This window comes from Ambystoma mexicanum, chromosome 10 (genome assembly GCF_040938575.1).
Source record: "Ambystoma mexicanum isolate Mex_15411 chromosome 10, UKY_AmexF1_1, whole genome shotgun sequence".
NCBI classification, from domain to species: domain Eukaryota; kingdom Metazoa; phylum Chordata; class Amphibia; order Caudata; family Ambystomatidae; genus Ambystoma; species Ambystoma mexicanum.
In genome coordinates this window covers 261,385,986-261,530,164 of record NC_090932.1, presented here as the reverse complement: position 1 = coordinate 261,530,164, position 144,179 = coordinate 261,385,986, and positions in this window count along the sequence as shown.

Sequence of the window (144,179 nt, the reverse complement as noted above, 5' to 3'; positions counted from 1 at the left end):
CACCAACCCTTAAATCAGATGTGTTTTCGCTCTGAACTGAGCTGACTCCTTATCACTCATGTGAAATTTGAAGGGATTGGACTATGTGGTGAGATCCATGTGTAAAATGTGTGAGGAGGAGGAGGAAAATCTTTAACATTTTCTCAGTCTGTCCAGCATATGTTCAATTAAGCTCAATATGCATCGTTCACTGCTACCAAACGAAGGCCTCTTAGATCATTTGAATGCCGCAATTTCCTTCCTTTTGAAGGACTTCGATATGAACATCACCAAATCACCTGGACATTTAATTTTTGGGAGCTGGAGACAAAGCACCAGCAAGATTGATGGTCGTTGATCTCTGGGCTTTCAGGTTTTTTATCTTCCAGGGGCTGCATGTGATCAAGTTTAATGCTCCATGATCTTCCTCTACCAGGGAGTATCATTCCGTTAGTCATTTGTCAGTGGCTTTGAAAACTGATATTGGACATCTTTGAGTATGTTTTTTAATTTGTTATTGTTGATTGTATTGTTTCCTATGGATATATTCTGAACCATAGATCATTGTACTTTTCTCCAATTTGCGTGTATTTTGTATGTGAGGTGCTATGTTATCTTTCTGTTATGAAAGGCTTAATCAGCCAAAAGTGTAATAATAAAATTAAAAAATCCAGCCACTGGGGCTTGTTTTGTTCTTGGTGCACAAGAAGGATTTAATCTCTTTCTCTTGGGAATGTATCCGAATGCTAAACTTTACTCATTATAGATTCACCATTGGTCTTTGTGTCTCAAAACTTTGGAGCATTGTTAGGAAAGATTTTCTGTTTGCAAATGTCCCTCTATAATTTTCTATGGAACCTCATTCTTTTTGCTTTGTTGTCAAACTGACCTGAGCCTTCAGCTTCAATTCCCTTGCCTTTTGCTCATTTGTTATGGGGAAACTGACTAGTCCTTCAGACTGTCAGTAATAGCCTTGTTCCCTTTTGAATTCTTGTATTTTTACATTGCACACAGCACATTACAGTGCGATTTTTTACATCTGGGTACTTTTATATGTGCCTGAAGACAAACTGGTAGCAGAAGTAACATTTGTACTTATGTCCTTTATTGCTTTATGTGCACATTTGTGTTTATCACCTATCGCTACGAAACATGGCTAGTACCTTAAAATGGCTGTGCCACAAGATTGTCACTTGTTCTTTGGCCATATTGTAGTTTGGCGTTCTTATTGGCTTCCTAGGTCAGGAAATCCCATATAGGTTCATGCACTTACCTGTGAAAGATGCTTCTTTTGTGGTCTCTGAGCCTTTGTGTGTGTGTGCCACAGGAAGGGGTCTGAGACTGTCTAGACTCGGTCTACATCCCTGGTACCAGAAAACATCCACTGGCATGGATGTGAAACCAGTAGTTTTCCCTGATTGGATGACTACTGGCCATTTAATGGCACAGATCCTCTACATTGGTGGGCTTGGATGTGCTTTCAGGTCGATTTTTGGGTAAGAGGATGACTCCTGTAACCATTCTTCAGATCTATGTTGGATTCAAGAATCCTTTGAAGAAGAGCAACCCATTGAGGATTTGAGGACGACTTCTGCAGTGGCCAACATCCCCTGCAGTGATTGGCCCGGTGAAGGACTGCTCTCCGAAGACCCTTGTCAATGGTTCAGCCCTTGGACTAGTGGGACCAGCTAGTCTCAATATTCTCTGGAGGTAGCATGCCCAGAAAACCTTCAGAAGTGTTGCTGGCCAGCCCTTTGGACGTACCAGCTCCTTCATGGGCTATCCTGCCACAATCGTCACCATTCTGAGTTCAAGCTCAGAACATGAGTGGTCATCAGCGTGTGCCATAAGTCACCATAAGCATTTTCAGCTTCCTATCAGCAAGGGAACCTTTCCTGTGGCTGCTTCCTTGGCCACAACTGGTACAACGCCTGTCGTAGCCTGCAAATGTTGACTGGGCTTGCATCTTGCAGTTGCATCCGACTGGAAGAGCACTCGAACCTGCCATCCCTGGACAGCTCTCACCCCAAAAAAGGATGGAAGACCATGCTCCCAGTGAACTCCAGATGATACGTTTTTACTCCTGGGAAAACATAGTCAGGCGAGTAAGTAAGCATACCTGTGCCTGTCCCCCTGTCCTCCGTAGGAAAACAATGGGTGCAAAGCCCATTGTCTCCTATTTCCCTCTTACTTACCTTTGGTCATCGAACCTGGTTCAAGTATTCTGGCCCTGGGTTAGCATTGTGTCTAGAAGAGAGAGTAGAACTTACCTATCTTCTGACAAATTGTTGCTGAACTTTGAAATAGTATGGAACTCTTTTGAATTACCATCACAAGCCCATTGAATCCCTGTACAGAATACCTTCTTTAGAGAAACCATGTTTTGGAAACTGTGCGTATTGGGCACCAGGACCCATAAATTGTATGGACTGAACTGGACTTGTACTTGCGACTGGCTCTCATAATTTTATGATGATTGACTAAGGAACTCCTCACCCTAACACACCTTTTGCAAAGCTCCACAAAGGTAAGCTTCGGCAGAGACTCCCATAATATATTAATGATCAAGTAGGGGCACTAAATGGCTACGCTCCAACGACCAGAACGACTAACAAATATGCATCTATGTACCTAACTTCTGAAGCTCTCCTGCACTTGCCTGTCCCTTTGTACCTGTCCTCCTACTGTATTGTTTCCTACGTCATGTATTCACCTCACCAGGTCTATTGAATGTGTAATATATGCTTGTACCTTACTGTATCTTCTCTCTATGTAACTAAGCTTTTAAATATTCCTTTATACTTTGTTGTGCCCAATTAACTTAGGGCTTGGTGTGCCCTACAAATTAATAAACAAACTAACAAACTAACAAACTAACTAACCTAACATATGTCCCATATTCTTGTCCATGTGGGACCGGGTCGACATCAGCGGCCACTACTTCTTGACCTGAACTCAGAGGAGGGCACCCTCTTTGCATTATTATGACATTGCTGGGAATTTAGGTATGGTCCTGTAATACTATTATGTTGCACTTTGGAGAGATTAGATGTATATCTATAGATCTTCCATTTTCTGACTATTATTGTTCATAGGCAGCAAAACAAATCAGACCACGTAGAGTGTCATCCCATACACCTGTAGCAAGCTAAGAGGATCGACTAATCCCATTCTTGGAGACACCGAATGTTCAAAATGTTTAGATATATGACAGACTCCAATTCAGATCTTGTCCATAGTATAGGTTTAATTGCCGATCTCCCAAGCAACTAAGAATGGAGGAGCGTCATCCACGAATATCTTCTCATTATCTCTACCAATTGAATGTAATGACTAGGGATGGGACATGATAGATACAGTGTATAGTTTACGGTATATATTATCAACTAGTACTTAAGAGCTAATGAACTCTATTCTCCACACTCTATGTGAAATGTAGATCATGGGTAAGGTTAATGAAAGACGTACAGTGGGAACTTATGCCCCTGAGTAGAAACAATTCTATGTAAAATACATGTATCAGAAAAATCTTGATGAATTGATTTGAATGTGATTTGAACATACATGTATATTTGATGCTATTTTTATTTTCTATTTTTTCCATTAACATTCTTTTGTATAAAACTGCATGACTGGCATTATTTCTTAATTTAAACAAACACATTAGGTGTGCAGGGGATGCGAGTGTTCCACGACCAGTGGACATCGGTTTCTTTATCATTGTAACTCTACATCCCAGTGACATGGCTGCTACCTTCGCCCCCGCATCCTCTTACATCCATAAGATCATATTGAATTGATTTCCCAAAAACACTGGACTGCACCTATATACTGATTCTGTCTCATAATTTTACCTACAGCTATGTACTTACCTGTTTCAACTGGTTTGTTACTTAGTTATGTACTGTGCATTAACCTACTGGTGAATGTATATATATGTGGGCTTAGAGGCAACGAGTTTGTCTTGAAAGCAAGACAGCGCATAGCAACACAGGTTCAAATCCCAATCTTGCGCTTAGAAACCGGTGTCCAGTATTAAGCGCGTTATAAAAGAACAATTATAATTATAGTAATTATATGGTTTTGTGTGATATTACTACCTGATAGTTTCATTTCTTAGGGTGTTCTAAAAGCCTAAATAAATAACTGTATTTTTATAACAGAGTGTCTGAGCTTAATTGTTGTGTGTTATTCTGTGAGAACTCATTAGGGTCCCTGACCACGCTTATACTCTCATGAGACTCAGCCTTGACTGCTCTCCACCCTACCTTGAATGGGTTTTGGCTACACTCTCAGAGTCACCTTGTTCATCATAACTACGGGGACCTCCTGCCCAGTAGGGTTGATTTTAGAAAGCCATGTTAGCAGTAATCTATGGGCAGTCTGGTCTTTAGGGAAGACTGTGTGGGCGTTGAGTGTACCGAAGTGCATTCACACTGGATTTTGAGATATATTTGATTGGCTATGTATGGGGGGACAGGTCTTTAGGACCCCGTCCCCCACATTGCCCACCCAAGTGAGGCTCATGAATCGTCGGCAGCCCCCCATGCATCTGGGCCCGGGAGGCAGGGTGGCTGCGGATCGACACGTGAGGTTGCACGGCCCGTAGTATAGCATAACATAGACACCATTTTGTAACACGCAAAGACTCCATTTTAAGTGTACAGAAACCAGGCATCAGCAGAAGAGCCTGCGTACAAAGGTTGCAGCTCAGCCCCCACTCGACCATGCACACAGAGTCCTGAACTCCCCCCCCCAGCCTCCACCCATTGGCAGATCCGCTGAAAGCCTGTTCTCATGAGCAACTAGACACGAACAAGTAAAAGAACAAACACTGTATCATTTACCTTCCGCAGTACATCATTCCCCTAGAAGTGACGGAATTGTAGTTGGGGTCTGAGAAAGAACAAAAGCATACCCCGACCCTGCGCCTAACCCCCGCACTGGTGATACATGGTGTTCATAACCCCCAGCCCAGTTACCCCAGATACAATACTAAACCATGGGTGTAAAACTCTCGAGTTTCGCAGTCTTATCCATGCTGCTAAAATGTGTGTTAAAAAGTGGTAAAACGTATAATGCCAGTTACTCGTATTGAAGCAAGATGACCCCCGCCTGCCCCAAGACTCCCTGTGCTCTAATGTTTAATGTATGATCACTTGAAAATCCACTTTGTGCCAACTAGTGTTTGCTGCTATTGTAAAAAGGGTCATTGAAAAAGCAATATATAAAATGCTTGTGTATGATGTGATAAAACATGATTGCATTGCATGTAGGCCATCTAGGGCATTGAGCCAGATTTTCTATAATCAAAATGTTAGATTAACACATTGCTTTCTTATTCCCAAGTACATAACCCAACCTGACACTACCTCACGTTTGTTATATGTTATCTCTCTCATCAATTGCAAGTATAAAACCGACTAATGATATGTATTGTATGTGCCAACGGAAAACCTCCATTGTTGTGAACCTAGCAATGTAAGCATATGTAAACGGCAGAAAAGGTGTAATTTTCCTAATGCTCCCAGCTTTAGCATCTGTCCCCTCTCACAGTATTTGTGCAGCCCTGTGAATAGAGAATCGCACAAAGTTACAAGGCCATCTCCCCCCTCCTCCCGCCAAGGCCCGCTGGGTCTCGCTGGTGTTCAAGCAGCACAGCCTCACCTCCCCACATTCCTGCTGGACCCGCTTCAAGTATTTACCTCCCCCATGTCAGAGACCGCCATACAACCACTGTGTTCTGCCATGGCCATGCCAAATGAATTACAAGCTACCTGGCCCTAAATCCCACCACCTTTGAGGTGCCAGCTAGGTGCCGCCTCTGACCTAATAGTATTCCAGTTCACCTCAAATCCAACAGACCACAAAGACAGTTATCCGTCCTTGTGCAAACATCCCCCAGAACCATCATTTACTGATGAAGGCGGCTTGACCCGTGCCCCCTGTTAAGACACCTGGACCCATGAGACTGGACCCGTTTGTAAATGACACCTTTACGATGATGTATGAAGGAGGCCTCTATTGCATACTGTTCTCCTGTGTCCCGACCCAGGTATCAGATCGATATGTTAGAAGTTTTACATAACAACCTGGCATAAAGGAGTGTGATGAATGTGCATGAATGGCCAGAAGGGCACGTTTCTAGAACCAAAGTGGTGAATCTCTGTTGACAGCCAGTGCCCTAGAGCTCCACCACGACAAGCCCAGCTTACCCAAGCTCTTCGTGATGCCATCACCTGGATCTCCGCCAATCATGGAGCACCGAGCACATATACTACATAGTAGCTAGACATCGGCATCCAATCCCCAAGACTATGTGGCCCTTATAGCTTAGCTCATGCATGACGTGTTTTTGTAATATAACCGACTGTCTTTGCTATTGTCAGACAGAGCACTCTCGGAGTTTGCAGAGTCCTTTGCATGCCCTATATTGATTTAGATAAAAACCTTTTAACTTCACCCGCACTTGGTCGTGGTCTCATTCCCTCCTGGGGTGTGTCCATTATTGCCTCTCATAAAGGGGGGTTACTGCCCTATTGGGGGACGCTTACTTTCAGTGGTGACCCCGGCATGATTCGTCTTTATTGTCCCCTTTTGGCACGAGACGTCCCCGGCCGCAGTGGAGACACACGGTGCGTCCGCTCAAGAGAGCTGCCAGCCTGCGGCAACTGGTACGCTTAGACGTGCGCACGCAGTAGGGCGAAAGGGTACTGGTCCCACTCCAAAAAACCCTTAGTACCGCTCGCCAGAGCCGGGGACAGCCATTGAGTGTGAGGCAGCGCCGCCTGGACGGACCAAGTCCAGAGAGTCTCGGATCAAGATGGGCACACGAGTATTAAGTGCGAGTGACAATAAAAGGAGAGGGATAGAGACCTGAGTGTACGAGGTCAAGTGAGACGAGGAGGGGATTTTCCTTAGGCGTAAATTGACTGGTACTTCAATACATTAATACTATTCTCTTTCTCTGCATATGGCCATTAGGACAATAAGGTGAAAAAAGGAAGATGGGAACCTAGCTCTGCAAGGGGGTAGAAGGCGGCGCCGCATAGTGCTAACTTGACTAATACTGGGACTAATTGAAACAGTAGAAAATAGAAATAAAGGTGTCTGAGAAGTTAGAGACACAGTGTATAGGTTAGAAAACGCTTTTCTCTTTCTTGTTATTCTGGGTGAATTAATAGCAGGGAATATCCTATTAAAATTGAAGGTCGAAGTGAAGAATGGGGTGGAGGACCGAGGGTCTTTTCTTTTAAAGAACAGTTACAGGGCAAGGAAAAGGAGGGTCTTTGTTCTGTGTTGTACGTTAAATGTTTGTTGCATGTCTATTATGTGTTGAATATGCTATGTTTTTTCCATTTAAAAAAATGTCACTGCAAAGTAATAATGTCGAAATAATGGTAACAGGGATTTCTGTGAAATGGTCATTGTAAGTGTGATCCGGTAAGGTGCAAGACAGAGGTATTGTGTTGAAGTATTTTAGTATTTAAGAATTGGTAGTGCTAACACACATACACGTGCGCACGTGAACCACAGTGATAGTCACAAGTAACACAGGAGGGTGAACGACTAGAGAACAGCATGGGGGCTGAAACACACCTGGCCCATATTTGTAAAAACCTACCTGGCTATGCAGAACACATAACCAAGTACCATGACCAGTGGGTCATGGAATTAAAGGGAGAAGGGCTACCCCAGGTATGGCCTCAAGGAGGGTTGTTTGATAAAAGTGGCCTGGACATGGTAGCCACATGTATATTCATGAAGTACAGGGGAAAACAATTCCATAAAAGAAGAGAAATACTCGATCTTTGGAGGCTATTTGAAGAGGTGCCCCCACTCAAAAAGAAAGACATGACACCAGAGCAGCCCATCATTACCACCACTCCCCTGGCAAGAAACGAGAGTGAAGGTGAGAGTAGGGTGAAAGAAGGGTCAATAGAGGTAACGCGGTTGTAGCCCCTCCTAAATAAGCCAGTGCCCGCCGAAGGGTATAGTGATCCTGTGTATGTGCCAAAACCTACCCCCGCAGTCGCACCACATCCCACAGTACCGCCACCATACGAGTGCCCACGAATGAGCGGGCAGGTAAGTACTCCCACAGTGGACATCGAAAAATTCAGAAGATTTAGACTCCCGACTCTCAATGGCCCAGAGCGAGCTATCTAGAATGCGAAACATATGTGAACAAGGTTGGAGAAGCATGTCAAGAGCAGAGCAAACAACACAGACACAAGCACATGACAGGTCCTCCGAGGAGAAGTGGAAAAGGGGGGAAATACTATTCTGAATACAGGAAGAACCAACTAGAATAATTGAATTGGAACCACATGAACTTGGAGAAAACACAGGGGAGGAAGGAATGGCCACTGGGGGAATGGAAGAGCTATGGTGTGATATAGAGGATGTTGAGCTGGAATCTGGAAGACTGGGAGTAACAGCAGGAGGAAGGTCGGGAAGGTTGGATGAGACACCCCTGGGGAGAGCCTTGGAAGAAGAGTGGACAGGGAGGCTAAGAAACAGGATGGGAAGAATCGCCACGTTAGGGAGAAAAGGATTGAAGGTGAGTACTGGAAAAGGAATCAAAAGTAAACTACAGCTTCCATTGATACACAGAGGAGGTGGGAGGACAAATTACATACCCTGGGCTCAGATGGATAAGGCAAACTTGTTAAAATTATTGCCCCCGCTGTTGGGAGGAGCAAGTAAGTGGATATACGCATTTGAGAAGCATACAGCAGGGGTGCCGTTAGCAGTAGGTGATGTCAAAAGTTTGTTGGTATCAGCAGTGGGTGACCAGGCAGACAGGGTCTGGGCAAAGGCTGGTTTTCCGGGAATAACATTAGATTGTGACCGTCATGATGGAGCCTCCTTCAATACAGTACGCGCAAGAGTATGGGATGCGTTGAGAGAGACATTTCCAGACATCCCTGATTTACAGTCAGTGATGCAGTGTACCATGAATGATGGGGAAGATGCTATGGATTTCATTCTACGGGTGCAAGAGATGTGGAGAGCGGAAACGAGTACTGGCCTGGGATCAATCAACATCCCTATTTTACTTTATAATAAAGAGAGGGCTCCCAAAAGAAGTTCAGAAAGCACTCGATAAAATAGCAGGGATTGAAGTGAAGGGCTGACCTGAAATTCAAAGTATAATAGTTCACCACTGCAAAAGAATCAAAGAAAGGGAGAAGGAGATTGCACAGAGAAGGTTGGCAGACGAAGCAAAGTTAATACAGACGAAACTGGTGAAGGTCGCCGCAGCTGTAGCAGCACTCCCCACAGATAGGGACGCAGAGGAGGAGGAGGGATCAGTAGTGATACAAGGAATGATGGCAGAAAATAGGGCTGGCAATGGGCAGTCACAGTGGAATGGACAGGAGCAGTACGGAGGACCGCAGTGGCAAGTGCGGAGCCCCCGAGGAGGAAGAGGTGGGTACAGAGGGCGAAGAGGGGGTGGTCCAGGACATGGAGGAAATGGTGGGTATGGGGGACAAGGGCCTAGAGCAGGACAAGGGAATTGTTGGAACTGTGGGAGGTGGGGACACTTCTCACGAGAATGCAGAAGCAGGCCAAACAATAATTACCAAGACGACCAGCCCTATGGTCACCCGCATCCTGGAAGCCCATACAGGTTACCAATGGGAGGGGGGCAGGGACAGCAAGAAAAAAGGTGCCCAGAACAACATAGGGAAAACCCACATAATGTCCAACAGCACCCACAATGCCGCAAACACATACCATACACACAGGGAAACCCCTTTGTCACAACAGCAAATGGTGCACCTGCACCATATGGGGGAGTGGCGGTGGTATCAGGAAATGTTTTCAGCCAAGGGGGGGACTGTTAGGGAGAATTCTCTGTTTAGGCTGAATTTCCTAACCTAGTGAATCCCCCAGCAGCTTTGCTGGATTTCTGGAGTTTGTTTTTTTTCCATCCTGCCAAGAGTGAGACTCTTTTTCTCCCACTCTTGGACATGAATGTGTGTAATTCCTTTAAATGTCAATGTGTTCTATGGGCTATGGGGTCTTTTACTCCATAGGGTCTCATATGTTTTTCTATGTGTGTTACACCGCACCCTACGTGCCGTAACACTGGGGCGTCCTAGCGGACCTCCGTCATAGACTCCATACCTGGGGACTGACTACTGTCTCCCCGGGCATGTAAAATCACCATTGGCTTTACTAGACCTAAATTTACTAACAGAACTAGTACAAACCATCCTATTGTGGACGTACTGGTAGGGGTAATTCGATTACTCCTGGGTCTGTTATTCGAGGGGGCACTGTCCCGTCCCCCCTCGTCGAGTTTTGGCTGGTGGCAGTGGAAACTACTTGTTATGTTCGACCCCGAATATAACCCTATGGGATTCTTCCCATTGTTGGAGATTGATACTGTTTCTCGTTAATCTCTAACATACCTCCGGTCTACTTATCTTAAATAAGTCTATTGGATGGTATTTTCTGCCAGAACTCGGCTTTTTAAAATGGCGTTTGTGTTCGTCTCTGTGACTCCTAAACCAAAGGTTGAGCCCTTTGTTCCACTTTTGGCGGGCCTCTGTGCAGAGACCCTCCAAAGTGGTGCCATTCTGTCTGGGTTACCACAGGGGTGTGGGAGGGGGTTTAGGCACCCATGACCGAGTTGCCTTGCCAACTCCGGTCGCACTCTGGTGTGATTGGCCCAAGTGGTGAGCCACCCCGCTCACCACTTAGCGTGTTTTGATTGACAGCTAGGCTGAATGAATGGGGGTTTTCTGCATAAAAGCAGGGCTTTTGGGACTGGATCTTCAGAAGTCGCCACAAGACCTAAGAATCCGACGAGGGTAAAGCTGAGCCGACCTGCAACGACGACACCTCCGGTGGAGCCCTGCTGAACCGACTCACCACTTCCCGACGACAGAGGAGATCTCCCTGCCGGAGAGTCTCTTCCCATGACTGGTGGGAACAACCAGTCCCCTTTTGCTTTTTCTTCGCCTCAGGACGGAGTGGTCGAATTGCCCGTGCAGAGCACCTCGGCAACCGGATAGCCACTACCCCTGTACTGTGACCAAAAGGTGGTACCTTGTGACAGAGCACTCCGCGGCTGGTCTCTTCCCTGGTGGTACACCCGACTTCACTTTTCCTTCGACGACGAGATCATCTCTACTCTTGGCAAAGACCCGACATGCATCCACCACCAGGAACAACTGCCCCCGCCGGAGTTGTCTCTCCACAATCAAGGTACTGTGTCCGCCTGGCTTCCCTTGTTGCCAGATAGAGTGAGGTGTCTTAATCCTCGCCTCTCCATTGGGTCGCCTCTAAGCTTTATCTAGCGCATTGTTCTGAACTGGTCCAATCTTCCAATAACAATTTGCTACACAGACTTGAACGCATTTCCACAAAAGAGACTTTTTGGGACATATCGCCTTGCCTCTCTCCGAGTGGGCCTGGCCTCTGAACTTTATGATCTATTGTGGTTCTTGTCTTCTTGCCTTGCATTTTTCCGTGAAGTATTGAACTGTGTTGATTTCGTAACCTACTTATTTTTCTCTCCCATCCTAACGAATACTAGAGTGCCATTTAGGTTGAAGCATACACCTCTGTCTGCAAATAAGTGATGCTGGTAGAACCTAGACTTGTCGAACTATTGTTAGGGGGATTGAATTGTTTTCTTCGTAGAGTAATTGTAATTGAATTGTTTGCCGTGATAGTGTCAGAGTGTTTTCTATAGATGTTCCGTTATAAATAAATACCTTTATATCTTTACACTGAAGCCTTGGCGCGTGTTTGCTTGTCTTACTGTGAAGAATTGCCCTATATTGTATACTCCACATACTGCTTAACTCTTCTTGAGATAAGTCTGACTGCTCAGCCACAGCTACCAAGTGAATCTGTGTGGTACAGACTACTACCAAGTGGGTTTACTGCCAAACACCTGTAGTCCTAAATCTTTTGCAGTGGTCCCAGAGGGAACTGCACAGGTTTCCGCCTAACAGGGACCACGAGGCATCCAGCATAGGACAGCCCACAGAGAGCACTTGCGTGTCCAGTACTATCGACGACCATCGATGCGGTAGAGGAACCATTGATAGGGGCGGAGGTAGGGAACAAACAATTCATTTTTATGGTGGATTCGGGAGCCGAAAAATCATGCCTATGTGATGGCAGGTTTCCGTATCTAATCGACAATTGGAGACGCAGGGGTTCTCTGGGGCGGTGGTCGAAGTTCCTTACACAGAAGAATTGGATGTAACAGTAGGGGGTAAAACAGTGAGAGCACCCCTATTGTACTATGAACAATCCCAGATTAACTTATTGGGAAGGGATCTCCTCAGTAAGCTCAACATGACCATATCCTTTACAGAGAGAGGAATAGTTTGCTCAACACCAGGTATTTGCCCTATGCAAGTCATGCTGGTAGTGCACGTGCGAGCAACAGCACCAGAAGTGTGCGGCATACCAGTAGACCCAGATATGTTCATCCAGTGGTTAAAAACATTGGCAAGGGTGGTCCCAGAATTGAAGCGCCTAGAATGGAGGGTGCCTGCAGAATTTGTTTTCCGCCCAATAGCACGCCCGGAGATAGTGCCTGGAACAGTGATGTCATTAGACTTACATGCGGTTCAAGTCTCAGCCCAAAGAATAGCAGTCATTGCAATGGACATACACGGATGTGAATGGCGCACAGTGTTGTGCATCAATGCCAACATTGCACTGCAAGATTTATCAGATGAAGACCTCTTCACCGATTCAGATAGTGATGGTAAAATAATAATGGAAATACCAATCCCCTGTGATATCATGATACAGACAAGACAAGTGCCAGTGCAACTAATGGCGGTGGTGGGAGCACCACCGTCATTCTTTGATGATGACATGCAATCAGTGCCGGGTGACCTGTGGACCACAGGCCCCCATGATGTGGGACTATTGCATGGGGTGACACCAGTTAAGATAAAACTCAAACCAGGAGCTATACTGCAAAGAGTAAAAGATTACCACCTGTCCCGGGAAGCTGATGAAGGGATAAAAGAAACAATTAGTGCATTATTAGCACAGGGAATAGTAGTGCCCTCCAACTCACCATGTAATACCTGTATCTACCCCATTAAAAAAGCAAAGAGAGGGGCGTGGAGGATGATCCAAGATCTACGCCCACTCAATGACGTCATCCTAAAAGAATTCCCATTGGTCCCCAATCGTGCATCCATCCCATGCAGCATCCCAAAAGATGTGTCTCACTTCACAGTGGTAGATTTGAAAAACGCAGTCTTCTCAGTACAACTTGCAGAAGAGTGCAGATATCTAACAGCATTCACATTGGGAGGAAAAAGGAATGAACATTGAAGACTACCCCAGGGGTACTGCGAAAGCCAAAGTATGTTCAACAGAATTCTACATGAAGATTTAAGGAATGTGACAACAGACAGCACAATTATTCAGTATGTAGATGATTTGCTGATCTGCGGAAGAAATGAGGAGGAGTGTAGGAAAGATTCTATCACTCTCTTGACATTGTTGGCCCATAAAGGTTACAAGGTGGATAAAGGAAAATTGCAATATTGCCAGCGAGAAGTGTTGTACCTGGGACAGCTAATTTCAAAAGAGGGTAAAAGAATCATACCAGACAGGGTGGCTGCCATCGCAGCAGTAGAGAGACCAAAAACAGTGAAGGAAATGCAACATTTTCTCGGGATGTGTAACTACTGTTGAGCATGGATATTAGATTATGCAGCATATACAAGACCATTACTGCAGGGACTTAAGGAAGCTCAAAAAGAAAACACAGAAATACAGTGGTCAGCAGAACTAGATGATGCTTTCACATCACTCAAAGAACTAATTTCAAGCGCCCCAGTACTCGCGAACCCAGATTATGAACGTGAGTTCTATCTGTTTTCACACTGCAAGGGGTCCCTCATGACAGCATTACTGACACAAAAGACATCATTGGGACACAAGCCCTTAGCCTACTACAGTGGCACACTGGATGCAGTAATGCAAGGACACTTCAAGTGCAAGCAATCTCTCGCAGCCGCAGCAATCGCCATCGAGAAAAGTGCAACAATAGTGATGGGATTTTCCGTGACATTGTGGAACACTCCTTATTCGCAATCCTGGAAAGATCAAAAAGCACACTCACAACACAAAGAGCCACAGCATATGAGATAAACCTGTCCAGCGCAAACATACACATAGTGAGATGCAAGACAGTGAACCCTGCCAGATTCATTACAGAACCGTGCTCAGTGGAGGACAAGCAAGCACACGAGTGTGCAACATACAGGGGTGAGGAGGGAGAAACCACCATGGTGAGCGAAAACGCACTGAATGAGGGAGAGGTATTCTTCATAGATGGGTCAGCATCAATAAATTCTGAGACAGGAGAAAAACACGTGGAAATAGCTGTTGTGAGGTTAGAAGAAGGTGAGTACAAAGTGTTAATACAACAGCGCCTACCCGCCCATTACTCAGCACAAGCTGCAAATTCATAGCACTCATTGAAGCATTGCATGCAGCTAGGAGGTGTGCGGTTACAATATACACAGATTCAGCTTACATGACTACTACAGTGCACGGGGGCTTGGCAAGATGGGGATGGAGAGGGTTCCACATGGCAGATGGGTCACCTGTACAGCACGCAGAACTTCTAAAAGAACTGAAAGAGGCATTAAAAGACCTCACCATGGTAGCTATAGTGAAGTGCCAGGCCCATACAAGCAATACAGATGTCATCTCTTTGGGAAACGCGGCAGCGGATGCTGCTGCCAAGGAAGCTTCTTACTTAATGAAAGAAAGTACAGGTGAGTACCTGATACAGAAACATGTAGAAGAGGACTTCCCACATGGCTATAATGCCATGCCCGTGTCACAAATCTTAGAGCTACAAGACGGGGCATCGAAAGAGGAAAAGGAACTCTGGGAAAAAAGCACAGGTAAGTTAGTGATGCCAATCAAATTATTAGAAATAGCATTTCAACAACTGCACTTTCCAGCACACAATGCAAAACAACATATTGCTGCAGAGATTCAGGAGAATTGGTTTGTCCCAGGTTTGCAGGAGCAACTTTCAAAAATGGCAATGGAATGTACAACGTGCCAAATATACAATTCAGGAACGACACTAAGGACATTATGAGGAACAATACCAAAACCAACAGGCCCCTTCAGAGAGCTGCATATTGATTATGCAGACATGGGAGAGAGGTGCAATGGGTCCCGTTACATGATAGTAGTGCTTTGTCCATTTTCACGATGGCTTGAGGCAGGACCTTGTGCACATCCGGATGCCAAATGTGCTGCAAAGATATTCCCGTGCTGAGGAATTTGTGACATAATTCGCTCAGATAATGGCACTCATTTTGTCAATGATCTCTTCAAAGAAGTAACAGCCTTGTTAGGTATTAAACACAAACTATGCTCGATTTATCACCCACAAAGTAATGGCGTAGTTGAGAAAATCAACGGCCTCCTTAAAGGGAGATTGTCGAAATTATGTTTCTCACTCAAGAAAAATTGGGTGCACTGTCTGCCTTTGGCCTTGTTCGAGCTGAGAAACCAGCCCAGCAAGGACCACCATCTGTCACCACACAAAATTGTAACAGGAAGGCGCATGCACACGGCACACTCCCCACTCCGCAGACATTCAGACGCCCATAGAAGCACCACAGTACTGGGTGAAGAGTTCAATGAGTACTTAACAAAACTCACAAAAGCAGCCCGTATGATAGCAAAACAGCTTGCACAACTGTTCATAAATGAGGAAGGAAGCTAGGGAATAATGCTCCCAGAAGAAAACCCACAGGGTCAGTTGATGCCAGGGGAGATGGTGTATGTAAGGAGTTTTGTGCGTAGGTGGAATGCCCCAAGATTTCATGGCCCATACGAAGTAGTATATTGCACACCAACGGCAGTGAAGGTAAAGGGCCTGAGATATTGGATACATTTAACAGACATGCGAAAGTCCTACGATAGTGTCAGACAAGTACAGAATGAAGTGCAAGACACAGAGGCAGTGTCACAATAAATACAGAACACATATGTATCTGCATTCTATCGTTAGATAGAGGTATACGTTAAAAAGAAAGAACTGAAGTAAAATGACTGTATAACATGTAAAATGTATATAATTTTCAAAATATGACATGAAGATCTCTCTCTTTCTCTCTCTCTCTCTCTCTCTCTCTCTCTCTCTCTCTCTCTCTCTCTTTCTCTCTCTCTCTCTCCCTAATGAAAATAACATACAAACATTTTGAGGATGCTTAATGCACTTTTATGTTTTAATGTATAGGAGAAACCATGGCAATGAACGGGCAGCCCGCACCGATTAATGTTAGGGCAGATAGAAATGGCAACGAAAATTTTGACTTGCGTAGATATTTGTATGAATGTGGTCTGTTTGTGTGCGCAATCATATTCTTTACAATGATGTTTGGTCTCGTTTTTTATTGGGCTATTACATTCATATCTATTGAGATGAATGGGGGGGACCGAACCAACATGGGGAAAAGAACAATGATGGTTAAAGAAGGGGCCTATTTAATCTGGGATGGCTTCCAACTCAGATGGGGTTATGACACTCACCCTGATCATGCACACCACCCAAATGACACCACCAATAGGCTGACCCCACGCCCAACTTCCCAGTACAATGCCTCTGAATATAATGTGTATAGGTTAAATGATCATAATCCTTCTGTTTTATCATGGTTCTATGACACCACCGCCACCTTGCCCATGCCAACAGTCAATCCAGCCACAAAACATGAATCCTCCACCAGTAGAAAGGAAGAAAATGAAGAGATGACTGAAAGATTTCTGGCCCTATATGATGAGTGGGAAAAGGGAGGGGGGCACAATATTGCAAGCATCAAGGAATTTGAAAGGCTACATCAAAAGCAGCAGAAGGAGGAGGGCGGTTGGAAGGAAACAAATATGACGAGTTTTCTGGCCTTGGGCTAGACACAATAGAAGACCCTAGACACCCACACTAATCAAATAAATGGTATGGAGATATCAGCTCCACCGCAAAGCAAAAAAAAAAATTACAGCTGTTATGTATGCTCCTTGATCACCCATGCCTCAGGCACACCTAAGGTACTACTGCCTCAAGAATTGCCTCTTGCAGACGCCCAGTGTCTCCTTCATCTCACCCTATGTAGAATTAAGAAAACCTTCCAGGCACACACAGGTTCTTTTGAAATGCTGCAAAATGAGAAAAATTCCTACTCGAGAGCCAAAGGAGTGATATGTTTGAAAGAACCTTTTTTAGTGATTAAAGCAACATTGTTTTCAGAATATAAGTGAAAAGATGAAGTAATAACATGCAAAGCAGAAGCACTACGAGGATTGCCAGAAGACAAACTGCAATGGATCGAGAAAACCTGCACACCAGTTTGGACAAAACAAATCACAAATCTGACGTGAGTGACAGCCATAGAAAAACCATTCAAATTGCAAAAAGAAATCACATACCAACTATGTTTCCATGGCGAGTGGAAAAACAACATGGGCACAAATAAGAACTGCAACAGAACGCTCATTATCCCAGATATGAAGAAAGGGACAGCAGCCCTTATGGACACTAACTGGGTCTGCGGGAAACAGGCATACTTGCACCTCCCACAATCTTGGAGGGGCACATGTTCTCTGGCGACGCTGCACTCTGCCCTGATGGTGATTCCGGAGAGTCACATTGAAGCAGGGAAAGGACTGCAAGCCGCCCGTCGCCCAGAAAATCCACAACCAACAGAAGAACCACCAATGTATGCCCTGTCCGTGGACATCGCACAAGGTGTAATATCAAGAAAACAGAGATTGTCCAACTACATATCCAAAGCCTCCTCAAAACTGTTGGCGCAAATTCCTGACAAGTATCGACTATTCAACTTTGCTGAAACATTCTTTGCCTCTCTCGTCCCGAGTGTCCAATTGCGAGCCAAAGCAAAATGGCTGCAAATAAAGCGCTGGGAACTGATCCAATAGGCCAATGACACTGAAGAAGGGTTCAACGTGATCAAGGTGGAGCTAAGGGCCCTCAGGCTAATGACAATGCAGAACAGGTATGTCCTAGACCTGTTAACAGCGATGGATGGAGGTGTTTGCTGAAAAATCGGGAACGCGTGCTGCACATTCGTGCCTTCTGCAGATGCGGATAACAGAACACTATCACACGTTATAACAGCGGTGCACAATTTGGGGGAGCAGATGAAGAAAGAAGGTAATGTGGATCCGAGCTTGTGGTTAGACAACATTTTTTCCTGGGTACCATTCTGGCTGGGTTTGACTGTCAAAATGCTGATACCCATCATTGTATTTTTACGCCTCATTTTTTGTCTGTGCCAGCTGGGTCTTCGGTGCTGCGCAAACGAAGCCCCTAATGGTGCAATGATGATGGTGACAATGGGCAACGCAAGAGGAGCAGCGCAGATCATGCAGGAGGCACAAGTACAAACAGGTGAGCACCCTGAACCCAAGTATAGAATGGTGGCATTAAACTATGATGGGGACATAGTGGATAGGTTATATCACACGACAATAAGAGTCTCTGGAACGAGAATGGTATAAGGAGGTATGGGTGGACCTGGAGGGGGATGGGGATGTATATATATGACCTGCACACTGGATGAGTATGCTAGGAGGGGTGAAAGTCTCTGAGGGGTGTGTAGAGCCTGAATGCCAATAAAGGGGACACCGGCGTGGGATGAAGCAGTTGCTAATGAAAAGGAACGTCAGAGGTTAGGAGAGTTACAGTATTCGTTATTTATGTAACGAAAGGGGGGAAATGTATGGGAGGACAGGTCTTTAGGACCTCCCACCCCCACATTGCCCACCCACGTGAGGCTCATGACTCGTCGGCAGCCCCCCATGAACCTGGGCCCGGGAGTCAGGGTGGCTGCGGATCGACACGTGAGGCTGCACGGCCCATAGTATAGCATAACATAGACACCATTTTGTAACACGCAAAGACTCCATTTTAAGTGTACTGAACCCAGGCCTCAGCAGAAGAGCCTGCGTACAAAATCTGCAGCTCAGCCCCCACTTGACCGTGCACACAGAGTCCCGAACTTCCCCCCCAGCCTCCACCCCATGGCAGATCCGCTGAAAGCCCGTTCTCACGAGCAACTAGAGGCCAACAAGTAACAGAACAAACACTGTATCATTTACCTTCTGCAGTACATCATTGCCCTAGAAGTGACCGGACTTGTAGTTGGGGTCTGAGAAAGAAAAAAAGCTATCCCTATCAAGCATACCCCGACCCTGCGCCTAACCACCGCACTGGTGATATATGGTGTCCATGACCCCCAGCCCAGTTCCCCCAGATACAATACTAAGCCATGGGTGTAAAACCTTCGAGTTTCACAGTCTTATCCATGCTGCTAGGATGTGTGTTAAAAAGTTTTAAAAAGTATATTGCCAGTTACTCGTATTGAAGCAAGATGACCCCCACCCTCCCCAAGACTCCTGTGCTTTAATGTTTAATGTATGATCACTTGAAAATCCACTTTGTGCCAACTAATGTTTGCTGCTATTGTAAAAAGGGTCATTGAAAAAGCAATATATAAAATGCTTGTGTATGATGTGATAAAACATGATTGCATTGCATGTAGGACATCTAGGGCATTGAGCCAGATTTTCTATAATCAAAATGTTAGATTAACACATTGCTTTCTTATTCCCAAGTACATAACCCAACCTGACACTACCTCACGTTTGTTATATGTCCACCTCTCTCATCAATTGCAAGTATAAGACCGACTAATGATATGTACTGTATGTGCCAACGGAAAACCTCCATTGTTGTGAACCTAGCAATGTAAGAATATGTAAATGGCAGAAAAGGTGTAATTTTCCTAATGCTCCCAGCTTTAGCATCTGTCCCCTCTAACAGTATTTGTGCACCCCCGTGAATAGAGAATCGAACAAAGTTACAAGGCCATCTTACCCTCCTCCCACCAAGGCCCGCCGGGTCTCGCTGGTGTTCAAGCAGCACAGCCTCACCTCCCCACATTCCTGCTGGACCTGCTTCAAGTATTTACCTCCCCCATGTCAGAGACCGCCATAAAACCACTGTGTTCCGCCATGGCCAGGCCAAATGAATTACAAGCTACCTGGTCCTAAATCCCACCGCCTTTGAGGTGCCAGCTAGGTGCCCCCTCTGACCTAATAGTATTCCAGTTCACCCCAAATCCAACAGACCACAAAGACAGTTATCCGTCCCTGTGCTAACATCCCCCAGAGCCATCATTTACTGATGAAGGCGGCTTGACCCGTGCCCCCTGTTAAGACACCTGGACCCATGAGACTGGACCCCTTTGTAAATGACACCTTTACGATGATGTATAAAGGAGGCCTCTATTGCATACTGTTCTCCTGTGTCCCCACCCAGGTATCAGATTGATGTGTTTGAAGTTTTACTTAACAACCTGGCATAAAGGAGTGTGATGAATTTGTATGAATGGCCAGAAGGGCACGTTTCTAGAACCAAAGTGGTGAATCTCAGTTGACAGCCAGCGCCCTGGAGCCCCACACCGATGAGCCCAGCTGACCCACGCTCTTCGTGATGCCACCACGTGGATCCCTGCCAATCATGGAGCACCGAGCACTTATACTACACAGTAGTTAGACATCGCCATCCAATCCCCAAGACTATGTGACCCCTATAGCTTAGCTCATGCATGACGTGTTTTTGTAATATAACCGACTGTCTTTGCTATTGTCAGACAGAGCGCTCTCGGAGTTTGCAGAGTCCTTTGCATGCCCTATATTGATTTAGATAAAAACCTTTTAACTTCACCGACACTTGGTCGTGGTCTCATTCCCTCCCGAGGTGTGTCCGTTATTGCCTCTCATAAAGGGGGGTTACTGCCCTATTAGGGGACGCTTACTTTCAGCTAGTTGCAAGGTGTGTTCTACGTTTCCTTTCTACGCATTCATTCACTTCTTAAAGCCCTTCAGGCTGTGACTTTTGATTGTTTAGATAAAGTACTCTTGAGCTTGCTCTCCGTCAATGTGCTTATGCTGGTGGTCATCACTTCAGCTTGATAGTTGGGGAAACTGGGGAAACATCAGATTTCGCCCCATAATTTACGTTTCCCTTTGTTTAATCAACGGTACTGCCTCATTTCCACTTCATATTTCAGCTTAATCAGGATATTACTCCATGTCTATGGTTGTGAGTGGTGGGCTCTTGACACACCCAGTGTGCGAGGAGAGAATTTTGAAAAGGTTGAGGGACAGATGGATACATCATGCATAGCTACAGCTCCACTCTCGACCCAAAATCGCACAGGTGAGAAGCGTTACTCACTAAGGCAGCCATACTGCCCATATCCCAGACAGGTAGAGCAGAATATGAACACAATGTAAACTAAAGATGGCGAGAATAAACAAACTCACAGTGAAACAGCACATATGCATCCACTAGACACGAAGTACATATGCATTCAATGTGAAGAAAATGCATAGGTCAAATGTGCATTTATACATGAAGAATACTAACACAAGCAACATATATGCCAAATGCAACATGAACAACATGTGAATGTAGCTTATTAACATAGAAACGCAGCAGTGATGGGCAGCCATATTTTCCAAAATGGAAGCTCCATCCCGCGTCTAAGTAAATGAAAGACCTCAAGGTTTCATGAGAATTCAAAATACTCAAATATAAAAAGTAGATTCTCGTAGAGCTCAGACAGCAGCTTGTGGCTTAAGCCAAGGGTACTTTGAAATTAGGGAGGGTCTGAGCACTGCAGACAAGGCATGAAATGGTGATTACGAAGACTTTAGAAGAAAACTCCCAGTTTAATTAAAACTTGGAAAAGGACAAGTAACTATTGTAATCCAGGTGCAGAGTAATTATAAGCCCAAAGAGACCATAGAGAATGGAGCAAGAGAGTCCCCAGTGGTAGAGATAACAATAACACTCACACTAATATTAGCTCAAATCCCAATAAATGCAACGTTGAATAATTCCAAACATGGTCTCATCACACGTAAGCCATAATTGGAGAACACTGTTTATTCATTAACAATGAATACAAATAGAAGACCTGCCTTACGCCTTACTTATGTTCCCAGACATGAGACGCAAGGCCAACTACAAAGACAATCACTCTAGCTCATGGCATTGGAATATGGGATGGTATATTTTTTAATTGAAGGCAGGCAGCCCATCGTGTTCTCTCCACCCACTACTTTCTGGCTCATGTCTTGACAACCTGTCAGTTGCTCAAGGTTGGTCAGCAGAGTGCCAGCCAATGGAAATCCCTAATGCTTGGCCACCCAGTATGTATTAAGCCAACCAATGATTTATTGTAGTCATGATGTATTTCTAACACTATCAATTTAGAGGCGACCACTGGAGGAGCCAGTAGATAAGTATTAACCAATCAGAAATGTAATGTCTATAAAATGTATATATTGATATCCCTACTAACCAATCCCCTCACCACGTAAGTTTTGATACAATATGATGTCAGAGGGGATGCAAGTTCCCCTTAAAACATGTTGTTTCTGATGAGATCGTTGACAGCCGTGACATTTTATGCTTGTATGCTGTCCCTGCTTTATTTTGGATGTTAATAAAGCTGAGTTTGCCTTGCATTTTGTCTAATTCCATTACTTATGGGGTCATTCCGACCCTGGCGGTAGGGGGTTAACGCCACCAGTAAGGATGCCGGTGCCGTTAACCCCCTACCACCCTATAATGAGGTCCCTTAGCGGGTCCCACCAGGACCGGCTGGTTTTACCAGCCTCTCTTAGCGGGACCCGTTAAGGGACCATGGAGTTAATAACAGGCCCGTTGCGGGCCCGTTATCAGCTCCTTCCCCATTCTCATTGAGCCCTATGTGGGCTCAAATGGGAATGGGGAATGGGGAATGGTTTTCGAAATGGGGACTTACCGGGTCTTACCGGGTACTTAAGTCCCCATTCTGACACCACAGACCGGAGTTTGGAGGCAGCCATGGTGCTAACAGCACCATGGCTGCCTCCAAACTCGGAATGACCCCCTTAGTCTAGGTTTTTCTGGTTCCTCATCCTCTGTGTAATATTGAGGTTTCCCAGGTTGTCTTACCAGAGGGTAACAGAGGATGGTTTGCTAGGGCAGTCGGATTGACGAGGGGTCCCTGCCATGGCACGAAGACTACGAGGTGACCTGTGGAGAGCTGTATCACGCGTGAACAGAGAGAGGTCGAAAGGAACTACTTGGAGAAAATTCCTCTCCGGTCCCCACAGGTTGCCCGCTAGGGCGCAGGGAAGCTGGATTCGATACCATAGACCCTCAGCTGACCCACGCATGTAAGTATTGCATTGGCATGGCAAAACAAGGAGAGGGGGTAGTGTTTGTATATTGGGGAAATTGCAATGAAGTGAAAATATTGATTGAAGATGATGAAATAGCTTCTGGAAAGGTCAGGAAAGACTTTGCAGCACACCTCATAATGTAATAATGATGAGAGATAGCTTCTGACAAGGCCAGGAAAGACTGTTTAGTACACCTCATTACATGGTAATAATAATAAGAGATGGATACCTCACCAGGAGTTGGGAAGACGACCATAGTGCATTTATTTGTGTAGTGATTTCTAGCACCAGCCTTATATTGTAGGGTAGTTTAGACTTTGTGAAAACGTTCAGTACTTGGTCCCTTTCTATTCTCCTTTTATACTTCTTTCCTCACCCCTATAATCTATTCTTTTGGACTATCTCATCAATTCTATGCAGATGACACTCAGCTCTTTTTTTCGTTCTCCTCCTTCACACCTGACATTCACTCCACTCTCCCAACTTGCCTGTCTGCCATCAAATCCTGGATGACATCCCACTTTCTCACTTTGAATGCTGGAAAGGCTGAAGTCTTATTCTTTCCTGCAAACATTCTCCCACCACAGTCTCCTCCCCCATTCATAGCCTTTCCTCCTTCCAGCCTATCCACCTCCCCTACTGCCTGTAATCTTGTTCTCTACTTTGATTCTTACCTTTCCTTTGCTCACCATATCTCTCTCACAACCCATGCCTATCGATTTCACATCTACAACATTCAGAGAGTCCGCCCCTTCCTTACATTCCATGCCTCAAAACTTCTCATCTCGTTGTTAATCTTTTCTCGACTTTTCTATTGTTCTGTCACCTTCTTTGGTCTTCCTCACTCGTGTCTTGCGCCTCTTAAATCTATCTATCATTCGGTTATTCGCTCACTTTATGTTCTCTCTTACCATGACTCAATCTCTTCTTCTCTTGCCTCACTTGGTTGGTTGTCTTTCCACTCTCAGCTCAAATACAATTTTCTTAGCCTTTGTGTTCAAATCACTCTATGGACTGGCCCCTAACTATCTTGCATCTCTCTTTTCATTCTACTCTCCCTCTCATTTTCTCCGCTCCTCGGATCTCTTTAGACTAACTGTTCCCCATCCTCCTTGCGCTCAATCCCGCTTTCGCTCTTTTCAGCTCCTGGCCCCTCTTCACTGGAACTTGATCCCTCTATCCCTTGACTCTATCACTTCTTACTCCTTATTCTGTTCCTCCCTGAAAATTCACCTGCTTCAGTATCCTGATTGAGTGTTACCTGCTGTACCTGATGCATGTTTTGCTCCACTGTTCTTATGTACCGTTGATCTCGTATGTAAAGCACTTTGGATAAAGGCGCTATATGAAGAAAAAGAAAAATACAAAATATACATTGTGGAGGATGTGAAGTTGTGTTGTGGACCAAAGGGTGTGGTCCAGTGCAGGAGCAGTGAAGTGGGGCTGCTCGGGAGTAAAAGGTGTTTGTGGTGGCGCTCAGGAACTTTTGGTGACGCGGAAGGCAGAGATGTAGAAGTGTTGGGAATTAGGAAAATATTGTTGGGGGAAAAGTGTGAAAGGGACGTAAAACGGAGTGAGTTAGGATCAAACAAAAATTTGGCAAGTATTGAAAAAGTTAATTTGTGATGCAACGTCATGGGATGCACTCCCATTATTCACTTATGCAAAGCATTGCCCCGATTTATAAGGATAAAATAGTCAAATATCACACCCAATGGGTGAAGGACACTGCGGGCAAGATTATTATGCCCTGGCCGCAGTAAGGCACTCATTCAAAATCAGTACTGCAACACATGATGCCATATTTACATGGCGCACACAAGGGGAAACAGTTACAGAATCGACTAGCAATTCTGGAACTTTGAAAAATGTATGAGAAGGAGATCAAGGAACCACAAGCGAAAGAATGGAGGCTTAATTAGCATGACGAGGGGAGCACAGCAGCCATCGCTCCTCCCCCTTCACCCAGAGTAGTGATCACTCTTGGCGGGGCAAGGATTATACCCATTACGAGAATTAAAAGCAGCAGCAGGATATACTAACCTCACATATGTGCCCCATGCATAGCAGTGACAATGTTATAAGTGTAGAAAAAATAAGTAATAAAAGGCCAGTGTCTATACGTGATGAATATGATGAACATTGTGAGTTACAGGCAAAATTGACAGAGGCAGAGGAAGAGATATGGTGACAGAGAGAGAGGCAGGGCAATAGCCAGGAGACGGTGATGGTATCGTACGAATGGGTAGGAGGACAGATAATGCTCAAATTAGATGGAAAGGGCATGGACGATTCTAAAGAAAGGGAAAAGGAAGTTAGAGAAAGGCATGAGAAAGAAGAAAAAGAAAAAAGGAACAGGAAGAAATAGAAATCATGAAAGAGAAGCGAGAGAGAGGTAAAGAAGGTGTGACGAAGAAAAGGTGAGTGAAAAGACATGTGAGGCGTGAGGCAGATAGAGAAAAGGAGAGAAACAAGAACAAAAAAGGAAAGAGAAAGACGCAGAGTTACGGAAAGGGGAAGTGAAGGGAAAAAGGAAGAAGAGAGGGACAGAGAGAAATAACTAGAGATGGAAAGAAGCAAGGCAAGATGATGAAAGGAGATAGATGAGATTATTAGGGGATTTACACTACCAGGCAGAGAGAGAGAGACAGGAGACAAGAATTGAGAGAAATAGAAATAAGTCTAGAAAGATGCTACAAGGAAGTGGCTGGAATGCTTAAAAAGCATACTCTTCCAGATGAAGGAGAGGAAGGGACCGAACAAAGGAGGATTGGCAATCTGTACAGAGGGAGAAGAGATGGTGAAAGTAGTATAACAAGAGTCTGCAAGATGGGGTAAGGAATGTATTGTAGGTGGTGATGAGTGGAACGTATATAACGATTTAAAGGAAGACAGGAATGCCCCAGTCTGAGCGGAACAGATAGGCCTGGAACTCCCACACCCAATAACGGAAATAATTAAAGTAAATGGCAAAGCCTGCTTTAATAACAATCCACATAAAGCATGGACAGCAAATAATCACATGACTCTCAAGAGCTCTCAGAGGTTCTAATACAGAACAATGAATTATAAATGAAAACCATGCAATTACTGACATCATACTACAATCTCAGTTACACAAGCCTACGGGGTCGAGGGATTGGTTAGGGGAATTGTATCCATATATGAAATATTGGGGTTAGTCTTTTTATTGGGTACAACTATCTGATGGCTCCTCCTTAGGCCATCACTAAATTGATAAAGGTAAAAAAAAGACATGATTTATGCAATAGGTAATTGGCTAGTGCACCATGTACTGGGCGGCATAACAATGAGAGTTTTGATTGGTTGGCATCTATCTTACTAGACTTGAGCACTTGGAAGGTCATCAAAAAATGAGCTGAAATGGGAGCAGGGGGAGAGAAACCCAGGAACTGCTTTCTTCCAATTAAAGGAGATACCATCCCCTATGTCCTAGGCAATGAGCCAGGGAGCTTAGCTTTGTACTTGGCCTTGTCGGGCCCCTCTGTTCAGGGAATTTGTGGGTATTCGATGCAGGTGCCTAACAGTGTCTTGGACTAATTAACAGGCAGTGGGGGTCATTACGAGGTGGGCGGTAAGGGATACCGGGCACCGTAAGGAGACCGGTGCCGGTAATCCCTTACTGCCCAATTCCGAGGTCCCTTAGCGGAAACCGCAAGGGACATGTGGTCGGACCACACATCCTTTACGGGTCCCGTTAGGGGACCAGGGCACTAATTACGGGCCTGCCACTAGCAGGCCCGTAATTAGTGCCTTCCCCATTCCCATTGAACCCTATTGTTGCTCAAATGGGAATGGGGAATGGCATTTGGAATGGGGATTTACCGGGTCCACCTAGGGCGGAATGTCCCGGTAAGTCCCCACTCCACCAGACTGGACCCGGACACGATTTTGGAGGCAGCCATGGCACTAATAGCGCCATGGCTACCTCTAAAGTCGTAATGAAGCCCAGTGTCTTGGAATTATAGGTCACGTGTGAGAAGACCATGTTTTTAATTAATTTACTGTGATTTTAGCTCATATTAATGCAAGTGTTATTACCCTCTCTGGCCACTGGAGACTTAGTTGATCCGTTCCTTGTACAATGTTTAGCTTCTAATTAATTGGCACCTGGTATTCAAAGGCTATTTGTTCCTTACTTAATCTATGAGAATTATGTTTTACGCTTGGGATCATTATCTCCTGTTCTCTTCGAAGAAGCCATCCGAACTCTCCCTCATTTCTCAGGGCCCTTGGAAAGGGCAGCACAGCTACTGTCTGCCCTGCATGGATTTATATATCTGTACATTTTGCACGTTGAGCTCCCTGCAGCCTCAAGGCTTCCCATTCAATCCAATGCATCTCTGCCATCCATTTTTATAAAAGATGGCTGCTCATTACTGTTGCGTTTCTATGTTAGCATATACATACATTGTCTGGGTTGCATTTCAGTGTAAACATTGCTTATATTATATTCTTTGTATCTTTATAGTGCAAGCAATATTCTTCATGTCTAATTGCACGTTTTACCTAATGTTCATGTTTCTTCATGGTGAGTGCATATTTGCTTCATTGCTGTTGTATGCACATGTGTCAGTTAACATTGAGTTTGCTTACTCTCAGCATCTTTAGTTACATCAGGTCTATTTCTTCTTTTATTTGTCTGGGATAATGTCTATATGGTCGCTTTAATGCACAGCGGTTTGCATCTGCATGATGTCGGGGAGGGACAATTGCCATGAATGACGTATTCATCTGTCTCTCAACGAGTCACCTTAGAAGAGTAGGTGTTGAGGATAGGGAAGATGATTAAAGGAGATGAAAGTGATGATACATTGTTTTTACATGTGGAGAGTGGAGAAGATGAGGAGGGGGAGGCCACACAAGCCCCTTCTACAAGCGTGAGGATAGGGAAAGATACAGCATCATTAGATCTGGAGGAACCAGAAAGAAGGAGGCCAGAACCCATTGAATATCCCAAAAGCCCAAAAATGTGATCAAGTAGTTTAAAAGAGAGAAGCCCATACATGAATAGGTTGAGGAATTTACTGGGGCTTGACAGACGCGGTTACAAAAACAAAGTGTGCAGCTACACTTGGACAAGGAGCAGGATTTTAACAATTCCCTTTATTAGAGAAAGGGGAGGACTGCCACAATATGTTCTGTGGCCACAAATGCACAAAAACAATTTACAGGGTAATTCATAGAAATTCGCACAAAAATGGCGCACGCGGCTGGCGCACAGTGTCCCCGTGCGATACACTGCGCCAGCCGCGTGCGAAAAAATCCTTTCCATCGCACAGCGTATTCATGGATTTTAGCCTCCAAAACCAGCCGTGGCACAGAGTGGCGCAGCGACCCTGCAGTAGCGCCAGTTACGCCCCCAAGAACGCCCTTGCGCAAGGAAAAGCCTTCAAAATCCCCAAATCATCGCAAAGGGTTGCGCTAACCCTGGACCAGTTCACAGGGCTGCCAAACAGCAAACGCCAAGCGGGGAACGTGTATTTCAGTGGTTCGCGGGAAGTTCCACATGCGATTGTCCTGGGAACGTGTACATCAGGGGTGCGTGGGAAGTAACACACGCGATTCCATCAGGGCACGTGTATTCCAGGGGTGCGCGGGAAGTATCACACGCAAAAACAGCAGGGTACGTGTATTCCAGCGGTGCGCGGGAAGTATCACATGCAAAAGCAGTAGGGTACGTGTATTTCAGGGGTGCGCGGGAAGTATCACACGCAAAAGCAGCAGGGTACGTGTATTCCAGGGGTGCGTGGGAAGTATCACACGCAAAAACAGCAGGGTACGTGTATTCCAAGGGTGCCCGGGAAGTATCACACGCAAAAGCAGCAGGGTACGTGTATTTCAGGGGTGTGCTGGAAGTATCACACGCAAAAGCAGCAGGGTACGTGTATTTCAGGGGTGCGCGGGAAGTATCACACGCGATTCCATCAGGGTACGTGTATTCCAGGGGTGCGCGGGAAGTATCACACGCAAAAGCAGCAGGGTACGTGTATTTCAGGAGTGCGCAGAAAGTATCACACGCGATTCCATCAGGGTACGTGTATTACAGGGGTGTGCTGGGAGCATCACACGTGAATTGCACGTGTGGGTCCTCCCAGGTGTTCCCTCTACACCCTCCACGGCCCCTGCAGGTGGCCCACACCACAGGGGCCTACCCTACACATGTCCCGCAGGCACCCCATCCACCATGGCCATGCCCCCCAGCCAACCCACATGTCACCTTGCACTACTGCCCACCAACGCATGTCCCCCTGCACCGCCAGCCAACAGGGGCAGCCTCCACCAGGCCCCCACTCATGTCTACCATCACCCCCACCTCCCAGCAGTGCAGGGGCAGCCTCCACCAGGCCCCCACTCATGTCTACCATCACCCCCACCCCCCAGCAGTTCAGGGGCAGCCTCCACCAGGCCCCCACTCATGTCCCCTATCAACCCCACCCCCCAGCAGTGCAGGGGCAGCCTCCACCAGGCCCCCACTCATGTCTCCCACCACCCCCACCCCCCAGCCACCAGGGGCACCCTCTACCAGGCCCCCACTCATGTCTACCATCACCCCCACCCCCCAGCAGTGCAGGGGCAGCCTCCACCAGGCCCCCACTCATGTCTCCCACCACCCCCACCCCCCGGCCACCAGGGGCACCCTCCACCAGGCCCCCACTCATGTCTACCATCACCCCCGGCCCCCAGCAGTGCAGGGGCAGCCTCCACCAGGCCCCCACTCATGTCTACCATCACCCCCACCCCCCAGCAGTGCAGGGGCAGCCTCCACCAGGCCCCCACTCATGTCCCCTATCACCCCCACCCCCCCAGCAGTGCAGGGGCAGCCTCCATGAGGCCCCCACTCATGTCTCCCATCACCCCCATCCCCCAGCAGTGCAGGGGCAGCCTCCACCAGGCCCCCACTCATGTCTACCATCACCCCCACCCCCAAGCAGTGCAGGGGCAGCCTCCACCAGGCCCCCACTCATGTCTCCCACCACCCCCACCCCCAGCCACCAGGGGCAGCGTCCACCAGGCCCCCACTCATGTCTACCATCACCCCCACCCCCCAGCAGTGCAGGCACAGCCTCCACCAGGCCCCCACTCATGTCCCCTATCACCCCCACCCCCAGCAGTGCAGGGGCAGCCTCCACCAGGCCCCCACTCATGTCTCCCACCACCCCCACCCCCCGGACACCAGGGGCACCCTCCACCAGGCCCCCACTCATGTCTACCATCACCCCCACACCCAGCAATGCAGGGGCAGCCTCCACCAGGCCCCCACTCATGTCTCCCATCACCCCCACCCCCAGCAGTGCAGGGGCAGCCTCCACCAGGCCCCCACTCATGTCCAACTCATGTTTCCCTGCACCCCAACCCCCCAGCCACCAGGGGCACCCTCGACCAGGCCCCCACTCATGTCTACCACCACCCCCACCCCCCAGCCACCAGGGGCAACCCCCACCAGGCCCCCACTCATGTCTCCCATCACCCCACCCCCCAGCATCCAGGGGCAGCCTCCACCAGGCCCCCACTCATGTCTCCCACCACCCCCACCCCCCAGCCACCAGGGGCAGCCTCCACCAGGCCCCCACTCATGTCTACCACCACCCCCACCCCCCAGCCACCAGGGGCACCCTCCACCAGGCACCCACTCATGTCTACCATCACCCCCATCCCCAAGTAGTGCAGGGGCAGCCTCCACCAGGCCCCCACTCATGTCTCCCACCACCCCCACCCCCCAGCCTCCAGGGGCAGCCTCCACCAGGCCCCCACTCATGTCCCCTATCACCCCCACACCCCAGCAGTGCAGGGGCAGCCTTCACCAGGCCCCCCTCATGTCTGCCATCACCCCCACCCCCCCAGCCACCAGGGGCACCCTTCACCAGGCCCCCACTCATGTCTCCCACCACCCCCAACCCCCAGCCTCCAGGGGCACCCTCCACCAGGTCCCCACTCATGTCTCCCATCACCCCCACCACCCAGCAGTGCAGGGGCAGCCTCCACCAGGCCCCCACTCATGTCCAACTCATGTCTCCCTGCACCCCCACCCCCCAGCCACCAGGGGCACCCTCCACCAGGCCCCCACTCATGTCTACCACCACCCCCACCCCCCAGCCACCAGGGGCACCCTCCACCAGGCCCCCACTCATGTCTACCATCACCCACACCCCCAGCCACCAGGGGCACCCTCCACAAGGCCCCCACTCATGTCTCCCACCACCCCCACCCCCCAGCAGTGCAGTGGCAGCCTCCACCAGGCCCCCACTCATGTCTCCCATCACCCCCACCCCCCAGCAGTGCAGGAGCAGACTCCACCAGGCCCCCACTCATGTCCCCTATCACCCCCACCACCAAGCATCCAGGGACACCCTCCACCAGGTCCCCACTCATGTCTCCCATCACCCCCACCCCACAGCAGTGCAGAGGCAGCCTCCACCAGGCCCCCACTCATGTCCAACTCATGTCTCCCTGAACCCCCACCCCCCAGCCACCAGGGGCTCCCTCCACCAGGCCCCCACTCATGTCTACCAACACCCCCACCCCCCAGCATCCAGGGGCACCCTCCACCAGGCCCCCACTCATGTCCCCCAGCCAACATGTCACCACAATCTAGATCCCTGGCCCTTACGGTCAGCCTCCAAATGCCAAACAGCCACCCGAGTATTGCATCCACCCACTTAGAAATGTCAAAAACATGATAGAACCCCAATTGCAAGTTTGGAAATGCACACATGTCCCTCACATACACCCGATGGGTATCAGTGAATGTCAAAACCCATATCATGATATGCATGAAACCAATGAGATGATACTACACATTGAAGTTTGAAGAAAAAATATGTATTAAACGCAACATAAATTGAATCAAAAATAAACAAACAATAATGGAATTTTTTTTAAAAAGAAACAGCAGGTACGTGAAATAATGCAAAACCACAAATCATAATGCAAACGAAAGGTGTCCAAAGTCACAGTCCACAAAAGTAAATCCAATGGAGAATTAAAATCGAAAACCATTGCTCCATGGGGAAATCATAAAGAAAAATGAAAATCCAAATCTCAACTATATACAGATAAACAATCCAGGGTCCATGATCCCAACCGAAGAAATGAAACCTATCTAATAACACTACCTGAAAAAAAGAAATATATACAAAAATGTGGCCCATTGTCCAAAAGGTCCAAAAAAAATGCTAAACCAAAGGAAACCTAACACTAACTACAGAACTATTTACAAGGGCAGCGGGCTAGTCCGACGGCCCACTTCGGGATGTTCCGGGCCAGGGCATCATCGAACTCCTCCTCAATGTCCCGGAGGCGCTCCTCCTCTATGGCCCGAGGGTCCGCAGGGCCGTCCACATGTTCCCCCCAAACTCCCTGCGGATTGCCTCGAGGCACTCGGCCTGCCTCAGGGCCCTCCGCATGGAGTTCTCCACCCTGACCATCGTGAGCCGTGCCTCTTCCGCCCGCTGCCGCTCCGCATCTATGGCGTGGCCCAACCGCTGCCACACGGAAGACACTTCCCGTCCTGGGTCCTCCTGCCCTCCGGACGATGCCTGCCCCTCCGATGTCAAAGGCCCCGAGCCATCATGGCTCCCACCACGTTCCTGCTGCTGCGCCTCTGCCCGTGCACTGCCTCCTGCTGCCTGCACATCCTCCGCTGGCTGGGGTGCAGTCGTTGATGTGGCCACCCCTGCTGGACGTCCGACTCCCGACTGTGGCAGGGATGCCTCCTCCACCAGCCTGGCCGCACCGTCAGAGGCAGCTCCAAAGGGCACCCAGGTGACTGATGGGTGGGAAGATGGCACGGAGGACGACTGGCGCATAGGGGGTTCAGTTGAGGAGGGGGTCGTAGCAAGCCCCATCAAACGGAGGAATCCGGCCTGGGTGACCTGTCCCAGTAGGCCATCGCGGTCAACGAGCCATTCGAGATGACGTGCAGTCTCCTCATGAAAAGACTGCAGGTCACCTCGCATGGCCCGTTGACTCAACGCCACACCAGTCAGGACAGGCTCAACCCCGACCCGGATAGCCACGTCCGCAGGCAGAGGAAGGCCAGTTGTCGTGAGCTCATCCCCTGCCTGAAAACAGGTCTGGACGTAGGCATCCCTGCTGGAGAAAGATGATGCAGTGACAGGATCAGGGACAGGATTGCACACAGGCACCTCCGCGGCAACCTATGCTGCCTCCTGTCCCTGGTCCTGCACTGCACCACTAGCACCAGTGGAATCCCCACCTCCAGACCCCGTCTCTGTTGCTTGCACGGCCTCCTCCTCCACCAAACCCCCTACCAACTTGGATGACTCTGTGCCATCTTCCCCCGTTGGGCCCTGTGGGGTCCCAGCTGCCCCTTCTGCTGCCGAGGAGTCCAACTCCGACCTCCGCCCTTGGACCTCCCCCCGGCAGCTGCGGCCTGGGATGCGGCACCGGACTACTCACTCCCCAACGATATGACAACCTGGGAGGGGAGCCGGGCCTTGCGTCTCCGGCAGGCGGTGCGATCCCCGCTACTGTGCTCCACAGCACCTTCTCCGCCCTCTTCATCAGTTGACGCTGCAGACAGGGAGGAATAAAACGCAGGCATCAGGGCACTGTACAATGGACACAAACACACATGACATTTGCACATGAGTGGCATTGGCAAACCTCAGACATGGCATCACAATCGGCAACACACATGTCATTTCAACTTGCACACATGAGCCATACCACAGCCACATCGCAACTGCCAGCACCATCCATACACATACAACAGCATGAGCCGGCAAAGGTGAGCCAGACATCACATGCAACACAGGGAGTGCACTACACATGCACGCACACCACCACACTTGCATGCATGTGTACACCTCAACCAACTGTCGAAGTGTTCCGATGGGCATCCATGTCACATCTGCCAATCAGGCTTCCACATCCCGCTGTCACATGCATCCATGTTACCTCACTGTTGCACCCTTGTCAAATACACACACATGCACATGTACACAGTGCTGTTACATGCAGCTGAAAACAACATACATGCGTGGCATCACGAACATGCCTACTTACCTACACATTCATCCAAACATGTGTGCCCACACAACTGCATTTGGCATGCAAGCCTACACACACAAGCACCATCCATGTCTCACACAGCGCTCGCATGTGTTAGCCTCACGGTCCTGTACACCCCCACCCATACTCGGCCCCATACAAACAGATGTGCAACCGGCACACTACTGGCACATCACCACACGCACAGCGTGACGCGCGCGGGTGTTTCCCTCATTACACGTGATGACAGAGCACATGTGGTAAAACGCAAGATGACATTTGGAAATGGGCATGTTATCCCGGAATCACAGCACAGAATGATGGAGCATCTTTCAATAATTGTCAAGCTGACGTATGGAAAGCACGTACAATTCAGTACCCAGATTTGTCAGATATGAGCTCAATTATGACTCATATGATGCATGATGATGAAGATCTGATTGCTTACATTCAAGAGATTCCGAAAAAAGGACGGTTAGAAATGATAGAACCATGGGACAAGAGCAGAATTATTTTATATCATATATTATGTGGGGGGCTGATCGAGGCAGTTCAAAGGCAATTGAAAAAGATTGGGGGGATGGAAGAGAAGCCATGGGCAGAGATTCAACTGAAAATTGTTCACCATTGTTGGTTGATACCAAGAGAAAGACAGAAAGAAAGTTGAGGACAGGAAGATGGAGGAAGCAAGGTTTGTTCAGAGAAAAATGTCAGTGGAATGGGCAGTATTGACAAGTGTAGGAGAAGGGTTTACTACATAAGGAGCACAGCAGGTAAAATTAACAGTTAATGGGAATTTTTCAGGAAGGGGAGGGTATAATTATTTCTCGTGATGGAGGGTGCCGAGAGGAAGAGGTTTTGGATGTCAGGCTTCACAGGGAGGAGAACTTAAGTTAGGGAAACCTAGATTTGGAGGACAGCTACAGCAATGTTGGACATGTGGTAATATGGGACACAATTCAGGTGTACATAGAAGCTGGGAAGGGATGCAAAAGAATAGGCCAGCAGCCGATCCAAGAGGGGTGAAAACATATCCCCCACCATATACCGGAGAGCTACCCGAATAGTATGCCCAATGTGACACGCAGTGTCAAACACAAGCACCAAAAATGCAACCCAGACACCAAGGAATACCAACACAAATGCAACACGCACCAATGCAAGAGCAGCAAGCCCCAATGAAGATGCAAGCACCAGCACAAAAGAATGTAATAGCGCAATAGAACACAAGCATGTTACCGCAGACATCTACACCTAGGTATGAGGATGTGACAGTAGTGGGAGGGAACCCTTTCACCCGCACAGGCCTGGACTTGTATCTGCAATAGGACTGCCCACAAAAAATACTTGGTGTGTGTTCCATCCTATCAGTTCAACCCGACCCACAGGAGGAACCGAAAATCGGAGTAACCATAGGTGACAAAACATTTTCCTTTCTTGTAAATACAGGGGCGACTCAACCTTGTGTCAGAGAAGGGAAATTACCAATGTCATGCATCGCCATAAACACATAGGTATTTTCTGGGGCAACAACCACGGTTCCTTTTACAGACTCATTGCCTATCACTATTGGGGAACATGACATGTCCATGCCTCTATTTTATTCCCGTAAGACACCAGTCAACATATTAGGGAGAGGTTTGATGAGCAAATTTAACATGACAATATCATTTACTGATCAGAGGATAATATGTTCCACTCCAGGGAATCATTATGTAAATGCACAAGAATTCATAACAGCATTCTACAGTCAGAAAGTACAAAGGGGTGTATCATTAGACCCCGTAGAACTCCTTTAATGGGTACACATATTATTTGGATGGCTTCCAAGAATACAGGACAGCCTACTACGATTACCCACAAAATTGTTGTTCAGACCAGAAGTACCCATGGATGAGGAGGAAGGACAGGTGATTACCATGGAATTGGAAGCAATAATAGTAAGGGAAGACTGAGTAATTTTGCACAAAGTTGATGAAGAAGGAATAAACTGGAGAACAGTGATAGCTCTTGACGAAGTAGACAGACTGCCTGACCTAAAAGATGAAGTCATGTTTACAGACGATGAATCAGATGATGAAGTGATGTTTAATGTAAGTCATATCAGCTAAAAATCGAAAATCGAGATATACCTTAGAGAATGTCACTGGTAAAAAAGATGCCATCCTTTCCCCAGGAAGATTTGGCATATGTAGCAAGCATATTGTGGACCAGCAGTACATATGACGTTGGCCTATTGAAAGGAGTAGGAGAAGTCAAAATTAAATTGAAGCAAGGAGCTATTTTACCGAGGGTGAGACAATATCAAAGGAATTAGACGAAGGCATTCATGACACCATTGCTGCCCTAATACAATAAGGGATATTTGTGCCATCAAAATCCCCATGTAACACAGCTGTGTACCAAGTGACAAATGTGACAGGGGGCTCATGGAGATTCATTCAGGACTTACGCCCCCTTAACAATATTGTTGAGGCAGAGTTCTCATTGGGTCCATAACCAGCCACAATATTATGTAACATTCCATCCAAGCTCAATATTTTACAGTGATTGACTTAAAGAATGCTTTCTTTTCGATCCCACTCCATGGAGAGTCTTAGGATTTGACATTGTTTACCTATCACGGGCTAAAATTAAAACCTAATCATTTACCCTGGGGGTATTGCAAGTCACCTTCAGTTTTTAACAAAGTGCTTCAGATGGACTTGGCAAATGTCCTACTTGACAGTACAGTGATAGAATATGTAGATGACATTTTGGTGTGCAGCGAGACAGAAGAAGGGTTCAGGAAAGACACAGTACAGTGGATGACAGTATTAGAAGAGATAGGGTACAAGTGTGACAAAGATAAAATGCAATAGTGACAGGAAGAACTCCTTTCCATAGGGCAGCTAAAATCACAGGAAGCAAGGAAAGTAAGACGTGAAAGACCAAAAGCAATCATGTAGGCACCCAGACCAGACAGAGTGAAAGGGTTACAGCAATGGTTAGGACTCTGTAATTATTGTAGGGCATGGATCTTTTACTACAGCACATATGTAAAGCCACTTTTAAAAGGACAAAAAAAGGCACAGAACGAAAACAATGACATAGTTCGGACAGGTTAGATGATAGATGCCTTTGACAAACTGAAGCTCAGTACAGCACCTGGGTTAGGGATCTCTGATTACAATGAACAATTCTTTCCATTTTCTCATTCAAATGGAGTGGTGAAGACAGCTGTCCTTGCTGCAAAAAAACTACAATGGGGCACAAGCCACTAGAATTTTACAGTGGGATCCTAGATCTGGTAATGAGAGGCCATTAACGTGTGAACAAGCATTGGTCGGCAGCCTTCACAATTGAGAAATCTGCCAGCTTAACTATGGGCTGCGCAGTAACCTTATATGTTGAGTATGACTTGTTTGCTATCCTCGAAAAACCCAAAAGCACAATGACCACAAAGAGAACCTCTGGCTATGAGGTGATTATATCAAGCCCATTGATCAAAATTTTTAGATGCAGAGTAGTGAGCCGAGCCAGATTAATAGCAGAACCAGTGAAGGAAGGAGACAATGTGCATGATTGCACTAAGTACACTTAGCACACTGAATACTATGATGAATGTTTAAGAAAATGCCCTAGGAGTGGGGACGATTCTTTTAATGATCCTTCACATTGTCAATAGACCAGGACACGGGTGAAAGTCATACTTGGATGGCAGTGGCAAAACTAAACTAAAACTGAATGACAGCTTTGAGACAGTGACAACTGCAAGATTGCCATTACATTTCTCCAAACAAGCAGCAGAATTGGTTGTGCTAATTTTGGCACATGTAGCGTATGAATATGAGATGGGAATGGTGTATTCTGACTTCGCCTACATGATGTCAACAGTACACTCAGGAGTGTCACATTGGAAGAGGTGTGGGTTGTTAGGCACAGACGGCATGCCAGTTCAGCATGCGCTGTCACTGGACCGTCTCATAGGCAAGCTCCAACTCCCATCGGCCATGGTTGTGTTGAAGTATGCAGCGCACACCAGAGGTGCAGATTTGATTTCTCAGAGCAACAAGGCCACCGACCTTGAAGCCAAAAGAGCAGCATACTTTCTGAAATATCTGATATTGTAACTGCACTGTACAAATACACACCTGCACACAACATGGTAACGAAGGAGGGTCGTAATACACTACCCATAGTACATATTACTGAATTACAGGCAAGAGCACCACAAAAAGAGCAAGCGTTTTGGAAACAAAAGGGGTGCTCATTGTCCCCTACAGATGCAATGTGGCAGCAGGACGGCACCGGGAAACCATTCATGCTTCTCTGGCTGCTCATAGTAGCACTATACCAATTGCACCACCCAGCATGCACATCAAGAGAATGCCATGCAGTATTGAATTCGGAGGACTGGTTTGTCCCAAACTTGACAAAACATGTGTCAAATTTCATTGTAAACTGTCTGACGTGTCAACAATTCACAGCTGGGCACGCTTTGAGAACAGTGATAGGAGCAATACCCCATTCTACAGGACCATTTCAGCATTTGCATGTCAATTATGTGGGTATGGTCCAAAATTGTAATGACTACAGGTACATGCTAGAAGTCATAAGTCCCTTTTCCTGATGGATTGAAGCAGGTTCATGCACACATCCAGATGCCACATGCGTTATAAAGTTTCCTGTATGTGAGGTATTCCCAAGATGTGGAGTGTGTGAAGGGCTCAGATCTGATAATGGAGTGCATTTTGTAAATTAAGAATTCAAACAAATTGTTCTCTTGTTGGGTATTAGGCACACATTTCCGTCCGTTTACCAACCACAAGCAAACAGCTTTTGTAAGAGTCTCAACAGCCTCCTAAAGAAGCGAATTGCTGAACTAAAGGTGACTCTGAAAAATGGATGGTTCCATTGCCTTCCCTAAGCCCTGTTTGCATTACGTAATCAGCCCAGCTCTGACCATCACCTGACTCCACATGAGCTGGTGATGGGACCCTGAATGTGTACCTCCCACTCAAGCTCAAACTGATGCACATAATACTGCTGCCATGTTGGGAACAGAAATGCATGATTATTTGACTGCTGTGATGGAGAGTGTTCAGTTTATGTCTTGACAGCTTCAAGTGTGGCAGGGGGAGTGGAAGAAGACAGATGAAGCGGATGAAAAATTGATCCTGCAGCTTTGCTCAAGCCATTATTTTTGTTTCCCGCAGATTTTATGCTTTGCAATGACTTCAATAGACAGTGCCACACAAGCTCCATTGTAATGGACCTTTCATAGTAGAAGCAGGTACGCCAATAGCAGTGAAGCTCCAAGGAAGGCATGCCTGGCTACACCTCGGTGACGTCCAAATCGAAAAAGGAGGGACCCCCTGCCTGCCAACCCAGAGCGTGAAGGTGAAAACAAAACGGGAAGAGTCCAGATAAGGTCCATGGTGAGAAACAATCAGCAGCAAGAAGAGTAGAAACATTGATTTCCCTATAGATATGCAGACAACTAAGTAAACATTCTTGCAACTACATTTTCATGAAACAAAGCGTGACACTTAATAGTACGAAGAAGAGTAACAAATGCTTGCTATAACAATTGTATTTTTCATAGGACCTCATTACGTGTTTTCCAGTAATGTGCCAGTGATTCCATGGACCCAGTGGCTCTGTTTCTGGCAACCACAACCATGGAATCACTGGCACATCACAACCCGCGGGGCGCGCAGTCTGGCGTCCCGGTAATGGTGCGACCAGCATGACGGAAACACTGTCACTATGCAAAAAACCCAGTGGCACGGTCATAGAAAATGCCAGTGGCACCATCACCGGCATGTGTCACATGGAAGCACCAGCATCGGAAACACTGGCAACAGAAACAACGTCACTGCAGGAACTGGAAGCCCGCCAGTGGCCATTTTGAAAAACACAATCCACATAAAATCACATACTTCCTGTTGCCATCTGGACACATTGAAACTGGCATCCTCACAGCAGGCATGACATCCAGAGTCCCTGAAGTGCAGCAGCTGAAGTCAAGCTTCTCTGAGCAAGAACTCATCATGCTGACGGACACCATAGTGCAACATGCCGGGGCACTGTTTGTCACCGATCATGGGTTGAGTTTCCAACTCCAGAAAAATGCCTTCTTGGAAGAGGTGGCACAGAAGGTGTTGGCCGTGGGTCCCGTACCATGCACATAAAAAGACTGCCATAAGCGGTGCAATGACACCTGCCTGAGGATCCGCAACCTGCTGTCAACCCACTCAAAGTAATGCCTGGCCACTGGAGGTGGGACGGCCTCACCAATAAAGATCATGCCATGGGAGGACAAATGTAGCAGTGTGCTGCTCCCGAAGGGATTAAGGGAGTGGGAGTGGCAGAGGCCAGTGCAGGGATGCATGGAGAGGGCAGTGTGTTCAACGTGCCACACCAAAATAACCATACATTGTGGTCAGGCAAATGCAGTGCACAGTACATGGAGACATGTCCAAAATGCATGCAACCAAACCACATCCAACCCATAGAATGGCCAATAAACCATGGCCATTGCCCAGGTGCACATTGCCTCCCCAAACAACAACACACACATATGGTCACATGAGTACTGGACACATGCACAAAGTGACAAGAGAAGCAACACATACATGAGGCACACACCAGACAAGGGTGGCATGCATGCACCATGAGCAATGTGCCCCCATAACACACTCACATACATGCAGGCATCAAATCCGTCCTGTCATCATAACCCCATGCAAAGGCATCAGGTCACACAATGTATGAACTGCATGTAGCAAGGCCATTGGATGTCACAGAGGTGAATAAAGACATGGCCATCTCATTCCCACAGGCACCTCGTCTGACAGTGAGCAAGGTGAACCAAGTACTTCCCAGCCACGCACACAAAGGAGGAGAGCCACACCCCACACCACAGCTTCCCAGGCAACACCATCACCGGCCACGCAACTACAGGCCTTGTGAGAATGCCGGCTGCCCCTGCAGCAGCACCATTGGCACCTATGGAGGCACAGCCAACTGCTCTGGCAGCAACACCAGCAATGCCCATGGAGGCACAGCCACCTGCCCCAGAAGCAGCACCAGCAACGCCCATGGAGGCACAGCTGGCTCACCCCGACACACAGCAGAGTGGGCCACCAAGACACCCATTCCCCCTCACCAGCCTCCAATATATGTTGCCACCTCAACAGATGACGATGTCGGGTAGGAGGGTGGGGAAACCCCTGAGGGGTCACCGGATCACACCCCCTACCACCGTCCCTCCTTCAACCCCTCTCACGTCCACAGCCAACCTCCACCACCACGCATCCTGTGAATCAAAGCATGGCACAAGGAGATGGCTGGACTTGTGCGCCAGCGGCTTGAGGACGCTAGGATGATTCAGGAGAGTATGCAGGCCACCGGCTGACCCTGTGCCCATGCCCTCGACCACTCCTCATATGCAATGGTCCTGCTTGTGCAGAGGGTCAGAGAGGGGAACAAAGCAATCTCAGCACTAGCAGAATCCCTCTCCCTTTCCTTGCAGGCGGCGCTAGAGCACAGGGATAAGCTGATTCCAAAGCCCCCTTTACAATCACCATGCCTGCCAGCACCCAACAAAGCAGCCGAAAGCGCTGATCCCTGCGCCTCTCTCGGTCACTGAATAAGGGCACGTCCAGTGGATAGAGGCCACAAATGCAACCCAGTAACAGACTTTCTGTGACACTACTGCAACCTAGGGGGTGTTTGGGGAGGGTGTGTTTGGAAGGGTTATCTGGGGATGGTGTGTTTGGGTTAGTTGGGGAGTGGGTGGTAGGCCACACATTTGTTGATGTTTGTTAATTGCAAAATACTCATGTTCTGCAAAGGAATTCACATCTGGAAATTCAATTTGTGAAGTGGTGTGCTTTTTTATTGCACAAGATCACATGCACTGTGTGCCATGGGTTGTGTGCAGTTGCTGCATGCTCAGAAGTAGTCCTCAATGAGTTACTGTCGGGCTGCACACCCATCCCTAACATCCCTGTGATTGTGTTGTTGCATGTCAACAGGTGCATCCCGCCACCATCATCATCAGCATCTGCTGTAGGTATGTCCATGTCCGGGGACAGGGGTATGTTACGCCTGATGCACATATTGCACAACATGGCACAGGCCAGGACTATCTTCCCCACCTTCACTGGCCTGTATGTTAGTGCCCCACCAGAGCAGTGAAGGCAGCGAAAACGTGCCTTCAACAGTCCAAAGGTCTGCTGAATTGTCGACTGTGTTCAGATGTGAGCATGATTGTATGCTATTTCCTGGTGAGTCTGGGGATCTCTCACAGGGGGCATCAGCCATGGCAGTAGGGGATAACCGGAATCACCTGTATGGAATGTGACACAGGGAGGGCCATTAGACTGAGGTGACTGGGCAGTGCTTACATATTGGGATGTGAGTGAGTGACACATGCATCTGGGTCTGTGCATTTGCAGGGACTCATTCGCCTTGATCCTCACTGTGACAGGCAATGCTGGTCAGGCAATGTGTAGGGTCTGACTCCCAAGGATGGGTTGGTGGTGGTGGATTGGGCTGAGTCAGGATATCCTGTGTATTGTAACATGACAGCGATGCATGCTGGTACCTGTAGTGCATTGCACATGCATATCTGTCTGTGCTTAGATTGTGATAGAGTGGCCCGTGGCCACCCAATCTTGCATGCGGATTGTGTCCCAGCATTGGCATGGAGGCTGTGGGCCATGCACTGGTGCCAGTGAACGCCCCCATGCACTGGTGCACATCCAAAGAGGTGTGTTTTGATACTTTTACTCACCCAATAGCCAGGTCCGCCGTCCGCAATAAAACACCTTGTACGCAGGCAGGGTGTTATTCCGGAGGACCATGGAGTAATGGGATGATCGCTGGAAGCCTGCGCAGCAGTGGGTGATTGTCAGGTCCACATCACATACAACCTGTACATTCAATAAGTGGTAAAGCTTTCAGTTTCTATACATCTCCTCTGTCGTATGGGCATCCACCAGCTCTATATGTGTGCAGTCCCCTGCTCAAGTGCATGGAAACAGACATTGGTGGCATTGACCTGTGCCTGTGTGGTTGGTAGGGCGATGTGTTGGGACACTTGGCGCACAAGGACCTCCACCAGCACAGTTGAAAATGCTGGCTGCGAGATGCTATGCAGTTCGCTGACTGAGTGCTGGAATGTGCCCATGGCAAGAAAGTGCAGCACTGACGCCACCTTCAACAGGGGTGGGGTTTGGCAGTCCAGATGCCTATGATGCTCTGGATGTCATCATGGATGAGCGCCAAAAGTTCCAGGGTGGTCTCCCTGTTCAGGCAGTATACTGTGTGTATGTGCCTGTCAGTCAGGACCCAGGCTGTGGCCGTTGTGTGGGGTATGGGTGCATGCCTCTGGGGTGCAACTTGCATGCCACTGTACATCTGCATTCTCCTTCTCATCCTCCTCCTCCTCGTCCACTGCCTGTCAGCCTGTTGCCACTGTTGCAGCTCCTGCTCATAAAGCTGCACTGCTGCATGACGTAGCTCCAGGTCCATGACCACTGCTAAAAGAGGCAGCATGGTTGTGCTGGGAAGTCTGTGTGTTGTGGTTGTGGTCCTTTTCAGCAGTCTGCAGCTGGGTGCATTGGGTGCACCTGTGGCCTGTGGCCTGTTCCTCCATGTCTCGGCCTGTTTACTGCTTGCTCTGCAGTGCCAGTGTTTCCAGCATGGTTTTTTCCAGTTGAACCGTGCCAGTGCATTAAAACCGCTGTCTTAATGCAACCTTATTTCCGGGGTGCCAGTGTTTCCAGCTTTCGGAGGGTTCCGCTGTTTCGGTTCACTGTGCTAATAGCAACGGTAGCACAGTGTACACTGTTACGGGCACCGTTGTTACCGGCATTCCCTCTCGTAGTCTTGTGGCCTGGAAAGAGTACTGGTAATCAGAATTACGGGCACGTTGTTTCCAGACCGGCACACTTGTAATGAGGCCCATAGCCTTATCTTATTTGATGAATATTTACCCCTTTTTAGGAGTTTGGAATATTAGCCTTGTTGCGTTATTATTCAACTTAAAAGCATGTTTTGTCTTTGAAAGAGGTTTTCTTTAAATATTGACACAATTCTTTCTGTGAATATATATTGCTTGAAGAGACTGAAAAGAACTTTCCTTTTGGTTAATAATGGGATTTTTCAATACTGTTAAATATTCACTTCTAGTACTTAGAAGAAATAGCGCCTCTAATTGTTTTCAAAAGGTAGACACTCTAGCAATCATGCTCATAGCATAATTACTTTACATTTTGTAGCCCTTATTTTATTATTCTTATGGCATTGAGAGAGTTGGTCCGTTATAATGTAACCCAACCAGTATACAGGAATGAAACAATTACCGATGAAATGTAACACAACCATTTCCTGAAGTATCTACACAGATTAAGGGAATTAAATGAAGTATGTTAGATGACGTTGGAGTGTGGACATCTATATTGCTGGTGTTGCTCACTAATAATTTGTGGTATCAGCACATGAGCAGAGTAGGGAGAGAGACGTCTTAAGAGAGCTGTTATGTGTGTTCTCTGGCCAACTACACCATGAGCGCTTCCAGAGTGTTTATAGCGACAGAAGTACCAGCAGGCACAGCACACTGCCTGACACATCTTGCAATATGTATGACAAGAGAGCAATTTCAGGGTAGAAACGCCTTCATGCAATGGATAATAAAAGAAGGTTCCCTGCGGAAAGAGGTGTCAATGATGGGACATGATAAAACACAACACAAGGTAATACATTATACATTATCAGGACCGAGAAGAGGAGAAATGATAAAAGAAGACCACACATTTTTAAATTATGTTGATAAACGAGGAAGAGAAATAGCTAGATGTTGGGAAAGGGGCTAGTTACAAATAGAAGGGCAGATATTTACCCCAGAAGGCTGGACCAATGTACTGATTGGTTGTAAGGCAGAGGTACTCATAGAGCAACTACGAGTGGTTGACCACAAGATAAATGAAGAATGCATAAAAGTATGGACTACAGACACTAGAATGTTAACATGGGTAAAGAACGAAGCAGGCCCACCGACAGCAGTGAAGCTCCAAGGAAGGCGTGCCTAGCTACACCTCGGTGATGTCAAAACTGAAAAAAACATGGACCCCCCTGCGTGCCATCCCAGGACGTGAAGGTGAAGAGGAAACTGGAAGAGTCCAGATGAGGTCCATAAAGAGAAACAATCAGCAGCAAGAAGAGTAGAGACATTGATTTCCCTATAGATATGCAGGCAACTAAGTAAACATCCTTGCAACTACATTGGCATGAAACAAAGCAAGACACTTAACAGTACGTAGAAGAGTAACACATGCTTCTTATAACAATATAAAACTCCCCTTGAATGCCTCTTTATGCATAAGAAATACAGGTGCAGTAAAAGTAGGAGAAAATAAAGGAAGCAAAAAAACAAAAGACTTACATGGAATTAATGTTTATGTTAATGTTAAAGGATATTTGTACCACGCACCATCACCACCAGAGTGGTCCCCTGGCGCTCTGGCGGATCTGAAAAGGTAGGGGTGTGGGGGGTTGAGTTAGTGGGGACGAACGGGAAAAGTGCAAGAGAGCAGTGATGTGCTGTTGGCAGCTTCAGTTCAGTTAACACCGTTCGCTGAGCTTGGGGTTGCTTTCCAGTCGGTAGCGATTGTATGCTATTGTGCCAAGTTATGTGTGGTTTGTTTTGTTGTTGTACAGTAGTGAAGTTTGTGCGGTTTGTTGAGCTTTAGGGTTGTGGTTGTGTTTGGTTAGAGTTTGAGAGGTTTATGTAGAGGGGTGAAGTTGTTAGTGGGTTGGTTATTGGCCTCGCTATCTAGAAGTGATATGTGTTAAATTTCCACATTCTGTCTAGATGTGGTGAGTGAATATCGCAGCATTTCTATGTAGATCCGGCTCACAATCCTGTCCACATACGATGCATGCCAATATTCACAATTATATCCACATGTGGCACAGGCCCACATTCAAATCCTGTCTAGATGCGAAGCAAGCCAGCATTCACAGTTCCATCCAAATGTGGCGTTGGTAATATTCCCAATGTAGTCTAGATGTGGCAATGGCTGGCATTCATAATTCTGTCTAGATTTGGCACCGGCCGACAATCACAATCCTGTCTAGATGCGACACAGGCCAGTGTTCACAATTCTATCTGTGCGTGGCATTCTCTAATATGCACAATTCTATCTAGATGCGATGCAGGTTAATGTTCACTATTCTAACTAAATGTGGTACTTACTACCATTCACAATTCTGAATGGGTCCGGCGCAGGCTAATGTTCACAATTTCATCTAATTAATTGGTAATTGCTAACATTCACAATTCAATTGCTAACATTCACAATTCTATCTAAGTGTGGCATTCTCTAACATTCACAATTCTATCTAGATGCGACGCAGGCTATTTTTCACAATTCTATCTAAATGTGGCACGTGCTAACAATAAAGGTAGGCACGGCAGGATTAATGTACCAACATTGGGCCTGTGGTTCAAGAGCCTGTATGAAGCTGCCTCCAAATTGGGGAGGAGTGTGCTCCATAGTGGTAAGAAGTACACCACTCCAGTAGTATCCCAGAGTTAAGTTCAAATTGGCGACTTCCCCCAAATTAAAACACACTTGAGAAACAAAAGGTCCCTCACCCTTAAACGCAGTAAAAGAGAAAACTATTTCTCAGCGAAATCTCCAGTGGCCTTTGATAGCATACCAGATGAATACAAATTATTCAATAAGGCAAAAGCATTTTTTTTGTCTTTCTTTGCTTTGTTTCAGGCCAACGCGAATACCAAATGGTTGCAAATAACCAGATGGGAGTAAATAATATTTTAATGCCGGAGGAGGATCTAAGAGAGTAATGGCTCATGACTCTACAGAATACGTATGTCCTTTATTTCATAATGGCCATGGAGAGTGGCGTGTGTGCAACTATTGGGCCATCTTGTTGCATGTCCATACCCTCCCACAATGGGGAAAATGGAACCCTCACAGAGGTCATTGCCACCTTAAAGGAATTACACACAAAGATGCTGGAGGAGGTGGATGAGCCTGAAAATGATGAGTGGTTCAGCTATCTGTTCTCATGGATGCTTACCTGGCTGGCTAATACATTCAAAATATTAATAGCAATAGTTCATACTACTAGATTTCTGTGTTCTAAAAATAGCAATAAACAGTGGCAAAAAGGCTGCCAAAGGAGCAGATGGAATTGAAATAGTAATAAAGAGGAATGCTCACATACATGAATATAAGCAAATGAATGACTTGCCTCGTGCCAAGGCAATGGGAAGCACTGCGCCACTCCAGGATCAATGGTTACTTCTCCTCAGGACCCGCACATTTACACCGAGCACTGGTATATTTGATTCCAATGGGGAATGCTTCTATATGACCTGCATGGATGAATATGTCAGACATGTAGGCACCCTGAGGGGGGGTGACCAAAGTATGGATACACAAGAAGCACTTTGCGGGGGAGGGCATAAAGAAGGGTATGGTTTAGTACTCGACCAGAGGGGGGAATGTTGAGGAAAGATGAATACGGCATGCATAGCTACAACCCCAACCCTGAGTCAATATCGCACCGGTGAGAAACGTTACTCACTAAGGCAGCCATGCCACCCATATTCCAGACAGGTACAGCAGAATATGAACATGATGTAAACTACAGATTGAGAAAATAAACAAACTCACATTGAAACAACATTGAAACAACACATATGCATCCTCTAGACACAAAGCACATATGCATTCAACATGAAGACAATGCATTAGGACAAATGTGCATTTATACATCAAGAATACTAACATAAGCAATATATATGCCAAATGCAACACAAACAACATGTGAGTGTAGCTTATTAACATAAAAACGCAGCAGTAATGGGCAGCCATCTTTTCCAAAATGGAAGCTGCATTACGCTTCTAAGTAAATGAAAGGCCTCAAGGTTTCACGAGAATTCAAAATGCTGAAATAACAAAATGCAGATTTTTGCAGAGCTCAGACAGTAGCTCCTGCTTAAGCCATAGTTACTCAGAAATTAGGGAGGGTCAGAGCCATGCATAAAAGGCATAAAATATTGATTCCCAAGACTTCAGAAGAATACTAACCATTTAATTAAAACCTGGAAAAGGACAACCAACCATTTTAAGCCAGGTGCAGAGTAATTATGAGCCCAAAGACGCCATAAGGAATGGATCAAGAGAGTCTGCATTGGTTGAGAAAACAATAACTCACACTAATATTAGCTAAAATCCCAATAAATGCAGGGGAAAACATTTCCAAACGTGGTGTACCCCTACTACTGTCTGGCTCATGTCTTCACAACCTGTCAGTTGCTCAAGGTTGATCAGTATAGTGCCAACCAATTGATATCCATAACGCTAGGCCACCCAGTACGTATTAAACCAACCAATTACTTATTATAGAGATGATGAATTTTTACTATTATCAATTTAGAGGTTGGCGCAGGAGGGGCCAGTAGATAAGTATTAACCAATCATAAATGTAGCCCCAATAAAGTGTTTATTTAGATTTCTCTACCAACCAATCCCCTCACCTCGTAGGTTTTTATACAGTAGATGTCATAGGTGATGAAAGTTACCCTTAACACTTGTTTTTTCTGATGAGCTTATTCAGAGCCACAAGATCTTTATGCTTTTATGCTGTCCCCGCTTTATTTTGGATGTTAATAAAGCAATTTCTTTACTATAATTTTGTCTACTTCTGTTATTGAGTCTGGGTTTTTATGGCTCCTCGTCCTCTGTGGAATATTGGGGTTTCTCAACCTGTCTTGTCAAAGATAGGTCTGTCACCAAACTATTTCCACCTGGCTGGCTTATTTCGTGTTTGCTTTTTTTATATTGGTCACAAGGGTCTGAAGGAATCCACTACCTTGCTTAGTCTACAGACACAGTGGGTGACTTCTCTAGTTTAAGAACAAGAATGGCTTGTGTTGCATTCACTTGTTTGGAGTCATTCTACCCGGAGCCTGGCAGCCGCTTTGGGTGCATGCAAGATATAGTAGCATACCCAGCAGTATGGGCGTTCATTGGCATATTTCTATCAACTGATAAACTGTGGCTAGAACTGTTCTCACGTTTATTTAGTACTGAACTCCTGGACCATCATCCTCATCACAATGGTTATCTAGTTTGAACAGCACACCACTTCTGTGGGTAATGATGTTCATGCCAGGTTCTTGTGATTCCCTGCATAAAGCGGTATCACACCAGGGAATTTGGTTGGTGTTCAAGTTCTACCTCCTGTCACCTCTTCTTACAGTCAAACCGAATGGATCTTTGCCATGCATTAGGGCATGTACAATGGAATTCTGTAATGACAGCTTTATAAAAAATCATGGCTGTTGTTATAATTAATTCGTACGGCCTGCATCTGTTTTTTGAAGGTGTAAAAAACATTCACCATCTGAGGGAATCCAGCCTGTGCACAAGGATCAGAATACTGATCTCCACAGATAGGCTTTAGGTTTCCCACATGTAGCTAGAAAGCTCACAGCAACACTCTGGGTTGTAGATCAATTGTGAGGTTCCCACTCAATGTAGAAAATCTTTTTCAGAATGAGGCAGCTGTGGGAAAATCCATGTAATCAGGTAACTCCCTAGAGTACAGTCTCAGTCTCAACTATTCTCACTGGTTTGGAAAAAGATTTGCCTCAAAGTGTTTTAGGTGCGTTTGAAAGTAGCATGAAGGGGCCTTTGCATGCCATGGATCAGCACATAGAAAAACCATGTGTGCACTACCCAATGCATGCCTCATTCCATATCTGTCAGTTATGGCTTTGACACCCTTTGGGTGATACCTTCAGCATCAACCACATGAGACAAATCCAAAAATAGAGTATTCAGTAACATATAAGTTAACAGTTCATCTATCAGTTATGTAATGACAGCGGAGACCATTCTGATTGTATCCATTTACCCTATTGGACTACAGTTCCAGAGCATTGTGAGAACTGGCAGATGGGTAAATAACAAGTGTAACATGCATCCTAAATCATATGATCCTGGAAAAGCATTATGAATAGTTTCAAACACTGTCTAAACAATGATTTCCAAAACAAAATAAACTAAATGTCATTTCAACAGGATGATTAGCTATTCATCTGGCATTATTCACAATTTCTTTTAACTCACATTTTTTATTTGGGATACAGTGTGCATTTCAAGTTGCTCTTGCGATCTTCCTTTATTCCCGCCTAAGAAGTGGGAAAAAATTAAAACAAATATCAACCGACATAAAAAATGTCAAAATTAAATACAGTGGAATGTATATTCTGATTGTCTTCAAACATGCAGCATTAGGCCTGGCATATCGAATTTCTGGTAACTATTGCTTAAGATCATTGAAAAACATATTATATGACCTTGTTCAATGAAAGTGACGTTGAAAAACAGATTATGATACATATATTTTCATTAAGATTCAGGTATTCTAATTAGATTTTAGTGAGATGGAAATAGGAGGGTAGTGTTTCAGGGGTTTTCTGAGTAAATGTTTCACTTTTTTCTTTTTTAATTATTGATATTATTCTTGTTTGTTTTTCCAGTGTTTCTTTTTTTTATTTACATTGACTATTTTCATCTGACCTGTAATTGCCTTCAGCAAATTAGCTTGACTTTTTATGTTTTTGAATTGTATTTGCGTTTTAATTGCCAAGTTTACAAGAAAAGTATGTGTGCCCATGGGTATTATTACATAAGACTTGTGATGTTAAGTGGCAGATTGATGTGGAAAGAAAACACTAATCACCAAGTTTCTTCTGTGGCAAACGTGCCAGTGCCAATCACACATATGCTATCTAAGCTATCTTCCCTATGTTATCTTTGCTTTTCAAATAAAGTCACTGATTCTGAATTTCTTTTACGCAAACTATTGAGTACTGATCATAAAGCATATATTTACATTCAGCTTGTCTTATTGAAATTACATTTTAGAGGGATGGAAATAGGATCATGGGTGGAAGGTTCTAGAGCAACTCAAGAGTTTAAACATTTTTATTGGGCCTCATTATGAGTGTGGCCGTCCGGAAACAAGGGTGCCAGTAACCTTACTGGCACCCTTGTTTCCGGACCGCCACACTACAAGCCTGCCTGCCGGGGCTGCTGCACCCGGTAGGTCTGACCCTGCCGGGCGCAATGGCCCCGGTAGGCAGAGTTGTCATAGAAGCACTAGCACCGTTACTAACGGTGCCAGTGCTTCCGAGTCCCCATTGTACTCCACGGGAATGGGGATTTACCGAATCCCCCGCCTGACTTCCTGCTCCGCCGGGACTTGTAATATCCCAGAGGCACCCGGAAGTCAGACGGCAGATTCAGTGTTTCGAGGTCAGAAGCAACCCCACGGTAGCACCGGCAGGTTACCGCTGACCTCGTAATCAGGCCCATTGTCTTTTTTTAAGCTCATATCACACTTTTATATTTGTTCCATGTACCTTTGCTCTTTCATTTCCCTGGAATTTTCTTTAAACCTGTCTCACATTTCATTAGATCAGTTTTGCACCCTATTTACCATCTTTGCATTTTCTTTACATTTCCATTGATATTGTCTATCATCTCTATCATATTTCTTAATTTGAATTGTTTGCATACTACCTCAATATCTTTTCTGTATGTGTTCTTTTAATTTTCTTTTCCCAATTTGTGCTCCCTATTTTTCCACCATTCTCTTTTGTTATCCCTATATATACTGACTGACCATCTGTTTTTTTTTCCTCCAGACCGTATTTTTTCTTAATCTTTCCTGAGCTATTTCTCTTAACATCCCACCTAGGAAATATCTTTCCATGTTCTTTTACAATGTCACATGAATGAGTTCTCTGCCTGCGGATCTTCTGGTCAGGGGAAGGTGGCTACTGCATTCAAGAGTAGTGTTAATGGTGATGTGCAGATGTGTTATGTGTGTTTGAATTGTCGATGTTACAAGAACAAATAGTGTGTATATGGGTCATAAAAGTAAAAGTGGGAATAAACTTGTACCGCCACTTTTCTGGATCCTCAGTATTTTCCTTGATTTGGCAGGTGGTCTTGGGGAGGATAACGGACATAACAGGTCACCTGCTTTTCCAATTCACTTGCCAAATCTTCCAGGTTTATTGGCAGCATGAGATTTTCATCTTGGCAGTAAATGAATTGATTCCAATAGAATTTTGTGCCACCTGATAAAAGTATCATCATTACAGACGGGGACCGGTTAAATGTCTCTTTTCTACCAGATGTAGATAACATGCACAAATAAAGTTCCTACAAGAGACACTAGTTTCTCAAAAATGCTTGCCCTCTGTTCCATTCTCAACCATTCTCATACCTCTAAACTCATCTGTTTGTTTGGAGCACAATTCAGCCTGTCGTATTAAAAAAATAAATGTTATTCAAGTATCAAAAATATGCAAAAACATCTATCTTCCATACAATTTTTACCATTCTCAAAAACTGAAACTGGTGTATACACGCATAATGCAGTCTACAATCAATACTTGCATTAATGCTTTAGTGGTGGGGTTAGTAAAGTGTGCCATCATTCCTTAGATTCACTTTACCTATTTCTTGGCACATTAATTAAACTTCAAGACACAAAGCACTGGTTTTGACATTTTTTTCCAGAATAATGCATTGGCTTGGCCATTCTTCTATTGTTCAAACTCATGCACAATTTATTTTGCCAAACCTGTTTTTCTAAAACCAAACAGGGGGCAGAAAACTCCCTAGCCCTGGTCTTTCTCATCTCAGACCTTTTCTAACTGCAATGTAATTCAAACAAAAGGCATGTTGACACTTGTGAAACGTGTGTTTCGGCCTCTCAGTTAGGGGTCAGCTCATTGAACACTGAGCACTGCAAAGACTTTCTAGTAAGGCCTTCATCAGGACTGTTACAAATTAAAAGCCCCTACTTCTTGTATCAAACACAACCCTTTTGAACAGAGATCCAACAACCCTCCTTTTCTCTTTTGGATCACAGCTCCTACAAACAAAACCATATACAACAGTCAGCCTTTTGTACGCTTAAAACAATAATCATTTATCACACTTGAACACACAAAGGACATTGAGTAAACTAACTTACTTGGGACCATTCACTAATGTCCCTTCTTTTTCATTCTATGCTGCTGCCACTTTCTAAGACACTTTCTTCAATCTTTAACTGTCACTCACTCACAAGGTATTAGAGCCCCCCAGCCTTATGCCATATTCAGACAGATTATGACCAACTGGCTAAAAGAAAATGACAAATAAACTCAGACCAACACCCTCTCAATGCTCTGCTTCCTTTCCTTTGCCTATGGATTCACCTACTTTGCACCAGTCCACTTGGACACCTCTCCTTATGTACTGCGTCTACCTTATTCTATGCCACCTAACCATGTAACCTACATTGTATATATTGATATGCCACTGTCTATTTTGTCCTGTACTGCATGTACCCATGTCATCTCAGTGCATTCTCGTGTGATTTGTAATTTACTCTGTATATACTGATGTGTTATTTTATATGTAGGCCTGTTGGCCATGTAACTAAGTTTAACATATCCGTTCTGCTGCGCCCTGATGCTCCTGGGTCTGGTGCGCATTATAAATAATAAACTAAACTAAACTAAACTAAACTCCCGGGAGTCTTTCTACAAAAGAATGGAAGAAACACAACACATGCCCATGTGGAACTTGTGGTTGTTCCTCAATTGTGACTCCCATCCATTCTTTGTAGTATCAGGCTGACTAGGAAAATCCTTTTTACCTTGGGGTTTATTCCTTTTCCACGCTATTCTCAGACACATTTTATTTTTCTTCTCCCTCATTGGGTCTTCTGATCCCAGTATGGCTGTATAAAAATTGTTCTCAACTAGCCTGTTTCTCTTGTAGAATTTGTAAATGTCACATTATTTCTCCTTAAATGTGGGGGCTCCTGTAAATCTGTTCCTAATTATTACACATCCATACTCATCTAAGCCAAAAGTGTTTTATTGTTAAAGCTCATTATAAAAGTAGACAGATTCCATAAGAATCTGTTGTGAATGCCTCTCGTTACTGTAAATTACACTTTTTCTGAAGCAGAGATGAAAAAAACCTGCTGACCTGTAACCATAAGATTTTACACGTTTCTTCTGACTATGTCGCTGAAATGGTGAGTACTGCATGGAAGTGACATTTTTGCAGGGAAATGCAAACAGAGTCTGTCGCCTTTTGCGCAAAAACCATTTGGGGAGAATGACCCTCTGTCACCTTTCCGTTTTAGATCAAATGAAAAATATATCCATCTGTCTTGCGATCTTTCACTAAGGACCCTAGTTTACATGCCAAACAGACTAGGACTGATGTCAGAAAGGCATCCTCCTAGACCACCGACTTGTTGAATTTTCAAATGTCGCTACACAGCCACGCCCATGTTGCAACACGTTCCCATGTGCAGATGAGTTCTCTGCCAGTTCTACCTCACTCCCATAGGATGATACATGTGACAGTGGGTGTATCTACCAGGCGATCGATCATTGAAAGACACGTGTTGCATCTGCAATAGACGAAGGGCGTTGCTTCATCGAATTTAGTACATCTCAAATGTTGTATGGCCATCACTAAGAAGAATTTAGGGAGGATTATGTAACAGATGGGGATACAGTAATGAAACATTTATGAAAGAGTGCAGATCTAGTTAAGTTAATAAATAAATCAATTATGGAGCAAAAGAATCACAAGAGGAGTCTGGAGATTTCATTTCACGAAAATATATATATCGGTCCCCTGGTAATCTCCCGCTGTGTCCTTAGGGTTTAGTATTTCTCTTTTCTCTCTAGCAGACATTGGTTGGGTGAAACCCCCTGTCCCTTACTGCTCTGTGTAAAAATTGTTTGCCGTTAACTAACCATGAACTGAACTGTGCCTGTGTGCCACAACCACTAACTATGAGCTTTCTATGCATCTGGGGGCACTGGAACAGGGCAGTTGAACTGAGGCCAATGGATCCCGCCGGCACAAGCCGGTTAAGACAATGAAACTTTTATTGAAAATGGAAGTCGACATGCAGGTTAAGGCCCCATGCCCCTCCCCTGAGGGGGACGGGAAGGACCTCATCAGGTGGTATAGTTCCACTTCAACACTGTTGACGGACTATGTATCGCAATTAATAGTTTCCTTTGTTTTGACGGGCGGTATGAAGAGGGTGCTGGAAAGCTTGGTGTGAGGGTTCTGATATGTTCAACAGTCATAAGGCTAGAATGTTCTAAAAATGATGGATCTGGAGGGCAGACCAGGTTACTCGGGAGGGAACAGGTTAATGGCTAGGGTGCTGTCAGTTTGTCTTGCAGGCAAATTCATAAATATGGTTTTGCTTAACCATCTAAAGATTTGAGAAGACTAATGTGAATTACTTTAACATGTGGAGCTACGGCTGGGAACTGTCGCAAAGGGTGTGGCACCACACTTGCGGATCACCTCCTCTCAAAGGCCCCACATGCGCGACTAGATAAGTTAAGGAGTCCTAATTTAAAACTCCAGTGGTTTATTGTGAAACGAATGCACCGTTAGTTCCGCACATGAGTGAGCACTCTGGGAGCCCAGGGTTCTATCATAATGGTTGTGCAACAGGTGAATATGTTTAGGGAGTAGGAAAACATGGGTTGGAAATTCTGGGCTGGGTATGTCATTCTAACATGGACTTTCACCTGATTTATTGAGGTGGGTTTTTGCAGTTGCATATTATGTTTACCCTGAAATAGATGTGTCGAAATACTGGGAGTAGTATTTTACAGTACAATTTTACAGTACAATAAAAAGCAGATGGATACAGAAAAATAATATAGATTACAGTAGAACTCACAGTACAATTAAAGCAGAAGTAAGACGGTCTTTTGGGCAGAACAGAAGGTGGAGTAAGAATGAATAGACCAGAGGGAAAGAGGGAGAACATTCCAGTAAAGAGGAGCCAGAAGAGAAAAAGAACTGAAACGAGAGGAAGCGCAGGGGAGGCGTGGAACAGTTAAAAGAAAGTGGGTGTGGGAATGATGAGTACGGGAGGGGACATAGAAGGAAACAAAGGAGGCAAGGTAGATAGGAGCAAGTCCATAAAGAGATTTAAACACGATGCAGAGAAAATTGAATTTAGGCTGAGAGTGAAAAGGTGGACATCGGAGAGAGGCCAAAGAAGGGGAAATGGAGTCAAAAAAGGTATGGAATACAAGAGATGGATAAGGAATTGATAATAGATTTTATGAGAGCTAGATGCGAGGCGGGAAGACCAAAAAGAAAAACAGAACAGTAGAATTATCGAGAGAAAATTAAGGAAGAAATTAGAAGCTTAGTAGCACTGAAGGTAAGAAGATGTCTAACTTTCCAGATGTTAAAAAGATGAAAGCAGCAGGAACGAGATGCAATTGATATATGATGGCAAAGGAAAGATTAGTATCAAGATGAAGACCAAGGTTGTCGGCAGTCAGAGAAAAGGGCAGATGCGAAGGGGAAAAAAGAACAAAGGAGGGGAAACAGGAGGGGGGATGGTATTGGTGGGAAAAAAGAGAACTTCAGTCTTAGATGTATTAAGGACGAGAAAATGGTCCGACATCCAAGTTCTGATCGTAGAAAGACAAACAGAAATATTCAAATGTATATCAGATGTGAAAGAAGAAAACCCTTATGGAACACCGTGTAGAAGAGGAAAGGAATCCGAATTAACACCAGCCCAGGATACTGAGTAGGTACGATTAGCAAGATAGGATTGAAACCATGACATTAAAGAGCCGAAAAGCCAAAGGAAGAGAGAGAAAGAAGAAGTAATGTGTGATCCCCTGTGTCAAAAGTATAAAAAAAGAAGAGTGTTTTGCATAGCAAGCAGAAAGGAGAGAGTCGCAAACACATATCTGGGATGGCCTCAGCCCGGCCTGCTCCCAGTGTTTTGTAAAAAAGTAACATCCTGCAGGCTGCAACTGCTCGTCTGCCCTTGAAGGACCAGGGCAGCAGGGCAGGCTGCTGGGAGGAGCCTGGAGGCTGTCGCAAACAAGATCATTGATTCTGATTTTGACACACAACCTGCACTGCAAACTGAGCCCGGGCAGCCGGACCCCCGCCCTCCTGTTTATCCCCTGCATTGGCACATGCATCGGCCTTCTGTGCTGTGCACGTGCCACATTCGGACTCTGGTGCCCTCCCTCCCTCCCAGGGTCCTTCTCTGTCTAAGGATGGACTTTCCTGCTGAGGTAAAGAGGCCGGTTTTGTAACTTTCATGTGGGATGAGACGAGGCGTCAGTGATCAGCAGCCGGTCATGCTAGATGATCGATCCACTTCTCTGCTGTAAGTGCTGTTAAGAGTAGGACGGTGAGAAGGTGCTTTTAATTTGGGAACTTTGTGATGTTGGTTTGCTTTAAAGCACCTGGCATTTCCTGATGCATATATGTCACCGAAAGGCTCAACCTTTCATCCTTCAGTGGTCCATAAAATGTGCACAGTCAACTTGGCTATTGCGCAACATGTAGAATGCTTTGAAGGTTCGGGACTTGCCATTGATTGCTAACAAGTATTGTCTCCTTTGTATCTGCACAGGACATGTTGTGAAATCTCTCCCATTCCCATTCAGTGTTTTATACGTTTCAAAGGACTGTGCAATACCAGGGCTGGGTCCTTTGGGCCCAGGGTACTAAAGGGCACTACACAAGGATCTGCCTTTAAAAATAAGGAACATTCATTTGTACCACAAACTAAAGGTTGCAAATGCGTACCATACAGCAGCCGTAAAGACCACTGCTGTGCTGAACCAAGCCGGAAAGAAAGCATACAAGGATTAGAAAGATCTGCGTGTGCGTTGCATACTCCCCCATAACTCTTCCGGACATACACACAGAAAATTAATAGGAGTATGCATTTCCCTCCACATTCAGTATCATTTACCTACTGCGTATAATGTTTTCACAAAGCAGATGTGAATTACAAATGCTCACATTTTCATCTCAGCTGTGAATGTCCTGCAATGCTTGCTAGCGCAAGTGACGATGGTGTGCAGTGCAAGGGTCACTTGTTCTAGGAAAGGTTTGTGTCTCTAGCTTCAAGTGCCCCAAATGTTGGTTTACTACTCAATGCGTTCATAACAGACTCTGAATGCCGCCCCATATCTAGAAAAAAAGAAAGGCTTTATGGTGCGAGCATTATTCTGTAAGCATTGATCATTCTGCTCACTTTTAAATATTTAGTTGATAAACATGCCCTTTGCTGCGTTCACAGCTCACCCCATCACAATTTCCCAGATAATAGCCATTAAGAACTGCTATTACTATTGGACAGAAGGCTGCTGCTGTTCTGCAAGAGAGAGGGAACAATTCAGCGAAAAGACTGGCGCATTAACATTTAACTAAAAGTAGCTCAGAAATTACATATCTACATAGAGTAAACCATACTATCTTTTTAATCTAAGGAGCGCGAAAGCTCTATTGGCAGAGACAACGCCAGTCTGACTTACAGATTTCAGACAAGCACAGAAGCTGGGTCTGATAAGGAGCATAAATGGACATTAAAGAGAGCAAATTCAGAACAGATGTCAAGAAGCAATGTTTTCATGCAGGAGCTAGGAAACCTGTGGATTGGAACGGCCCACCACTGGCGTTCCAATTTTAGAGTAGAATAAGCATCCTTTTCGCACTATGTATTTTGCTTTTCTGTTTATTCTGATGTTGTGTCTCTGTTACGATCATCACAAGACATTCCATCTCGTTTTCCTCGGTCACTTGACAAAATCCTTGTGCCTAAAAGCTTGTGTACAGTGTAGAAATATTTGACCATAGCACATCAAGTGGCCATTGACTAGTCTTCATTGTGCCACAATGAATGCTTTGCTGTAATGTGTCGATCTTTCCCATCTCCCTGGCATTCTGTTCAGGATGTATGAGGTAACAAGTGCTCAGAGTATGGGATGTCCTGTGAGTGTGCTGCTTTCCCTATTTTGCCAACCTCTGATGCCTGAAAAGTAGAGGCACGCAGGCTTGAAATGCAGCCAAATTTGCACCAGACCTGCAGATGAACTTAACTGGTCTGCTGGTCTCAGTTACCAGTTTAGTGGTATCTACTACATAATAATTGCTCATTTTACTATAGCTGATATGATAGCTCAGTGCTCGCTGCTGCAATCCCAGCTCCCTGCACTAACACGTTATTATTTGGAAATTCTTTAGCAATTTGCATAATCCAAACGAAACAAGGAATACATCAACATGTCACAAATCATCCTCTATTGTTAAGCATCGACTTGCAGCAGGTCCCAAAACCACAGTAGGGGTGGTTGGTTCATGCCACTCCTGCGTCTTGGAGCTGTGTACCCTGCCACAGAACTGTATGCAAAGTTATGTTATTTTATGAGTTGTGTTGTAATGTAACAGACACATGAACCCTCCATAAGTAGCATTTTCTGTAAAATCGTGAATTGGCGCAATTCACGGATGATGGTTCCTGCGGGCAGCATGAAGGTCTGCCTGGAACAGATAAGTTGGTGGATGACTGGCAAATGGCTAAAATTCAATGCTAAATAAATTGGAATTCTGCTGTTCCCACACTAACGCCTTCTTTATGGGGGGTGAATGTTGCGACAACTCTGCCTGTTGAGGAGCCTTCTCCAGCACTGTGATGCCTTCACAAGGTGTGTGTCATGCTCTATATGTCTCTATACCATACCATATCAACTCCCTTCCCAAATCTCAATGCACCTGTCTATGCTCCCGAGCCCCTTCTCATTCCACAGGATGAGCAGGAACTGTTCTGAATAAATAGAGGTGAGGAGGTGCCGATGGATCGCTTAATTCTGGTAGACCAGGAAGGCCCATATTTAGTGTGTAGCATAGGAGGGAAGTCTGCCCCCTGTTTAGTGGACATCGGGGCAAGAAAATCAGCCCTGCACATGGATAGTTTTCCAGACATATCTTTATGTACAAGTACCATGTGGACACCAGGAATATCCAACACCACAGTTATACATTCAGTTACCAAACCACTCACAGTTATGCTGGGTCTCATAACAGACACACATGCTTACCTCCTAAGCCTGTCAGCCCCAGTAAACTTACTAGATAGATACCTTCTATGAAAGCTCAGGTGCACTATATAGAGTACTCTGGGCAGGGTATTTTTGAACAGTCCCCACAACAATACAGAGGTAGTTCTTGCAACTCTTGAGGTAAGCCCAGAGGAGGAACCACCAAGTGAGGGAGAGTGGTCAGAGGATTACAATGGATTGATTAACTCTAAGCCTGCTTCCCTATAGCCAAGACACGACAATATCCCCTAAAGCCAGAAGCGAAGCAGAGAATCACCCACTTCATTGTGCACTCCTGAAACAAGGTCTTATTGTCCCTAATACTAGCCCATGCACCAATCCAGTATTGCCTTTCAAGAAGCCTGGGAAATCTGCATACAGTTTTGTGCAAGACCTAAGAGCTGTTAATGCTGTGGTTGTTCCTTCATTCCCAGTTGTGCCAAACCCTGCTACTATACTGTCTTGCATTCCGCCTGATGAAACCCGTTTTACTGTAGTACATCTGTGCTCAGGGTTCTATTCTTTCCCCATGCACAAGGACTGCTAGTATTCTTTTGCATTTTCAAACAGAGAAATCCAGTACACTTGAACAAAGCTAGCCCATGGGTACACTAACTCCCCTACCCTACTTCCCAACAGTTGAAGAATGGTAGAGACAACATAACATTCCACGGCCAATCAAGTCCACTATATGGACAACTTAATAGCCTCACCATCATGTGAGGCATGCACAGTGCTGCTGATTGCATTAGCAGAAAAGGGGCACAAGGCATCAAAACAAACATAACCACTGTGCAGACAAAGAGTGAATTGTTTGGGATTACTTTACAAGTGACCTCGACAAAGAGCATCCTCCAGGATGGAGGCAGTATAAAAGATCCTCAAACCCTATACTGTCACCCATATGGGGGCATTTTTAGATGTATTAGGGTATTGCTAGTATTGGGTATTGCCGGCTATGCAGAGATTGTTAAATCCCTACAGCAGAACATCAGTGTTAACACCATAGAGCCACTGCAGTGTAGTCCAGAAGCTGAGGGAGCATTTACCAAGATAAAATATGGCTCAGTTTATGCTCCTGTATTGGGTCTTCCTAATACAAAAAAGATATACCTTGTACTGTCACGAGAGAAGCAAATTTGCTTTAGCTGCTCTCACACAGAGACATGGTATTCACTATAACCAGTGGCTTATTAGAGTAAGGAATTAGACCCTGTTGCAGCTGGAGTGTCACCTTGCCTGGGGTCTGTTTCAGCTGCCACACTTGCAGTAAAACAATGTGAACATATTGTGTTAGGTTCCCCTTTGGAGGCTGAGATACCGCGCTTAGTAGTTTCGCACTTACTGAAAACTAAACTCCAGCATGTGTCCGTATCTCGAGCTAATACTTCTTCTGATTTCTTCCAATGTTACCCTGAGCAGATGTCTAGTGCTTCCCACTCCCCAGGATGGCGAACCCCACGATGAAGAAGCCCATGATTATGTTGCAATTACTGAATGAATGTTGTGACTGATGTTCCCGCAGCTGAAACAGATCAGACCTACTTCATGGACGGCGTATGGTATTGAGACCAGAAAGGGAAATGTGTGGCACCATAAAAGGTAAATGATGATGATACATGACTAGAAAAACATGTAATTAACATGATTAATATTGCAATTTGCATATGAATTGCATGTGAAATCATTTGTCAGGTATAATTCACAAGTGTACTAATCTAGCTTGGGCTCATTACAATACCGGCGGTAGCCGTGCTGGTATAACAGGCACGACTGCCGCCAGTATAATTTTTTTTCCGGCGCCCGCGAATGGCCATTTACCGGGTCATTACGGCCCCGCCGGACCCAGTAATTGCCCATTCGCAGGCGCCGGAAACAAATGCTTCCCAGCCCCATAGGGCTCAATGGGAATGGGGAGGTCAGATGCACCGGAACCATTCAGAATGGTGCCGGTGCATCTGACATGCTTTGCTCTTGGGTGCCAGTACACCCGCCAAGTCAGACCTGCCAGGCGGGAAGTCACCCGCGAGCAGTACTCGTGGTTTACCAGCCCGGTAACAATGGTACCGGCAAGCTTACCGGTACCAATGTTACAGGACTAGCAAACTTATAATGTGTCCCAGAAATGTCTTCACGCAACTCTGCTGGCGAAGGCGACTTCACTGCCTGATAGAACAGACTCCACTGACAGGGCAGCAGAAAAGTGTCTAACAGAGAACATGTGTTTTAGGTCTTTTTCAGAAGGAAATATCGGCCTTTATTTTCTTGTTGTTTGATTAGATCACCTAAGAATCACATAAGAGTAAGTTATAAAATTCCTATATTGGTTTGGTTCCCGAGTGGACTCCATGTCACCTGAAACACTACTCTCGAGCTTTGCTTTTACTTTAATGTGTCTTTGGTCAATTCTATTCAGCTGAAGTTACCAATGACAACACTACCCAGAATGCAAGCGATGGAGAAGTGACAGCTTAGGATTGTGGCATGCTGTTTCCTTTGAAATGGTTACATTGATTATCTATGGTGGTTAATTATTTATGGTGTACCTCCACCCAAGTTTGATATGGTATTGTAAGCAATCAGAAATGATGCCCCACATAAGTCTCCATGCTCCATGTTCCTTACCCTTAGGTCATGTGCCAAGGCACAGCAATTGAGGCTACATAACAGGTTGCATCTTTCCTTCCACTCTTCCTCCCTTCCTTCCTTTGTTCCTTCCTTCTTTCCTCCCTCCGTCCCTTCCTTCCTTTCCTTTCTTTTTAGATTCTTTCCTTTCTTCACTTCCTCCTTCCTTTCCTCACCCATTCCTTCTCCCTCCAAACGAAATGCATGTTCTCTCCCTTCCTTTCTACCTTTATCCCTTCTCCCTTCCTCCTTCCTTCCATTTGTCCTGTTCTCTTCACCCTTCTACCTTTCTTCCCATATCTTCATTCTTCCCTTCTTTCCCTCTATTCAGATTTCCTCCTCCCTTCTTTCTTCCCTTTTTCCTCCCAGCAGTCATCCCACGTTTTGCTTCCTTTGTTTCTTCCAATGCCTCTTTTCCTTTCTTCCAATTTCTCTTTTCTCTTCTGTATTTTTCTTTCCCTTGACCTGCTCTGCTACCCCATTCCTTTGTACAGAGTCTCTGTTCCATGCTCCATTCCATTCTTCGTTCCCATCTCTCTTATTGCTTTGTTTCCATCTCTCTTATCTCTACCATCCTTTCCACTTGTCAACTCTCTTCTTCCTTCATTGGCACTGCTTGTCATCTCTTTTGCTGTTCGTTCTTTGCCCTATTTTTTCCATACCCAAATTTCATTTTCTTTCCTGCTCCCTTGCCGTTTAAAGAAAAACAAACATAGCTGATACATTGGCACCACATAGCGAGGCAAAACATGGTACAGAGTATATAAGGAGCAAGGGCATTGGGAAATTAGCAAATTCTTTAGTGATGGATAGGCTCCATAGTTTTGATTCATAGATGACACTTACGTGTTATCATTAGTTTTGCCTCATAAGTGGTTCGTTATAAATAGCATTAGCTTTAGCTTGTACGTTGCGTGTTAGCGCTAACATTCATGTGGCACATGTGGCGCTTTAGCAGGAGTATTTCTTTTGTCTCATAGGTGGCTTCTAAATTCATGCGCAGGATTGGTTGCCTGGGGATTAGAACATGCCGAGAATTCAGGATAGAAGATCAGTGCCTCTTCACACAAGTATACCTAAAGAGTGTTATGCTCCCCCTTCATATGTCCTAGAAACAGAAGATTGTCATAGTTCACGCTAATATACTACAGTCCCGAGATGTAAATACTCAATAGAAAATTGCAGAATCTGGGGCACGCAAGAGGTGCTGTGGCAAGCAGGCCACCGCATATCATGGCTTTGCTAAGTGAGTAAATGTTGGTGCTCAGCCACAGCATCTAAACCGATTACTGTAGTGACTTTCACAGTGAATGTGTGTGAGTGAATGGGTGTGAAACTCCTTATCTCGGCCAGAGGGCACTCTTTGGAAAGCAGTGGGCTTACAGCATGCTGCCCCACTGCAGAATATAGAGAGATGTAGATCAACTGCAGAAAACTATTAAAGGCTGAACTTTAGTCTTGGCCAGTATAAATAGTGACAAATGACCGTAAATCACTGAAATATTACTCGTACAAGGGTTACACTTAGGTTCAAGCAATGTATGTGTGTTGTTAAAAGCATAACTCTCTCACCAATACGGATTCAATGACACCATGATGTATCTAGAATGGAATATTTGAAGGCTCACTGATACATTCAAGACAACATCCACTCTCTGGAAATCCTTGACCTTTGCCATTTTTTCTTGCTGGCATTTCGTTGGAGTCGCCTTCGTTTTCTGAGACACTTCATGTTTTTTTTTTATCTTGTAGTGCTTTCCTTAAGTGATCGCTATGTCACAGAGTGTGATCAATTATCATATTTTTAGTCACATATTCCCTGTATAAATAAACAGATCCTTTAGAAGTAATGACGAGTGATGGTCCGCCCTCATTTAACTTAAGTCATTTTACCGACCCTATGAAAGCTGTGCCTGCCACTCTGTGTCTCAAGTTTGCCTCACCTTTGGATACTATTCCTTTTCATTATCTTAAATCCATAGCTAACCTTATTGATGAGATTCTTGCTGAAGCTATAAACTTGTCTCTTACCTCTGGTCAGATTCCTAATTCGTTAAAGCACGCTTTGGTGATCTGCTTCCATAAACACCAACACTGGATGCGTCACTTTTCTCTAACTATAGGACTCTCTCCCTGCTTCCTTTTCATGAAGTTACTGGAGGCTGCGGTTACCTTTCTGTCACCCCCTCTTCTCAATCTGTTTTCTTATTTCCATTTAAATCGTCTCCGTTTCATGTTCTGTGTGGGGTCCTACAAGGCTCTGTGCCTTCCGGTGACACCTCTGGCACCCCTGAAATGTGTCCTGCATGCTGCAGCAAGACTCATTAAAGGACTCAGCAAATTCGACCACAACACCCTGACCCTCATGAAAGTGCACTTGCTCCCAGTGCAAGCCTGTATCACCTTCAAATCATGTTGCATCATCTACAAGGCTGTCATCCTGGAATCTGCAAGCTACCTCACTGAGAAGCTCAGCATCTCCGAATACCTGAGATCCACCAGAAGTAGGGAAATGTGCAGACTTGAATTATGACAGTACTGGAAGGAAAGAACCAGAAGACAGGCCTTCTCAGTCTACGCTCCAAGACTCTAGAATCGCCTTCCTGTCAACATCAGAATTGCCCCATCACTTCTACATTTCAGTTCTCAAGGAATGGCTCCACCATAACCCTTAGGTCCTGAGAGAAACCTGAAGGTGTCTCCCTGACCAGTCGCTGGAGATCTGTCATCCAGGTTGCCAGGACACGGCCATCGCGATTGGATCCAGTTCCTGGGGGTGGACCAGTGAGGGAGGATCACCTGGATGGGGGTCCTCAGGAAGTGGAGGTGGGACACTGATGGGTGAGACGTGGTATCCCCCTTCTTCGAACACCTTTTCCCCGTCCTGCAATGTAGTATACTCAGAAACTCTACCCCACCCCCCTTTTCCGACACAAAAACCTTTGCACAATATGAAAGACAACGTACTAACACCAGAACCGTTTACCTGACATGTCCCAACACAAGGGTCAGACAAAGTCAGGCAATTGACCAAAATCACACACGCATGACGGCCCTTTCCCTTCCCCACAGGGATAAAAGGTGGAGCATGAGGGCACAATACGAGCAAGGCAGACCACACAACGAAAGAGTTATCCAAGCACGGCAGTTCAAGAGGAGGATAAAAGTGGTGAAAACCGAAGGGGGACACAAGGAGAGAAACGACCTTCCCCTTTCTGACCCAGACCCACGGAGGCTCCGTAGAAGGAAAGATAAGACCGTAAACAATAGCCCGAGAGTGTTGCAGCAGATGCAGCAGATGTCAACGGTACCCAGGTGGAATGCCTACACTGATAAGCAGGACAGAGAGAGACGCCTGCTACTGTGGTACCGTCCTTGACTCCAGATACAAGTAAAGCGAAGCGGTTCATCACAGCATGTGAGTCAAGGGGAGAACTGATAAGAAAGCGAACTGTGCTGAATGAAATATGATGAGGGTTGGTTTGCTCCCAAAAATTGCGCACACAACCGAAAGTTACAGTGCTCAATTAGGCGTAGTTTAATGCAATTCAAAGACAGCCAACATGTGTTTCGAGCATGAAGCTCTTCTTCCAAGGCTGAGGAGGCTTGGCACTAGTTCTTTATATACGGTAGATAGATATCCAACAAAATTTCAATTGCGGCTCCGCTATATGAACGCGTGTGCATATTAAAACTGTAGCGGCGTTTCCTCCCGAACTGGTGAACAGGCTCCAGTTAGCCTTAAGGACTGCCTTATTATTATTTGATGGTTGTAGCTTGCTCGCATCTTAGATTTATGTTTAGATTAGGCTTTTTTCCAACCCACTTATACAGTTTAATAAACACCCTTCAACTGTGTCTGTCTATTCTTGATACCATGCCTTCCTTACATATCACACACCCTGCACTTCCCACCCTACCTGAGACTCAGTGATCTGCTCCCCACTGTCTTCCCCTATGCTGTCAATTGCCCACCCTCCCATGTTAGCTCCCTGCTTCTTTTTTCTGTGCTTCCCTCACTGTGCCCTTCCTCCTGTGATTGTAAAGTGCTATGGTGCTTCCTGAAGCTAGGTCTGCGCTCAATAAATACCCTAATAATAATAATAAAAATAATAATAATAATACCTCAGGAGCTTCAGAGAGCTCAACAAGAAGCGGAGTCCACCATTTGAGACATGTACACATCAGTGCTTAAAGATTATGAGTCAATGGGTCACAGGTAACAAAGATGACCCTCTTGAAGGCATGAATAATTTTGTTGCATTTGAGAATATTCTTTAAAATTGTGAGATGGAATTACATCACAATTTAGTGGACAAGAGTATCACAGACCCTACGGAGCTTGCAAAAGCTGCTGGGAGGTATATGAACACTTAAGACCATAAAAAGGCTCATGCGACTACCTCTAAAGCAGATGGCAAGACAATTGATAAAGGTACATCAAGGAGGCTAAGGACAAAGGTCTGCACTCTCTTGCTCTGAAAAGTCCCCAAAAATGTGAAGGGAATTCTCAACCACATGTTTCATACGCTCACACAGAAAAGGGGGCATATGTACCACTGGGGAACCCACATTTTCAGCCCCTAAGGGATGCCTTGTGTGTGGAGACCAGACCCATAAGGAGGTAGATTAGGTCTGCAAGGGTAGACGCAAGCAGACTGTAGTTAGTGCTGGTCCCATGAAAGAAGAGGCCATAGTCATATTGGACATCCTAGATGACGAATTCCCAATATACGATAGGCTGGCAGAATATTCCCCTGTTACTCTGAGTGGGAAAGGTACTGGGTCCCCAGCAGAGGCCCAGGCCGCAGATACATTAATGGAAACAAAGCTCCTGCACTATGTGATACTGCTGCAAGAATCACAACTGTCTGACGACTGTGGGTGCAAGAAGACCAGATCATTCCTTGTACAGGCAAATTAGTCAGGGGCCTTGACAGCCGTTGCCAATGCCCACTAGTTTTCATGGAGTTTACCTGTAGAGGTGAGACCACCCAGTGCCATCTCCCTGTAAATGACGCAGTTCCATTTGACTGTTTGCTAGGGAATGACCGGCCTGACAAAGAAATCATTGACAGTCACTAGAATTACAGCCAAGGATTCAGCACAGAAAGCAGCACATGAGTTCATGGGACCAGGAGCTCCTCCAGTTACAGACTAGGCCGGCGATACCAGTGCTGCCCCGTCCCTATTCAGAATACACAGAGGTGGATGCCCTTGCATAGTGGCCACTGAGGTAACTACTGTGGTGGTACCAGAGTAAATGATCTCAGGGTTGCATACAGGCATAGAACCACAACCTGATATGGAGGACTTGGTGGCATCAGCACTGAAGGCCCTGTTAGAACTTGGCGAATTGTACTCAGCTGGATGACTGAGACTGCCCCACTAAGGCTGATCTGTGGAAGCAGGCAGAGAAACAGACCCTGCGGGAATTCCATTGGAATGTTCAGATTGTATTGGGAGAATAGTCTTATGCACAGTGAACCCGAGAATTCGGAGGCAGGAGTCAACCAGGTTGGTTGTATCTCATTGCCACATGACGTTCCCACTGTACTATGCTCATGACATTCATTTGGGAGGTCACCTAGGAGTGACCATAAAAGCTGATAGGCTGTCTGCCCACTCTTCCTGGCCTCAGATGGGAGTAAAAATAAAACAGTTGGTCAGATCCTGTTATACTTCCTAAACATATGGTAAGTTTGTTGGAGCAACTAAGGCCCCCTTAATTCTACTACCAGTGGTTTCAAGGCCTTTTGAGAGAATAGGGATGGGCATTATGGGTCATTTGGACTTAAGTGTTCAGATACCTCTCAGCAGCATACCTGTGACCACTGCAGGAAACCAGTACCTTTTGGTTGTGGTAGACCTTATCACTCGGTACTCAGAGGCATTACCAAAGACACTATTGTTGAGGGGGCTTTGATAGGGATATTCTCCTGTACTGGGCTCCCTAAAAATGTTATTTCTGACAAGGGATCCAACTTCAGATCCGCACATATGAAGGTCATGTTGGATGAATGTGGAGTAACTTACAAGTTCTCAACAGCCATTCGCTGACAAACCAGTGGCCTTGTTTAGTGCTTCAACAAGATCCTAAAAGGTATTATATGTGGTTTAGAAGAGCCCCAGAGGAGTAAATATGATATTCTTCTGCCGTGCCTTCTGAGTGCTGCATCCATGACATTGATACTGGAGACAGTGAGCCAATGAAGACAGGATTCACTGTATGTCTGAAAAGGTAAAGGACACCTTCAAAGTAGGGGTCACCAGGAAGTTGGGAGATTGTCCCTCGCACAGCCCAAGGGCCAGTTCTGTGGTACCAATACCTAAACTTTCCATTAGTTGGAAGACTGAAGTCCACTTTTGCATGCACTGCAGAGGGCAAAATTATTTCACCATCGACTGATGAGCACACCATGCTTATAGCCGATGAGCTATTTGACAGATTAGGCAATGCAAAAACTCAGGACATCCTGAGCACCATTGCTTCCCTTTCTGTCTTTGCTTCTGCCACCCCCTGCCTCCTATGGCCTCCCATCCCACCACTGCCTTCCTCTCCTCCTTCTCTCCAGTCACACCAGAGGATGTCACCAGACTTGGCTACTCCATAAAGGTCTCCTCCAAATAGGTCTCCTCCTGTTCCACCAGAATCATTAAGGACAATATTGGCTCTCTTGTCCCTGCTCCTGTTGATTTCCGCAACCACTCCTTTGCTACTGGATCTTTCCCCTCTTCCCCCAAGCACTCCCTTGTGCGCCCCCTCCTGAAAAAACCTTCTGCAGACCCGTCTTGTCCGGCTAACTACCACCACATCTCTATCACCCCCTTCCTTGGGAAACTCTTGGCGAACCTGGCCTTCCCCCAACTGACCCAGCACACTGAACTTGTAGGTTGCCTACACGACCAGCAATCTGGAATCCAAGCATCCAGAGGCATGGAAACTGCTCGTCTGAACACCCATGAAGAACTGTTTCCATCTTACTTACCTTTACTCCCCCCATCCAAATCATGCTGAGTCAACTGCCAACCAAGCAAGTGCCAAGTGCAAGTACATAACGCACATCACACATAGTGCACAAACTCGCACATCCCATGATGCACACCGTGCAGATGGGTTGGCAGTGTGCAAGTCAGACTGCACAGTACCAGGCCAGGATGAGTGACTCCGACAACTGCGTACATAGCAGACACATGTTGCAACGCCCAAAAGGCCACAAACGCCAAATGACTGAAATGTGAAAGCAGCCATTAATGTAATTAGCGTCTCAAACAATCATTCATGCCGTCCCTCTCTTCTACCCCCACAAGCACTGAGTATGAGAGCGAGGAGGCCGAGACGAGCCATCCCACCACCTCCACGGGCAAAGGCAGGGTCCGCCGCATACCAGCCCGGAAAAACACACCCACCCCAGCTTCATCACAGTCCATGGAGGATGCACCACCCCCATCCCTCCCTGCATCGGCGCCTGCCACAATGCCCACCCCAAGGTCAGAGGAGTCGAGCATCGCTGGGGGAGGTGGCAGCCATGCCCCCCCTGGAAACCGTGGACAGCCCCTTGTCCATCTGTGGGGCATCAGAGGAGGACTTCTACCCCACTGTCCACACCCCAGAGCCCAGCAATGTCCCCAAGGTGTCGTGCAGTGACTCAGGGGAGCCTGACACACCTGGCCGATGTGCACGAGGCGAATCACCAGGAGACGCAAATCCCATGCCCAGTCCCCCAGTCGAGGCCCTGTCAGGGCATGTAAGCCCAATCCCATGCAGGGATGAAACCTCGTCACTGGATGCACTACGTGCAGCACAGCTGACTGCCCTCATCACTGAGGGGATAGAAGACAACCGCCAGGGCAGGGTGGAGTGGTTAGACGAACTGAGGGCAATGCGTCAGGTGGTCACGGACAGTACGAACAGGTTATGCGAAGTCCTTGGACGCATTGCAGATGCCCTTGAGGCTGCACATCCCACTCAGCCGCCTCAGCAAGAGGACTCCCCCTCATCCAGTCGCTCTACCCCGGCAAGCCCTGCGTTCTCTGCACCACCGGGACATGCCTCCCCTGGCCCCCAGGAGCATGGAGTAGTTGGCATAGCTGCCACATGTGGCCTTGATGGACCCCATGGGACTTCTGTTGTGGAGTTGGGGGGAGGGGGTGGTGGGTGAGGGTTTGTTGTGGAGTTGGGGGGAGGGGGTAGTGGGTGAGGGTTTGTTGTGGAGTTAGGGGGGAGGGGGTGGTGGGTGAGGGATTTTGTGGAGTTGGGGGGGACGGGGGTGGTGGGTGGGGTGGTGGAGGGAATGTTTACACTTATGCATTTAAATGTACAATACACCGTTGGTGTTGCAAAGTTAAACCTGTGTGGACATTCATCATTGAGCATGTGTATAATGATGTCTGACAGTGCATGGTGTACAAGTATCCACACACCCAGTGCCCTGTGTGCCCATGTCATGCCACCCTCTGCTGACTTGTGTTTCGGCTTTGATGTCCAATCACTGTTTGACACACGACATGTCCCTCCTGTGCACCGGCTCCATGATGCTGTCTTGCCCCTTCTTCCTCCTCCGTCACTCCATCTTCATCTGGTGTTGGCAGTCCCATGTCAGGGGACAGGGCCACGTTCCAAGGGAAGCACATTTTGTTCTGCATTACACATGACATGGGGGTCTTGGACACCTACACATTGCAGTAGATGGGTCCCCCACCAGACCACCTTAGGCAACTCATATGTGCCTTATACAAGCCAAGTGGCAGCATTGTAGGCCTCCTGGGGCCTGTTCTGTGGGTTTCTGACAGGGGTCCTGTACCATGGTGTCAAGGGACAGCCACCAACACCTGTATGTCTAGCCAATGAAGGTAAGTCTTTGGACTGTCATGGTGGAGTACTGAACTTGTCTTATATGGCAGCAGGTCATTGATGGCCATATGCACATGTGCATGGATGCATTTACCCTATTCATGGCCCCAATATGTGTCCTGTGCAATGGAATGCTGTAGGGGGGAGCGTCTTCGAGATGGTCTATGAACAATGGCATGCACATCTCGTGGTACGTGCTTCATTAATGCATGCAGCAGTCTTGAGGTTAGATCCATGAAGTGCTGTGTACTGTGTGATTCCGTAGTTAGGTGTGTTGGCTGCAGTCAGTGGCATATTCATCATACTGCTCCGATCCGTACTATGGTGACTTCCACCACTCATATGGGTGTGCCAAACCAGTGATGTGGTGTGGTATCCCTGCTGCCCTCAGTTCGATCCACTCCCAGGGATGACTGTCCGGTGTGGTGACATGCTGGAGGCAGCCACATTCAGCATATGCAGTGTGTCTTCCTATATGCCCTTACTGTGTGTGGGGGCCACCAACGAGTGGTGCATGTGTTGTGGGATTTGGCCTTGTCACCTGTTGGTTAGGTTGTGTTAGGTGTGTGCCTTACTCCATCAATGTGGAAATCTGTACTCATGTGCTGTTACACTGGCTCTGTGGCACAGTGTTTGGTGGGGTGAACATCGTGCACTGGCATCATCATTTCAACCCGGTTTGCTCATGCAGGCACCCACCTCATGGCACCGATGCACTGGCATGACACAGTCAGACGACTCACCAAGCAGCCAGACACGTCGTCCTGCATGTCGCCCCATGCGGCAGGGCAGCGTGGAGTTCAGCTGGCCCATTGAGTCATGAGTTGGTCCTGGATGTCGGGCCCACCCATGTGTGATGTTCTTGCTTGCGTAGCATTCCGTCTGCATGTTGGTGGAGTGCTATTGCTTGCGGTTGCGATACGCTATATGCATGCCATGCGGGTCCTCCTAATCCACGTGGGTGCAGTCAGGGGCACCCATGCAATTTGGCATGCCTGCCAATGCATGGGGGCAACTTTTGTGTCGTATATCTCCTGGGTAGTCCATGGTAGGGATTTGTAGTCCCTTGTGTGCTTGAGGAGGTGATCCAGCACTTGGTTCTGCGTCCGTGAAATGGACGGTTGTGATATGCCATGCATGGGCCCCACTGTGTGCTGGTAGGTGCCTGTGGCATGGATGTGGGGCACAGGCACCACCTTCAGTTGAGCGGAGATAGCGGTGTGTATTTGTATGATGCTCACTTATCTCGCAATTTCTCAGGCCAACTATGGTGGTGATGGTTTCACAGTCAAGCTGGTAGAGGGTGTGTATCTGCTCAGGGGTTCGCTTGAGGGACCGGACCTGATGCGTGGGAATGGGGGCTGCTGGGGTGGTGATGGAGGCAGCACTGGTGTTGCATGATGACCCTGTCTCACCCTCCTTCTCCCCTGTGTCTCCTCTGTGGTGGGGCCTGGTGTTGTTGGTGTTGTTCTTGTGGTTGTGCCCTTGCAGGCAGGGCCTGCTTCATGTACTGCTACCACTATTGGTATCATCTTGGTGAGGGAGGGTGTGTGGTGTGTGGGTGTGATCCTTTTCTGCTGTGGCAGACTCCATTGCCTCCACCTGTGTTGATTGTGTGCACCTGTGGCTCTGGGAACCACTGCTCAGGGTTCTTTACTCCTTCTCTGAGATGCCTGTATATACTCCATGCCGGTAAGGTACTTTACGGCCTTGAGAAGGCCGTTATTTACGTGTGAGCGTTACTTGTGCTCAGCTCTGGTTTACGCCATGCCACTAATTTCGGCATGGTGGGTCGCGCGCGTGACCCAAGACCGATATTTACGGCATCGTACTTTATGGTACCGTAAATAGCGGTCTGACTGGTCAGAATAGCCCGTAGCGTTAAGCGATGCCGGTAATCCTTTACCGGCATCATTTTTCCCTTACCTCCAACCTCGGAATGACCCCCAATATGTGTTTAAAAGTGACTTACTTGCAAAAGAAGTTGATTGGTAACTCTAACTCTGAGAGTGAACAGTTACAAAAGTTATTGCTTACCTTAGAAATGTTGTCATTCTGAAAAGAAGATAAAAGGTTGTTTTCCTTACCTTAGAAATGTTGTGCCATTCTGAAAAGTATATGTAACATCTTTCTTTCCTTAGAACCAGTTTTGCCATTCTAACAGAAAGTAGATGTAAGAGCATATTACTAACCTGTGAATTGGTTGTGCCTCTTCCCCAAAAGTTATGCTGTTGTTTTCATTTTATTATTCCTGTTAGGATAATTGTATGAGTGTCCCCCAACTGGGTCTTGCTTCCCCTGACTTGCTTTTAGCCTTTCCAGAATAAGTCTTCATTAGGTTTTACCTACCTAGAATAACCTTGAGTCATTTATAAAGAGTAACACTGGCTTTTGCTTTCCCTGTTCTGTTTTAAACAGACACAAAAACAGTCTGTTTATACCTGCCCCAAGTTGCTGATTGCTCCTTGAAAAAGTATATGGGTTTTACTTACCTTGAGTTAGCTGTGTGCCATCCTAAACTAAGTTACAAGAGTTAATGCTTATCTCAATCTTTGTTTCACTAATCTCAAAAGCACCAGAAATTGGATACTACATCCTTAGGTTTTACTCACCTAGTATAACTGTGTGTTATCACAAAAGTAGTTATAGGTTTTTACTCTACCTAGAGTAAGTGTTCCACAATTCACAAAACGTATGTTGCCCAATTGACTTATTATGTGATTTCTTGCTGAGCATCACGGTACAACTATTAGGGTCTAAGACCCTGGTATTACTGAATGTAATCTGAAAGTAAACATTGGTTTTACCCCCCAAGAATAGGTGTGTCCTATACTGAATGTGTTTAAAAAGGGTTGACTTCCCTAGAAGTACTGTTAAGTGTTCCACATAAGGTTAAATGCTTTGGACTGTGTAGCTTCAAGCATTGTGTTGTGTTTTATTATAATGTGTTTATGACTTTGATCAGTACTTACCCCAAGACTTAACTTGGCCTAATTGTATTTAAAATAAACCTTTATTTTGTATAATACTTCTGGTTGTCAGTGTTTCTATTGATTCATTTGTGTGTTATAGATTCTTTGTACCTGTTTACAGCCCTCTCTCCCTCCTAAAATGAGCCTGGCTGCTTTGTCTACGCTACCATGCACACAGGTTTTACAGCCTTATACTAAGAGTGGAGTCTTGTAATGTCTCAGTTGAATGGTTTTGATGAAGTTTTGTAGGACTTCAGAACACCTGCTCTAACAGTGGGGATGTCAGCACAAAAGGAAACAGTGTTAAAAATAAAGGTTCTGAGCATCTTCCAGCTCGGGCTTGGTTCAGCTTCCCCTTCCCCAAGTTCAAATAGTTCCACAAAGAAACAATCAGGCTTCCATTCCCCGAGCAGGACACAATCCAGAAAGATCTCAGGGCTCTCTTCCCCAAGTTACTCAAAGTTCCAGGATATCTCAGGGCTCCATTCCCCAAGATCAACACAGTTCCAAAATATCTTGAGGTTCCCTTCCCCAAGATCAACACAGTTCCAAAAAGGTTCAGGCCTCTTGAGATTCACCAGTATTGCACAATTCCCACTGGCACTCCTTTTACTTGTATAATAAATGCTTTTTCTGCACTCAAACACTGATATCACAAAGCCTTGGTCTATGTCCTCTTTCTTGGCTCTTTCCGAAATTGGTCTACTTGGTTTAGGCTCAGTTGTCGGACCACACGGTCCACCCATTACAGGTCACAGAACCTTTTGAGTAACACTGGTTTTCCACTTAGCACCAGTGTCAATATTTGGCATTTGCTGTGGTTTCTTTCTGCAGTCTTTTGACTTTGCCACAACTTGCATTTCACCCTTGGTTTATTGGCAGTCTTTTGGCTTAGCCACAACTTGTATTTCACCCTTGATATATTGGCAGTCTTTTGGCTTTGCCACAACTTGCATTCAGCTTGCTCTCCTGAGCTCAACAACTTGTTTCTCATAATTGCTTTCAGTTAGTTCTTATTTGTTCATACCAACGTTCACTTTGTTTCTCAATGCTTGCAACTATTTTCACTTCTTTCAACATAGCACATTAATCAATTTCCTATGGTGTCCTTAGTTGGATATTCAATATTGGCCATTGATTTTTGTCCAATTCTGGGCCTCTTTTCCATGCCTTATTATTTCTTCACAATTATTATGTAATTTATGCACAACTCTTTTGCTTCTCCTGGGTTCCAAACCCTCTTGTTACGCACAGCTTTCTTATGCGGTAAGATAAACTGTCCTGTATTCACACCAAAGCACCCTGGTTTTCCATGTTTCCCAGCTCCAACTGGGAGCACATAATATCAGCCAGTGCTCTGGCTTTGTTGCTCTCATGGCTCTCTCAGGTCGCAGCACCTTCTTCTTCCTTTAGGCACACACGGCATACTCTTTGCCGGTCCGGTTCATGTCTGCTCCTCGACACCTTCTCTTCAGGCAGGTTCTCCCCGGAGCGCGGTGCAGGTCTGCTTTTAAGCACCTGTGGCCTCTCAATAGGCTGCAGGTACAGGTAGTTTGCCTGACACTCATTCTGACAATTAGAAGGACATGCCTGATCCTTCATATGTCTCCTCTCGTCTCAGTACTAAAGTGGTGAAACTGACTGGCAGTGTCTATTGCTTATAGTCGCTTCTTCCTTGTCCCAGTTTGAAAGGGGCACAATTTTAAGTTACAGTGTGTGGGCATCATCACGAGTTGGGCGGTAGCCCTTAAATGCAGTGGTAACAAGCTTACCACCATATTTAAGGGTCCGCCCAATCATGAGTATGGCATGTTTACCCCCAGGTATGAGCTGGGGGTAAACACGTGGGAAAAATGCTGATTTTCGGTGCAATTACCATGCAGTAATTCCACAGCTGGTAATTGCATCGAGAATTCTCCAATGGGGAATAATGTGTACGACCCAACCCGTGATCGGGCCGTAATACCGCCAGAAGGATGGGTGCTAACGCAAATAAAGTTGGGCGATATCCCAATCGGGATACCACCCAACTCATGATGAGGCCCTGTGTGTGCAAGAGATATAGAATGACAAAATCCCATGAAGGAAGGGAGAGGGGAGGATTCATTTTCATAGGGAAAAGGGTGATACTATGTCTCACCTGCAGATATCCTCTTCCCCGCTCCCTAGGAACCCTCTACCCAGGTGATCCTCCTTCACATATCTACCCCCAGGATCAGGATCAAAAGGCGAGGGCCTTTCCCTGGCCACCTGAGAGGAAGATCCAATGGGAGTAGGTGGGAAGATACCCTCAGGATACCCTCAGGTTCCTCACAGTGTATGGAAGAAAGGGCACTCTAAACTAGGAGTATAGCGGTAGCTATAGTGAGTAACATTTTCTTACTCCTACATCCCACCCCCTTCACATCATACTTTTGGAAAACTCCCAAGCACTGGACACAAATGGATGACTGGTCCTATTTTGTTGAAGAGAGTTCTAAGAACCACTGGGCTGAACTGGTCGTCTACCCTGGAGCTCATATCCAGATGACAGCATCTACAAAAAGCAGACAGAGATGCTCACAAAGCTACACTAGCAATGGAGTACCAGGGAACATGCTTCAGAAAAACAACTAATGCTGCTTTGACTCTTACCAAATGATTGTGAAGTCCCTATAGTTGTAGCAGCCTTTGAATGGTCTAAGCTTGCAGGATGCATGACATCTGGATACGGTGGCCTTAGAAGCTTGAGCACTCTTTCTAACATTTCTGAAGGTTAACAAAAGGTGAGAGGAATTCTGGAACTCCTTTATTCTGTCTAAGTAAAATATCAGTGCTCTCCTGACTCCTATGCAGAGGAGAACTATTTCCTCATTTGAAGAACGTTTAAGAAAAAAACATTGGTAAGTAGGCAAAAAAGACTGATGGGTGCATAGAAACACTTTGGGCCTCATTACGACTTTGGACGCAGCGATGCCCTTAATAAAGGCATGGCTGCCTCCAAAATCGTGTCCGGGTTCCCTGAATGGGGAAATACCTGGTATTTCCTCCATCAGGCAACCCGGGCCCGGTCATTCCCCATTCCTATTCGAGCCCCCATAGGGCTCAATGGGAATGGAGAGGGAGCTAACAACGGGCCCGTTTATTAACGGTTTTACCAGACGTCCAGAGCGGGTCCCGCGAGGGAACCTCGTAATAGGGCGGAATGGGATTAACGGCGCCGGCGCCATTACCAGCGCCGTTAATCTCATTCTGCCAGCCTCGTAATGAGGCCCTTTGTCTCAGTTTCATTGAGATAAGTGCAATCAGGAAAGCGACCTTCCAGGAGACTAACTTGATATCTCCCATAACATTGGTTCAAATGGCTTATGACAAATTGCTGTCAAGACTACATTTAGGTCCCATTTGTTGTGAGGAGCATTAAATGGGGGGAATAAGTGGCATAGGGTGTCAAAACTTTGTTTTACCGCTGGATTGAACATGGAAAAAGATGAATTGTCAGATTTGAAATATGCACCTAGCGCCACCAGGTATGTTCTGCAGGAGTCTACTTAAAATGTAAGATAGTACATTGTCCAGAGATGCTGACACTTGATTTTTTTTATTTGACCTTTGAACCGGTAGCAGAACCCCAGCCAGTTGCTGCCATATTTTGACTGTTTAGAGAGCTTCCTAGCTGCTTCAATGATACACAGATTTTCATCAGAGAGGTCTATGTGCCCTAAGGATTTAACCTCAGGAATCCACCCACCAAGCTCAGCCATCGTGGGGAGGGATTTAAGATATAATCATCCGCCTGACAAAATAGGAGCCGGAGATCTGTATAGGGGGGTCGACTTAAGGTTCATCAGATCATAGAACCAGAACCTCATTGGCCACAGAGGTCCAATGAACATTAGAGAGCAATTGGCAGATATCAAACATACTTACTTAAGGGGAGAGGAGAGAAATCTAGGGTATACATACAGTCCCAGGATATTGCTGGAGTTTCCCCTAAGGAGCTTTCTCCTTGACAATCCCTCAATGCATAGACAGTGTGCTTCTTTTTCTGCTTAGTTGCAAATAGGTCAACTTCAGGAATCGCCACCCATTGAAGATGTGAAATAGAACCCCCTTGTTCAATTCCCACTTTTGGGTGGCCGTAGTCAATTGGCTCAGGCTATCTGCAGCTGATTTCTTTCTCTGGAAGGTGTGTTGTCTGAAGCCAAATTTCCCAGTGAATAGTCAATTCCCAAGTCTCTACCTCAAGCAAAGTTAGTTGTTTCAATTGCGCGCCACCCTTTTTGTTGATATTGAACATTGACACAACCTTATAGTTCAGATCCACACAGTTTGGATCAGAATATGGAGCTGAAAATCTTTCAGGGCCAGGAAATGGCAGTCAACTCGAAGATGCTGATATGCAACTTCCTTTCCAGGGAGGACAGCACATGGAAAACCTGCAGGCAACCCCTGGTTGCTCCCCAACCCAAAAAGGAAGTGTACCATTTTAACAACATGGGGAAGTAGTTCCAAGAAAGGAATTCCCTTAGATTTCAGAGAACGAAGCTCCACAAAAATGTGTCTCATGTCCTCTGTGACAGGAACTAGTTGAAGCTGAGGATCTGATGCTTGTGACTGGGTCATCTGGGTCCTTTGAATTTTGAGCCTGGTAAAGGGTACTGCAAGAACACATGAGGTAATAAGGTCTGTCATTCTCTGAAACCACTGGTGCTCATGGGTTCCGAATTAAGGAATAGAGAACAATCTGTTGTTCTTCCCGTAATGGGGAATACTCTGGCCTGATGTGTATGCATCATGAGAGACCATTAAAGACGACTTTGCCCTGTTTCAGGACAGGCCTAGACAAGGAAGATCCAGGAGAGTATTCAGCTGATGCTCTGCCAGTCGTAGGCAATGAGACCCTAGAATCAAATCGTCAAAAAATGCCTACACATGGACACCCTGGAGATTGAGGTAGGAAGCGCCAGCTGCCATCATTTTTGTGAACACTTATAGGGATGAATACAGACCAAAAGGAAGGGCCCAATACTGAAAGTAAGAATTTGCGATTGAAAAACCTAGAAACACCCAAACATATGTACCAAATGAGGGGTAAGATGAGAAGCAGGAAGGCCAAGGCGAACAGTCATCGATATGAGAGAAGGTGAGAGAAAAAATAAGAAGTTAAATTCACTAAGCTTGTCCTGCAGTCCAATGCAGTGGGTCTCAAAGCATTTAGATATGCCAGAGCAGCCAGGTCTCCTGTTTTTATTGCTCAAACTTCAAACTGAATTCGAATCATGTTCGAGGCTTTCAATACACCAGGACCCACAGTGCTACCTTTGGCACTCAGCTTTGAAATTCAAACTGCAGGTTGCGCTGATAGAACTGGTTCAGCGCAGCATCTCCCCTGCAGAGCCTTGTCACTGGTCCAGCGAGAGCACTAGAACACCATGCAGTTGTCTTTGAACCACTGCAACTTTCAAGCAAGCATTGATAAACCAGGACTTTGTATTGAACCTCAACTCAAACAGCAGGAGCATTGTGTCAATTATTGACCCAAACCAGCGATACTCAGCACTTTGTACCATCGTTGAACCTCTCTTGGTGACCTATCAACCTTCATCACTCAATGCTCCCCTCAAACTGCACTCAGCAATGTTTAAAGCCAACTCAACACTGACTAACTGCCTCCGATCAATGCGATTTACCACCTTCGAACATAGTTCAACCCTCCAGCATTGCATCTCAAAGCCTCGTTCAGATCCATCGAATCGCCTAAGAACTGGAATTCAGTAGCTTTAAGAGCTCTTGTCCCTTTGGTCCATTTTCCGGCCCCTGGTCACTGGTTAAGGCCCTTAATGCATCTTTCCCTTCAAAAACACCTATTGTGTGAGTGAACGTTGTTATAAGAAGCCCTCCAGCTTCTTTTCCTTTGCAGGTGATGATCAGGGGAAGTGGATCTTGTGTCACATGAGCTAAGCCACAGCCACATGTCAGACACTGCTATTCTTTTGTTGCTTCTTGTTTTGCCGTTTCCCTACCTAAGCAGTCTTCCAGCCTCTTTTCCCTTGCAGTTGGTGAGCAGGTGCAAGTGGCTCTTCATCACGTGATCTAAGCTCCACCCACCTGCTTATCCCTGTCCCTTACTTTTCCTTTCTTCACTCTTAGAACAAGGGCATTGATCATATATGCATCCAAAGTGAAGAGCAGATGAAGATAAGGGCAATACATGTTTGGACCTGTTCAGACTGGAAGGACGCAGGACCAGAACCTCAGCTCCTCTAACATCAGGGAACCTACCACGAATACGTGTTTCACCCTTCTCTTCCAAAGGCAAATCCCTACCATCACCACTCATTGCCAATCATGCTGCTCACCAGCAACATCATGCACACTGCATTGCAGCAACCTTGTCTGTGTCACCATAGTCCCCATCAGAAGTCCATCATCCACAACTGCATGAAAACTGATGCCCGCCAATGTCCACTCAGCAATCAACCAAGCAGCAGGCATCTCTGACATCATCACCACACATGACATGGACGCCATCTTCATTCCCGAGACCTAGAAGCCATCCATCTCCACCCACATGTTAGATGTTCTCATCCCCAAGAGCTACAGAATTCTGCAACTAGACCATCCAAACACGATTGGTTGAAGGCTTCACCATTATTCACAAGGCTTCATGGCCATGCACCCAAATGGACGTTGCCACCATTAACTCTTTCAAAAAGTTCCTGCTACTTCCCGTACTCCCCAATGGACACATTCACTTTTCTCCTCAACTACAGACAACATAAACCCAACACCTCTTTCATTCAAGACTTTCCAGACTTGGACATCGCCATCTCTCTCAAGCATGCCAATAACACCTTCCTCAGAGACTTCAACAACACTGTCAACCCAGTAACCAAGTCAATGACGAAGATCTCCAGTGCCTTTAGACACTCTGATCCTCACCCAGCACACCCCAACTCACGGAAACGGTGATGCCCTCAACCTTATCCTCACCAGTCTGTCCACCATCCATCACTGCTCTATGATCCTGATCAACTGGTTAGACCATTTGGCCATCCCTTTTGACATTAGTCACACCACACCAGTAAAGTAAACCCATCGGAAACCAAGCAAACAAGCCTTCAGATCATTCATGAACTTCCCACTGGAGGCTCTAACAGAAGACCTTACCAAACACCACCTCACATGAGATGTCTACCTCTGATGAACAAGGACTGCGACTCACTTCACCAAGAACTCAACACCACCCTCACAAAAAACATCAACCACCATGCACCAATGAAACAACGCAGCCTCAATTCTAAATATTCTGCACCCTGGTACACTCAGGAACTCAACTTCAACAAATGTACCATTAGAAAAATAAAAGATTTGGTGTAAATCCTTTAGCGCATCCAACCGCACACTGTTCAGACAACTGATCACCACTGCCAAGGCCAACTACTAACAAATAAAGCTGATTTGGGACGAGCAAGGATCCTCTATAAAATCGCATTGAAAAAGAAGAAGTTTGGAAGGGCAAATGATGGCAGCAACTGGAAGAAACAGCCAAAAAATCAAATAAAATTGGCTTTTGAAAGATAGTTTCCCAGGGCAATCACCAACCCAAAGACACATCGAGAGGGTTCCCTGCTTTCTCAACCTGGACTGATCATTTTTCAAGGCTGTTCAGCACTAGGGCAGATTGTATTGACGCAATCTAAATCACGATTATATTATAACTAACCAACCTCAATTTGAGTTTCAGGTAGATGAAGTAAAAGAAGTCCTGTTTTCCATCCCCTCTGGCAAGGCCCCAGGCCCCAATTAGGTGGTGACGGATATATTTAGGCAGGAACACCAAGTATTGGTCCCTGCGTTTACTAGAATGTTCAAAGCCTTTGTGGATAGAAGTGCATTTCCAGATAGCTGGAAGGTATCCATAATAATTACAATCTTTAAAACAGGAGACATGATGGACCATAGCTGTTGCCGGCCAATATCCCTGATCGATGCCACTGCAAAATGGCTGGGCACGGTAATTCATACCCGTATAGTTAAATGGTGAAAGAAAACAGCATTTTGTCTCCACTGGAGAATAAAACAGGTTCAGGAAAGGAGTTAGCACAGTGGAGCAGGTCTTGAACCTCAGCTTGATTCTGGACAAGTATGTCAAAGGATATCACTACCCAGTGTACTTGGGGTTCTTGGTCCTTAGCCAAGCATTTGATAGAGTAAACTGTTCCAAGCTATGGAATCTGCTCCAAACTTTGAGCTTACCGGTGCTTATACTGAACATATTAATTTCCCTACATACAGGTTTGAAAGTATCACTGAGGTTGAACAACGAAGGCAAAGTATCCCCATCTTTTGCCATTTTACTTGGGGTCAGGCAAGGGTGTGTCCTGGCCCCACGATTGTTCAACCTTTATGTGTGCAGCCTGCCAAAGCAATTCAATACAGTCACAAAGGACACACCCAGAGTTACAGGGAGAAACATCACTGTGCTGTCATATGCTGATGGCATAGTTATGTTGGCACGCACTCCGATAGCACTACAGAAACGCGTCAACACTTATGTCAAATATATGGGTTTCAGAGACCTGTCAGTAAACACTAAGAAATCCCAAGTCATGTGTGATGGCAGGCAAACTAAAAATCTACCCCACTTGTTTGCATCTGGACATAAACTCGACTGGGTGGATACATTCACGTACCTAGGAGTGACTTCTGACAGCAGGACAAGTTGGTCCGATCATATCTTGGAGACAACGCAGACATTTACCAAGGCATGTGGTACGTTATATAGATTTGGAATAGAGATGGGTGGGCTAACCATTAATCCAACGCTTAACATCTACCGGGCCAAACCCATTGCGTCATGTGTTTATGGAGAAGAAGTGTGGGGTCTGTCCCCAATACAATCGATTCTGGTTAAAGAAAATAGATTATTTCGGAATGTTTTGGGGGCCACAAAGAGTATCTCAACCTATCTGCTCCATCAAAAATTAAGAGTGGATTACATAAATTATGTTATAAATTCATAACCTCTGCTATTGTAGATTATGGTTACAAACTTAGCAACATTTAACACACAAGATCCTACAGGATCTGAAATCTTTAGACAGCTATAGGAATATTACTTGGCTGAATACACTAGAAAAAGCATTTGCGAGTCTCGATTTGTCCGATCGTTATGTCGTTGTTAGGCAGAAACCTGTGCAGTTCCCTCTGGGACCACTGCAAAAGATTTAAGACTACAGGTGTTGGCAGTAAACCCACTTGGTAGCAGTCTGCACCACACAGATTCACTGTGGTAGCTGTGGCTGAGCAGTCAGACTTCCCTCAAGAAGAGTTAGGCTGTATACAGAGGATACACAATAGGTACAGAGGCACAGTAGTACAAACAAACACTGACCAGAGCTAGGTGTAAAAGTATAAACTTATTTATTAAAGACACACTCATAAATTACACTAGCACAGAAAAAAGGTAAGGAAGTCAAAACACAGTTACTATTACTCATATGTACATCCCTAATCATTTGTTGGACAATTCTAAGTTAACACCACTTATTTCCAGCCAGAGGTGAGCGCTTAACGTTAGATGGTACTCCAACAAGTTATTGAAAAAGGGAGGGAAAAGGCAGAAATAAAGAGAGCAGTAAAGTAAAACACTTTTCACATAAGGTTAGCAAAGGCAGACAATGGTGGAACAAGGAAAATTAGTTCGGGCCCGCTTTAGAGGGAGCCAGGCGAAAATATGCCCAAGATCACACACTGTCTCAAGTCTTTACAGGTGAGTAGAAAAGGTTTTACTACGTTTCCGAAAAGTTTAGTTAGGGTGTCCCAGGCCTACCCAGGGTCGAGAGCCGAGGACTAAATCTACCCCGTACAATCGGTGGCAAGGGAGGCTAGGCGGAACACAGTACCTTTAAAAGTGGAAAGGATCCTCCAGCGGTGGTAGTCGTTCCTGGTAGTGGGTGCAAGTCGCGGCGTCGTCCAGAGGAAGAGGTGATCTCGACGTGGAGGAAAGCTGAAGGTCGTTGCACTACCAGGGATGAGGCCAGCCGTGGAGTTTTCCGCACACAAAGGATTTTACCCCTCTTTCGCGGTTGAGGTAAAAAGTGGTATCCCGGTTGCCAGAGTGCTTGGCACAGGCAAGAGGGCCACGAGATGCTTCGGGACAGCGAAAAGAAGACAGCAACTGGTTGTCCCCACCAGTTAAGGGAAGAAGACTCTCCGGCGGGAGATCTCCTCTGTCGTCGGGAAAAGTGGTGAGACGGTTCCGCAGGGCTCCACCGGTGGTGTCGTCTTGGCAGGTCGGCTCGGCTTCTCCCTCTTCGGCTTCTTAGGTCCTGTGGCGACTTCTGAAGAACCAGTCCCAAAAACCCTGCTTTTATGCAGCAAACCCCCATTCATGCAGCCTAGCTGTCACTCAAACATGCTAAGTGGTGAGCGGGGTGGCTCACCACTTGGGCCAATCACACTAGAGTGCGACATGAGTTGGCAAGGCAACTCAGTCCAGGGTGCCTAAACCCCCTCCCACACCCCCTGTGGTACCCAGACAGAATGGCACCACTTTGGAGGGCTTCTGTGCAGAAGCCCGCCAAAAGTGGAACAAAGGCTCGACTCGGGTTCAGGGTTACTGAAGTGAACCTAGACGCCATTTTGGCGGCGAGTTCTGGCGAAAAATCCCAACCGGTGAATTTATATTAATTAAATAAACCAGCGGTATCTTTAACATTGCACCAAAAAGTGGTGCATTAAAAACAATGGGAAATCCCATTGGGAAATATTCCGGTGGAATATTTCCGTGGTATCCACTGCCACCAACCAGAACTCGGCGAGGGGGGACGGGACAGTACCCCCTCGACAACAGACCCAGGGGCAATCTAATTGCCCCTACCAGTACTTCCACAGTAAGATGGTTTGTACTGGTTAAGTTCCTAAGTTAAGACTAGTAAAGTTAATGGTAACTTTACTGACCCAGGGAGACAGTAGTCAGTCCCAGGGTATGGAGTCTATGTTTGGGGGTCTCTATGACACCCCGGTGTTACTGCACTGAGGGTGCTGTGTAACACACATTCCAAAAACCAATGATGGCCTATGGGGAAAATTACCCCCTAGCCCATAAGCACATAACAAGTCACAGAGAACACTCTCAAATCATGTCCAGGAGTGAGGGTAAAAGAGTCTCACTCCTGGCAGGAGAAAAAAATAAACCCCAAAAATCCAGCAAAGCTGCTGGGGGACTCACTAGGTTAGGAAATTCAGCCTGAACAGAGAATTCTTCCTAACACTCGCCCCCCCCAGACTAAGGGACAGGAGGATTTAATCCACTTCTGGATGAACCTCATACCTCTAGTCGATGACATACATCCTAGAGAGTCCATCAGCATTTTGATGGTGACACCCTGACCTGTGCTCAATGGTGAAATCAAACCCTTGGAGGCAGATTGACCATCTCAATAGTTTTGGATTTTCCCCTTTCATTTGCATTAACCATCGCAAGGGTTGGTGGTCAGTCTGAATGACAAAAGTAGATCCATACAAGTATGGTCTAAACTTCTTCAGTGCCCACACAATAGCAAAGCATTCTCTTTCGAGTGTTGCCCACCTTGTTTCAGGATCCTTCAGTTTTCTACTGATGAAGCAAATGGGGTGTTCCCTACCCTTCTCATCCAGTTGGCTAAGAACTGCACCTATACCTACATTGGAAGCATCAGTTTGCACAATGAAAGTTTGGTGGTAGTCAGGAGCTCTGAGTACTGGAGCTTGGCAGAGAGCTTTCTTCAGGTTTTCAAAGGCCTGATTGCATTCCTCATTCCATTTGACCTTCTTAGGGAATTTTGGAGAGGAGATCACATTCAGGGGAGAAGCTATGGTCCCATAGTTCTCAATGAAATTCCTGTAGTACCCAGTGAGGCCTAAGAAGGCTCTCACCTGGGTTTGAGTAGTAGGTGTTGTCCAATTTTGCACAGTTTCAATCTTGCTGAGCAAAGGCCTTATTTCTCCACCTCCTACCTCATGCCCAAGGTAGACCACTTTACTCTGACCAATTTGGCATTTGCTTGCCTTTATGGTTAGATTGGCCTGCTCAAGAGCCTGCAAAACATGTCCTAAGTGGGTCACATGTTCCTCCCAGGAGTGGCTGAAGACTGCAATGTCATCCAAGTATGCCATGCAGAAGTCCTCCATCCCAGCTAGAACTTGTTCCCCATCCTTTGGAATGTTGCAGGTGCATTTTTCAGTCCAAAAGGCATAACCTTGAATTGGTATAGGCCAACTGGGGTAGAAAATGCAGTTTTCTCCTTGGCATGGTCTGTCAGGGCTATTTGCCAATAGCCTGACGTAAGGTCCAGTGTGCTGAGGTACTTGGCTGCACCAAGTTTATCCACCAACTCATCTGTCCTTGGCAAAGGGTGGGCATCGGTCTTGGTGACTACATTAAGAGCTCTATAGTCCACACAGAATCTCAACTCTTTGGATCCTGCCTTTGGTACTAACACCACTGGCTAGACCATGGACTAGTAGAGGGCTCTATTACCCCGAGATCAAGCATCTTCTTGACCTCACCTTTGATGTGGGTTCTGACATGTTCTGACATTCTATACCCTCTGCTTTTGACTGGCAGACAGTCACCAGTGAGTATCTCATGCTGTCCCCAAGGGGTCAAGCCTGGTGAAAGTGAGAACAGGGAGGCAAACTGATTTAACATAGTTTTGCACTCTTCCTGTTGCTCAGGGGTCAGATCTGAAGAGAGATTAACTCCTTCAACCTTTTCGTCCAAAGGTAAGCCTCTCAGGAGGTCAGGTAGAGCTTCACTCTCCTCCTCCTCTTCTGATGAAGCTAGAAGCAATGCTCCTACTTCTGGTCTAGAGACATAGGCTTTGAGGCGGTTGGTGTGGAAGACTCTGGGAGCTTCCCTGGGGTTGCCCAGATCCACCAGATAGTTGACCTCTCCAAGTTTTCCCACAACCTTGAAGGGTCCCATCCATTTGTCTTGCTAGGCCCTCTGCCTTGTTGGAAGCATAACTAGAACTAACTGGTCTTGAGTGAACTCAGCCATGTTAGCCTTCTGATCATGCCAATGTTTGATCAGAGCTTGGCCAGCTTTCAAGTTGTCACTTGCTTCTGCCATCATTTGTGACATTCTCCTACGGAGACCTATCACATAGTCAGTCACTCTGACTGGCTTGGGGGAAGGAGCACTCTCCAGCCCCTCCTTAATCAGGGCCAAGGGGCCTCTGACTGGATGGCCATAGAGAAGTTCAAAGGGAGAATAACCTACTCCCTCCGAGGGACTTCTCTATAAGCAAAGAGAAGGCATGGCAGTAGAAGGTCCCACTTCTTCTTAAGGGGTTCCTCTAAAGCACCTATCATGCTCTTCATGGTTCTGTTAAACCTTTCTACCAACCCGTTTGTCTGAGGGTGGTAGGCGGTTGAGAACTTGTAGGTGACTCCGCAGGTTTTCCACATGGCTTTCATGTAGTTGGACATAAAGTTTGATCCCCTGTCAGAAATCACCTCCTTAGGAAACCCAACCCTGGTAAAGATACCAAGGAGGGCCTTAGCCACAGCCTGAGCTGTAACAGTCCTCATAGGAATTGCCTCAGGGTACCTAGTAGCATGGTCTACTACAACAAGGATAAACCTGTTGCCTGAGGAGGTTGGGGGATCAAGGGGACCAACAATGTCAATCCCTACCCTCTCAAATGGGACTCCCACAACTGGGAGGGGCACTAAAGGTGCCACATTCTTGGAACCAACCTTACCAGAAGTCTGGCAGGTATGGCAGCTCCTGCAATATCTATCTACTTCAGCCCCCATCTTTGGCCAATAAAAGTAGAGGGAGAGCCTTTCCTTGGTCTTCTTGAAACTCAAGTGACCAGCCAAAGGAATCTCGTGGGCTAGTTGCAAGAACTGTTGTCTGTTCTCTTGGGGCACTACCAGGCGTTGGTAGGCTCCAGGTTCAGATTCAGTTGGTTCACTGTAGAAGAGGCCATCTTCCCAGTGTAACCTATACTTCCCAGGCTCTTGCCCATCAGCCTGAGAAGCTGCCTGCTGGCGGAGACCCTCCAGAGTTGGACATTCTCTTTGTCCCTTATGGAAGGCTGTCCTGCTGGGTCCTCCTTCTGCCAGTAAAGACTGCAGCTCAGGATGGTCAGCCGGGTCCAGGTCTCCAATAAGTTCTGGGCCTCCTACTAGCTCTTCTTCAGAGTCTAGTTCAACCACACAGGGTTGTACCTCCCTCTCAGCCTCAGCTGGAGGTGGAGTTACAGGTGTAACTTTGGACAACCTCGGGGAAGTCCTTGTTGGAAGCACTGGAGTGCTTGCTGTAGGTTTTCTTCTAGGAGTCTTGGGTTGCCCCTTTGCTCCTGATCTGGTAGTTACTGCAGTAAGTTGCTCCAGTGGGAGAGGAGTGATTTCTGTCATCATCTCCTGAGATAAACCTCGCAGGGTTTTCTCTCTTGCAGGTTTGGTGAGATCCTGTAACCTTTTACTAGGAGGTCTGGGGGTATGTGACACAACTCCAAGAGCTTTCAGGTCATTTCCCAACAGAACCCTTCCTGGCACCTCACATTGTATACTGACAGGTATTTTCACAGCCATATCATTACACTGGATGAGAACTGGTAACTGGGGACACATCTGCACAGGCCCTCCAGCTAACTTGGTGAGGCATTTGGGTGCCTTAGCAACATCCTCTGCCTTGAAAAATTATTCATCCACCACAGTTATGCTGGCCCCAGTGTCCCTGATGGCAGGAGTCTCCTGACCATTCACGTGGACACTGTCCTTATAATACTCTTTAGTATTATCTGGGATAGAATTATACACATCTAAATTCTGTTGTTCCCACAACCCCAGAGAGACTAAAGAAACACTGGCTGAGACTCCAGTGGGTTCATCAGCCAGTAGTAGAAAGTTTCCACTTGCCATAGTGACTTCCTCCTCTGGAGCGAAGGCTAAGGAGACAAGCTGGACCCCTGAAGGTTTACCCTTACATCTGGGATCTCCTTTCACATGGTCAGTAGCCTTACAAACATAACAGGCCCCAAAGGTCCTTTGGAATGGAGGCTTGTTCTGACCTCCTTCTGGTTTAGCACCAGAAGGTATACTACTCTGCTGTGGTTTTCCAGGTGGCTTACCCTTATGGTTTGGTTTGGGGCCCTCTTTGGAATTAGAATTATTAGAATTCTCTTTGGAGTCTTTCCTAGGCTGTCTTCCCTCATCCTTCTTCTGAGTTGCCCCAGAATCCTTGTGAGTAGCCCTGTTGGCAACCCACAAGTCAGCAGCCTTAGCTAGTTTCCTAGGATCTAATTCCTGTGAATCAGCCAAGTGCTGTCTGAGCTCAGGAGAGCAGGCATCCTAGATTGACTCCAACATTACAAGATTTCTCATTCCTTCATAAGTGTTCACTTTGTAACCCTTAATCCATCCCTCTAAGTTTTTCAACCCTTCACACACCCAGGTAGCCCAAGGGGTACCATCATGCTTTTTGAGGCTTCTAAACCTCTTAAGATACTGGGAAGGGGTCTTCCCAAATCTAGCTATCAAAGCTAGTTTCACACTTTCATACTCTCGCCTATCCTCCTCCCCCAACTCCATTACCATCTCAGTCGCAACAGGGGGAAGCCTAGAGAACAACCAGGTAAGTAAAGCATTTCCTGTGATATTCTGGAGCCCATGATTATATTCAAACTGAGACAACCAATCCAACACATCCAATTTAGGCTCATACATACCAATCAATTCCTTAGGCATCCGGGGTCTTTTAGGACTGGAACTTCTAGAGGAGCCAGAGAGAGAAGCATTCTCAACAGACAATTTCTTCATTTCCAACTCATGCTTGAGCTCCATTTCCCTTAGCCTTAGTTCTTGTTGTTTGCGTTCTGTTTGAGCACTAATTCTTCTATGCTCTAATTCTAGTTTCATTTTCTCTAGTTCAAAGTATTGAGGGTTAAATGTGGGACCTGGCAAAGGTCCAGTAGGTACAGCTGGTAGAGCAGACAGAGGCCTGGAGGGAATATCTACAATAGTTTCATCCTCCTCCTCTGGTTCTGACCCAAGATCATCAATATTTTGTTCAATATCAATTTCATTGCTGTTCTCTACATTTGCTGGAGTGATAGGTTCCTCTGAACCATCATCCAGACTTTGGTTTTCTAACAACCTTTCTATCAGCTCCATTTTCTTTCCTTTAGTCATGAGATTCTTATGCTTACAGAGAAGTCTTAGACAATCAGCAGTTTTTGTAGCAAGGGACTCTTGACTATAACTTTCCATAGTAGACAGGTTAAAAATGACTCTTTCTTTCTTGTGCTTAAGCTTTGTGGTTAGTTGTACTAAGGTATCTCAAAAGTACTCTAAAGTGTATACTCAATACAAATCCCACCGCTGTACACCAGTGTTAGGCAGAAACCTGTGCAGTTCCCTCTGGGACCACTGCAAAAGATTTAAGACTACAGGTGTTGGCAGTAAACCCACTTGGTAGCAGTCTGCACCACACAGATTCACTGTGGTAGCTGTGGCTGAGCAGTCAGACTTCCCTCAAGAAGAGTTAGGCTGTATACAGAGGATACACAATAGGTACAGAGGCACAGTAGTACAAACAAACACTGACCAGAGCTAGGTGCAAAAGTATAAACTTATTTATTAAAGACACACTCATAAATTACACTAGCACAGAAAAAAGGTAAGGAAGTCAAAACACAGTTACTATTACTCATATGTACATCCCTAATCATTTGTTGGACAATTCTAAGTTAACACCACTTATTTCCAGCCAGAGGTGAGCGCTTAACGTTAGATGGTACTCCAACAAGTTATTGAAAAAGGGAGGGAAAAGGCAGAAATAAAGAGAGCAGTAAAGTAAAACACTTTTCACATAAGGTTAGCAAAGGCAGACAATGGTGGAACAAGGAAAATTAGTTCGGGCCCGCTTTAGAGGGAGCCAGGCGAAAATATGCCCAAGATCACACAATGTCTCAAGTCTTTACAGGTGAGTAGAAAAGGTTTTACTACGTTTCCGAAAAGTTTAGTTAGGGTGTCCCAGGCCTACCCAGGGTCGAGAGCCGAGGACTAAATCTACCCCGTACAATCGGTGGCAAGGGAGGCCAGGCGGAACACAGTACCTTTAAAAGTGGAAAGGATCCTCCAGCGGTGGTAGTCGTTCCTGGTAGTGGGTGCAAGTCGCGGCGTCGTCCAGAGGAAGAGGTGATCTCGACGTGGAGGAAAGCTGAAGGTCGTTGCACTACCAGGGATGAGGCCAGCCGTGGAGTTTTCCGCACACAAAGGATTTTACCCCTCTTTCGCGGTTGAGGTAAAAAGTGGTATCCCGGTTGCCGGAGTGCTTGGCACAGGCAAAGCGGCCACGAGATGCTTCGGGACGGCGGAAAGAAGGCAGCAACTGGTTGTCCCCACCAGTTAAGGGAAGAAGACTCTCCGGCGGGAGATCTCCTCTGTCGTCGGGAAAAGTGGTGAGACGGTTCCGCAGGGCTCCACCGGTGGTGTCGTCTTGGCAGGTCGGCTCGGCTTCTCCCTCTTCGGCTTCTTAGGTCCTGTGGCGACTTCTGAAGAACCAGTCCCAAAAACCCTGCTTTTATGCAGCAAACCCCCATTCATGCAGCCTAGCTGTCACTCAAACATGCTAAGTGGTGAGTGGGGTGGCTCACCACTTGGGCCAATCACACTAGAGTGCGACATGAGTTGGCAAGGCAACTCAGTCCAGGGTGCCTAAACCCCCTCCCACACCCCCTGTGTTACCCAGACAGAATGGCACCACTTTGGAGGGCTTCTGTGCAGAAGCCCGCCAAAAGTGGAACAAAGGCTCGACTCGGGTTCAGGGTTACTGAAGTGAACCTAGACGCCATTTTGGCGGCGAGTTCTGGCGAAAAATCCCAACCGGTGAATTTATATTAATTAAATAAACCAGCGGTATCTTTAACATTGCACCAAAAAGTGGTGCATTAAAAACAATGGGAAATCACATTGGGAAATATTCCGGTGGAATATTTCCGTGGTATCCACTGCCACCAGCCAGAACTCGGCGAGGGGGGACGGGACAGTACCCCCTCAACAACAGACCCAGGGGCAATCTAATTGCCCCTACCAGTACTTCCACAGTAAGATGGTTTGTACTGGTTAAGTTCCTAAGTTAAGACTAGTAAAGTTAATGGTAACTTTACTGACCCAGGGAGACAGTAGTCAGTCCCAGGGTGTGGAGTCTATGTTTGGGGGTCTCTATGACACCCCTGTGTTACTGCACTGAGGGTGCTGTGTAACACACATTCCAAAAACCAATGATGGCCTATGGGGAAAATTACCCCCTAGCCCATAAGCACATAACAAGTCACAGAGAACACTCTCAAATCATGTCCAGGAGTGAGGGTAAAAGAGTCTCACTCCTGGCAGGAGAAAAAAATAAACCCCAAAAATCAAGCAAAGCTGCTGGGGGACTCACTAGGTTAGGAAATTCAGCCTGAACAGAGAATTCTTCCTAACAGTCGTCCCGGCTAGTGTTTCCAGAGCTGTTGCCATATTGATGTGGCAAAAATATATGGAGCACAGAAGGGATTTGTACAGCTTTCTCAACATCAAAAATAAGTCTGTCCTAAGGCACTAAGATTTTGGTTGCAGTGGGCAAAACACTGAGTATATATGCTTGTTCCATTGCAAACGAGAGAGGAGTGTTCTGCTCCATCTGAGGACAAGCCGTTTGATGTTGTTAGTTAGAGGCCACAATGGCAAGAACTGTATGGGATCAGAATCGAATATTCAATGCATCAGAATCGAATATCCAATGCCCATTCAATTTTATCCTATCCCAAGAGTTGTTTGATCTTATGCTTTTTTGGCAATTTTTCTACAAACCTATGCTAAGATTTTTAATACCAATTCTAAGGAAATAAAACTGTAACTCAATAAAAGAAGAAATTAGATATGTACTGTCATTGCCATCAAGACAGGCAGCAGCAGCTGTGTATATGTTTTTAGAGGCTACATTACAGCTAGTTGCGGATAATCTGCTTGAATGATTGCAGCTGTAATGTTTCAAATTTGATGTCTTTTTATCATATTTATTGATATTTAACTATGTTTTACAATGTGATGTATTTTTTTCAATTTGCATAGTTTTTGTATGTTGTCTTTCATGAAGTCTATGTGCTTCACAATAAAGATACATTATTTCATTCACCCTCACAACAAACCTTAACCACCATGAACCAGGGAAACAATGCACCCTCAAGCCTAAACCTTCTGCACACTGGTGCATTCAAGAACTAAACTTCAATATATGAACCATCAAAGAAAAAGAACAGACTTGGTCAAAATCTTTTACCACATCCAACCCCACACTGCTCAAGAACTCTATGCTACACACAGATGACTGATCACCAATGCCAAGGCCAACTACAAACAAAACACAGTAGCCAAAGCCAACAATGGAAGCAGAGCCCTTTTCAAGTCCATCAAGCACTGCATGAACCCCCTCTGTCCTAGCAACCCATTCTACACGCCATCAAAAATTCTACCGCCATCAACTGTTTCTTCATCAACAAGATCAGCATGATACGCCAACACATAGACTCCAACGTCACAACTGACAGCAAACCACACATCCCATTTCATAAAACCACAACTACCTGGACAACCTAAGACACTTACTATGGAAGACCTCACTTCCACCCTAGTATCCTCAAGGCCACATTGAACAGATGACATCCTCCCTTCCTCGGTGCACAAACTTCCAGCTGAAGCACTCCAACCTTACCTGATAATCATCAACCTCTCCCTAACTCAAGGTACCTTCCAGTTGCTCTTTAAGACTGAAAAATCCTCTGCTTTTCAAGAAACCAACACTGGACCCAGACGACCTTAGCAACTACCGTCCCATTACCCATTTTTCCTTCCTAGGCAAGATCCTTGAGAAAGCAATAGCCAGGCAACTCCTCCAATAAATCGAAAGGCAACAACCTCCTTTGGTCCTACAATCTGGCTTCAGACCCAGATGCAGCACATAACGGCTACCATCAAGATGATCGCTGATGCCCTTAAAATCCTTCATGATGGCCATCCTTGCCTTTTGGTTCTCCTTGACCTCTCAGAGCATTCGAAAAAGTGGATCATCAGACACTCACCAATAATCTACATTCAGTGGAGAACAACAGACCCAGAAATAAACAGAAAAAAAACGCTCACCCATGACAACTTTGTTTCATTTTGCCCTTTTCCTATTGAGGTGAGTTGTCTTGCCTTCACTAAAAGGTTTGTGAGGCATTTTCTACTCTGAGATAAGACCAGGTTAAAAAATGATGCCTGTCTGATCATTTGAAAGAAACTCTGACTTCCGGAATATGGAGCACATTTCTTGTTTTTGTGTTTTATTGTCAGGTTGGTCAACGTTAGCTATGTTCTTTGCTTCGTCCCTGGATCTGAATACCCCCTCCTCCTCACCTGTCTTTTCTGAGGATAGGTCTTACCGTTTCCCCTTCTTCTTCTTGTGGTATTTGTGTCTCTTCTTGAAAAGGTAGGGTCTCCCTCGAGAAGAAGCCACTCTGTCGCCTTGTTGGTGGAGGCAAGCAAAGGGGGCCCCCTCCCAGAAGATCCCAAGAGAAGAAAAAGCTGGGGGCAGAAAAAAACTCTCTTTCCGATGGCTTGAGTGGAAGAGTTCAGGGTGGAAGGGAAGGACGATGGTGTGTCCAAGCGGAGGATCTTGTCGCAACCACACGAAAGAAGTGAGTAATGAGTAATTGACCGAAGCTTAAGATCCCAAGTAGACTAGGTGGACGTAGAGAGGAAGACTCCTCGATATCCGCTAACCCGGAAAATAGGACTGGCAAATCAGAGAGAGAATGAGTCTGAAAGCACAGGACGGAAGGGACAGCAGAATCTTGACCGGAAAGACGGAAAGATGAGGAGGGCTGCGGTAGCGAAGAAGACTGCCCTAAAGTGCAGACAGAAAGGAAGAAGAGCGAGTAAACAGGTATAGCAGGGTATCAGAGGCAAAGGAGAGAACACCGGAGTAGAGAGAGCACCGATAAGCAGGAGGAGGCAGAACAGAACGGGCGAGACCCGGAAAAAAGGTAAAGGGAAAAGAACTAGCCAGAAGGAGAGGGAAGCGAGAGGGAGGAGGACCGCAAAGGGTGCGGGCAAGGCAGGGTAAACAGAACGTCAAAAACTTGTAGGCACAAGAGAGAAAGCACTAGCGTGTAAACCCGAGGCAAAGCGAAAGGGTTTCAACGCAAAGCGGAAACAGAGTTGTGTGGCTAAGAAGGAAAGAAACAGAGTGGAACAGTCTAATGGCGGAACCGCCTCCAAGTGGTCCACAAGCTCCAAGGGGCATGGCGAGTGACAGTATACCCCCTACCCATAAGGGCCCCCCTGGTTTGCTGGGGTGGAGCTGGTGGAATTTCCATACCACCATAGGGGCATGTAAATGAGTCTGTGGTTCCCAAGAGTCTTCCGAGTGTGAATATCCTTTCCAATGGACTAAGTACTCGAGACGACCCCCCCCTTATACCTGGAGTCCAGCACCTGGGCCACCTCCTATTCATCGGATGGAATTGTCTTCGAAGCTGGCGTTCGTGGGCAGGAACGGAGTTAAGGATCTGCCAGATGTTCCTTCAGTAAAGAGGAGTGAAATACTGGGTGAATGCGTTTCATATGGTTTGGCAGCTTAAGGCGGTAAGCCACGGCATTGATTTGTTCAAGAATGGAGTAGGGTCCCAGATACCGTGGAGATAGCTTAGAGACTCGCAACCAGCGAGTGAGGTACTTCGTTGAGAGCCAGACTTTGGTTCCCTTGTCCCACAGCAGTGAGGGCAGACAATGAGGATTGCTTTGAGAATTGTACCGCTTGCATGCCTCAAGCAGACTCTTACAGGCAATTTTATGGGCCTTAGTGATGCTGGACAGGTTGGCATCCACGGATGGAAGCGATGAAGTCTTCAAATCCCCTGGAAGAAATGCACGGGGGTGAAAAACATGTGAACAATAGAAAGGGCTAAGCGTAGTATCACTGTGCTTGGCATTATAGTAGGAGAATTCAGCAGTTGGTAGCAAAGCCACCCAATTGTTCTGTTGGTCGTTAGTAAAACAATTTAGGTATTGTCTCAAAGATGCATTTAACCTCTCGGTTTGCCTATTGGTGTGGGGGTGAAACCCTGATGACAATGCTCTATGGATAACCAACTTCTTGCAAGTGACTTTGCACAGCAAATTTAAGGCAGTCTTTGACAATTGTATGCCATGTATTTATATTGGCACTGTTTCCACCCATGACCTAGGTCCATTGTAGCTTAGGACACCAATTTCGAGGGGTAGCACTTTTCCTGCTAGACACCTACGGTCAACTTAGAGATTGTGTCTCTGGGTGACAGCAGGATAGTATTGTACGTATGTATTGGGTTTTTATACTGATTCATTATGTTATCAGTATTGTGCACTTTGGTTTTTAATATACCATGTTTTTAACTAGAGATGAGGGATTCATAAGTTTATGTTTCCTTCTTCTAGAATGTATTTGCATCTCCTGAAGAAGACGTCACTATAATAAAGTACAAACGTCGAAATCGGTAGAGAGGAATTTGGAATGAGGTCGTGCTTCAAGATCTCTTGGACCCATCCCATTTTGTCGGCCACTTTTTCTATTCAGTGTGGCGACATTGATTTCACATTCTTTCTATAAAATGACTTGATGAATTATATGTCATGATTTTTTATAGATTTTTGATTTTCTATTCATTGGTGTATTGAATGAGTGAATTGACGAATGATGGTTGTATGTGGATGAATGGTTGCATGTTTGAAGAAAATGAATTGTTTTGATAGATGTGTTCTTAACAAATTCTTTTCCTGCTATGTAATTTTTCGCAGTAAGTGCTGATTAAATCATGATTCAAGTCATATTAAAATGTATCAGGTTTAATACATTTCCTTGATACTCAATTTCAAATTGTATCCTTTGGATATTCCTTTCCGCAATTAAATTACACCACTCTAGAGCATCTCTTCTGGAAGAAGGATCCAGAAGGAACAAGCGATCGTTGACAAAAAGCAAACCCTCACACTCACAAACAGTGTCACGAGCGGTGACGGGAAGGTGGTTTGATGCAAGACCAGATGCTTCCTTGACTCTCTGTATGAAAGTAGAGACCTGATTGACGATCTTGCTGGGTGGGATAGCATGTTCCGGTAGATGGTCAGAAGAAGTGCCCGGAATCGGTACCGTGGAGAGAGCATCTGCCAGCACGTACTTAGATCCCGGTAGATAATTGAGGACAAAATCGTATTGGGAAAAATAATTTGCCCACCTGGCTTGACGGGAATTGACACATTCCATCCCCTGGATGACCTTTAGGTTTTTGTGATCTGTCCTGAGGTAGAAGGGGTAGGAGGCGCCTTGGAGTAAATGACGCCATTCCTCACAGGCTGTCTTCATAGCCAGCAGTTCCTTTTTTATCACAGAATAGTTAGTCTGGTTTGAGGTTAAGGTCTTTGATGAGTAGGCCACCAGATTCTCCACTCCACCGTGGTCTCGCAACAGCGCAGTTCCTAGAGCAGCAGCAGAAACATCGGTTTCAACGATGTATGGTCGTCCCTGATGAGGCTGGCAAAGGATGGGAGAAGAACAGAATAGTTGTTTCAATCGGTGAATAGCCTCATCTGCTTGTTTGGTCCAAGAAAACGGGGCTGCAGATTTCTTAAGTAAAGACGTGATGAGCAAAACCACTTCAGAGAACCCTGAAATTAACTTCTGATAGAAGTTTGTGAGGCCCAGGAATCTCTGCACGTCCTTGACGGAAGTGGGAGAGGGCCATTTGAGGACGGCTTCCACCTTCCGTCGATCCATCCTAACTCCGTCTCTGGACAATATGAAACCCAAGTACGGAACGCTATCAGCCTGAAAAACTAATTTTTTGGGGTTGACCAGGAGATTGTGATCACTGAGACGCTGTACCACTTGAAGTAGATGTTCTTGGTGTGTCTGATGAGAAGAGGAATAACCAGGATGACATTGAGGTAAACAATAGTGGTATGGTAGAGAAGGTCTGAGAACACCCGGTCCATGAATCTCTGAAATATAGATGGGGCATTCACAAGACCAAAAGGCATAACCCGGTATTCAAAGTGTCCATACGGGGTGCGAAAGGCAGTCTTCCATTCATCCCACGCACTGACACGCAAGAGATGGTAGGCTCTTCTTAGATCCAACTTGGAGAACACCACCTCCCCTTGTACCGCCTCCAGGATGTCTTTTATGAGGGGCATGGGATAACGGTCCCGGATGGTGACCTTGTTGAGACCCCGGTAGTCGATGCAAGGTCTCAGTTCTTGAGTGTCCTTCTTAGGTACAAAGAACAATGATGCTCCTGCTGGAGAACGTGAAGGTTGTATCAGGCCATTGAGAAAATTTGAATCCAAATACCGTTGTAAAGCATCTTTCTCCTTGAGCGACAGGGAAAACATCCTACCGAAGGGCACCAATGCATCCGGTAGGAGGTCAATGGCACAGTCTTCTGGACAGTGTGGGGGCAGTTCTTGAGTCTCTCTTGTACAAAAAACATCTTGGAAGATGTGGAGGCTCCTTGGTATGGTGCGTATACCCATCGTAGTCAGAGGCCTAGGTATCTGGGCCAGAGTTTCCACTGTGGTGTAGTTGACACCCTGGAGACAGGTCTTGATGCAATAGTCAGAGATAAAGGCCAAATGGTTTTTTACCCAATCTATGGAGGGGTTGTGTTTTCGAAGTCAAGACACTCCCATTATAATAGGCAAGTGTGCAGCCCTAATGAGGTCAAATCGGATGGTCTCTTTATGCTGTTTCACTGTCATATTGCTGTGGTAGAATGAGTTATTAGACCAGAACACATGGGCTTCCCATCCACTCCTTCAACCTTTTGGTCTTTGGCATTTTCAAGCATCTCAATTCTTGTCTTCTGGGCCCATGACGTGTCCATGAAACAACCTGCCACCCCACAGTCAACTAGGGACAAGACATTCACCTTCTTGAGTTTAGTCTGCAGTTGAACACCAACCACCATAAGACGATTGTCCTCGGTAGAAACAGTGGCGGTTAGGAACATCGAGATGTGGGGACCATTGGTAATGCCTCAGAGACTTGTCCCCTCTAGTTCCGAGGACGGCCACTTCCCGTCCTACGTGGAAGGACTTCAGGGCAGTCGTGTAACATGTGCTTATCGGACCCACAGTACATACAGAGACTGTTCTCCTTCCTTCTTTTTCTTTCTTCAGCACTAAGCGGCCCTCTCGTGGTACCTATTTGCATGGGCTCGTTTTTGGTCGGCCGAGGTAAGGAGGGTGGTGCTGGTCCAGGCACATCTGGGAGGAACAGAGAACCGCGTCCCTTTCTTCGTTCAGAACGTCTCTCCTTGAGACGAAAAATCGACCTGTAAAACTGTTGAAAGCAGATAAGAGAATGACACAGGTCGAGGTGTTTGAGCCAGTTCATTTTCAGGTCTTCTGGTAGGCCTCTATGGGAGATGGTATATTGAGCGGATTCTGGCCACCCGGTCTCAGCTGCGACCCGTTTGAAGTGAGTTATGTAGGACAGTATATCTGACAATTCTTGGTGGATGTCCAACAATTCTTCACTGGCGGCTTGGGCTGATTCTTGTCTCTCAAAGGCCTGTTTGAACTGGGCCATAAACACGCTATAATCCTGTAAGAGAGGGCTGGCACTCATCACCAAGGGGGTTGCCCATGCTAAGGCATTACCAGTCAGGTTGGAGACATGGAATCCAATGCAGGCTTGATCTAAAGCATAAGTTTGTGATCGGAACGTGTAATGTATAATGCTAGCCTCCACAAATTCCTTAAATTTACGCGATGAACCGTCAAACTTGCCAGATTCCAAGGGCATATGTGGTAATTCCATATGTTGTTGATGACGATTGGTCATCATCTGGCGTAACGTGGTATTCTCTGTTTTCAGGGTTTGTGCCTCCTGAGAAAGTCCTTGGAACATATACACCAGTTCTTGTAATTGTTCAGCAGTGGCCATGGTAGTTACCTTTTGGCGTTGCAAACTGTCAGGTTGGTCAAGTTTAGCTATGTTCTTTGCTTCGTCCCTGGATCTGAATACCCCCTCCTCCTCATCTGTCTCGTCTGAGGATAGGTCTTGTTGTTTCCCCTTCTTCTTCTTGAGGTCTTTGTGTCTCTTCTTGAAGAGGTAGGGTCTCCCTTGAGAAGAAGCCACTTGGGCGCCTTGTCGATGGATGCAAGCAAAGGGGGCCCCCTCCCGAAAGATCCCAAGAGGGCAAAAAGCCGGGGCAGAAAAAGCCTCTCTTTCTGATGGCTTGAGTGGAACTCTAACAATCATAGACCAGATGAGATTCATACTGAAGGGTTCAGGATGGAAGGGGAGGACGATGGTGTGTCCAAGCAGATGATCTTGTGGGAACCACAGGAAAGAAGTGAGTGATGAGTAATTGACCGGAGCTTAAGATCCCAAGTAGACTAGGCAGACGTAGAGAGGAAGACTCCTCGGTATCCTGTAACCCGGAAAATAGGACCGGCAAATCAGAGAAAGAATGAGTCTGAAAGCACAGGATGGAAGGGACAGCAGAACCCTGACCGGAAGGACGGAAAGAGTAGGAGGGCAGCGATAGCGAAGAAGACTGCCCTACAGTGCAGACAGAAAGGAAGAACAGCGAGTAAACAGGTATAGCAGAGTAGCAGAGGCAAAGGAGAGCACACCAGAGTAGAGAGAGCACTGATAAGCTGGAAGAGGCAGAACGGAATGGAGCAAGACCCAGAAAAAAGGAAAAAGGTAAAGAGAAAAGAACTAGCCAGAAGGAGAGGGAAGCTAGAGGGAGGAGGACCGCAAAGGGTGCGGGCAAGGCGGGGTAAACAGAAAGTCAAAAACTTGCAGGCACAAGAGAGAAAGCACTAGCATGTAAAACTGAGGCAAAGCGAAAGGGTTGCAATGCAAAGCGGAAACAGGGGGCGTAGCTAAGTAGGAAAGAAACAGTACAGTGGACAGAAAGACTACATCTGGGAATAAGGAAGTGAACAAACAGAGTGGAACAGTCTAATGGCAGAACCACCTCCAAGTGGTCCACAAGCACCAAGGGGCATGGCGCGTGACATTTATATAATGCTTATATGGGCCTGCACATTTGTTTCTGTGTGCTTTGAGAGACTTTAGCTTGCTGCAAAGGCTAGAAATTGTAAATGGTTCAAAAGGTGCCTCAAAGAGAAGATGCATGAATGGAACATAGGGGCTGTGACAGAGCCAAGGTCTTACCCACCTTAGAGAGACTCTGAGAAGGTTGGATTCCCTTATATATGCATCCTATGGATGGTGCACATTGTGCATAGATGGCTCTGAGGATACTTTCCCATTTTTTAGGCAACATTATTTAATGCAATAGGCATTTATACCACATCCATTACCAGTGTTTTGGTTTCCTCTCACTGAGCGTTGTCCGAGTAGATAAGACAAGTTGGGACCATGCAAAGTTTTCTAGACTCTGATCCTTAGTGGAAAGATGATAGGGTGGTTTGAGAGGAAATTAGGGAAAGAAGTAGCAGGTAAAAATGCAGAGTGCTGGGCAGGGTGTACTTATTCAGGGTTGAGTGTGTGGGCTTGACTTCTCTGGAAGAGGAAATGCCGACAAATATTGGTGTGGGGCTGAGATGAAAATATCCTAAGAGGTGTATTCACACTGGCAGATCTGGTACTAACAGTAAGGTGTACTCTGATTGAATGTGGTTGATTGGAGGATTGGCTTGAGATGTGCTCAAGTTGTCCGAAGAGGAATATGCGTTTTAGAGTGTAGGGGCGGGCCCCTAATCACTTCAGCCCAAAGTGGGCCCACCAACTGAGGAACTATGGCACGTTTTATATGTAAAGCAGGTTTATTGTACAATTGTCCGGGGAGCAGCTAAATTACTTTATTACATCAAACTAACCCAGGTCTCACTGATCCACATAAGTTGACACATTATATACAATTTCCCAACAGTTATGTCATGATGCCTACCCCCGGAGCACCAGGCCAGGCCCAGCACCCCCGGAAGCAGGCATCATGCCCTCGGGTAAAAGCCCAGCGGCCCCTTATAGGGGCTCTTTGGACTCAGTCCTGGCGCCTTTGGCGCCAGCCTCATGTTGAGCATCAGTCCTGGCGCCATAGGCGACAGGCTCATAGAGGGAGGTGTTTTGTGCACTTACCTGATGCAAACCATGCTGCACGCTTCAGGCCTCCCTGAGACCTGAAAGGGACTATTTTTTCATAGGGACTATTTTTTCACTCGGGCGTGGCCAGGGAAGGATACATACCTAGTTGGGGAAGGATACATACCTGGGACTTCTTTGGCGGCTATTTAAGCCACGCCCAGACAGCAGCTCATGCTTCGCGTTGTTCTGCTTCCTGCAGCTTAACGTTCACTGTGTCTGCACCTGCTCCTGGACTCCAGCCACGCCCGCCTCGAACCTGGAAGACCTGCAAGGAAGGAAGAGAAGAGAAAAGTGAAAACCAAGGACTATTTCAAACTTCTTACCTGCATCCGGAATCTTCTCGCCAGCATCCCTGAAGAAACACTTCCATTTAAAAGCATTGCGTTGCTCGCTGCAGCGCCACGCTTCACTCACCTGTCCTCGAGACATCTCCCGGCTCCATCGCGGCTGTCAGCATCGGACGCCACATCTCTGCACCTAGGGGGGAGAGGAAGAAACAAAAGGTGAGCAGAAGGAACACAGAAGGAAAGCCTGATTAACAGCCATAATACTTACCAGCTTTTCTTCCACATTTCGGGTCGGCGCCGCCACGTTGGCAGGTACCCTACCCCGGCCCGTATGGGGAAAGGACAAGAGACATTTCTGGGGAATGATAAGGACATTTAGAGGGATCGCCCTCATCACTACTCACCTCGGCAGTTTAACCCCTCGACGCATCGCCTTCATTCTGCACCTGAAATAAAGGACAGATCACAGGTTAGAAAGACAACATAAAGGGGGCCTCACTTGAACTTTGAACTTTCATACTTACAGCGCATCCCTCAGGAAAGTCAAGTGGATTTTGCCAGCGCCATTCTGAAAACCAGTGAAGTAACTGGACGAACACGCGCCCCTGCACCAGAAGCAGGATGGAGAGTTCATCCTTCCAAACCATAAGGTGAGCTGCAACTGGGGTTTGGAGGAAGTTAGAGAGGAACGAAGGGGGAAGGGGGAAAGGGGGGAGCTAGCACACTATTCTGCAGACTGTTAATCCCCTTTCTCATCTGCAGAAGGATATTCCTACGGGCCAGGCAAGCACGATTTGGAGCTCCTGTCCAATCGGTGTTCCGGGTCCTGCGCATCACGCTAGAAGAGGCCACAGCAATCCAGACTAGACCAGCGCCCCGGTGGGAACCAGGTGAGCGTTACAGAACGCGAAGCCTTCCTACAAATTCCCACCCAGGCGCTATGGAAACTTCCGAAACTGACCAGTTGGCCCAATTACTGGGGGAATTACGGGCCGAAGTACACGCCGCTCATCAAGAGACTAGTGCCCTCAGGAGGGAAGTGATTGTAATAAAGGATAGAGCTGATGACCTGGCTAGACAGCTTTTGCAAGGTCAAGCTGGACAAACTCCTTTACCCGGTTCCGGGGGGAACCCCGCTCCTGTGGTTTCCAGTAACCCGGTGCAGATTAATCTACCTGGAAACATGCCGCTGGCCCCACCTGAACGCTTTGCTGGGGACCCCAAACGATTCACCGTATTCATGAATCAGTGTTGTTTGCACTTCCTATGCAGACCTGGGGCCTTCCCTAATGATCAGACCAAGGTAGCCTTTGTGTTGTCATATCTCAGCGGCTGTGCTGCCGATTGGTCAGTCCCACTGGTAACTCAAGATGACCCGATTCTTTGTGATTTTCAAGGATTTCAAACAAACATGGAAAGGTTATTTGCTCAACACTCCCAAGGACAGGCTCTGGATGACGAACTTCTATCTCTGCGACAGGGCAATCAATACCTTCTATCCTACATTGCAACCTTCAATAGACTAATTGTGGAAACTGGTTGGCCAGAGGATAAAAGAATCACGTTATTCTATCGAGGTTTACGCGGAGAACTTAAAGATGTCCTGGCACAAGTTGTAAATCCGCCCCAAGAATGCACTGAATATATAGACTTAGTGGTCCAATTGGATCACAGGCTGCAAAACAGAAAAGCAGATCGGTCCAAGTTTGAAACCCGGGTGTTGGCCAAGACCCACGCTAACCCCAAGGGGGCTGATGCCTCGGAGCCTATGCAAATCGGAGGCGTTAAAGGACCCCTAACTCAAAAAGAACGGGAAAGAAGACGACAGATGCAATTATGCCTTTATTGTGGGTCCTCTGGACACTTTCTACGAGATTGCCCGGTTAAGCCGCCCAAGAAGGTGGTAGGAGCCGCTGATAAAATCCATGGAAACTCTGTATCGGGAAACGACCACGCCCGGCAAGCGTAGGGGTCCGCTTGCCGAGCTTGAAAACTAACTAACAGACCTCGCATTTCATTGTGCCAATGGTCCTGGTAGATCCGGAACAGCCTAAACGGTTGCATGCTATAAAGGCATAGATCGATAGCGGGGCTATAGGAAACTATGTGGATCGAGAATTGGTCTCTAGGATAAACCTCCCTCTGTGTCCTAAAACCAACAAAGATGTCATCACCACAGTAGATGGAACCGAAATTGCCTCTGGACCGGTAACACATTCCACAGCTGAGGTGACACTTGTAGGTCCGGTTGGCCATCGGGAGGCAGTTGTGTTTGATGTAATCAAGGCTCCACAGTTTCAGCTTATTCTCGGAATCCCTTGGTTAGAGACACATAATCCTCCAATTGATTGGCGAGCGAAGAGAATAACCTCCCCGGATTGTGCACAAACCTGCTACCCAGAAAATCCAAAGATTAATCTAGCATCAGTAACCTCTGTCCCCGTGCAACTACCTCCAGAGTACCAAGACTTTCAGGACGTCTTCCAAAAGGAACAGGCCAAGACGTTACCTCCCCACAGATCGTACAATTGCCAAATCGATCTGGTGCCCGGTGCACAACCCCCTTGTAGCAGGATTTACGCCCTTACTGAACCAGAGAATCTGCATTTGAGACAATATTTAGATCGATACCTCGCCAATGGTTTCATTCGGCCGTCAAAGTCCCCGGCATCCTCAGCTTTGTTCTTCGTGCCTAAAAAAGAAGGCGACCTTAGAATTTGTATCGATTACCGCGCATTGAACCAGATAACTGTTAAAAATCGTTAACCTCTGCCTCTGATCCCTGAACTCCTTGACCAGGTGAAGGACGCTTGCGTATACACCAAGTTAGATCTCCGGGGAGCTTATCATCTGGTACGAGTAAAAGAAGGTGACGAATGGAAAACGGCCTTCCGTACAAAATATGGACTATTCGAATACCAGGTGATGCCTTTCGGGTTGTGCAACGCGCCTGCAGCCTTCCAATTCTTCATGAACGATGTCCTTCGGGATTTCATCGATGTCTGTGTTGTCGTGTATATCGATGACATTCTTGTGTACTCCTCTTCTGAATTTGATCACAGAAAGCATGTCAGGGCCGTCCTAGAGAAACTGCGCCTGCACAAACTGTTTGCCAAGCTGGAAAAATGTGTTTTCCATACCACCGAGGTTGAGTTTCTCGGATTCATCCTGACACCTAAAGGGGTCCGAATGGATTCTCGGAAAGTGGATGCCATCCTCAAATGGCCATCACCTAGTTCGGTGAAAGGTGTCCAAAGCATGCTTGGTTTTGCCAACTATTATCGCAGGTTTATCCCGGAGTTATCACGTGTGGTGCAACCCATCACTGCACTCTTGCGAAAAAATAAACGTTTTGAATGGACCGAGGAAGCCGAACAGGCCTTTCAGGAGTTGAAAGCTAAGTTCACGTCCGCACCTATTTTGAAGCACCCGCGTCCCGATCTCCCATATATAGTCAAAACCGACGCGTCCAGCTTAGCCATGGGAGCTGTCCTGTCTCAGAGAGACCCTGAAACCAACCAACTGCACCCCGTAGCATTTTGGTCCAGAAAGTTCTCGCCGCCGGAGATAAATTATGCGATCACCGATAAGGAACTATTAGCCATTAAGCCCGCCTTCAAGGCTTGGCGGCATTATCTCCTTGGCGCCCGGCATACCATCACCGTGATCACTGATCACCGAAATTTACAATATTTAAAAACTGCCAAGGCTCAATCGTCTCGACAGCTGCGATGGGCTTTGTTCTTTGCTGAGTTCGATTTTGTAATCACCTACCGCCCCGGCTATAAGAATGGTAAGGCGGACGCTCTATCCCGAATTGGAATGGAAGAAATAGACACAAACTCAGAACCTGTGCCGATAATTTCCGAACAAAGAATTTTGGGGATAACCACTTTACAAACCCTTGAAGACATTCAAGCACGAGTGAAACAATTCCTGGACTCTTCAGCCTTGCAGGATTGGATCAAAAGGGGGTCTAACTTTTCAGTCAAGGATGGCTTACCTTACTTCCATGGATGCTTATTTTTGCCAGAAAAGGAATTGCAAGAACTGGTTATTTCCCATCATCATGATACCCTGATGGAAGGACATCCTGGCATTGCCAAAACAGAGGAAAAGGTTAAACAACAATTCTGGTGGCCTTCCTGGCGAAAGGATATTAAATCTTTCATAATGTCCTGTGGAGTTTGTGCCCAAAACAAAGGTCAAAAGACAAGACCCGCCGGTCTTCTTCAGCCCTTAGACATTCCACCAGCACCTTGGCACATCCTGTCACAAGATTTTATCACGGACCTGCCCTCTTGTAATGGTTACTATACTATTCTGGTCGTGGTGGATTTATTTTCCAAAATGGCCCACTTTATTCCGTTGAAAGGATTACCTTCAGCCTTTGTTCTTGCCAAAGAATTCCTCGAAAATATCATCCGTTTGCATGGATTCCCGTCCATACTAGTCTCCGATCGGGGAAGCCAGTTTATTTCTCATTTTTGGAAAAAGTGTTGTCAACTGGCACAAATCGACGTAAGACTCTCGACCAGCCACCACCCACAGACCGATGGTCAGACGGAGAGAACGAACCAGACCCTTGAACAATATCTACGATGTATGTTGCACCAATCGGAGGGTAATTGGAAGGACATTTTATGGGTGGCAGAATATGCATACAATAACTCGATACACTCTGGAACTGGTCAGAGCCCCTTTTATACCCTATATGGACATCACCCTCGTACTTCAGACTTGGACTCACCTCTGAGCCTTGAAATGCCCCCAGTGGACCATTTGCATTCTACGATTACTCAAGCCTTCAAGGATGCAACTGCACATTTGCAACATGCGAAAGGGAAATACAAAAAGAATGCGGATCTGCATTGAAGAGAGGCGCCTCCATACCAAATAGGGGATCAAGTATGGTTGGCTACCAAACACCTATCACTCAAGGGGCCTCGAACTTTTAATCCAAGGTATTTAGGCCCTTACCCGATCAAAGCTATAATCAACCCAGTGGCAGTCAAGCTCGATCTACCAGCTAACATGCGGATTCACCCCGTTTTTCATGTGTCACTTTTGAAACCAGTGCACCCAGGAACCAGATTAACAAAGCCACCAGAACCGATTCAGATCGATGGGGAGCCTGAATTCGAGGTGAAGAACATTTTGGATTCTAAGATCTCAAAATCAAAACTTTTCTATCTAATTGATTGGAAAGGGTACGGGCCTCAGGAAAGGTCTTGGGAACCCAGTGATCACGTACATGCACCTCGGCTGGTAAAAAGGTTCCATCGGAATTTCCCAAACAAACCAAAACCCCCAGAAGGAACAACCTTCGGAGGGGCCTTGGGGGGGAGTGCTGTCATGATGCCTATCCCCGGAGCACCAGGCCAGGCCCAGCACCCCCGGAAGCAGGCATCATGCCCTCGGGTAAAAGCCCAGCGGCCCCTTATAGGGGCTCTTTGGGCTCAGTCCTGGCGCCTTTGGCGCCAGGCTCATGTTGAACATCAGTCCTGGTGCCATAGGCGCCAGGCTCATAAAGGGAGGTGTTTTGTGCACTTACCTGATGCAGACCATGCTGCACGCTTCAGGCCTCCCTGAGGCCTGAAAGGGACTATTTTTTCATAGGGACTATTTTTTCACTCGGGCGTGGCCAGGGAAGGATACATACCTAGTTGGGGAAGGATATATACCTGGGACTTCTTTGGAGGCTATTTAAGCCACGCCCAGACAGCAGCTCATGCTTCGCGTTGTTCTGCTTCCTGCAGCTTAACGTTCACCGTGTCTGCTCCTGCTCCTGGACTCCAGCCACGCCCGCCTCGAACCTGGAAGACCTGCAAGGAAGGAAGAGAAGAGAAAAGTGAAAACCAAGGACTATTTCAAACTTCTTACCTGCATCCGGAATCTTCTCGCCAGCATCCCTGAAGAAAGACTTCCATTTAAAAGCATTGCGTTGCTCGCTGCAGCGCCACGCTTCACTCACCTGTCCTCGAGACATCTCCCGGCTCCATCGCGGCTGTCAGCATCAGACGCCACATCTCTGCACCTAGGGGGGAGAGGAAGAAACAAAAGGTGAGCAGAAGGAACACAGAAGGAAAGCCTGATTAACAGCCATAATACTTACCGGCTTTTCTTCCACATTTCGGGTCGGCGCCGCCCCGTTGGCAGGTACCGTACCCCGGCCCCTATGGGGAAAGGACAAGAGACATTTCTGGGGAATGATAAGGACATTTAGAGGGATCGCCCTCATCACTACTCACCTCGGCAGTTTAACCCCTCGACGCATCGCCTTCATTCTGCACCTGAAATAAAGGACAGATCACAGGTTAGAAAGACAACATAAAGGGGGCCTCACTTGAACTTTGAACTTTCATACTTACGGCGCATCACTCAGGAAAGTCAAGTGGATTTTGCCAGCGCCATTCTGAAAACCAGTGAAGTAACTGGACGAACACGCGCCCCTGCACCAGAAGCAGGATGGAGAGTTCATCCTTCCAAACCATAAGATGAGCTTCAACCGGGGTTTGGAGGAAGTTAGAGAGGAACGAAGGGGGAAGGGGGAAAGGGGGGAGCTAGCACACTATTCTGCAGACTGTTAATCCCCTTTCTCATCTGCAGAAGGATATTCCTACGGGCCAGGCAAGCACGATTTGGAGGTCCTGTCCAATCGGTGTTCCGGGTCCTGCGCATCACGCTAGAAGAGGCCACAGCAATCCAGACTAGACCAGCGCCCCCGTGGGAACCAGGTGAGCGTTACAAGTTAAAACACTCCCATATAGTTTATTACAATCCCCTGCCCACAAGTGATTGGACAAAACCTCTTCAAAGAAATCCCATCTTTCTTCAATTCCTACATTCACGTTGGTAGCAGTTATCTTCACTACCATCTTCAGCTCATGTGTAAAACACACCTCCTTTTAGGATTTGTCCGTGGTAGGTCATGACATCATCAAACAGTTAAACATTTGTGTGCAACCATAATTCGTTACTAGTAACAACTTGCCTCAGCCTTTTAACCTTATCCCTAATTGCACATGGTTCGCATAGATACTTCAAGCAATATGAAGAAGACTGAGTAAACAGGTTCTCTTTGAACTAGTGATAGCCATCTCGTCCCCAGCAACTTTACTGGCGTCACAAAACATACTGGTCTAAACAACTGCCATTTCATCATGCACAGCACATCTGGGAATATAATTGAAACTCCTTGGTTTTGATTACTTTAGCCTCGAGCATCGCTTCACCCCACACTTATTGCTGGCCAAAACCCTCTGTCAAGCTCCCATGCATTAAAGATTACATCTGCTTTCTTGCAATACTTTCAGGCCTTAAAAACAATGCTTGACTCCTTTAGCTGAGCTGACCATCGCCATGGTCATAGTTACTTTTTTACCCATCCTCTGGCTTCTGAAACGCTGCAGAACCAGTTTCTCAAAATTAAACCCTGACTGCTGTGTTTTACTCTATTTATTAAAGAAAGCCCACTACATGTAGATTCCCAAATCCCCTTTATATGTTATCAGTGTGCATGCATGTTGAATAAATGCTATCTTTCCTTTACAGTGTGTTCTCCAGGACAGGCCCCCTTTCTTGCATGTGCATTATGAGAACTCTGCATTGGCTGCTTCAAGGCACTTCATAGCACATTATGTCTGAATTGTATTTATATTTCATTTTGTGGTTTCAGCATGTTATCTTTATATGTGCGTGCAATCTAATATGTATTAACTTTAACCAAAAAAGTAACACTAAAGTAACATGTCCCATTCACAATTAACTACACTGGATACATATGAAATTGCAACATTGTGCCCTGTCCGCCACACCCCAGTCACAAATATGGCACACACAACATGAACCCCTCTTTATTGTGGGGACCTTTTCTGACCACCGCATCAAAGGTTTGGTAAAACGGAAAGTGACTAGTACAAGTGGAGTGCCACTCCTGCCTGACCACAGTGATGTTTTAATCGATCTTTGTACTTTTGGATGTCTAAAGTGAGAGAAGGATTTGTTTTGATAGCCCTGATTTTTAGGTTTCCAGTCGGTCCCTTTGCTGGAAGCATAGTGAACCCTGAATATGCCTCTACACAGCAAAGCCACTGCCAACAGCAGTTGCAATGAGAGGAGAAACCCCAACAGGAATTTGTGAGGCAATGTTGGATTGTATTTAGGCCAATAACAAGGTTTTCTGGTGAGTGATGTTTCATAGCTCAAATAGGGATTTGTTTCTGGCCCCTTCATGTATTGTCCCTGACTGGTTGGAATAGTACATATTAAGAATCATGTTCCCTGGCTAACCAGATCTGTTATAACATGCCACAACTCCAGCTGCCTTTTCCTCCCGACTAAAATAGAAGTAATGCTGCTTTTAATCCAATTGACGGATAATGATGGGCCTACATCAAAACACGCCATATATGTCACCCAGGCAGACCTTCATCCCATTGAATGTATTCAATGCAGATCTGTATTTTGCCGTATGTTCAATCTTATCTTCAGATGGAGGAAATTCTGATTTGATGTAAGCCTTCTACTAATACGTTTAAAAGAAGACCATATTCACCATGCAGCATATTGACAAACTCCATGATTGACTCTTCTGTGATACATTTAGCAATATTCTTAAGTCAGATGTAGAGGCGGGTGGCCCACTAACTATTGGTGGGGATTCTGGACCTGTTCACCTGTCTCCTAAGTTGAAGAATGTAGTGGTCCCTATCAACTTATGAGTTTGTCAAATTTGGATTTGGTTATTTTAGGGCAATGGCAGTAGCTTGGTGACGGCAAGGTGTAACTTGAAGCAATGACTATCTGCATGAACCCTATTTGCCCTACGTTTAAAAGCATCTAAGCAGTACTTTTTGCAGCTCTCTCTTTTTAATGAGTGGTACTAGGTCAGTTCTAACAGACTATTAGTTCTGCCTTAAGGCTGAACCATACCACACTATTTCTTGTTTTTACTGCCTGCTAGATTATGTGCCAGGAGGTACATTCCTCATGTTACATGCAGTAAATACCATCTAATTTAAGGTGAAATACCCCCCCAGCCCCAAACAAAAATAATAATCCACCAATTGGAAAAGCCCTAAAACGTTCGCAGACACTTTTTCCTATGTAAGTAAAAGGATGAGCTATGAGAAAAAAATTTGCGGGGGGAGGGAAGCAGTGTGGCAAGATATGTCATCTCAGATTCCCACCTTTTCTCCCCCTTTCCACTATAATGCACAGGGGGAACTGACCCTACTGTGCATTTCAATACATAGTACAATAGTGGTATGTTTCGCAATTGTATCTAATCCTTTTCAATCCTCCAAAGAGGCATGCACATTGTTTTTTCTGGGTCCCCAAATGTACATCCAGTATTTCAGAAATACTGCTTGCAATATTTCTGGAAATCTGCTTCTCTTGCAGGCAGTAGAATGATAGGGTTATAATTCGGAGGACTCCCTGAGATTTTATGATATGGTATGGTTGTTACCACATTGGACATCTAGAATAAACATCTGCCAATCACACAGTAAAGGACTTATTTTCTAGATATAAAGGATATTGATAGGATTGGTGCCAATTCAATGAGCATTAAAATAAACCGAATCTGAGCAATCATTTCTGAAACTGTCAATATAATAAGGATTAAACTGTTAACTGTTTTAATGGATGCATTTGGTTCATCAGACGCTCTGATTACTTCTTAAGAGGCTAGATAAACCACTGGGGCTGAACACTGTGCACTACTGTTTGCCCTCTAGCAATCACGCAAATTCCAGAAGGTGCTCCTTAACCAAAATCACTCTTTTTACGATTTCAGCAAATCTTTGTTTGCACTCCAACACTTTTTAACGTATTTATTTGTGATAATAGGGAATATTATCAGTGAAAAAACATGTACACCACTACCATACAGTGTACATCGACGCTAATCCAGCTGTAAGTAGGTGCTGCTGCGATCAAAGTTTTCACAAAAATGTTATTGATCACAGTGTCAACATTTTCCCAACAATTTACCTGACAGTGACCAGTGGGAATATCAAAGTTGTAATTTTTGAGACAGCGGAAGTAGGCTAGGAAATTGATCATCTTACCCACAAATGATTTTAAATACTCTCCCATATTAGATTTGCCTGATGTGGACCATGAGCATTGTGTAATAAGAGAATAGAGATGGCTGTCACTATGCAGTGAAGTTTTCACCCTTCCTCCTTTCTTCAAGTTTAAAATGTGCATGTTCTTGAGTTCACCAAATGACTACAAAAAAAGGGCTTCACTCCAATTGTGAAATTACAGGCTCTGGCTAGCTTGCTTAGTCATCAAGAATCTGCACCTGATGGAGGCCTCACAGCCACCTGAGGAGACACTATGGAAGAATAGAATTGGAGCATCAATGGACTCTCCCTACCAGGAGTTTGTGAAAGTGTACAGCTTTGACTTTCTCATGTGTACACAGGGACGTCATTTGGGGGTCGCCAGAGGTCTCAGCTGTGACCACTGGAGACTCCTTTGCGACCCCAATTATTTAAAATAATAAAAAAAGTTCTGGTGTAGCGGGGGCCCATGCAGCCCCCTGCTATACTACGTGTGGGGGGTCCCGTGACAGTCCTCACCCATCATGTGCTCAGTAGAGGTTGGCATTGGAGCTGACTGTGACATATGGCACATGTCACATGCCATGTTCAGCTCCAACCCCTTCTCCCTTGGCTTCCTCGCAGCTCACATAAGCTTCCTGGTCGCTGTGTGTGAGCAGCAAGGAGGAGCAGAAGGTGGCCTGGAAGGACGGACCGAAGCTGCAAGAAAAAGGTAAGAAGGCTTTTCTTTTTTAAATATGACGTGTATTTTGTATGTGTGAAGTGCGTGTCAGATGTATGTATGTGAATGGTTGGTGAATGAGTATGAATCTCATGGTGTGTTTTTGAATGTTCTGGGTGAGTGGGTGTTTGCCTGTGTGGAGAATGCAATGGGTGGAGGTAAGAAAAGGTGTATGAGTAAATGACTGGTGGGTGAATGAGTATGAATGTCATGGTGTGTTTTTGAATGTTCTTGGTTGGTGGGCGTGTGCCTGTGTAGAGAATGTAATGAGTGGATGTAAGAGAAGGTGTGAGTGAATGACTGGTGGGTGAATGAGTATGAATGTGGTAGTGTGTGTTTGAAAGTTGTGGGTGGGTGGGTGTGTGTGTGCCTATGTGGTGAATGCAGTGTGAATGAAGGTGAGAGGGGATGGATGGGTGAAAGGGGATGCATGTGTGCATGGGTGTCTAAGGCCCTGGGAGACTGGGTATCACTAGAGCCTTTTTGACGCATCCTTTATTGACTTTGCATGTTTTACTGGTATTTGCAGGCAAAGTCAAGTTCACGTGTGTCATTACCTGAATTGATGGGCATTTTGGTACAGTCAGTCTAGCCATTGCTTACTGTGGCATGACATTTATTACTTGGCATATTTTAAAAAGCGAGCAGGATAAGTAGTGTTACCTCGCTAGACTGATGTTTTGGTGTAATGGCCTGTATATATTTTACTGTAGCATAACTTTTTCTTAACTGAGCATCTATGATGAATCAAGCATGATAAGTACTCTTGTCGGTCTACACTGGTTTACATTGGAGCCAGTTTGGACTTGTCATATTATGAAACGGCACTTTTAATGCCCAAACCAATGGGAGTACGTTCTTACATAGGAGTACCAGTATATTTTGGCAGAGCCAGTTTTGTCCCCAGTGCCAGTAAGAATACTAAAAAGAAATCTTAAAGCAAACATGAGTATGGTCTTGTATCGGAATACTAGCATAAGTTTGCGGAGCTAGCATGGAAATGTATGCGCACAGCAAGCTTGAGCATGTTTTTTATTCCGGCATATATTGCAGGGACCAGCATGATAATTCATTGGGAAATGCCTTGTGCGCTTTTGGTGACTTGCATCTACTGTACTTTTTTCATCATTTGTCCTACACTCTACACAACCGATTGTTGGCCTATAACCCAAATTGTTGCCATTTTACTAACATTTTCACAGAAATTGTGCTGGGTTATGCACCATTTTAACCCATTATTCAAAACGTTTTCTCAGGGGAGGGGGAAGAATCCTCCCTGACCCTCCCACACCCATTTTCATTAGTTCAGTCTCCCTCGCTACGCTCGTTCGCAATCGCATACTTGTGGCAAATATTTACACCTTCAAAAATACCATCTCACCAGCCACCACTGGTGGCTGGTATATTTGTAGACCAGGCACGACCCCCTTCTTTCTACACTACGTGAAACATTTAAGCTTTGATTAAAAAACATATTTACTTCTTTCACTTGCCGTAGTGCATGCCCCTGCAGCAGCATAATCATCATGGACATTGCGCACACGTGGTGGTTTGGGCCGGCTCAGGGTGTGGCATGCCCTGTGCTTTGCTAAGGAGCTTGGGGGGGCACAGAATGGCTCACAGGGGGCCCCCTCTATTTTGTGCTATGCCATTTTCTAAAAAAGGGGTAGTGTGCAGTGTGCGCATCGAAGTCTTCCAGTGAGGCATCGGGTGAGAAGCAACTTGTGGGTGTTTTCAATTTAAAATAACTGTATGGTGCCACAGATTTATATGTGCAGCAATGATATTGCATTAAATGGTGGGGGATTTTTAAGTCCTCTGGCAGGCAGTCTTGCACTTAGATAATAAAAACTAAGGGCGGTCTTGGGTATATTGAACAAACCTTTCCCAGCTATTATACTCCAGCAAAGATAACATTACCAGGTGCACTCCCCTGTGTGCATGTATACCAGTCTAATAGGTTTCTTCTATCATAGTGGTAGCTGACTCATAGATACATTTATTACTAGGGAATGTTGTTGATACTAAATCCTGGTCAATGATTTAATTTTCAGGCCTGCTCATGCAGCATTTTCCTCCTGAGTAAACAGCAGCACACGCCTCCCCAGGTCAGTACTTTTTTGGCTTGTTTAACACAGCCAACGCCACAGATAATGAGTACTTCTGTGTTTATTGATCTATAGATGGTTCATACACTAGCTGTAGCCTGCATTAGAGATTTCGGTTACCCTGTTACAAGTACTGCATTATGTATGTTTTACATGTCGACCCCATGTCAAATACCGAAAATGGCATTCCCCAAATGTGTGATCGTGGACAAATCACGCCTCCCTCTGTGGCTCGTTTCTTATATCTAGCTGAAATTAGAGCACCTGGAAACACGGGAGCTAGACGCATCTGAAAAATCTGAAGGTCATTTGCCATCACTTCCCGTGCTGCCACTTGAGGGCGGGGTCAAATGACATCACTTCCTGTAATGTCATCAAGGGCCCTGTGATGTCACTTCTGCTACCCCTGGCATCTTGGTGAAATCACACCCCTGTGTGTGCACTGGTTGCAGAGAGGGGAAAGCATGTACCTGCATGATTTCGAAGATAGCTTTCACAGTGGGCCAGACATGTAAACCTAAACGCAGTAAGTGTCTGTTCTACCTTTAGTCTTTCTAAATAGATAAGGGAAGTTGGTAGAATGTGAATGTTTGAGTGGAGCTGTACATGCAAGGTATGAAGGTTTGCTTTGTAGGAGGTCCAGTAGCACAGTTTGGGTATTCCCTAAATGCTCCCACTCCCGCAGCAGTGACTCTCCCTGGACCAAATAGCCCCAGACACATGCCCCACTACCACACCAGGGACATAATTTAGGGGTTGCCAGGGGTCACAACTGCGACCCCTGATGCTCCCTTGCTACCCCTGTGGTCTCCCTTGCTACCCCTAAACAAAATTAAAAAAAAGTGTCCTTTTTAATGCAAGCTGTGTGCCATGTGGCTCTTTGCTTCTGGAGTGACTGGCTTTCTTGTTCAGGCATCTGAAAAATGAAAAAAGAAAAAAGAACAGGGGTTCCACAATAATGTGTCTTTCTGGAATTCTATACAATAATTGCTAGACTCATTAAAGGTTTATGCCAGGCACACTTCAGGGGGCGAGTCACTGATTAAGTCTGTTCTTAAACACCTCAACTCAGCCTTTCATCCTTCTGAGGTAGATAAATGAGTACAACACAGGTTGGGTGATATTGTATGTTTATTTGTTCTATAAAAAGCACTTAATCGTAAGTGCTATATAATAACACATCATTATCATTTGGCCATGGAGGTCTGCTTGCATTCACAGTAATTTGGTAATATGGGCCTATACCCACTGATCTTAATGATACATATGGCGATCTATTCTTGTATGAAATGTATATCACATTATAGTGATATCGTAAACATATTTTTCGTAGTGTATGTAGGAACAATACCATGTGATACCACTTCCTGTTTTGTCAAGGGGTGAAAGGTCATGTTCCATCGCTTCCGCGATATCACTTCCTGTGAAGTCATCAGAGGTCAAGGGTCATGTGATGTCACTTCCGCTAACCCTGACATTTTGGTGAAATGGCATCCCTGTGCCACACTACCAACTTACATCTTTAAACACAATTACTGACTCCTACCACACTACTACTCATTTAATGTAAATATTCTGTTCTAGGTTTTACTATGACTCTAGTAGATTTGAAGAACTGAGTTGATACCTGTTTGTAAGCTAAGTCTGTCTTAATTGAATTGAATTTAGCAATAACCAGTGAGTTAGGTGGGAAGGGGGTAATAGCTCAGGACCAAGTAAAAGTCCACAGTAAAGTGAGGTCCTAAATGTGGTTTACTTTTATATCATGGGAAGGTAAAGTCCCCACCTATGGGGCTAACAGATTTGAGAAGCCTATCATCATGTTCAGAATGCCAATATCTTTTTGCCAAGTAGTGAAATGGTATGGTGGCACGTCACAAGTTAAAAACACTACAGAACAAAATGGAAGCCAAGGAAAACTAAGAAGGGAACTGCTCCTATTCCCTTTTCCATTTCCATGGCAGCATTTGATTATAGGAGAACATGCAGTTGTGGTCAGGAGAGGAAGGGGGAAGGTAGGTGTGTGGGGAATGGGAGAGTGGCGAAGGGGAGGGGAAGTGCTGTGTGGGAACGGCGCAAGGACAGGCAGGATCCCAAGAATGAGGATGGTGAACAGCCATCTGTTCATCAAACAGTAAATATATAATGATACCAGGTTAACCCATCAATCTAGAGTCCTCTCTCTCTCGCTCTCTCTCCCTGTGCTCTGTCTGTCACTTGATGTCTCACTCTATGTCTCTGTCTCCCTGGCTCTCTCTCTGGGCAAGAGTCATGTGTTCATTCGCTAAAGCCTCCCCAGACATTGTTGACTGCAACAAGACCTGGGGAAAAAATCAGATATCTTGAAGGAGGAGGTGCTGTGTTTTTATGGTTAACCATAAAATGAGAGCAGTAGGGATAGAGGCATCCTCGGAGGTGGGGATTGGCCTGGTATTTAGAGACATACATTGTCCTTGCAGGTGTCCTGCTGGAATGTCACCATCACACTGAGGGTGCATTTTCTTTACGTGGGGATGTGAGAGGGACATGGATAGACTGCAGTGGGGAGTACCTGGGTTTGGACGGTCCTTGTAAAGGACCAGGGGACGAGGCTGCAGACTCCACAATTGTGCATGTTATTTTCGATTTTTTTAACTTAATAATGTTTTTGCATGCAGTAAGAAATATGTGACAGTGCCAATCGGTGTTGCATTCTTTTGCTGACAGTAGTTACTTTGTGGTACTTTACCACAAAAGTAATTACTTCGAATTTTCATCAACCAGTTTAGGGAACTGTGGGGTAAGGGGTGCAAAGTGGGTGGTGGGGTTTGGGGTAGGGGCAGTAACAAAGGGGAAAGGGGAATGGGGAGGACCGCCCAAATAAAAAAATTAAGAAATTTGATGAAACAATTAAAAGTAATTATTTGTGGTCAAATACTACAAAGTAACTACTGCCAGCTAATGAACATGGAACCCTGCCAATTACCCAGTGGCTAATGAACATTGCCTTAGTGCCCACACAAGAAACAGATCATTTGTTTTAATCTCAGTGTGAGACGTTCCGAGAAGAAAGGACATTTTGATAGACATATTGTGGGCAAAATAAGCTATTCAAAATTATATAAAACAATTCAATGTTAATACTACTGCAAACTGACTCTTTTTAAAAATATATACGGCATGATAATGAGTTGGGCTGTAGCCCTTAAATGCGGCAGTAACTGTGTTTAAGGGTCTCGAGTCTGGCGAATCTGGCGTTAAACCTGCCTGGAAAAATGTCCAAATACTGTGCAGTAATGTGGCCAATGGACCCAATGGGGAATGGGGAGTAATGGTTAGCTCCCAACCCATGATCCGGCAGTAATACAGCCGGACGGGTGGGCACTAACACAAATAAAGTTGGGTGGTATCCAAGCCGGGATACCGCCCAACTCGTGATGAGGCCCATAGTGTTAATGTCTAGTCATCACTTCCTGTACATACTGTAGTCACAAAAAGGTACACTTATCTTACTGAGGAAAGTGCATCATCAGAAGCTAGGATAACCATATGCAATTTTCTATTAGGTTATCATTCAAAAAAGGACAGTCTGATACATTTCTATTGTACTCATTAGAACTACCCATACGAGGAGGGGAGGGGAATGAATTGTACCAAACAGGGTTCTTGGTTTCTTTGCATGAAATCAAAGAGCATTTTGGGAACATATTAATGACCATAGATCTTGACATTTGACAATTATGTGATGAAAGGACTGCATACTTGAATCACTGGGTACATAATGCACACTAGGCTTGAGGAAGCTCATTTAATTCTTCATCAAAACCCACCTTGATGATTCACAGTGCATATCTATGAACTATATAATATCATTTAGACACTTTCTGGAGTTGGCTGTTTTGATACAATGGCTGTGATATCCGTCCCCCCATTGGGGTACAAACCCAGTCCTGTTTCTCAAGGAGATAATATTGCCATATGAGGAGAGCCTCATCAAATCTTGGAAGAGCATGACCAAGTCTCTGGTCAGGATTGCTGTTTGCATGGCTAATCCTCAAGGCGTATTCATCTTTATAGAATTATTTATATTTATCTAAGACACTGGACATAGCAACATTGTAGTATTCTGCAGTGGGTTTGTCAAACTTGGAATATCCTGGGGTTGTCAAATTGGGGCTATACATGGACTGTGAAAACTGCGACTATCCTATTTTTGTCAAACATGTGTATACAAGTGTTATTCTTCTGTGAGCATTATACGTTTGGCAAACGGTAAATAATCTGGCATTATAAAATTGACTATAGACTGGCTTCTGCAGCCTGGTAATAAACTATTATTGTCAAACTGGTATATACGGGCCTGCCATATGGAGTGAGTTTGCCAAATGTGGAATAGAGTGGGATTGTTCAAACCGGAAATAGGCAGGATTTGGGAAACTGGTGATATACTGGAACTGTTCCAAATGGGAATGTCAAGCCTAGTCTGCAGTGAGATTTGACACCAGGATGTTTACATGTAAACCTGGTTAAAAGACAATGTGGGCTCACAATTAAAGCCGTGATTTCTAGATTGTTCTCTGATGTTAAGCAGTTAAAACTAGGAAAATACTGCGACTGTTCAGCCTGGTGATATACTTGGGGTTGCCAAACTATGAGTTTACAAGCATTATTTAAGAGTAAACTGGGAGTGTAATGGAAATGTGTAAAAGATTAATTAGACTATATTCAAACATTGTAAAAAGGCAAATTGGAGAAATTCCTCATTGAAATTGTGCAGTCAGGTATATATTGGTATTTCGAACATTGAGAGTAGAGTAGAATTACGCATGTTGGGAAACTGCAAATAATAAGTAAATAGAATGATTGCACACTCTGATGTACTTTGATTTGGAAACGTAAAAAGTACCAGGATTGTTATACTTTATTATATTGGTGTAGTGCATACCTAAGATAATGGGGTTGCCAACTGGCAGTATTCTGGAGTTCTACACACTGGGATCTGATTCATAGATATTTACATTGCAGCATATCAGGATATGACAGTGATCATCTCAGATTTACACCTTCTACGTTATGCCTGATTCACAAGGCCTAAAACTGGAACAAATCAGCAGGTGCCAGGAGCATTTCTGAGATGCCCTGGAGCAAATTCTGGTGAATTACATTCACACGAGTATCTCAAAGAGGCTTCACGGAAGTGCTACAATTTAAGCTTTGAAAATCGGGTAAAAGGTTAAGTGCAAATCTGAGATAGTGATATGTTTTTTCTGATTTTCCTCAATGAATCATTGTGAATTAGACACATTGTTTCAGATAAAAGTCTTACTGCCTCATACATTTACTGACATTTGGGGGATAATTCATAGAATCCAGCGCACAAGTGGTGCACGCGGCTGGCGCACAGTGTGCGTGAGCGACAGTCTGCGCCAGCCGCGTGTGCTAAAATCCATTTCCACGCACAGCGTATTCATGGATTTTAACATCCAAAACCAGCCGTGGCGCAGAGTGGCTTAGCGACCCTGCAGCAGCGCTAGTTATGCCCCCAACCCCTCCCCGTGCGCCATGCACAGCGCACAAATCCCGTCCATGGCGCACAGGCCCCCGACCACGAAAACACCTGTAAAACTCCCCGCGCACCCCTCCGAATACATGTACACCCCGGCGTGGGGAGTTTCACACGCCATTGGTCCTGTGCGAGCGGGGTACGTGTATTACTGGGGTTCGCAGGAAGGTTCACACGCGATTGGCCCTGTGCGAGCGGGTTACGTGTATAACTGGGGTTCGCGGGAAGTTTCACACACGATTGGCCCTGTGCGAGGGGGGTACGTGTATTACTGGTGTTCGCGGGATGTGTCACACGCGATTGGCCCTGTGCGAGCGGGGTACGTGTATTACTGGGGTTCGCGGGAAGTTTCACACGCGATTGGCCCTGTGCGAGCGGGTTATGTATATTACTGGGGTTCGCGGGAAGTGTCACACGTGATTGGCCCTGTGTGAGCGGGCTACGTGTATTACTGGGGTTCCCGGGGAGTTTCACACACGATTGGCCCTGGCGAGCGGGGTACATGTATTTCTGGGGTGCGCATGAAGTTTCACACGTGATTTTGCTGTCAGAGCGTGGTACGTGTATTTCGGAGTTGCGCGTGAAGTTTCACACGCGATTTCGCTGTCACAGCGGGGTACGTGTATTTCGGGGGTGCACGTTAAGTTTCACACGCAATTTCACTGTCAGAGCGGAGTACGTGGATTTCGGGGGTGCGCGTGAAGTTTCACACGCGATTTCGCTGTCAGAAGTTTCACATGCGATTTCGCTGTCAGAGCGGGGTACATGTATTTCGGGGGTGTGCGTGAAGTTTCACACGCGATTTCGCTGTCAGAGCGGGGTACGTGTATCCAGTGGGGTGCGTGGGGAGTCCCACACGTGAATTTGCAGTACGTGCACCCCTGGTCATGTCCCGCAGGCAGCCCATCCACCATGGGCATGCCACCCAGCCAAGCCACATGTCACGTTGCAATATGATCACCAACTCATGTCCCCCAGCAACCCCAACCCCCAGCAGTGAGGGGCACCTGCCAACAGGCCCCCACTCATGTCCCCCTGCACCCCCACCCCCCAGCAGTGAGGGGCACCTGCCAGCAGGCCCCCACTCATGTCCCACTCATGTCCCCCTGCACCCCCACCCCCCAGCAGTGAGGGGCACCTGCCAGCAGACCCCCACTCATGTCCCCCTGCACCCCCACCCCCAGCAGTGAGGGGCACCTGCCAGCAGACCCCCACTCATGTCCCCCTGCACCCCCACCCCCAGCAGTGAGGGGCACCTGCCAGCAGGCCCCCACTCATGTCCCCCAGAACCCCCACCCCCAGCAGTGAGGGGCACCTGCCAGCAGGCCCCCACTCATGTCCCCCAGCACCCCCACCCCCCAGCAGAGAGGGGCACCTGCCAGCAGGTCCCCACTCATGTCCCCCAGCACCCCCACCCCCCAGCAGTGAGGGGCACCTGCCAGTAGGCCCCCACTCATGTCCCACTCATGTCCCCCAGCACCCCCACCCCCCAGAAGTGAGGGGCACCTGCCAGCAGGCCCCCACTCATGTCCCCCTGCACCCCACCCCCTAGCAGTGAGGGGCACCTGCCAGCAGGCCCCCACTCATGTCCCCAAGCACCCCCACACCCCAGCAGTGAGGGGCACCTGCCAGCAGGCCCCCACTCATGTCCCACTCATGTCCCCCAGGACCCCCACCCCCCAGCAGTGAGGGGCACCTGCCAGCGGCCCCCACTCATGTCCCCCTGCACCCCCACCCCTCAGCAGTGAGGGGCACCTGCCAGCAGGCCCGCACTCATGTCCCCCAGCACCCCCACCCCCCAGCAGTGAGGGGCACCTGCCAGCAGTCCCCCACTCATGTCCCTCAGCACCCCCACCCCCCAGCAGTGAGGGGCACCTGCCAGCAGGCCCCCCTCATGTCCCCCTGCACCCCCACCCCCCAGCAGTGAGAGGCACCTGTCAGTAGGCCCCCACTCATGCCCCCCTGCACCCCCACCCCCAGCAGTGAGGGGCACCTGCCAGCAGGCCCCCACTCATGTCCCACTCATGTCCCCCCAGCACCCCCACCCCCCAGCAGTGAGGGGCACCTGCCAGCAGGCCCCCACTCATGTCCCACTCATGTCCCCCCAGCACCCCCACCCCCCAACAGTGAGGGGCACCTGCCAGCAGGCCCCCACTCATGTCCCACTCATGTCCCCCAGCACCCCCACCCCCCAGCAGTGAGGGGCACCTGCCAGCAGGCCCCCACTCATGTCCCCCTGCACCCCCATCCCCCAGAAGTGAGGGGCACCTGCCAGCAGGCCCGCACTCATGTCCCCCAGCACCCCCACCCCCCAGCAGTGAGGAGCACCTGCCAGCAGGCCCCCACTCATCCCCCCCTACATGAAATAAAGATGCACAATCAGGGCCCACTTCTACACCAAAATACCACAGCACGCCACCCCATCCTTGAGACGCAATGATTTCCCAATCCATCCCACACTGACATGCCTATTTCAAGACACAAACCAAAAGTCAACTATGTACATCAACACATGTCCGTCACACACACACACTGGTTGGCATTGATTGTGTAAACCCACATTTTCATGTGCATTAACCCAATGAGCGAATCCCACACATGGAACTAAAATATCAAAATGTATTATGTACAAAAATAAAGCAATTAAATGAAAGCATAACAAAATAGCAAACATGAAATGAAAAGCATGTGCAAAAGATGAGTAAATGACCAATCCAAAGAAATCCGAAATAAAAATAGTCCAAACTCTCCCTCCACCAACGCAAATCCAAAGGAAACGTAAAAAGAAAAATCCATTGATCCATGGTGAAATCAAAAGAAAAAGTTCAAAATAATCCATTGTCCAACTATCTACAATCCATTGTCAAGGGTCCATGAGCCCAACGAAAGAAATGAAACCTACCTAAGAAACTACCTAATAAAAAATCTATATTCAAATGTGTGTGGCATAGTCCATTCACCACAAATCAAAGGAAAAGTAAAAGGAAACCTAACTCTAAAAACCATTTACAATGGCAGCGGGCTAGTCTGACTGCTCACTTCCTGATTTCCCGGACCAGGGCATCATCGAACTCCTGCTCGATGTCCCGGAGTCGGTCCTCTTCCATGGCCCCGAGGGTTCGCAGGGACTATGAAATGTGGACCTCCAACTCCCTGCGAATTGCCTCGAGGCACTCGGCCTGCCTCAGAGCCCTCCACATGGAGTTCTCCGCCCTGACCATTGTGAGCCGTGCCTCTTCCGCCCGCTGCCGCTCTGCATCTATGGCCTGGCCCAACCGCTGCCACACGGAAGACACTTCCAATCCTGGGTCCTCCTGCCCTCTGGCCGATGCCTGCCCCTCCGATGTTGAAGGCCCCGAGCCATCATGGCTCCCACCTTGTTGCTGCTGCTGCTGTGCCTGTGCCCTGGCTCTTGCTGCATGCACGTCCTCCTCCGGCTGGGGTGCAGTTGTTGAGGTGGCCACCCCTGCTGGACGTCCGACACCTGACTGTGGCAGGGATGTGTCCTCCACCAGCCTGGACGCAGGGTCAGAGACAGCTCCACAGGGTACCCAGGTGATACATGGGTGGGAAGATGGCATTGAGAACAACTGGCACATAGTGGGTTCAGGTGAGGAGGGGGTCGGAACAAGGTCCAGCAAACAAGGAATCCGGCCCTGGTGACCCTTCCCAGTAGGTCAACGCGGTCAACGAGGCATTTGAGATGACGTGCAGTGTCCTCACGAAAACACTGCAGGTCACCTCGCATGCCCCGTTGACGCAGCGCCATCCCACTCAGGACAGGCTCATCCCGGTCCCGGGTAGCCACGTCCGCAGGGAGAGGAAGGCCAGTTGTTGTAATCGGATCCCCTCCCTGAAAACGGGTCTGGACGTAGGGATCCCTGCTGATGCGGGATGATGCAGTCACAGGATCGGGGACAGGATTACACACAGGCACCTCCGCGGAGGCCTGTGCTGCCTCCTGTCCCTGCCCCTGCACTTCACCACTAGCACCAGTGGAATCCCCACCTCCAGACCCCATGTCTGTCGCTTCCACGGCCTCCTCCTCCACCAAACCCCCCACCAACCTGGATGACTCCGTGCCATCTTCCTCCGTCGGACCCTGTGGGGTCTCAGCTGCCCCTTCTGCTGCCGAGGAGTCTAACTCCGACCTCCGCCTCTTGGACCTACCCTCGGCAGCTGCGGCTTGGGACGTGGCACCGGACTCCTCACTCCCTGACGAGATGACAACCTGGGAGGGGAGCCGGGCCTTGCGTCTCCGGCTGGCGGTGCGATCCCTGCCGCCTTGCTTCACAGCACCCTCTCCGCCCTCTTCATCAGTTGATGCTGCAGACAGGGAGAGATAGGACACAGGCATCAGGGCACTGTACAATGGACTGATACACACATGACAGTTGCACCTGAGTGGCAGTGTCAAACTTCAGACATGGCATCACAATCCCCAACACACATGTCATTTCAACTCACACACATGAGCAATTCCACAGCAATATTGCACCAGGCAGCACCATCCATACACATACAACAGCATGAGCAGCCGTAGGTGAGCCTGACATCACATGAAACACGGGGAGTGCACAAGACATGCACACACGCCACCACACTTACATGCATGTGTACATCTCCACCAACTGTCGCAGTGATGAGATCGCCATCCATGTCACATCTGGCATTCAGCCTTCCACATATCAGTGTCACATGCATCCATGTTGCATCACAGTTGCACACTTGTCAAATACACACACATGCACATGTACACAGTGCAGATACATGCAGCTGAAACCAACATCCATGTGTGAAACCACAACCATGCCAACGTACATAGACAGTAATTCAAACATGTGTGCTCCCACATCTGCATTTGGCCTGCATGCTTACCCACACATACACCATCCATGTCTCTCACACATAGTCAGCGTGAGAACCTCCAAAGAGGGCATCATACTGCCCCAGGACTTGCTCCAGCAGGACACCAACTTCCCTGGCACTGAAGCTGGTGGCCCTCTGCCTCTCTGGTGTGGGGTTGCCAGTGGTGCCAGATGGTGGTGTGCCCGACATGGCAACCCCAGAGGCAGGTTTGGGTGGTCAACTGGGTCCTGGGGCTGGGCTGGGGAGCGATGGTATCCCAGTCGGGAGTTTTCAGTTCCAGCAGGGGTGGTCACAACAACTGCACGCCTGCAGATGGCTGATGTGCAGGCAGCAAATAGCAGGGCACGTGGGCAGCAGGCAGGCAACAGCAGATGGCAGGTGGGAGCGTGCTCGGGGCTCTGGGGGGCAGTAATTCGGCCTTCTGGGCAGGAGCGTGGTCTTCCGTGTGTTGTCACGTGGCCAGCTTGATACGGAGTGATTTGGCATGTGAAAAAATTGCACTTCTGCTTGTAATTCGAGGAAAGGCCCTTAGCGTGTAAGCGCGTCTGTGAAAAAACTGCACGTCCGCGTGTGAATGCGTGTAATCCGAGGAAAGGGCCTACGCGTATGTGATGTGACGCGCACGTACGTTTCACTCAGCACGGGTTAAAGGTGAGCGGGGCAAGCAGTTCGCTGTGCGTGCCCTTCGTGGAGACCGATGTGTGTTGCTGCTTCGTGTTGTTTTGCACGCCATCACAACTTCGCAGCGGATCGAGGAAGTATCTCTTCTTTTGGCGGGGGTATTGGCTATGCATGTTTTTCATTATCACGCTAGTCAGACGGTGAGTCGCGCACGCTATTTTTCCCACTGCGGGTACCCCTTTTTATCGCACCCGTTTTCGAGGTCATAGCAGCCTGCGTGTCCCACGCATACGCGTTTTTCGATTTACTGGGTGCCACCGCGTACTGTGGGAGGTTGATTCCACGCACGTAGGCTGCAGGGTTGCGTGCATGGTTTTACTGCAGTTTTGGGGTGTCTGAGCATTGCGTGACCCGTCACTACATCACCGGGGTCACATACAGCCTTGCAGGTGCAAGGGGGCTGTTAACATCTTGCATACCACCCCCTTCACCCCAATTGCCCAGGACAATTGTAGTGTACACCTCCCATTGGCACTCCTCCATCTGTGCTGGCACTACTCCTTCTGTGCCATGGTTGGGAGGCCACCAAAGGTGAGGGGCGCCTCAGCTGGGCATCCTCCTTGTGGTGGGCGTGGTCAGGGATGTGGCCGGGGTGACCAGGGAGTAGGGGGACTCCAGGGTGTCCAGGGTGGCCGCAGAGGGGGAAGAGGCAGGGGTGCGCCACTTGAGCACAATGTTGTGCCATGTGTCGGTGCAGTCTTGCCACCACCCCCTGTGGTTCCGGGAGATGCAGCTTCTGTGCCTGGCACTGGCACCCGTGCGACCCAGCAGTCTTTTTCATTGACTGTCACAGGCTCAAGCATAGTGGTAGCTGCAGGTGCAGCTGTGGACACCACCACCCAGGCTCAGGGTCTGCCAGCACAGGCTGCGTTGACACTTGAAGAGTCCTTGGAAGATTTCCAATAGGCCAGGAGGGAAACCGTAGGTGCACACAGGGCTGCCCTGACCAAGACACGTGTCCCTGGGCAAGTAATGTCATCTGCTGCCCCGAGCAGCCGGGTGTTGGCAAGTGCAGGGGCAGATGCAGCCAACAACACCCCGGTTGTGAGTCTGCCAACCATGACAGTCGCGGTCAATGACCCTGCCACAGCGGATGTTGCTGCACAGGGTCTATTAGAGGGCACCCAGCTGCCACTGACGCAAGTCAGGCCTTTGGTCGACCCTCCACCTGCCACTCCCTTGGCTCAATCCACCGGTGCTACTGGCCAAAGTGATCAGGGCGGCATTTGCCAGCCAGGGTCTGCGCCACAATCCAAGAGGAGGAAGGTTGCACCTGCAGCTCAGGCTGGGACCCCACACACAGCCACGACCTCCAGCACATCGAGGAAGAAGCCTTTCTGCAACCAGGAACTGGACTACCTCGTGGACTACGTGCTGGGCCACAGCTGTGACATGCTAGTGGGTCCTAATTATCAGACTATGGCTGCCCACCGTGATACCCACTGGAAGCAAGTTGCAGAACATGTGAGTGCATTCGGCCATGAGGTGCGCACGGCGCAAGAGTGAAAAAAGCGTTGGAATGACCTCAAACGCAGCGCTAAGGCTAAGCGTGCCTCAAATTACAACTTGAATCTGGTGGGCCTGCACCTGAAGAGGAAGACCTCACTCCGCATGAGTCACTCATTGCGGAGTTCATACCATCTGAATCGGTCGAAGGAGTGGGAGAGATGCCGGACTTTGATGCCCAGTCCAGTGAGTGTTGCTGCGTGTTTGTTGTGGACATGTGTGTTTTACTTGTGTGATGTGTTGTGCATGACTGCCACTACATGTCATGTGTACATGGTTCTGATGTGCAAGTAATGCAATGCTTCCCTGATGCATGTCTGCTCTGCTGGATGGTGGACATGTGGAGCTGACGGGGACTGTCCGCATCACCACTATTGCACCCTACTCACATGCTGGTCACCAGGATGCCCCTCAAGTCCATGTTCCAGCTCACTGGCCCTTCTGCATATAGCGTGGGGTGACCTTCCTCTCAGCCCACGGACTATGTCATAGCATGACTGACGTGCATGTGTCCTGTGCCTGCATGCGGGTCCTCCATGTAGGCATGCTCCCTTGCCCCTCCACCCGCCCTCTGTACCCCAATTCCACCTTAACACTGGTATGCTTAAATTTTGCTGTTGAGTACTTCCCTGTTCATGCGTCCTGTGTACACGCTAACTTCCAGCAGCCAATCTGCCAGACATATGCTGTGTGATACATCCTTTGTACTTGATGAAGGGTGTCTCACTTGGACTGTGCAGAGGTCAGATGCCCCGCAGGGACATGAGTGCCCATTCATGCTCCATGTGTATTCCACTCATGTCCCTATGTGTCCTTGACTGGATGATCATTGTAGTAGCAGTCCAGGGGGACCTACATTGCATGGCATTTCATCAGCCTTCCCATTTCCACTGTGGCTCAGTCCTGCGTCACACACATGTTTAGGGTGTGACAGTCTGTGTGGGTCACAGGCCTCAGCCTGTTTAATGGCCAATGACTCTGTCCAACTGGTGTAGTGTCATCTTCACACTGGGTGTACTCCAGAGGTTTCATCATGTGTCCTGCTTACTGTCCCATCATCATTTGCTGTGTTGTCACTTGACTCACATGATGCAGTTATGCTAGTCAACACTGTCTGTCAATACACAGGTCTATGTTCAGCCTTTTGATACCATGCTAGGCAGCCCTGCATTTGCACTTGGGGGAAGGGGTGGATTGCTTGTAGACATGCTACCCATTGAATGTACATTGCACGTGATGCCTGAAGTTGACCTTGCACTGCCTTCACATTTTCTGACACACATCATGAAATTCTTGTACATGTAGATAGTGAGTAGCGTACATATTTGCAGAACTGCATCCACCCTCTTCAGTGCAAAATGACACCTTTTGACATGCCTAATCACAGAAGCAATTTCAAGTTGACCCAGCATGCATGGCAGGTTCTATTTTGTGTGTGACATATCTTTGGTGTCTCTGTGTGTGTGTTGTGTGATTCTAACATGTGTAGTGACCTTTTTTCTCTCTACTTTTCAGATGATGACGCAATGGAGCCAGAGGATGGTGTTGTCATGCCAGGCACAGGGTTGTTATCACTACAGCAACCCGGCACAAGTGGGGGTCGTGGGGTGGTAGGCCACGAAAACCCAAATGTGCTACAGTCCATCTTGTCTCTGGCTGGCAATGAGTCCAGCCCTAATGACCACTCTGACGTCCATGTTGAGTTGGATGAGCATCAGGTCCATATGTCAGGGGTGAGTGATTCTGATGTGGGCACTCCTCTGTCTGCGACACTTGCACTGAGGGGTCAAACAGTCTTGGAACATCCGCCTGTGGTGGATCGGGACGCAGGGTCTCCCTCCACACCAGTCACTGATGTGCCTGGGCCATCACGTCGACGGGGGCATGTAGTCGTGCAGCCGCGGGCGGTGCCAACACAACGAGGACGCCCAGTCCTTCGGTCCCGCAGGGGTCAAGCCCAGCAACGCGGTCGCCGCGCGCAACCGCTGTATACTGAGTGGGAGCAAGACATGACTGCCAATTCTGAACGGCAGGGGGCAGCAATGGAGAACATCGCTGAGAGCATGGAGCGTGTGGCCCAATCCATACTCCCCCCTGCTAGGCAGGTGCTTCTCCAGCAGCAGGCGGCACGGTCCACGGGCCGCTCCCTCAGGCTGGGCATGGTGGCCTCAGACAGGGCACGCCAGGCTGAGATGGTGTCTTTGCGTCCAGCAATTCCTGCTCACGCAGATGCACACATCGAGGCCCTGAGGGAGGAGTATGCTTCCCTCAGATCCGCTCTGGGTGTTCTTATGATGTCCCAGAGGGAGCGGGCAGAGGAAAGGTTTGCACAGCTTAAGCGTACCATCTCGGCTGAACTGCATGCTTGCCGGGAGGTGCAATAGGTGTCCAGCCAGGCCTTGCAGGAGGAACTCCGTGTTACACGTGTTACCTTGCAAGAGGAAGTACGCGTATCACGTGAGGTCCTGCATACAGACCTACGTGTGATCGCCGCACAGAACCAGGCTCACCTGTCTGGCAGACTTGCTGCCGACGAGGGGCAAGCTGTGGCTAGGCATGGTCAGGCTTCTGTGACACGTCCTCCTTTCCAGGAAGAGCCAGACTCGGACGACAATCTATCTCCCACATTGGTCGGGCTGAGCAGGCGTTGAGCCCAATGAGTTTTTTTTGTTCCTTAACATCATTGCATGTGGGTGTTGAGCAGCACCCTGTACCTCTCCGCTCCTGGGTGCCCCACCAACCCCGGGTCGTATGTGGCCATTTTTGATTTTTCTTTTAGTTTAGTTAGTTAAGTTTCTATTTGATAGTTAGTTTAATTAGGTAATGTAGGTTTTTCATAGTTAGTGTAATTAGTTAATATAGTTTAAAATTGCTTGTCTATTGTGCTTTCATGTGACGGTGTGGTGCTTTGTGGCTTTTGAAAGCATCCACTGTCTGTTCCAGCTGGGCCCTTCAAGCTTGTCTTGTGTATGTGTTTGGAGCTTGGGTTCCTTGACTCACATATGCCGCTCCTGCTTCCCTTATCCATGGGCTTGCAAGGATGGTTCGGTGTAACAGCCTATTACACAAGGGCGTTGGACTGTCATATCTGTGGCATGTCTGCTGCTGTCGAACTTGTGTTAACACCCCTAGTGGGGATGATAGGGGTGTTATTGACCACTGTTCTTCTTTCGCTAGATGGGGGGTTTCATGATTCATGTGTACATTAATTGCTATGCATTGTGTATTATGTTTCTTATCTTTACTGTACATGTGCTTGTTGCAATTCATGCCGTTGATAGTGTGTTCCACACTTTGCCTGTGAAAGACGGACTGATGGTGTGATTTCTGATGTACGTCTCTGACATGCTGACATGCTCCAGTCATGAGATGCCTGAAGAGACACACACAGATGAATTTAAAGCATTACTCATGTGTTTCATGCCCTTTCTGCAGGGGGATGAGCCTCCAGACCACATTTTCCAGCAGACATGGGCCATTGGACGTCTGGAAGCTGGACACGTTTGGTGGTGCCGACATGCGCATGTGTGCGCAAGCAGAGGCACAGGGATTCTGCTCATAGATCCGAAAACAGCTGACGTATTTCAAGGGACTCCAGGCAAGGTGAGCAGGACCGGGGGGGGCACAAGGCAGCAGACCTTCCACCTGGCCAGTTGCACATGCATGCTTAGTAGCAGCACTGACGGTGAGCTTGGACAAATATTGGTGTTGAAGCGCACAATACAGCTGATATGCGTTGGTGGACTAATGGATAGTTGATGGGAAAGTTGTCTGGGGCACCTGCAGGGCCAGTGGCACATACCCTCTGGTCCACCATGGTCCATTGAGGCACTTGTATTAGCCATGTAGCATTCAGAGACATGGAAAGAAGCAGCTCACAGGAACAGACAGCAAGGGACAGACTCGTGTGCAGTGCATTTCATTACCATGTCGATTTTTGGCACATGCACCACCTACTTTATTTGGGTCATGGTGGAACACGACTTGTTCTGAAGTCATTCCTTGCTATATGCGTCTGGCTGCTTACCCAGGGAACATTGCATGTTGTGTGATTCGTGACACATTGGTCTTCCATTTGCAACACACCCAGCGGCGCATGACTTACTGCATTGACTGTGTATGAACCATCACAGGGGTAATGTTACGTATGGGTACGAAGCATCCCCACCAGATTGTTTGTTTGTAGAGTATTTTGTTACTTTGGGGCATATATGGTGGTATGTTTGTGTGTTATAGGCATGCACAGATTAATAACTGTGGCTCTCTTTACAGCATTAAACTGCTCCTGTTACCGGACCTGAGAGTGCGCAGGCAGGAGGCCAGCACTCACCCCAGAGATAAGTTTCTGTTTGTCTTCCATTTGAGTAATTTGTTACTATGTGCATGATGATCAGGTTTGGTGTACTTGTGTATGTGTTAATGTGAGTAGTACAGTTTTGTGCATTTCCTACTTTCCCATGTGAATCCTACTCCCCTCTCCTGCCCCTCATTCCGGTTATCCAGTATAGCAATGCCTGTCCTGACTGCATATCCCTGACCCTCCTTCCCCACCAGGGTCTCAGAGGCCTGTGTGAGTTTGGCCTTGCAGGCACCCAGCCACGGTGGGGGTGGTTGGTTCGTGCCACTCCTGCACCTGTACACAGGAGCAGTGACAGTACACATCAGTTTGTGGTGCATTATTCTGTGTTATGTACCACACATGGTACACATCATGTTGTGACATTGTTTTACTGTGCTACCTTGGTTGTTACGTCATTGTGGTAGTACTTGGACTTTGTGACATACTGTTATTTCAAGTCATCTACTGGAGGGTCTTCTGGTTTGTTTTGCTGCCTGCAGGCTGTTTGCTTGGCTTCTGTGTAGGCCTGCATTGAGTTCTCTTTGATGTGGTGTTTTTGCAAGTCAAGGTGGCCTCTGAGGGTGCTGGACACTTTTTGCACACAAGGTGGGAGATGGTGACAAAGGGGAAGGGTGATCCTGTGCCCAGGTGAACTTCAAGGATGAAGGCTAAATAACCTAGGTGCAGTTGTTCAGTGGGTCATGGTGATTTGTGAGGGAGGGGGGGGTGTTTTGTTGTTGACAGTTGCCTTGCCCTACAGTGTGATGCACACCCTGACATTGTAATTGCAGTATCCTATGTACATGATGTATTCTGCTGATCAATGCCTGTTCATGTGTTGTGTTTACCTTTCAGGTGTGAGGGAATAGTTGTAGATTGACATGCTGGGGTGTACACATGGTGAATGTTCACATGTGATGTGTAGAGGAAACTGATGGTCACTTGATTGCACATGCATATATTGAGTGCATGTCCCTACTGACCCACACACTCGCTCTATGATCCACTACATGTACAACCACCCTTCCATGTCCACATGTACACTCTGTTTGCCTTATGGTGCCCACTGTGTCCCTGCAGCACATGATCTATGACCAATTGTGGATCCTGTACATGCGTAATTTGCTTTTTGATGTAGTTTGTCGCTTGGATGTGATGCTCAGGGTGTGTGTCACACACAATGGCTGTTCACTATGCTGTGCGCTGAGCAGTGTGTTGCATGAGGTGGGCACGGCACACAGAAGCTGCAGTGTTGATTTTGCAATGAACAATGTGCATGTAGACAGGCATTCATTGTTATGTTACAACTACAACTGTTGGAATGCATTTGGGTATGACTTCTTTTGGGTGGGAGGTTGTTGGTCAATCATTTCATCTGATTCCATGTCAGGCATCATTGTGTGATGCCACTTTATATTTTGCACATGTCAATGTTTACCTTATTGGTACTGTGTTGGTGTATAGCTATTGCTTGCCATGTCATGTTGTGGTTTGGGAGGGTTTGGGTGACATAGCAGTGATAGTCATGGCCTGTTTTGCAGGTCTGTGTGATTCACACCTTGCATGTGTGCCTTTTGGTCACACAGGATTGGTTATGTTTAAGTAGCTAGGGATGCACACAATGTGGCACTTCCATGGCAACATTCTCAGGGTGGTAAGGTTGTGACAGTTGACTGTCTCTTTGTAATCATCGATTGTCACCTGGTATGTGCCAGGCCTGTGTGCACTCCGCAGGGGTGGGAGTTTAGGTGAAAAATGTGGCCACAAGCTGGGTCCGGGCTGCCTCGCCACGTGCCCTGTCCCCTCCCATGGGCAGCGCCGGTGCCTGTGGTTGGGGATATGGGAGCACCAGCATGTCCACCGGTACGTCCTGCCATGTTGCAACATTGTGCAGGACACATGCTTCCACAATGATCCTACACACTACTGGGGGTGCATAGAGTAGCTGCCCGCCAGAGCGGTCAAGGGAGCGGAAGCGTGACTTGAGCACTCCGAATGTGCGCTCCAATATGGCCCTGGTTGCAATATGGGCAGTGTTGTATCTTACCTGGGGTGGTGTGGTGGGGTTCCGGATTGGCGTCATCATGTGGTTGCTCAGAGGGTAGGCACTGTCCCCTGGAGAGGTGATGATGGTTGTGATTATTGGGGTTTGTGTATTTGTGTGTGTGTGTGACATGCATGCTTGTGCACAGGCATTTGTACTCACCTAGGAGCCATGTGTTGCCATGCTGGCCAGCTTTCAGGGTTTCACGTATTCGGATCCATGAATACGGGTTGTTCGCGTGTGTGTGGGCGTTCCGTGTAGTTCCCTGCAGTACTTCCCCAGTTACGCCTTCTTTTTCACGCGTTATTCCCCATTCCGTGTGTCACGCCCACTGTTCCGCCCACTTTTGTTGTGTGCGCCACGCTATGTGTGCTTTCGCTGTGCATGTAGCGCACGTCGTTTGATGACGTGTGCATCCGCGTGCACCACACACGGATTTGGCGCACAACAAGTGGTATACACGCGCAACGCCTTGCATGAATCGCACACGTGCGCGTGCGCTTGCTTTCTCACACTTGCACCACCTTGTGCCTGCTTGCGCTGGGATTTTCGGTGCACGTTTGTTCCATGAATCAGCCCCTTGATGTTGTGGGCTTATTTCATACACCAAGAATGTCCCATAGAGAATTAAATGAGACAAGGCATTTTTCATTAACTTCCTCTCTCTTACTTTGCACTCCCTAGACTCCCATTAAATATAGAAATGAACTCTGGCACACTAGAATCTTTTTACTAAACTTGGCAAGAATTAATTTAGATAAGCCCATTTATTATTTATTATTATTTTGTATTATTTGTATACATCAATTAAATATTTTACAAGACTTCTGTTTGTTCTTTAAGTGATCATTAAGTGTTCTTTAAGTGTTCAACTTCTGAACTTTCTCTTTTTAGGATAGATGAAAGTAAAATGAAGAAGAAGTTGTTGAGAAAAGATAAGGCATATGTGAGTATCAACACTACAAGTTGTAGCATGGTGGTTTATTGGGGATGTTCAGAAACAAAAAAAATCAGCCTCTAAAGCGGTTACTGGCGCCCTTATGTTTTAGTCCGTGTATATTGGTTGAACATAAAAATATATAAATAAATAAAGTACTATGTTAGGCTGCTAATTCAAACTTACAGATCACCCTAGGGCTGACCAGGGTATAAGTAACAAAAATAGGACAAAAGACTGCTGTAATGTTTTGAATTGCGCCTTTTAATTAGATACAACATATTCACTGAATTAATGTTTATCCATTCAGTTGATTTGCTTGGTATAGTTTTGCTGAATATTATTCAATTGTTGCAACTCATGCACTAAATTAACGTTTTCATTCAGTTGTGCTAAATTGAGTCCTCTTTGGTACTGTTAGTGCTGTTTTTTACTTTTGCTGTAACGTTCCTCTTACTTAAAGAATCTTTTCTTCCTTGATAGATCCTCTTTAGTCTTTCTTAATTAATCCTCAAATTGCTTTTTCTTAAAGAATCCTCAAAATATAATCCTCAAAAAAATCCTCAGATTGCTTTTTCTTTAAGAATCCTCGACACGTGTTTCCCCGTCTTATGTTGGGACGGTTCTTCAGGTGGTTCTCGATTGTTTTTCAGGGAGTTCTAAAGAGCCATTTCCATTGGGTTCTTTAGAATATTGAGAGGGAGTGAAACCTTGGATCGTTTGTATAGTTTCCTTTTATATTCAATGGTTATATTAAAGATTCAAATTGTTTTTTCATTCTGTAAAAATCAAAATGTTATTTTCTGTTATTAATTCTCTGTGCTAACAATTGCATCAACATAGTATAGGTTACTTGTAGTTTCTTTGAGAACATTTTTTAAAAGCATTGGTTTTACCAGTACTTGATGATAACATTTATATTTTCTTTCATTGGCTTAACGAGCAAATGATTATTTGACGAGATGCATGGAAAAATGTAACTATTTGAATTCAAGAGAAGACATAATGTGAATACCTTCACTCATGGTTTGTTTGCATCTTGTTTGAGCATTCCTCCCTCTGGTCTTGTGTTTCTGTAGAAAATATTACGCTCGTATTTAATAGTTTGCAGATGACTGTTATTAGTATACATAATTTGTTGTCTTCTTTCCGTAAATATGCGTCAACAAGGTTACCTATATGCAATGTTTTGTAAAGAGACATTTCATTCATTACCTTTTTTCCTGTTGTGCGGCACACGTCTTACACGTCTTGCTATGCGCTGACCATCGTTAGGGCTTCGTTAGTCACATGACTCATTACATTCTTATTGCATGATGACGTATGACGTTGCGTTTATTAGATGGCACCATTTTGCATTGGGACTGATTCCATGTTTTTCCTTTGCAAGGTGAATGGAGAACGACTATTCGTAATTGAGTATTTTATTTAGAAAAATCCAAATAAAGTTAATGTGGATGTATTATTCTTCAAGTGTTGGAAATTGTGATTTTATTTATAACAATATTATTTTCTTCCAGACAGTATTTTTCCTTTCGTATTTAGAGTTTTTTTTTTATGTATCTTATATGTTGTTTTAAACTTAACCCAATGGATGAAACTCAACTCGTGATGCCTCTTTTGGACGAGGCATTTGTTGATTTATAATTATTGCAGCTGTTCACAGAAAGTGATGCATCTCCTGATCTTTGTTTAGACCAGCGAAACATGTGTCCATTGAACATATCCAAAAAGCTTTTCTTTTTCTTAAAGTTTTTTCAATGTCCCCTCCTCTCGGATGGGGGAGTATTTTTTCGATCCCAAAAAATGTTAGCTTAGTAAGTTCTTGTTCTTGATGATTCCATCGAAAATGGTTTGACAGCGGTGTTTGTGAGTCTTGGTTCTTGATTGATCTTATATGTTCTCCTATTTGTGTTTTTAGACTTCTGATAGTACTTCCTATGTAGTATTTTGAACATATACATTTGATTCCATATGCAATGTATTTGCTGTTGCAGTTGATGAATTGGTTGATCTTTTTCTCTTGTCCATTAGGCAATGTTATACTGGATTTGGCATTATCCGAGAATTGGCATACGCTACAGGTCCCACATTTGAAATTTCCTTTGATGGGGGGTTTTAGCCACATTGTTTGCTGTGGAACATTGATAGGTTCATGAAGGATAAAATGAGATGGACATAGCAGATTTTTAAGATTTTTTGCTCTGCGAAAAGTTAGACTTGGTTGATTTTCCAAAATTGTGTCAAGATCATTGTCAGTTTTTAGTATATTCCAATTCTTCCTTAGAATCTTCTTAAGTGTTTTAGTGTTACTGTTATACATGGTAATAAATCTTGGTGTATCCGTTGTTTTAGTTACTTTAGGTTTATTCATCAACAGTTCAGTTCTTGTTCTTAGATTTGTTTTCTGATAGCTTTTATTTAAAGGTTTTTGGCTATAGCCTTGTTGTTTACATTTTTGTATTGATCCTTTAGCATTTGTTTCAAAATCTTGTAATTTGGTACAGTTGCGTTTGATCCTTAGTAATTCACCATATGGTATATTTCTTGTGATGTGGTGGGGATGATTATTATTTGCATGTAATGTGCTGTTGACAGCAGTTTCCTTGATGAACAAAGTAGTTTGAATTATATTGTCTTCTATGAAGAGTATCAAATCCAAGAAATTATTGTTTTGCTGACTGTATTGTATGGTGAGTTTCAAATTATAGTTATTACTGTTTAAGTACTGATGATATTCTTTAAGTTGATTTTCTGTGCCATTCCAGATCATAATAATATCATCGATATACCTGCCCCAGTAGGCAACCTGGTTTGTTATGTTGAAAAATGGATGAGACCACGCGTGTTCCACCTCAAAATGTCCCATATAAAGATTTGCATATGATGGGACATACTTAGCCCCCATAGCAGTCCCTTGGATCTGCCTAAAGATGTCTTTATTGAATGAGAAAATGTTGTTACAAAGTGTAAAATGGAGCATCTCCAGGATCATGTTGTTCTGTTCTAAATAAGATATAGACCTTGTTTTCAAAAAGTATTCTGTAGTTTTTAGTCCTTTTTCATGCAGGATGCTTGTATATAGACTTGAGACATCCAGTGTTACAAGCCAAAATTCCGGTTCCCATGTTATGTGTTCCAGTTGCTGAATTATGTGTTTCATGTCCTTTGTATAGGATGTGAGTCCTGCTGCCAGAGGTTGTAATTGGAAGTCAATGTATTCTGAAATTCTTTCAGTGAGGGATCCTATACTGTTTATTATTGGTCTACATTGTGGGAGTCCTTCAAATTTTTTGTGGATTTTAGGTGTGAAATAGATGGTAGGTAGCACTGGGTATGCAATGTTCATATATTGAAATTCTTCCTCTGTTAAAAGTCTTATGTTTTCCCAGTGTTTGCTCATTATGCTCCAATCCTCTTGTAGTTTTGAAATAGGATTGTTTTGGAGTCTCTTGTAACAGTGTTCATCCGCTAGGTGTTGATTCGCTATAGTTATATAGTCTTCAGTATTTAACAGAACAATGTTACTACCCTTGTCAGCCATTTTCACTGTGATTTCTGCATTGTTCTTTAACTCTGTGATAGCTTGTTTTTCTGCTAAGGTTAGATTATTTTTGAATTTTTTTTTTTGTTTTTTAAGATATTCGCATCTTAAATCTTTCTGAACCGCCTTGTAGAAGATGTCTACCACATTGCCTTCCGGTAGTTGTGGAATGAAGGTAGATTTTGGTTTAAGGTGGGTACTTGCTGCTAGTCCTAATAGGATATTTTGTTCCTCTGCAAAAGTTTGAATTGTGTGTATTTCTTGTGGTTCAGGTAAATTCAATAGGTCCACAGTATTTGATACATGATCCACTGTTAATTCCGATACCGGTTGATTTCTTTATTTTGTTTTTTTATTAGTGGTGTTAAGAAAGTGAAGTTTTAATTTTAGTTTTCTACAAAATAAAAAAAAGATCAGTTGTAGTATCAAAATAATTCCAATTGTTGGAAGGACAGAAAGATAGTCCCTTGTTGAGAGCTGAAATAAGTTGTGGAGAAAGATCAGAATTTGTCATGTTCACAGTCAAGTTTTCCTCTGCTGGTTTTTGGATCTTGTTAGGACTCCCAATTGTTTGTCCTGTTGATTTTCTGCCATACATTCTACGTCCCCTTGAGCCCCTCTTCCTTTGTTTGATAGGGTTGATGGTACTTTGGCCCAACTTGGATAGCTTCGTGTTTTTTTGTATTGTTGATATTCTTCTAAAAAAGATGTTGATGATGGTGGAAATGTATTATCAACTTGCTCCTTAGGTGCCTCCAAAATTTGTGGTGGTAATTCCAAGTCTGCATCGCTAATAGAGTCAGTATCTGATGTTTGTGATATTTGCTGAGACTTGGGATATCCTTTTGGTTTTGGGGTTGGTTTTGAGCTGAAATTAGATGCAGTTTTGTGAAAAGTATATACTCGTTTGAATTTATAGTCCAATTCATCCCTAAGAAATTGTTGTTGTTCTTTTAATTTTGTGGCTTCCATATGTTGATCTATGATTTTGTCAAGAATTTCATAATTTTTAAAGGTTTTTTCGGGAATGTTAAGTAGTTCAATCTGTTCTTTAATTTTTGTGATTTCTGTAATGAGTTGTTCATGTGTTTTTTACGCATTGATAATGAGTTTGTGTATCATTTCTTTTGACGTATTAATTAGTAGCTCTTTTAAACTTTCTATATCGTTCTCTTCAAATGAGGGAAAAATACATATTCTTAAGCACCGTGGGATTCTTCCTACTTGTAAATATTTCTCAAGAGCGTTGATGTCCCACCATCTTGACATTTCTTGCTTCAGTAATTTTTCTTGTTGTATAAATAATTGTCTGAGTGATTTGGTATTTTTCTCATTTCACAATGGTGCTTGTGCTGTCTGGTTTGAAAATAAAAGTTCTGCTTCTTTCTCTCGTTCTTTCAAAATTTTTAAACATGTTGTTACTTTAGCTGATGTGGTCTGCCTTTGCCGCTTGTTGCTTGACTAAGTTCATAAACGAAAAGATTCAGCCTCTAAAGCGGTTACTGGCACCCTTATGTTTTAGTGAGGGTATATTGGTTGAACATAAAAATATATAAATATATAAAGTACTATGTCAGGCTGCTAATTCAAACTTACAGATCACCCTAGGGCTGACCAGGGTATAAGTAACAAAAATAGGACAAAAGACTGCTGTAATGTTTTGAATTGCACCTTTTAATTAGATATACCATATTCACTGAATTAATGTTTATCCATTCAGTTGATTTGCTTGGTATAGTTTTGCTGAATATTATTCAATTGTTGCAACTCATGCACTGAATTAACGTTTTCATTCAGTTGTGCTAAATTGAGTCCTCTTTGGTATTGTTAGTGCTGTTTTTTTACTTTTGCTGTAAAGTTCCTCTTTCTTAAAGAATCTTTTCTTCCTTGATAGATCCTCTTTAGTCTTTCTTAATTAATCCTCAAATTGCTTTTTCTTAAAGAATCCTCAAAATATAATCCTCAAAAAAATCCTCAGATTGCTTTTTCTTAAAGAATCCTCGACACATGTTTCCCCGTCTTATGTTGGGACGGTTCTTCAGGAGGTTCTCGATTGTGTTTCAGGGAGTTCTAAAGAGCCGTTTCCATTGAGTTCTTTAGAATATTGAGAGGGAGTGAAACCTTGGGTCGTTTGAATAGTTTCCTTTTATATTCAATGGTTATATTAAAGTTTTGAATTGTTTTTTCATTCTGTAAAAATCAAACGGTTATTTTCTGTTATTAATTCTCTGTGCTAACAATTGCATCAACATAGTATAGGTTACTTATAATTTCTTTGAGAAAATGTTTTAAAAGCAATGGTTTTACCAGTACTTGATGATAACATTTATATTTTCTTTCATTGGCTTAACGTGCAAATGATTCTTTGACGAGATGCGTGGAAAAATGTAACTATTTGCATTCAAAAGAAGACATACAGGGTAATTCATAGAATTTCGCTGAAAAGTGTCGCAAGCGGCTGGCGCAGAGTGTCCGCGTGCGATTGACTGCGCCAGGCACGTACGCTAAAACCGATTTCCGCGCACAGCGTATTCATGGATTTCATGCTCCCAAACCAGCCGTGGCGCAGAGTATCGCAGCGACCCTGCAGCAGCGCCAGTAACGCCCCCAAGAACGCCCTTGCGCAAGGAAAAGCCATCAAAATCGCTAAATCATCGCAAAGGGCTGCGCTAACCCTGGACCAGTTTACAGGGCTGCCAAACAAGGAACGCAAAGCGGGAAACGTGCATATCAGGGGTACACGTGAAGTCATACACGCGATTAGGCAGGGTACGTGTATTACAGGGGTAGGCGGGAAGTTTAACACGCGATTAGGCAGGGTACGTGTATTACAGGGGTACGCGTGAAGTTTAACACGCGATTGCCCAGGGTACGTGTATTACAGGGGTACGCGGGAAGTTTAACACGCGATTAGGCAGGGTACGTGTATTACAGGGGTACGCGGGAAGTTTAACACGCGATTGCCCAGGGTACGTGTATTACAGGGGTACGCGGGAAGTTTAACACGCGATTAGGCAGGGTACGTGTATTACAGGGGTACGCGGGAAGTTTAACACGCGATTAGGCAGGGTACGTGTATTACAGGGGTACGCGGGAAGTTTAACACGCGATTGCCCAGGGTACGTGTATTACAGGGGTACGCGGGAAGTTTAACACGCGATTAGGCAGGGTACGTGTATTACAGGGGTACGCGGGAAGTTTAACACGCGATTAGCCAGGGTAAGTGTATTACAGGGGTACGCGGGAAGTTTAACACGCGATTGGCCAGGGTACGTCTATTACAGGGTGCGTGGGAATCATCACACGCGATTAGGCTGGGTGGGTCCTCACAGGTGTTCCCTGTACACCCTCCACGGCCCCTGCAGGCAGCCTACAAAACAGGGGACTACCCTGCACACCTGCTCATGTCCCCCTGCACCCCCACCCCCCAGCAGTGCAGGGGCAGCCTCCACCAGGCCCCCACTCATGTCTCCCACCACCCCCACCCTCCCGCCACCAGGGGCAGCCTCCACCAGGCCCCCACCCATGTCTCGCACCACCCCCACCAGTGCAGGGGCACCCTCCACCAGGCCCCCACCCATGTCTCCCAACACCCCCACCCACCAGCACTGTGGGGCACGTGGCCAGCAGGCAGTCAGGCAGCAGCAGATGGCAGGTGGGAGCGTGCTCAGGGCTCTGGGGGGCAGTAATTTGGCCTCCTGGCCAGGAGCGTGGTCTCTCGTGTGTGAACGCGTGGACAGCCTGATAGGTAGTGAAATCCCACACGTCAGCAAAGACCCTTAGCGCGTAAACCCGTCAACAGCATATGCGCGCCTATAGTCACCTGCACGTGCAGGAAATTGTTGTGTGACACGTCCCAGTGTCAAAGCGTGTGATTGGTGAAAATGGATCTACACGCAGAAGTGACAAAGCGTGTGATTGGTGAAAATGGATCTACACGCAGGAGTGACAAAGCGTGTGATTGGTGAACGTACACGCCGCGTAAGTGACGCTGTACGTGTGGGCCTGTATATAAGGTACATGTAGAACACCATTTCCTTGTACGTGCTTTTCGTGGAGAGCGAGTGGGTGAATTCTGTACTTCTTGTCGTTTCACACGCGATTTACTTCACAGCGTTTCCAGTTCGTATTCCCTGTTACCTCTGACAGCTTTTTCTCTTTTTTATCTTTTACTGGTTTACCTGGGCCTGTTCCCTCAAACAGTGTCCCCTTCTACTGTTGTCCTGTCTTCTCAGACAGCGTACACATCTTCTTTTGGCGGGGGTTTAGCCAGCCAAACGCGCTCATTCTTCACGCTCTTTTACCTGGCAGACGGTGAGTCACGCACGTATCCAACTTCTGTGCTTGCCCCGTGTGTAGCCTACCCCTTCAGAGGTCATTCTAGGCTGCTTGTGACACGCATACGTTCATTCTTGTGTTACTGGGTGCCACAGCGTAGTGCAGGTTTTCTTTCTGCACACGTGGTCTAGGAGGGGTTGCGTGCACGTCATCTCCCTTTTTTGGGCCTCCTGTGCGTTGCGTGACCCGTCATCTTTCCCCAGGGGTTACAATCAGCCGTGCTAGAGCACTAGGGTA